Here is a 142041-nt window from a genome sequence, read left to right on the forward strand (position 1 = left end):
CAGTTCTGCTCTGTACTGATTTTTTAAAAATTCTCCATTTGGGGCTCCCCTCACCCCCACCCCCACCCCCAGGCTCACTCCACATAAGGCGGCCTCTCCTCCCATTCCCTCCTCCTACACCACGCCAGCTTTAGGGCTCGGGCATTGGGTCTGGGGCAGTTACTGACTTGCTAGCCTGCCCTGCCTGCTCTTCAGGGTAACCTGCGGGTGGTGACGGGGGTCCCGCAGGCAAAGCCGGTCGGGCAGCAGGCGGTCTGGACAGCGAAGCCGAATCTTTCAGGGGTACCAGGAGAGGGCGCATCCGCCTGTTCCCATTTCAGATTAGGAATTTTTTTTTCCTCCTTTCTTTCCAACCTGTGAGCAACGTGGATGCGCAACCACGTGCTGCTTAGCTAATTCCACCGATGTGAGCGGCGCCAGGCCCTTCCTTCGTAGGTCGGGTCCGTCCCCGATACCACATCCTTCTTGGTCTCGAACCTCTCCCAGTGCACCTGGGCCCGCCCTAATTTCTGTGTACTCGTCCAGCTCGAGAGTCCTGCGGCCGGGAGCATGCCTTGACCTTGACCTCGACCTCGACATCATACGCTGTCCGTGTCCTGCGGAGCGTCGCCCGGCGCTTAGATGCAAACCAGGCGGTTCTCCCCGTCTCCTCGTCCTGTTTTACCCGTCCACCCTCCTGTCTGGCCCGGGGGCACCTTCCCTCCTCCAGCGCAGCAAAGCAATGCTCGCCACGGAGGCAAAGGCCGCTCGCAGACACTTTCCCGGTCAGTCGTTCGTCCCGCCGCCTGGGGCACCTGAAGCATCCCGGTGTCACCCAGAGCCTTTCTCTGGGCTGAAGCATCCTACAAGCTGCTTTGGTTTTTTGGTCTGTCGAGATTGACACTCCGGCGTACTCCAGTCTCACGCGGGTCCCAGCCTTGACCTTTCGCAAGCCGCGGGGGCGGGGCCTCGGGGCTGTCGCAGGAGTGAGGAGGGGCGGGGCCTCGGGGCTGTCGCAGGAGTGAGGAGGGGCGGGGCCTGGAGGCGGGCACAGGATCGAGGAGGGGCGGGGCCTGGGGGCGGGCTCAGGACCGAGGAGGGGCGGGGCCTGGGGGCGGGCGCAGGACCGAGGAGGGGCGGGGTCTGGGGGCGGGCACAGGACCCAGGAGGGGCGGGGTCCGGGGGCGGGCACAGGACCGAGAAGGGGCGGGGCCTGGGGGGCGGGGCCCGGGAAAGTCCCCGGCCGAGGCGGGGAGCCAGCGCGCGGTCAGCTGAGCGGCGCTGGGCGGGGTCGGGAGGCCGCGAATCAGCCAGAGACTCCCCGAGCCCCGCTGCCCCCGCCGCCGTCCCCGGCCGGTCCCCTGGTCGGCGTCCGCATCCCAGTCCGGAGCCCTCCCCCAGCGGCACGATGGCGGGGCAGCAGTGACCCCGAGGGAGACCGATCACGGGCGGCAGGTGAGCCGGGGCAGGGGGCGGGCAGGGGCTCGGCGAGGGGGTGACTCCCTCCTTGGCGGACCCCTCTCCTGCCCGAAATCGGTTCCCGCCGTCCCCTTCCCTGCGGCCCGGAGCCTGTCGGGGTGAGGGTGGCCAGGGGTGGGGCGTCCCTCCCATGGGACGGCCGCCGTGGGAGGATTTCCAGGCCCGCGGATCCTGACTTGGTGCGAAAGGGCAACGGGGGCGGCCACTACAAAGAGCCCCCGCCCCCAAGAAGGGTAAAGACGCCAGCTTGGCTGTCCGCAGGTGACTTCCTCTGCAGGTCACCGAGGTGGTTTGGGGGTGACGTCCTCCAGCAGATTGGGAATGATTGTGCAGCCAATTCCTCATTGTAAGGAGGAAGTGGTTAAAGATACATCTCTGGAAGACGTGAGAACGCTACTTTGGCTTAATGGGGTGGCCCAGGAACAGTAAAGAATAGTGTCCCCTCTCTAAGGTAGTGGGATTACTGAACAGCTGAAAGGAATCTACATAAACCGTTGTTTCTAGGAGAGAGTGTATAGTGTACACATACAATGTGTGTGTGCATATATATGTAGAGAGAGAGAAAGAGAGAGAGAGACTATTTGATGAGGCTGAGAACCCCAAAGGAATTTTTTTCACCACTGGAAATGTGCAAGCTAGAGGCAGTAAACATCCCTCAAAGAAAACGAAACCCAGCTTCTGGCCTCGCCTCCACCACCAGGAAAAGTGTTGGTATAGAAATGGATACCAAGGATGACATGGAAAGGAAAGCCATGGAAAAGTAAGGCGGTGTGAGGACATCAAGAGCCTTTGGACCTGGTTAGCAAGGCAGCAGTGCTTGACCTAGGGAGAGGACAGTTAGCCCAGGCTGCCTCCTCCGACAGGCCCAGTCTGTATGGGTCTGGAGAGGTCCGGGAGCAGAGGCCAAGGCCACGATTGCCCTGGAAAGGAAAAGACAAGTGAAGTTTAAATGTGGCCTGTAGAGAGAGGACAATGATTGATTTGAGTCTGTGGGTCATTGTTTGGTCTTTTTTTCTACTGGGCCAATTTTAGTAATTCTTTATGTATTCTGTGCAACACTATAAAAGGAGCAGCTTCTTTTTTTATAAACTGACCTTTAGGTTGCATATTATGCTACTGTACAGAATCTAACCAACCCCCCAAACCAAACTTTATTCTTGCAAGCAATTGAACACTGTATTACCTTCCTACTGACCCCCCTCCCTTAAGTAGGGGCACATAGGTATTCTAGCCATGAAATACACCTTCTCATCCCCAAAGCCCTGCTTTCCTGAATTTTATAAAGACTTGGCATATTTCATATGTTCTTTGGAATTTATAGAATAGTAAAGTCAAACTCCAAAAGAAAAGGAAGAAGTTAAACTCTTTTTAAAAATTAAAGTCTATTTCATTCAGAAAGAAAAAATTATTTTAAAAGTTTTCATTGACATGTGTATGAGGATTAGAATATGTGTCATGAAATGATATCCAGATGCCTTTGCAGTGATATAAAAAAGCAGTTCTACTTTTTAGAATAAGTTTAAAAAGTCGATTTCAAGAATCTGGAAATGAATGCCATAGGACTGTAGAAAAACTCGTAACAATATTGGCATGCTGGATTTGTCACCTACACAGTAGAAAGCACTTTACAGGTATTAGACTTGAAAATACCTCAGCTATATTTTTATTTCATTTTAACAAACATTTACTGAGAGCCTACTATGTGCCAGTCTCTAGAAAGAATAAAATGAAGAGAAAATAGACTGGCCTGAGATGATTACAATAATTTTGGAAAGGGCCAAGGAGGCAGAAATGCAAAGTGCTCCTGGGTGCTTAGAGGAAGGAACAGTTCATTTGACACAGGACGTCATATTCAAACTGGACGTTGATCTGTCCAGGGAGTTTGCCAGGGCAAAACGGAGCCAGACATTTCTAGCAGAGGTCAGAAGAGAAGCAAGGGCACAGGGGCCAAAGAATGCAGGGAACTGTGAGCTCTTTAACGTGCCTTGGTTACAAGTGGTTTGGTGGCAGGAGGTGACTCGGGTGGGTAAGTTGGGCCCAGACCCTCAAAGGCTGTGTTTGTGTTGCTAAGAAGCTGAAACTCTGCCTTGTGTGGGAAGGATGAACTCAGGGGGATGACCTCATATTATGAAAGAAACCACAAAGGCCATGGGACTGAAGTGGAAAGAGGTGAAAGTTGACCATTTAAGAGGCTTTTCTAATGTATTGAGCAAATATTTGCTGAACCCTTCCTTCTGCGTGTCAAGTAACGTTCTCAGTGCTGAGGATACAGCCGTAGGCAAAATAGGCAAAAACCTCTCGTTTTTGAAGGCCAACATTGCTGTGGTCCAGACAAGATGAGGACGGCCTGGACTAAGCCTATGGGCATGGAGGAGGCAGTGGGGTTTAGAAACATTTTGGAGGTGGAAGTGATGGCACTTGGTGACCATTAGACTTGGGAGAAGAGGGAATGGGAAGAATTGAGCATAACTCCCAGGTTCCTGCCTTAGGCAACTAGTTAAAGCTATTCCTATTTCCCACATATTAGTAAAATACAGTCTGCTTTTACCCCTTAGTAGGATGCTTACTCTAAGCTCTTTTCCCAGGGTGGTGATGGGTTTAGTGGATGCGATCTTGGAACCTTACTCAGCTCCCTTGTGAACCCACCAGAATTTGCAAATAGCCAACTATTGTTTCTGATCAAGAAACAAGTTTTCACTGTTTAAAACTAATTTCTCCATGTGTGGGGTTGACCCTGTGAATACTTCATTAGTAAATTTGAAGATTCAGCTACACCAGGGTAAGGGGCTAGGCTTACTCTGTGTCCAGTGTCCAGCGGGTGAAGTCAGTGTAAGGCAGGTTCTGTTTGACATAACAACTCGCCGGCAATCAGAGCCATCCTGTAATGGATTGCATGGTGCTTGCCAAGTCATCCCTGATATTTTCAGTCATTGAAGTGTTCAGGAGCTCTGTATGACCATGTACTGTGGAAACCAGACAAGACATTCTTGCATTGAATAAGAATTTGGACTGGATCATCTCTAAGGCCAACACAGGAATGAGATTTATGCCCACGTCTACAAGGTCGAGTCATTGCTATTAATTACTTGATCTCTGGAATTAGAAAATAATATGTACTGTCAGGAATTCAGATAGCAAATATGGGAATAAAATCTAGGAGAATTGCTTTTGACCTTTCTCTTGCCAGGTAGTTCTTAGTCTTCCTCATTGGTGAAATCTTGACAAATCTTGTGCTTAATTAATTCATCGTTCCATCGGTAAACATCACCTTTGCTTAGAAATGACACACTTCAGATCTAGGTCAGTTGATTTTTGAGAAATTCTGTTATTAGATAGAACCTTGGAATAAATGGCTTAGTTTCAGTTTCTTTAACCTTCAAAGACGTATGCAAGGATATATAATGTGTCTCTATCTTTGCACAGTTGAAAATAACTCAAGGTAATGTTAAAAACTTAGAGAATAATGCTTTCTCTAACTGGCATTCTACCAATATGTATTTCACAAGTGCACTGTGCAGCAGTAACTCATAATGATGCCCCAGAACATTCTAAAAATCATCAAGTGCCTTTCGAGTCATCCAAAATCAATTAAATTACTTTTAGTAAAATTTCGGTTGTAAGCACTTACATGCTTGTTTGCCATATATGCTAACTTCTTATTTACTGTGACATTTTTTTTTTTTTTTTTTTTTTTTTTTTTTTTTGAGACAGAGTCTCACTCTGTTGCCCAGGCTAGAGTGAGTGCCGTGGCGTCAGCCTAGCTCACAGCAACCTCAAACTCCTGAGCTCAAGCGATCCTCCTGCCTCAGCCTCCCGAGTAGCTGGGACTATAGGCATGCACCACCATGCCCGGCTAATTTTTTCTATATATATTTTTAGCTGTCCATATAATTTCTTTCTATTTTTAGTAGAGATGGGGTCTCGCTCTTGCTCAGGCTGGTTTCGAACTCCTGAGCTCAAACGATCCGCCCACCTCGGCCTCCCAGAGTGCTAGGATTACAGGCGTGAGCCACCGTGCCCGGCCTTACTATGACATTTGAATTACAAAATAATTTGTCCTAACAACACTGGCTATCAAAGAGTTTGCTCTGACTAGGACAGGTGTATGTATTCATGAGAGCAGCTAGGGTGCCCCTGAGGGTACTGGGAGTGTGTGTGTTGAAGGGTATGGTTTAGACTGTAATCTTACTTACTAGAAACTTAAGAATACTTTTCACAGGGCTTCTGAGCTGAAAGCAACTGTCAAGATCATCATTTGCTACATGAGTCAATAAATAATCACAAGAAGTCAGGTGTCTTCCAAAAGCCACACATCTGGCTAGTGTGGCCAGGTGTTTTTCTCCTGTCTTCCTTAGCACAACCCAGCTTTTTTCCTCGTGTCTTCATAAAATCTGGGCAGCCTGGGAAAGTTAGAAGCACCGATGTAACTACTAGAACCAGTTTTGACTTTATTATGGTTGTATCTGTGGGCTTGGTAGAGGTATAAAGGAAGGAAGAAAGAAATCTGGACAATTTTCAAGGGGGCATGTCTCTCTCTTTTCTCCCTCTCCTCCCATCTCCTCTCCTCTTGGAAAAGCCATGGAGGAGAAATTTGTGCATATAATAAGACGAAACCAAACACTTCTCTAGATGGTTGCCTAGACACTTTTAAAAAAATACAATCTGTTAAAAGTTTCCATGGCCTTTGCAAAGTGTAGTGTCATCACTGCATATCAGAGGAAATTTAATGTTGACAATCAAATGATTTCATATTACAAAGATATTATCTTTTAGATCTATTACCTAGAATTTTAGTATTCCTCTATAAAATAGGTAGGAACACCATTACTCAGTAAAACCCCATTTTTATGAAATACTAGCACCAAGATGAGTCTGTGCAAAAATGAATTTTATGGAAAGTTAGGAACTGACAGTTTAGCCAAATCATTTTTTGGGGGGGAAAAAAGCATTCTTTTCTAATCACCCAATGCTAAGTGAAGAACACTTCAGCATTGTACCTTTTTTCTAAATTAATTCAGGTATGTGAAACAGATATAAAAGGTTCAAACTGCATAATGTGTTTTATCATTGCTTTTCACTTTGTAAAATCGCCATCATCCTCATTACGGGATTTCCTGAGAATGCTCTTCTTGATGCGAGCTGCTTTAGGAAGAAGTCATGCAGGCTGTCCTGCCGCAGGGTGTGGTCGGTAGTGCTGTCTCTGGTTACCAACAAGTTCCTGAGACCTACAGGAGGTCTCAGGCTTTGGCTCTCAGAGCAGCTCCAGGGAGCCTGAGGTACGTACTGCCTCCTGTCGTTGCAGGGAAGCAACCCCATATTCCCTGTGTTTGGTTTCATTTTAATACATGGATGCTAAACGCACACATAGATGTTATTATATAGTTATATATCAGAAAGGGGGCAGTTCTCTTGCTCTGTCTTCCAGCAACTGATTTCATGTGTGATGGATTCTGTGACTCAGTGGGATCCCATGGGCTCCATAATCGTGAGATGCTGACTGGTCTAACTGGGGCAGTGCTTTGTTTCCATTAGAAACGGATGCTCACCTCCAGGTTCCTTCTTCATCCCAGGGCTTTTGTGGTGTCAGTGGCTTTCTGCTTGATCACAGTTGAATAGCGTGCATCATTGCTTAATTACCTATTTGTTGGATAGATGGGTTTAAAATTGTCTTCTAAGGGTAAGCATCTTGGAAGTGATATGCTTCTCAGGCATCTCTCTGGATATCAGCCATTTTTTAGCTTTGTAGAACAGAGGTGTGTATGCACAGGTATACACAGTGTTAGAGGAGGAGTTGCCTTTACTATGTATTGCTTTATAGTCTATCCACCTCACTTCTTGATGGAAAAGCATCATTCTCATGAAGTGTGAAGATGAACATTTTTACCTGTAGCTTGTAGCCAGTCATGGGAAGGATCTGTGTTTGCCCAGGTGGTAGGTAACACATAAGTGGAGTTGGCATTCACTCATCCATCTTATATTTATATGTCCACATTGGGCTATCTACAAAATAAAGCAGTATGTGTAAAAATGTTTTCAGAATACGTAACAACTAAAGATGTCTTAGTCTTTTTAGTATGCATTGAAAACTGTAATATTAAAGCCTGAGTATTCAGTAGTACCTTCGTTGTATCACAGGTTGGGTTTTGGAATCTTCCTTGATTCCTGATGTGCCACATCCACTGTGGCTTGGATGAGCTGTACACCTCTGCAAACTCAACTTCCTCCCCTGTGAAGTAGCTGCCTAGCTGAGCTTTAGTGAAGAATAGAGACAGTGACATGTCTGGCGTGATTCAGCATATATTAGGCATTCAGAGAATGCTAATCCTCCCTTTCCTCTTAACCAGAAATACAGGAAATAAAATATGGAGTATTTTGGCAGCTTTATTGTCATGTAATTCACATACCATGCAATTCATTCAAGATAAGGATTTTGAACTTAAAGACTTGCATGGGAAATTGCTTTAATGATACTTTGCCCTTGTCTACAAATATTATCCTGATCACGATGACATCGTACACCCCTTTTCCTCCCCCATTTCCCAGCTTCTTTGTACCCCTTTATACACCCATGCACACACACACACACACACACACACACACTCACAGTTCCCCAGAAGATGGAATATACCTTTTTTGTTTGTTTAAAGTGAAGAATCAAAAATGTTCAAACTGTAATTGGAGAGAAAGGCAATTTTTGGAGTAAATATGAGCAATCGCTAATGGATTTGTGGGACTCAAGGGGACCCCTTGCAGCGAGGGGGACAGCTCTATTTTCAGTTAGTGACTTTTCCATAGGAACTTCTGCCATGTCCCACCAACCTCTCAGCTGCCTGACTGAAAAAGGGGACAGCCCCAACGAAACCACAGGAAATGGACCCCCCAGTCTGGCTCACCCAAACCTGGACACGTTCACCCCAGAGGAGCTGCTGCGGCAGATGAAAGAGCTCCTGACCGAGAACCATCAGCTGAAAGGTGAGCAGCAGCTGGCCTGTGCGCTCATCCACCTGGGCCTTCACGAAACGTGATCCCGTTGTAATAAGGCTTGTAGGTGAGCGCCCTTCCCTGTTTCCCTGGGGAGAGAAAGAGCACAGGTTTTAGCTTTTGGTAAGGCTAAAACTGTTTCTATTTACCTTACTTTTGAATACAGGTAAGAATAAAAAGTATTCTATGTATCTCAGGAAATCGCATAATGACATTTAGCCCATTTAAAAGGAAAAGGAAAGAAAGTCCACTATGATTACAGAGTTAGTCCTAAACATCACCTTATTAAGAGAAAGCATTCTGATATCTCAAGCCATGGCTTTTGGCAGGACCACTGTTCAAATGTAGGAGTGATAAGAACGTCCTCAGTTCCCTAGTTACTAATAGGTATTTGTGCTATAGTGGCGGTACCCAAATCAATTTTATTGTCTTGGGATTTTTAAGGACTACAAATGACTTAAGATCCACTAGTCCTTTCTGGAAGCAGAAACCACTCTCATTATTACAGTCTTTTTCCTGCCGAACTCTGGGCCCAGGCCAAGTGTGGCAACTTTAGATTCAGGGCCATGTGGCGAAGTGGCCCAGGGGGAGGCTTGGTTCATGAAATTAAGTCCACTCTCCTGGCGTGTGATTCTCTCACTCCTCACTCTGAACCTTGTGCAGAAGCCATGAAGCTAAATAATCAAGCTATGAAAGGGCGATTTGAGGAGCTGTCAGCCTGGACAGAGAAACAGAAGGAAGAACGCCAGTTTTTTGAGACACAGAGCAAAGAAGCCAAAGAACGTCTTCTGGCCTTGAGTCATGAAAATGAGAAATTGAAGGAAGAGCTTGGAAAACTAAAAGGGAAATCAGAAAGGTCATTTGAGGTGAGCAGACTAATCAATTGTGATTTTATTTTCTTACCCTTTGCAGTAGAATCTTTGTTGTCTAGCTTCCTAGATCAAAATCTTTCATGGTTCAAGATGGACTGGTGTTTTACATGGTCTCGGAAGAAGTGTTTTTGCTGAAAATATTGGTTGCACTTTTAAGGGTCAGGTATCATCTCTGTTGGGGGAAAGAAATTTGTAAATATTTGACCATATTTATTGTAGTCAAAAGAATGTTGAGGTTATAAATCAGCATTTTATATTCATTATAGATGGTGCAGATGGAACCATCCAATTGTCTTTAGTTTTTGTCTTTGATATAAAATCACATTTTAAAAATCTGTTACTCAGAATTTTTACTTACTGACCTTGTCCTTTCTCTCAGTCTAAAATAGAGATTATTCACTTTACATTTTCCTTTTAAAAATTGGTTTTGAAAATGTCATGTGCTAGGAGGCCATAGGGTTGCCACAGATAAAGAGGGAAATAAACACATTTTTCTTGACCCAAAGAACCTGGAAAATGTGCTCATACTCGAGAGTGGATGTCAAAAATGTTAGCGAAAAGAAATCAGCCAGAATACATTGGAAGTCCCCACGGATACTGCAAGGCCCACTGGGTATTGTTTGTTTAGGTGGACATCTGCTGCCTGTTTTCTTCCCAACCTGGCACTTAACAACCCTTTGAAAGATGGAGCACTGGGTTGGCTGAGGGAGGATTTCTTCCAGATATCAGTGATTTTTCTTGAGACTCTACCTTGAACTTTGCTGATCTCTGATTTCTTGGATGGGTAAAGAATGGAAATAAAGAAATAAAATGGAAAGAAAATAATGGGAAAGAGGGGGATGATATAGAACGATCAAAAGGATGAAAAGTTGTTTAGAAAAATATTATAGTTCATGTCAATGATCTTTCTCAAGAGACAATAAAAACATTCTGCTTGAATAAATTTATACTTGTATTGGAAGTATTTTATTGCTGGTGAGATTTATCTTATCCTTCAACTTGTCTTTCAGTTCAAAGAGCATTAAGTCGCTTCTTTGGAGGGAAATCTCTCATTATCTAAGTATTTTCAAGGTAGAATTCTCTAAATAAATGATCACCTGAGATATATGAATAATTTTCTACTCTCTGGAAGAAAATGTCATACATAGCTTTGGGGATGTGGGCTGACAGTGGCTTCAAGCCTGCTGGGCCTGTCACATTGAAGTCAAGAACGGAGCTTCTGTCTGTCTGAGACAGTCTGCCTGTAGGTTTTCCCAGAAGGCACCAGAATTGGAATAAGATGAGATCAGAAGCTGGACTCTGGACAGCTGCTTTCAAGCAGATGATCAGTGAAAAGCAGCTACTCGGAAAGGAGGTGGGGGCCTGGGAGGAGATGCTCGTGGCTCTTTCAAACCCTTGGCCATCAACTTGCGGCCACCCCGCTGCACTCCCCAGGCCCACCCTGTTGCCTCCCTGCCTCTTTTTTAATTTTTGTTTCATGGGCCCGTGGAGAGATGTTTCATTTAGTCCTCTTCTCCCTGACTTGGTATAGTTCTTGGGCCTCGGACTTTCCCACTCATGCCATCCCACCCTTACTGCTGTTTTCCACAGGGGTGTCACGGGGAAAGCCACCAAGCCACTATGGCCTCGAGCGTGTCCTGTGCCTCACCAGGGAAGGGAGTAGGGATCTCCTTTGCAGTCTGCCCCTGAGCCTCAGGATGAGGCTGCTGTTCGTGGTTCTGGCCGATTTCACTGGATGACCCACTAGAATGATCCCTAGAGTGCACTTTCTGACTTTCGATTGTACAGACTGCGAGGCAAAGGTCATTAGCTAGACTTTCCTTCTGGGAGTCTAAGATGGAATATTAACCGGGGCATGTTTTCAGGACCATGGGATAGAGAGATTATGCAAATAAATGAAAAGACAGAGAAGTTGTGCTGCACAAAGGTGAATGGCAAGTACCCAAAAGTGTTGAAAGACAGTAAAAAATAATGGAGTTAGAGTAGAGATCTAGGAGGTGAACCATGGGAATAGTCCAGGAAAGAAATGGAAAGTAAAGCAGTAAAGTGAATGGAAATTTAGAGAGTCATCGTGCAGTGCGTTTATGGCCAGATAAGTGGATTCATGATTTCCCAAGGATAATTAAGAGATCCTCATAAGTGTGAAGAGGAAAATTAACCTAATAATCTGAGATTCTAATGTCATAGCCTTATATCACTGCTCCTCAGAAGCTTGGTTAAAACTCTGTTGCCTACCCTCATGCCAAGGTGGTTTTTAAAAACTCATTCCATAAAACGTCTTTAGACAGGTCAGGAGAGTAAACGTGCAGATTCCTAGTAAGGCGTAGTAGTCTTGCCTCTACCTGTTTATTTCCTGGTTCTAGGCTAAGCAGTACCTGCCCTTTTTTATTGTTTTTCTTCCTTTAAATTTATGTTTATTTTGCTTGAGTCATTACTAAGAGAGATTGTGCAGACTTTTAACCTTCCCTTGCAGACCTAACTCTTCGGTTTCACAATGAGCTGCTTTTCTCTAAGGCGGGTGGTAGCAAGTTTCCCAGCAAGGGTCTGCTCCGCTCCATGTGGAGGAAGAGCACAATCCCGATGGTGTAAGGGACATGTCATGTTGCAAGTTAATGCCTGTACCTTCATTTTTTAATATTTCATGACCCAGTTGGTTTATGGTCCATCTGCATGTCTTTCTGATACTGTTTTGGTTCTACTACAAGCCTTTGGGCCTGTCTTCCATTCCTTAGGAAATGGCAAAGAGGTCAGGGAAGGGAAAAAACTCAGAACGTGTTGATGAGTTGGAGATCACTCATTTAAACTGCTTGTTTGTAGCATCTCTAGATGATATTTAATCATGCTATAAGTTCCTAAAAGTAATTAAGATTTAAAAAAAAAAAAAAAAAAAAAAAGCTGGTCTTGGCTGAGTGTGGTAGCCCCAGCCTGTAATCCCAGCACTTTGGGAGGCCAAGGGGCGAGGACAGCTTGAGCCCAGGAGTTTGAGACCAGTCTGGGCAAATAATGAGATGCCTTCTCCACCAAAAATTAAAAAAAAAAAAAATTAGCCAGGTGGTAGCATGTGCCTGTAATCCCAGTTACTTGGAAGGCTGAGGCAGGAGGATCTCTTAAGCCCAGGAGTTTGAGGTTGCTGTGGGGTACGATTACACCACTGCACTGCAGCCTGGGTGACAGAGCAGGACCCTGTCTCTAACAACAAAAACAACAACAAAAATGCTGATCTTAAGGTATTTGTTATTTTCCACTACACTATTAAGATGAGGGTGTGTGTATTTCAACTTTCCAATGTGTTGTAGTTTTGTGATAATCCCAAGTGTATGTATTTCTGGTTTGGAAAGGGAACCAAAGCACGATCCCATGCACATAAGAGCAATAAAAGTTTCCTGAGGAGGAAACGAGAGGCTTAGAAGGTGGCAACTGGAAGAAACCATACAGACCTTGTGGTGCCATATCTTTTTTCCTTACCCAAGAAAACTGAGGCCAGGACTCAGTGATTAGCAGAGCATGGTCCAGCTCTGTTCTCCCTCCTCCCAAGTAAAAACACCTGGCTGGGTGTGGTGGCTCGTGCCTGTAATCCTAGAACTCTGGGAGGCCAAGGCAAGAGGATTGTTTGAGGTCAGGAGTTCAGAGACCAGCCTGAGCAAGAGGTGACCCCCGTCTCTACCAAAAAGAAAAAGAAAAGAAAAGAAAAAAACAAGTAAAAACACCACATCAAAGCAGGGTCATTCTCTTATGACTTTGTCATATGCAGTGAATGTAACAGGGTGAACACAACACGTTCTTGACATTAGTGAAATATTAATGCTTATTATTAATGTTTATATAGGCTGAAATTTATTTTTTTTAATCTTTGGTACCAGCTTCTGAATTTAAAATTTTTTAATTTCTCACCAGATGTACTTTTAGCAAACTTAAGATACCCCTGTAGAGTATTTTAGCTGCCAGCCTCCATACTGGGAGCCTTTTGGACCTTTCTTTGTGTTTTGCCGTTACTGGACCAATTAACATCCTTGTTGCTTTGGCTTCTAAGTAGATATGACAAGTAGGAGGAGAGTGGGCCTGGGTGGGCATTTGTGGGGAGCAAAACAGGCAAGAGGTTCAGTGATGGCAGCTCTTTGCCCTTACTTTCTGGAATTTTGAACTATGGTTTATGAGTCTACCATTGCCAGAGCCAGCTTGGTTATTTTCATAATGTCAGATTAGTCCGGTGTGCTGAGGAAGCCTTTCTTTCTTATCATGAAATTATTTTAAAATTCCTAATATTTGAATATAATAAAATAATGTAAAAATTTCTTTACATGCTATACCAAAATAGTCAAGTAAGAACTAGAATTTTCCACTTTAAGGCATAGGGGACAAAGATGTTCCTCCTGTCCATCGGTGGAGGTGGTTGGGTCCTTGGTTTCACGTGTTAATCTGCTTTCCTCCCTGTCATTTCCAGGACCCCACTGATGACTCCAGGCTTCCCAAGGCAGAAGCAGAGGCGGAGATGGAGCAGCTGAAGACGCAGGTGGCACGCCTTCAGGCCGAGAAGGCAGACCTGCTGGGCATCGTGTCTGAACTGCAGCTCAAGCTGAACACCAGCGGCCCCGCAGAAGACTCCTTTGTTGAAATTAGGATGGCTGTAAGGTTTCTGTTTTTGTTTTAAGCAAACTACAGAGCCTCACCTGGGCAGATGAAACAAATACCACTTTTTCTACTCAACATACGGAAATCAAATAATGAGGAAATTTCATTGTAGTAAAGATAAACTGGCTTTCATTTTTTAAGTATAACATAATGCTCATAAGGGTTGTCGTGGAGAAAATTGGAAAAATATTAATTATCTTTTATGGCACAAGGCGTAGTCTTTTTTTTTTTTTTCTTTCCAATATGTCCTGGTAAATAGGACATTTTTGTGACCTAAAAAAAAACAACAACACATACAACCATGAACTTTCTGTCATTTTTCAGACCAGGTCTCAAAGCTGCGTTTAGCAGTTCACTTAGGTGAGCAGAATTGTGACCAAAAGCAGTAAACAAATGGCTTTTAAACCCTTTTTAATAGTAGAACCCTTTTTTCAAACAGTCTTATGAGGAACCATGGCATATTACAAATAAGAAGAGGAGAAAAGAGAGCTGGGCTACTCTGTTGTAGGTTCAGAGGGTGTCTTGGCTTTTCCCTTCTAACAGCAACAGCTCAGGAACCTCTGAGAGCCAAGTTTGAAGCCAATACCATCAAACTCAGATGTCTGTGCGGCCCAAAATGAAGGGAGCTCAGTGAGGGGGCGTGTGCTGATCCCTAAGCACTTGTGCAGCACCTGTTAGTAGCACCTGTTACAACCATCACACCTGTATTGGGGTGTAGGGACAGTCCTGGTAAAGAGCAAAGCAGGTAGACACACCATGCAGGGGCCTCTCTGTCAATGCTGCTAACAAAGATTGGGGAGAAAAGGAGAAAACCACACCAGGATAAAGTCCTTTGTGATACAGACTGCCATTTTGGCTTAGTCAAAGTACCCATTTGATTGATACAGGAAAAGACATTAATAGTGTCCTTGAAAGAGAAAAATGTACTCTGTAGATAAGTCAGGAGGAGTAAGGAGCAACTTGCAAGAAAGCTAAACTACTGGATATATCTGGATATATCTGAAATATTAGTGTGTGCCTTTCTTTACTTTCGGGTTCATTTGCTGCACTAAAGATTACTAAAGTTGGAAAATGCCATCCAAATTCCCTCGTACATTTTAGATGTATTCATAGTGGCCGAAATCAAGAGAGTTAAAATACCAATTGAAAAACATATTTTGCCAGAGTACCCTTTTTGCAAGTGGCTGAAGATAACTGAAACAGAAGTCTAGTTGAAGAACTTTAGCCTGCAAATAACTGATAAAATTCAGGAAACCCAAACAGTGTATTGCAAGTTTCCAAATGAGGCCGCTTCTTTCAGGGTGCCTGGTTAGCATTAGATTCTCCCTCGCAGATGTTTTTAGTGTAAACATCTTTTGCTCATTTTGCTTCTGTGAACTGGAAAATATTGCCCAAGATTTAGAAAGAGTGTACCAAAAAATACCTAGAACCTCCATTGGTCTCCAGCAGAAAAATAATATCTAGAACCATCTCTGTGCATTTTTGAAGATTTTTCCCACGAGCTTATTGGAGTATAAATGCCTTTCAATCCTGTAAGTCTTAGCCTTAGTCTTGTTCCCTAAAGGGCCTGTGGTGCATACGGATTTCTAATGGGAGCTGCCTTGGCAAAGACAGTGCTTTTGAGTCTTTTCCATAGAAAACTGCCTCTTTTTCAACTTTGCCTCAGCAAGTTCTAGCATCTTACACTTTAAAGGACTGTACAAGAAAGGTATATGGAGTTGTCACTAGCTCTGCACAGCCTTAACCTTGAGAAAGAAGGAACTGCCAGGGAGAGGAAGGAGATAAGCTTTCACGTTTATGGAGTCAGGTTGAAAGTGTTCAGGGAGAGGAGTCTGACCTTCACGCCTTAGCCTAGATATTTATAATCCTGACGGGGTGTGCGGGGCGAGGGAAGAGTATATTCCCATCCCATCTGAGTAACCCAATTTAAACATTTCACATTTAAATGCATGGTAGGTTCCTTGGGTTGCATATCATCAAAATTCTTAATCTTTGGTCTTTTTTTTTTTTTTTTTAAAAAAAAGAACTTGTCTTGCAGACATACTGTGTTAAATCCCTTTCGTTTCTGCTTTTACAGGAAGGAGAAGCAGAGGGGTCAGTAAAAGACACCAAGAATAGTCCTGGGTCCACGAGAACACACGCCATTGACACGTACGTGAAGGAAGATGGAGACTGGCAGGCAGGCAGACTGGGCAGTCTTGTCACTTTGAGCTCATCCTAGGGGTCAAACGTAACGGGCTGAAAAAAATAACTTATTAATTTATACCAGGACCTTTCAAGAATATTCGGTTTGAATGCTATTTAATGTTCCAGCCAAAACTGGCAGAGATGAAAAACAGTGTTTGGTGCCTATCTGGCTAACTCACACTGGCCACTCTGTCATAGAGGTGTCTCACCTCCAGCAGATGAGAAGGAAAAACAGACTGGTTCTCAATCACATCAGCTGTTTGTTCTTCATCCAGACTTGTGTTTGTTCATTTATTCCCCAGGGCGGCTTCCCCTGCACCAGGCTGCCCAGCTCCCATAAGTGGGGTGTTTCTGTCTTCTCTCCCCTCTTCCTTCCCAGTTACAAGCCAGGGTGGCCAGTACTGGATCATCTTTTGTAACGTGACTGGTAGTACTCTCAGTCTCCGTGGGTGGTGCTGGAAAGTGCCCAGGTATATTATCTGTGGAGTCTCAAGTTTACCTGTCCCAGGTGGATGTTAGGAAACAGACATCGGAGATAGCGGGAGGACCTCTGTGGGGGTAGGTCCTGAACCACTCGAGTCTTGCAGGCAGTGCTCACCCCAGGGAGGCTGCTAGCTCATCCTCTGTAAGCCGGTCACTACCATATTAGTCCATTTAAGAGACAGTTATCTGGAAAGTTCTCGTAGATCTCTTCCCTCATAGACTTTTAAAACCTTTTCTCTATAACATGATGAATGTATACAAAGAATGACATAAAATGTGAAAAAAAATGTCTTCAATTAAGTTCCTAAGCCCTCGTTATAAGGGAGAAAACTAGTATTAGACAGGATTCTTCCATCAAACCAGGCAGTTGGCATAAGTGAAAGTTATTCCCTTTCTTAGGTAAGAATCTCAAATTTTTTCCAAATTGCTTTTTTTTTAGTATCAAAAGACTTTCCTGGAAGTAATGGGAAGGGAGAAAGCCCTCTTCAAGCCACTTCCTCCTCATTCACATCCACATGCAAAGACCACTTCCTCTTTGAAGCCATACTTAAAAAAAAATTTAATACTTTATAAATAATATTAATAACAGGTCTGTACCCTGTTTGTGAGTATTGTAAGGAGTCTGGATTGATTTCTAGGTTTGGAGTTCGAGCTCTGGAGCCCTGGTAACCGGGATCTAACCCTGGCTATTTATTAGATACGAGAACTTGAGTAGGTTACTGAAACAGTAGCTGCTGTTGCCATTGTCATAGCCATCCTTAATGTGTCGTTACTGTAGTGGTGGTCATGGTTTTGTTTGTCACTGAAATGTCTCTTGACTTAATCAGATTTTGATATCAAGAAGAATGTTTGACATACCAACAGAGCCTGCATTTCTCTGCTCTAATTACTTGAAAGCAGAAATGAGAAAGGTTTTCTTCTCTTGACTTGAGACTGTGATGGTTTCTGTGAAGTTGAGAAAGGCCAGTGGCCGGGACACATGTGCCTGTATACATGTGCAGTCCTCGCTGAGACTAGATCTCTGGAAAGTCCGGCGCCACCAACCAGGGCTGCCTCTGGTGAACTGTTCCTGTGGGTGCTGTGCTGTGGTGCTGTGTACAGCTGTGGTCCCCAACCCCTGGTCTGTGGACCGGTACCAGTCCATGGCCTGTTAGGAACCGGGCCACACAGCAGGAGATGAGCGAGCAAAGCTTCATCTATATTTAAAGCCACTCCCCATCACTCACATCACCACCTGAGCTCTACTTCCCCTACCCCCAAGTCTGTGGAAAAATTGTCTTCCATGAAACTGGTCCCTGGTACCAAAAAGGTTGGGGACTGCTGGTGTACAGGGACATTTGGAGGAAATGAATATGAGCAGTATAAAACCAGCCTTTCTGGGGCCTCACTGCGAGTCTCCACACTTTCCCTGTAAAGCGCAAGGGACCTTGGCACTGGGGGTCCCAGGACCAGCTGTGCTTGGTCAGTGGATGAGAATTAATTGGAGAATGTTCTGAAAAGTAGTCCCTTTAAGTTGGTTTTAGTTATATTGGGCTACTCTGTTTTTAGGCTTTGATATCTTTATTTTCTGATGAAAACCTTTTGACCTTTATGAACATGGCGTTGTCTTAATGTAGGAGCAGATCTACAGAAGGTGCCAAGAACTACTTGGAATTTGAGGAGTTAACTGTGAGCCAGCTCCTACTTTGCCTAAGGGAAGGAAACCAGAAGGTGGAGAGACTTCAAATTGCACTCAAGGAAGCCCAAGAAAGGTACAAAATAGATTAACTTGAACTATGCATTCTTTGGGGGGTTTTTTTAAAACAGCTTGACTGAAATATGATTAAGTTCTTATATAATTCACCCATTTGAAGTGTACATTTCAGTGGTCTTTAGAATATTCACAGGGTTGTACAACCATGATTACTGCAATATAATTTTAGAACATCGTTCCCCCAAATGAGAAACCCAACATCGGTAACACTCACCCCCCCACCCTCCTCCCAGTAATGTACTTTCTGTCTCTATCAATTTGCCCATTCTGCATATTTCATATAAATGGTGTTATATAATATGTGTTCTTCTGTGGCAGGCTTCTTTCACTTAGCATAATGTTTTTGAGGTTCATCTACAGTGTAGCTGGTATCACTACTTCATTCCTTTCTATTGCCAAATAATACTCCATTGTTTGGATATATAGCATTGTTTATCCATTCATCAGTTGGCAAACATTTGGGTCCTTGCCACATTTTGCCTATTAGGAATAATGCTGCTGTGCAAATTTTGTGCAAGTTTTTGTTTGGACACATTGTTTTACTTCTCTGGGGTTATAGCTAAGGGTGGATTGCTGGGTCACATGGTAACTTTGTTTACTGTTTTGAGGAACTACCAAACCATTTCCAAGGCAGCTGCACCAGTTTGCATTCCCACCAGCAGTGCTTGTATTGCACTTTCTCCACATCCCTACCAACACTTCTTTGTTATTGTCTGTCCTTTGGATTTTAGCCATCCTAGTGGATATGAATTGGTATCTCATTGTAGTTTTGATTTGTATTTCCCTAGTGACTGATGACGTTGAGCATCTTTTCATGTTAACCGCTTACATATCTTCTTTGGAGAAATGTCTATTTAAATCCTTTGCCCATTTTAAAAAATTGGGTTGTCTTATTATTATTGAATTATAAGAGTTCATTTCATATTCTAGATATAAGTCCCTTATTAAATAGATGATCTGCAACTATTTTCTCCCATTCTGTGGATTGTCTTTTCACTTTCTTGATGGTATCATTTGCAGCACAATTTTTTTTTTTTTTTTTTTTGAGACAGGGCCTCACTCTATTGCCCAGACTGGAGTGTAGGGGAGTGATCATAGCTACTGCCACCTCCAACTCCCAGGATCAAGCAATCCTCCTGGCTCAGCCTCTCTAGTAGCTAGGACTATAGTTGTGAACCATCATGCCTGGCTAATTTTTTTTATTTTTGTAGAGACAAGGTCTCCTTATGTTGCTCAGGCTGGTCTTGAACTCCTGAAATGATGCTCCCACCTCAGCCTCCCAAAGTACTGGGATTACACACATGAGCCACTGTGCCTGGCCTTTTATTTTGATATAATACAATTTATTTCTTTTTTCTTTTGTCACCTATGCTTTTGGTAGCATATCTAAGAAACCATTACCTAACCCTAGGTTACAAAGATTCACTCCTATGTTTTCTCTTAAGAATTTTATAATTTTAGTTCTTACATTTAAGTCTGTGGTCCATTTTTAGTTCATTTTTGTGTATGGTATGATACACAATTTCATCAGACTCTCAATTCTATTCCATTGATCTATGTGGAACTTAGGCCAGTACCACACCATCTTGATTCCTACGGCTTTGTAGTCAGTTTCAAAATCAAGAAGTGTGAGCCCTCCAACTTTGTTCTTCTTTTTAAAGACTGTTTTGGCTATTCTGGGTTCCTTGCTGTTTCATATGAATTTTATTTTATTTTTTTTTTTTTTTTTTTTTTTTTGAGACAGAGTCTCACTCTGTTGCCCAGGCTAGAGTGAGTGCCGTGGCGTCAGCCTAGCTCACAGCAACCTCAAACTCCTGAGCTCAAGCGATCCTCCTGTCTCAGCCTCCCGAGTAGCTGGGACTACAGGCATGCGCCACCATGCCCGGCTAATTTTTTCTATATATATTTTTAGCTGTCCATATAATTTCTTTCTATTTTTAGTAGAGATGGGGTCTCGCTCTTGCTCAGGCTGGTCTCGAACTCCTGAGCTCAAACGATCCGCCCACCTCGGCCTCCCAGAGTGCTAGGATTACAGGCGTGAGCCACCGCGCCCGGCCTGATATGAATTTTATAATCAGCTTGTTAATTTCTGAATAAAAGCCAACTGGGATCTTGTTAAAGATTGTATTGAATCTGGAGATCACCTTGGGGAGTATTGCCATCATAACAACATCCTGGTCCATGAACACGGGATATCTTTTTATTTGTCTGTCTTTAATTTCTTTCAGTGATGTTTTGTAGTTGTCAGTGCACAAGTCTTGCACTTTTTATGTTGAATTCCTAAGTATTCTAGTCTTTTTGATGCTATCATAAATGGAATTGTTGAATCTTATTTTTGGATTATTCATTGTTAATATATAGAAATACAATTGCTGATTTTTTATATTGATCTTGAATCTTGCAACCTTGCTGAAGTCATTTATTAAGTGCTAATAATTTTTTAGTGGATTTCTTAGCATTTTCTATATACAGGATTGCATCATCTGCACATATAATTTTGCTTCTTGCTTTCCAATCTTAATGCCTTTTACTTATTTTTCTTTATTTTACTTACTTTGATTGTGATAGCATTATGCTACAGCTGTACCAATATAAAAAGGTCTACCAGCTATTAAAAAAGCTTGCCTTGGCTAGAACTCCAATACAGTGTTAAATAGAAGTGTAGAGAGCAGTTTTTAATCTTAGGGGGAAAGCTTTCAGTCTTTCACCATTAAGTATGATGTTAGCTGTAGGTTTTACATAGATGCCTTTATCAGACTGAGAGGCTCCCTTCTGTTCTTAATTTGCCATTTTTATTATGAGAGGATTTTAGATTTTTTCAAATGCTTTTTCTGTGTCTATGGAGATAACCTATGGGTTTGGGGATATTTTTTCCCCCTTTATTACTATGGTATGTCACATTAATGGATTTCCAGATGTTAAACCAACCTTGCATTTCTGGGATAAATCCCACTTGGTCATGGTATATAATCCTTTTTATATGTTGCTAGATCTGGTTTGCTATTATTTTGTTGAGGATTTTTACATCTATATTCATAAGGGATATTAGTCTATAGTTTTCTTTTCTTATGATATCTGTCTAGTTTTTGTAGCCTGGTAATACTGGCCTCACAGAATGAGTTGAGACATGGTGCCACCTCTTTTATATACATACACCTTTTTAAATAGCAGGTAGACCTTTCTATATTGGTACAGCTGTGGCATAATGCTATCACAAGCAAAATCATTTAGACTGGGCTTTGGGGTAAAATTTATGTACCTTATTGTTCCCTTTTCCTATGAATCACTCTAATTATTCAGAATACAATTTAGAACAGCTATACCCCTATTTCCCATGATTAATGAAGATGGTTGAAGATTGACTTGAGAAAAAGACATGCTAAGTCTTACAATGTGTTTTTATCATATCCTATATAGTGTATACATCAAAACAGGTTGTTCATGTACCAGTGATTTTGTTTCTTGATTTCAGTCCTGTTTTAGGTAGCAGGAAATCATCATCCCGATACCCATGTAGGGAACAACATTGGTCCTAGCAACTAATTACTGACTTGTTAAATACTGAGAGAAAGCTGGCTGGAGCATGAGACTTCCATGTCAAAGGCAGGCCTAGCTCATTAGCTCTAATCTGAAGAGCTATACACCTAGCAAGGTGTAAGGAGATCCAGCTGGGAGGGTTTGCTGGGGAAGGCCCATGTCTGAAACTTTTCATCTTTTCCCTTGTCCTGGTCAGATTCTCCAGAGAAGACTTCCGGCCTTCTGACTTTTTTCTAGATGTCAGATTTCTTGAGATGAGGAAAAGAAGGCTGAAGGTCTCAGTAGTCTATAATTAAATTCCTCTCTTTTAAAGCAGAAAACCCAGGCCCTCAACTCTGCTTCACATCTGGGTCCAGAGTGCCTGTATTTTACCACCTTCTAGTCCTTCTTAAACAGGTCCCACCTTATCACCACTTCCATAGGTACCTGTTGTCACCAATTCCCGAGCTTCCTGGATTTCCACAGTGTGAGTCAGGTCATTTCTGGCCCTCCTTACTGTTGACTTAGGACCCTTCTTGGGCTCCTCAGCCAGTCCCCACTCATACCTGTGCTTCCCGCATTTTCCTGCTATTATTTCCCTTCCCTTTCTCTTTGTTCTGTAGGCATGTGGCTTTTTGAAAGTCATTTTAGTAGGGTTTTGGGGTGGGAGGAAAATTGTATACGTATATTCAACCCACTGTCTTTAGCCACAGTCTCTGTGTCATCTGTACTGGGATGACTTGCCTGTGATTAGAATTTGGTGTAAGAATGATACCACATTTGTTTGTTTGTTCAGGGACTTACAAAATTAGATGAGTCCTAAAAAAACAGTCTTTCTCTCTCTGCTGAATTCTTGTAAATGGGACACAACACACTGACGGAACACACGCATCTACATGGGTACACACTAAAACCATTTTAAAAATATTTATGAATAGTACAGTTACATGAAAACAGGCAGTGTTCAAGTTAGTTACACCTGTCTTTTACTTCTGCGTGTATTCACCTCTGTAATCAATTCTAGGCAGTTTTAGGATGCAAAACAAAACCAGTGCTAATATAGTGAATATGAAGAGATTTTGAAGACCCCTGATCTTTTATCCAAATTTTGAACAATGTTTTTTTTTTTTTAGTGCTTCTACAATTGCTATTCCCCTGGAAGCCAAAGAAAAAGTAACTTTTCTACATTTTGTAATTTTTCAGAGTTTCAGACTTTGAAAAGAAAGCAAATGATCGTTCTGAGATTGAAACCCAGACAGAAGGGAGTATAGAAGAAGAGAACGAAGAGGAGAAAGGCCCAGAAACTGTGAGTACTAAGATTCCAAGACCGCGTCACACCCGCACATACCTGAGAGTGGTCCAGCAGCTGGATTCGAGTCTTGTGATGTGTTATTTTCTTTAGAAATATAGAAATAATATTGATGTTTATATATTATCTTTTATATTTCTGTGTCCTGGTTTGGATTTCACTCAGCATCAATTGGAGTGAGATGTATTCCTATCAGTAGTCTATGAAACCACTCCTGTATCTCTTCTTGATGGATCTCTCCTCCTAAGTCCTTAACTGAACAAGCCTGCTAAATGAAAAAGGAATTTTATCCACTTTAAAATGAGGTCATTTGAGGATATGACTCAGAAACTCAAGGTAGAATTGAAAGATCTTGGTTCAGTCCCACTACTGGTTTGAGTAAAGTAGTTTGAATGAAAAAGATTCTCTCACACATACACATATATAAAATGTATGTAACTTGTATATTCAGTGTTGTCTGGTAACTCAGAGATGTACCTTTGAGCTTGCTGAGAGTCTTGATTTTAGGGGAAGTTAATGAAGCCATGAAGTTATGATGGCCACAGTAGCCAATGTGACAGGCATTTACATAAAATACTTTAATTCATTGATTCCAAAATATATATAAATTGAATGCCTACTGTATGCCACAGAGGGGACAGAGTCCCCTACTATTGAGAAAACATAGAACATTTAGAGAACTGAGATGAAGAGACCACCAGTGAGTAATAGTACCCTGCTGACTAAAAGTAATTTGACAACCAGTGGTAGGAAAGAATTGAGACTTCCAAGTCATCGTAAAGCTCATTTACAAAAATCATAGAACTGTCAGGAAAGAGGCTGTCCAACAAAAATAGTTGAGTAAACTAGAAATATAAATTGGCAAAGGAATATGGGGGTGAATTGCTAGCTGGATAAATAGGATTGTGCTTTGACACCTCTGTGATCTATGATCTCTTAAACTGGGAGTAGGGTTAATTTCAGTAGCGATAAAGTCATTATCAAGAGTGCATCCAAATTGATTAGTTCATGCTTTATTGGGAAACAGTTGTATTCAAAACATTTCTTTTCATACAAGATATTTGGGGTATTAATTCTCGGAGTTGAGTCAATTCACCAGTAAGTCTTAAATGGATAGTAAAGGTTCAGACTGTTTTCTCACAAAGAGGTTTGTTTAATGTCTTATGTTTGGGGTTGCCTTTATGACAGGTTGGAAGTGCAGTGGAAATATTGAACCTTCAGGTGACATCCCTGTTTAAGGAGCTTCAGGAAGCTCATACAAAACTCAGTGAAGCTGAGCTAATGAAGAAGAGACTTCAAGAAAAGTAAGAACGATCAATTTTATCCTCCTGTGAAAAATAAATGTTTTTACAAAGTATTAATATGTTACTACATAAAAACATAGTCTTGTTACTAACAGAAAAATAGAGACCTAATTAAAGTGTGAATTCAGAAAACACGAATGTCCAGGTTCCTGTGTGAGTGTGAAAGACTTGTAATACGGAGGGGTGGAGACGGGGGCTTTGGTTCAGCCATTTAGGGGGAGGGTGTTAAGTGTATGAGCCTGTGAGATCTGTACAAAGCTGTGGGCCAGATTTCCAGTGACTAACTTAAACTGACAATACTGATATGAACATACATAAAGAAAGCTGAAAAGAGCATAACGAACTTGAGTGAGGTTTATTTAGAAAAAAAATCAGTTTCAATTATTTCAATCATTTTTAATCAGTTATTAAGGCTAAAATACAGATTGAGAATTCTGCATTTGCTTTTTTTCTGTTGATGTAAGAAGTTACCCAAAACTAAGTTGATGGTGTTCTGCTGGATTGGTTGGCAAACCTGTTTTTAGCACAGTATACAGGTGTATATTTTCCTGAGGTTATGATTCCCAACACTCTACAGCAGCAGTCCCCAACCTTTTTGGCACCAGGGACTGGTTTCATGGAAGACAGTTGTTTCACAGACTTTGTTCCTATTATTATTACATTGTAATATATAATGAAATAATTATATGACTCAGCTTAATGCAGAATCTAATGCCGCTGCTGATCTGACAGGAGGCGGAGCTCAGACGGTGATGCAAGCGAGAGGGAGCGGCTGTAAATACAGATGAAGCTTTGCTCACTCACCCACCACTTACCTCTTGCTGGGCGGCCCAGTTCCTAACAGGCCATGGACCACTACTGGTCTGAGGCCCAGGGGTTGGGGACCACAGCTCTACAGTATTATAGCAATCTGATACAGCATAGCAGCTATAGCTAAGGACTTTGGACAAACAGACCTAGATTTGAAATGCGAGTCTGCAACATATTTGTGGTATTACCTTTGGCAAGTTATTTAACCTCTCTTAGCCTCAGTTTTGTCATTTGTAAATTGTGTTATAATTTCTATTATATATGTCCTATTAAATGAGATGTCTAATAGGCTTGGCATTATGCCTTATACACACCTGTCATCTATTTGTATCTGCTAGTATTGCATTGAAATTCTTTCTGATCTTCCGGAGTACTTAGGAGGACTTCCTTTTTCCCTTATTGAATCTTTGTTAGAAGCTGAAGTCTTTGTGATTGACAGAACTCATAACTTTTTAAAATATAAAAGATGGTTCACCATATGAGAAGCACCTTTAGCCAATTACTAGTTTGATCTGTGTTTAAGTAACAAAAATGTATTTGTATGACTACTTGAAAGAATTATTCAAATAGGACAGTACCTTGTATGATCTTAGATCTGCACTTTTTTATGTTTAGGCATAAGGTTTCAGAAATATGGCCGTGTCTAGTAAAGAAGTAAAGAGAATAAAATATTTTATTTTGCATTCATAAATCTTACAACCCTAAAATTCTTTGTATTTTACATAGTCTTGGGATTTGTTTAAAAGCCACCAAGACAAGACATGAAGGAGCATTGTTTATCCACATGAACTTTTGATCTTTCTTAGGTGTCAGGCCCTTGAAAGGAAAAATTCTGCAACCCCGTCAGAGCTGAATGAAAAGCAAGAGCTTGTTTACACTAACAAAAAGCTAGAGCTACAAGTGGAAAGCATGCGATCAGAAATCAAAATGGAGCAAGCTAAAACAGAAGATGAAAAGTGAGTGTGCCGTGATGGAAGGGCAACTTGCCAAAGGAGATGGGCTAGCTTTTTATTATACAGATTGGAATTAGGATTTGAGAATAAATTCATAAAATTTCTTCTTTACTTATTTGAGGGAGTACTAGGAGACTTTTCAGAAGGGATAGAATGTAGAAGTTTTATTATAACAAAATTATGCAAATTATATTTGCATTCTCTCTTGATTCTTTAGAAAAGATTATTTTCTTTGAGAGTAAGAAATGCTAGTCAATGGTGGGATAATAAAGGTAGGTGAGAAGATTTTGCTACTTGAGTGTTTAGAAGAAGGCTGGGAGGTAAGACTTTAAGTTTCTATATTTTCCCCCAAGATTCCACTTTTCAATATCTTTTTTAATAGGTCCAAATTAGCCATTCTACAGGTGACACACAGCAAGCTTCTTCAAGATCATAATAAGGCACTGAAAACAATTGAGGAACTAACAAGGAAAGAGGTAATCATGGAAAAAAAAATTACAGCCTAGAAGTGAATGGAAACTTGAATATTTTGTATATAAAATAGTTGCATTATTCCTTAACTAAGTCTGGTTTCAAAGGTTTTCCAGTTTATTATTATTTCTAGTGTCTATTATTATTTCTAGTGTCAAGTTTATAATTTGTGATATTGCACATATGTATAATGTCCTTTGTGGTGTATGAAGATGGCGCTAATATCCTACAGTCAGGGAGTAAACTTTTAGTATTTTTTAATATTTTTAAGGGTAAGTTTGTAGGAAAGCTAAGAGCATGGGCTCCTATGGACTGGAGGGGCCATCTACTGCGTGGAATTGTGCACGGCTACAGCTAGCTTGCCTGTTGTCAGTGAACTTGGGACCCCCAACTCCTCCACGTGCAATTTAAATGAGTAATAATGCCCAGCATGGTGTGATTATCTACAGATTCTCACTGTAGATTCTCACCCTAGATGACAGCTTTGAATTAGCAAAGGTCTTTGAATTATTATCCTTATAAACATATTCTTTGTTTTCCATTTATTTTTTAAGAGAATGGTTTTCCTCTCTTGGACCTAATAGATTTTAAATTTAAACATATTTCTTCTTTTCCACTGACTTCACATAGTAAAAGTAACTTGTAGAAATACAACAGTATCAGTGAGTCACAGCCTCTTCAAGTCGGGGTTTGTTGTTATTTCCCTGATTTTTGTGTTACCTTTTTAAAAAATGATTGTTTTACATTAGGAAATTATTATTTGCAAGCCATAAGTTAAATCAATACAACTTTCTGATACGTTAGCATTGCTAATTAACAGACTAGTTTAGAGCCAATAACTTAACAAAAATAAATAAACGTTTACCTAATACTTTACTAAAATAGGCTGAATTATTTCAAAACCATTTCTAGAATAAACGTTTCTTTTTCAGTCAGAAAAAGTGGATAAGGCAGTGCTGCGGGAACTACACGAAAAACTGGAACTGGCAGAGAAGGCCCTGGCTTCGAAGCAGCTTCAGATGGACGAGATGAAGCAGACCATCGCCAGGCAGGAGGAAGACCTGGAAACCATGAGCGTCCTCCGGGCTCAGGTGAGACACGTTCCGAAGCCTGAGCTAAGCGAGGCCAGCCCTGACCGCATTCTCCAGTGGGAAAGTGATGATGTTTAAAATATATGTGGTTTTTTTTTCACCAATGAATTTTTTTTTAAACTTTTAAATTGAAAACACGGAAAGTGCACCAAACATTTAAGTGCATAGCTCAGTGAATTTTATTTATCTGCTCTACAGTTGATAGGTAGTTGGGTTATTTCCAGTTTGTGGCACTAGGGTTAATGTTGCAGTGACATTCCCGTGCATGTCCCTTTGTTCGCATCTGCACTCGTTTCTGTTGGGTACACACCGAGAAGTGGAATTGCTGGTTCATAGGCTATGCATGTTATTGACGTTTAACAGGTAATGCCAAACAGTTTTCCAAAGTAGGTGGACCAAGTTTCACTCCTGTCAACAGAGAGTTTCCATTATTCCACATTTTACCAACATTTGTATTATCATTCGTTTTCCTTTTAAGCACTGTGGCAGGTATGTAGTGGTATCTCATTTAATTTACACTTCATTGATGACTAATGGAGTTGAGTACTTTTTCAAGTGTTTATTGGCCCTCTAGGTATTCTGTTTTGTGAAGGGCCTGATCAAGTCTTTGCCCATTGTTCTTTTCACCCCAAGGCCATGAAGACATTCTCCTACGATGCCTTCTAAAAATTTTGTTGTTTTATAAAACTTCTATATTAAGATGTACAAACTATCTGAAATTGACTTTTATATATAGAGTGAGATAAAAGATTCACATTTTTTCCTATATGAATATCCAGTTGACTTTGTACCATTTATTAAAAAGCCATTTTTTCTTAAGTGCTCTGCTGCCCTCTTCCTCATAAATAGTGGCCAGGTATGCATGGGTCTGTATCTGGACTCTATACTGTTCCATTGGTCGACTTGTGTATCTTTGCTCTGATACCATACTGTCTAAAGCATCAAAAATTTTGATACCTGGCCGGGCGCGGTGGCTCACGCCTGTAATCCTAGCACTCTGGGAGGCCGAGGCGGGTGGATCGCTCGAGGTCAGGAGTTCGAGACCAGCCTGAGCAAGAGTGAGACCCCGTCTCTACTAAAAATAGAAAGAAATTATCTGGCCAACTAAAATATATATATACAAAAAATTAGCCGGGCATGGTGGCACATGCCTGTAGTCCCAGCTACTCGGGAGGCTGAGGCAGTAGGATCGCTTAAGCCCAGGAGTCTGAGGTTGCTGTGAGCTAGACTGACGCCACGGCACTCACTCTAGCCCGGGCAACAGAGCGAGACTCTGTCTCAAAAAAAAAAAAAAAAAAAAAAAAAAATTTTGATACCTGATAGAGCAAGTCCTCCTACCTCATTGATATTCTTAAGAGGCCTTTGGTTTTCTTTTCGTTTTCTTATAAATTTTAGAATGTGCTTGGTATCTTCCACAAAAAAAATCTACTCGGATTTTGATTGGAATTATATTAAATATATATAGATCAATTTGGAAAGAATTAACATCTTTACATCATTGATTCCTTCAGTCTGTGAACATGGTATATCTTCTTAATTGTTCTCAATAATGTTTTTAATCTTCTTAGTAGAGATTTTGCTCATCTTTTATTAGATTTATTCCTAGATACTTTATATTTTTATGATACTATTATAAATGGCATCTTTTTAAAACTTTATTTTCCAAAGGTTGCTATTATATAGAAATACAGTTGATTTTTGTATATCGATTTTGTGTGCAGCAAACGTTATCAACTCACATTTTAATTCCAATATTTCTGAATAATCTTTTAGACTTTGTACATTAATAATAATATTATTTGCATAATGACAGTTTTGTTTTTCCCTTTCTAGTCTTTTACTTCTTTTTCTTGTCTTAGTGAACTGGTTTAGACGCCCCTCACTACAACATCGTGCAGTAGCAAAGGTAGCAGGCAGCCTTGCCTTGCTCCCAGTCTGAGGGGCAATGTTTTCAATATCCCATTAAGTATGTGATGCTTCCTATAGGCTTTTTGTAGATATCGCTTATTAGATGAAGGAAATCCCCTTCTTTTCCTTGTTTGCCAAAAATTGTTGTTTTGAGTGGATTTTGGATTTTATTTGGGAAATGTTTTTTTCTTACTATAATACTATAATTGGATAATTATATGCTTTTTTTACTTTAATTTGTTAATGTGAATTACGTTGGTTTTTTTTAAAAATATTAATCCTTGGATCTCTCAAATTATCCTCTGTATATATTGCTGGATTTGGTTTGCTCGTATTTTGCTTAGGATTTTTCTATCTAGATCCTTGAGTAAGATTGGCTTAGAGTTTTACTTTTGCTAATACCCTTGTCAGGTTTTGATAACAGGATTATACTGGTCTCATAAAAACAGGTTAAAGCACATTTCTTCTTTTACTGTTCTCTGGAAGAATTTGTGTAAGAGGCTTGCTGGACTCTTTTGGCTGGCCCACTCTTGGTACTAGTGAGTGGAGTACTTAGAGGAAAATTTATGAGTGAGAATACATCCTTCCTGAGATGTAATATCACAACAAAATGGGGGGAAATCTTTTTTTTTTAAGTAACTAGAGATCTCAGAAGAAGCTTTAGGATAATTAGGTACTAAAATATTTTAAATTTATTTTAAATTATTTAAAAACAATGCTACTCATTATAAAATAAAAATTTTAGACAATACACAGATGTATAAAGTAGAAAGTAAAAAATCCAAGTTCCCCAAATTCCATTTTGGTAAGTACATGATAGATTTCTTTTGTTTTTATTTTGTTTGTTTGTTTCATTAAAAATAGGACCTTACTATACCTTTTGTACTAAAACTTTTTCACTCATGATATATCTTAGACATCTCTTCATGTTATTACTCAGCCACATGTTGTTTTGGTTTTTTACTTATATGTTATTGTAAAATTTATTTTTAATTGTAGCTTAGCATTCCAAAATGTATGTTATCATGATAGATTTAGCCAGTCCTTGATTAGTAGACATTTAGGTTGTTCTGATATTTTGGCTGTTGCCAAGAATGCTGAAGTGAACATTTCTTGTAAGTATGTTTTTGTGCAGTTGTGGAATCTGTATTAAGATGCAGAAATGGCATGGTTAGGTCATCAGGTATTTGCCTGTTTTTAAGTTAAATAAATGTTACCAACTTGTCTTCTAAAAATGCATAACCAAAATTATACTGTCACCAAAAGATGAGCGTCACTATGTCCTCACATCCTTGTATCAAAAGATATAAAAGATTTCTTTTAAATCTTTGGCCATCTGATATAAACATTATTTTTAATATAATAATGTCATCACTGTGTTATTCCCTATATACTTACTCATTCTTACCGCTGTCTGACTCCAGTGAAATGAAGCGGGTTGACTGGTACTTATGGCTGTAGTTTTATTTCTAGTGGAACAGAATCTTAACCTGTATTGTCTGAGTTCTTCATAGCATTTCTTTTACTTGAATAACTCATGTTATTAGGGTCTTCTACTCTCCTGTAATCATGTATTTTTGCCACATTCTGGACACAGACATTTGTTTCATCTTGATGGATATCCTTGTTCATTCATTCAGCAACTCTTTCTGAGTACCTATACTTTGTCAGACACTGTTCTCACTTCTGGGGATATAGGAATGAACAAAACAACGACCTGGTTCTTGCTGGCTCAAAGCTAGTAAGTGACAAACTGAGACTCTAACTCAAATTTAAGTCTTACTCAAAAAGCCAATGATCCATCAATATCATAAAATACTGAATCATTCACAATTGATAAGAAATCCCTTAAAATGATCTCTTTATTACATACTTCTTTGGTAACTACAGTTTTGATAGGCTATTTAGATTTTTACTACTTTTACTTTTAAAAGTAATAGATAATAATTTGTATCCTAGAATCAGTAATTTGAAAAGAAAAAAACTAATTTTCAACATAGAAAGTTAAAAACTGGTATTAGAATAATGTTCAATTCACTCAATTTACTGTTAAGTGTTTTGTTTTTACTTGATAATTTTTTGAATTCTTTGATTTTTAAAATTTTGTTTATAACTGACATTTAATTGTACATGTTTATAGGGTACAGTGTATAATGATCAAATCAAGGTAGTTAGCATATCCATCACCTCAAATCTTTATCATTTCTTTGTGGCGTTAACTTTCAAGATCCCTTTTCTAGCTATCTTGAAACATGCAATACCTTGTTATTAGCTTTATGGCAGGGTTTGAATTGTTTACAGCACTCATGCACATACAACTTTTGTATCTCCTAGTGGACTGTAGTTGGAAAGTTGTGGTCATTATACTGGTTTCTAGCAGGAATATGGATCTGTGATTTACGAGGCCTATCAGAGGATGTAGCACTAGCTCTTTACCTCATGAACAGCTAGAGAGCCACAGAGAATCCACATTCGTCAAGGCAGTAACTTCTGTGCCTTTTCTCCTCTAACAGATGGAGGTTTACTGTTCTGATTTTCATGCTGAAAGAGCAGCAAGAGAGAAGATTCATGAAGAAAAAGAGCAACTGGCATTGCAGCTGGCAATTTTGCTGAAAGAAAATGATGTTTTTGAAGATAGCAGGTAAGGTAAAGAAAGAGGAAGACTTAGAGCAGTGGTCCCCAACCTTTCTGGTACCAGGGACCATTTTCATGAAAGACAATTTTTCCACGGTCTAGGGGCGAGGGGATGGTTTTGGGATGATTCAGGCACACTACATTTATTATGCACTTTATTTCTATTATTATTACATTGTAATATATAATGAAATAATTATACAGCTCACCACAGGTTGGGGACCCCTGGCTTAAAGCACATGTCAGCATGGGCTGTAGCTGATGTGACCTGTCCAACATGTTTCCTAATTTGAGCTATAAGAATTGCTCCATGTACACTTCACTTGATCGTGTTCCCAGTGCTTGTCTGGCTTACAGCAAAGCTTGACAGAAACTTGTGGAAGCTGATCAAGTTCCTTGCTTTTAGAGAAGCTGTGAAAACCTAACATTATGTGTCCCGATGACCTATCTTGCCATTGTCATGAATGAAATATTCATAACACTTTAGATTCTCTAATGTGCTGTAAAAGAAAATACTGCTAAAAATTGCTTCTGACTTTTAAAAATTTATTTTGGGAAAGCTTTGAAACATAGTAAAATACAGAGGAAAAAATAACTCATACCAATATGTACCCCATCCTGAATTGACAGTTGCTAACATTTATTTGCTTAAAGTATTTTTTTAATTAAAGGAAAAAAGGAAGTTGTAGACACAGTTGTATTCTCCTTTGTTCCCCATCCTTCATTAAATTCCTCCCTTCCCTTACCTGTGTCACCAGGAGTTTGGTGGGGAGTCCCCTCATCTATTTTACAATTTTGCATATATACACATACCCCTACATAATATCTTAAAACAAGATAATATTGATTTCTCTGTGTTTAAGTTATAACATAATCACTATAGGTATTGTTCTACAACTTGCTTTATATAACATTATGATTTTGAACTCTGTCAATGCTGATAAATGCAGATTTAATTCACTTTACTTAATTGCTGTATAGTGTCTTGATTTAGAAATATGCCACTTTTTTCTAATCCATTTCCTAGCAATCAAAGTTTGGTTATTTCCTAACTGATTTGGTTTTAATCTTAATTATGTACTTGTACAACATAGTCTCCTAGTGCCACTAGTGTTTAAAACTCAAATTAGTTTCAAGTTCTGGTTTTTATGAACCTTGGTTTTGGCATTGTAGTTTGACTCTATTTTTCTCCTACTTCTGTTGACGATGTGCTTAATGTTGTCATGTTTCAGGGTTGTAGAACATCACATATAGTGTTGCTTTTAATCCCAGTAGGCAGTCCTTGATGGAAATGCAGAGCCGTCACGGGGCAAGAACAAGTGATCCCGACCAGCAGGCTTACCTTGTTCCGAGAGGTGAGTCCTAGGTTTTCGGGGAATGACAATGTCCTATAAAAAAGACACGTGAAGAAAACTTCCACTACATTTTACACAACAGATTCTAAATCGAGCTACCCAAAATATAACACCCGCCAGTCTCGTTCCCACAGTGCTCCAGTCTCCATCCACGACCCACTGAATCCAGACAAGACTCTTCCCCTTGTCACATAAGGCTGGCATGGCCAACTGTTAAGCCTTGTCTCACTCTGCCCTCCTACAGATATGAGCCAAACCAAACCCCCCCCCCTTCCACTGGTCCTAAGCCTATGCTTACGTACGTTTATGTTTGTTTATGCAGTGTCCTGCACCTAGATGCCCTTCTCATGCGTGTTCCCATCTTCCTCCAGTCTCTTCCCAGTGAACCCTTGCCCCGTCTTTAAAACCCATTTCAAATTCTATCTCCATGCATCACTCCCTCTTGAACTTCCAAAGTATTTTATTCCTTTGTTTTAGTACTTATCTGCTATTTTATAAGCGTTTATGTGTTCTAAATAGGTATTTAAGTACTTTATTAACTGATAAGCCCCTAGAGCGTGTATCGGCACCCACTACCTGGTGTTATGTACATGATAATATTATCATTTATTGACAGTTTACTATGTCAGTCTCTGTGCTGATCTCACAACATGGATATTATCTCATTTGAGCCTCTCTCCCGTGGCTTCTGTGCCACAGCTGTCTCCCAGCACACAGCAGAATCTCTGCACATCCTGGAGGTCTCAGCATCTACTGAATAAATGAGGTTATTGTCTCTGCTTCTGAGTAGGTACATCCTGTTCTAGGAGACCTCTCCCAGGCTCTGTTGATTTCCTTCTCTGCATTCTCTCTCTCTTTTGCTTATATCCTCATTCATCTCTTTGCTTCTCTCCAGTATTCTTGAGGGGTGTGTGTGTGTGTGTGTGTGTGTGTGTGTTTTGAGACGGGGTCTCACTCTGTTGCCTTGGGTAGAGTGCAGTGGCATCATCATGTCTCACTGCAACCTCAAACTCCTGGACCCACGTGATCCTCCTACCTCACCCAAGTAGCTGGAACTGTAGGTGTGCCACCATACCCAGCTAATTTTTCTATTTTTTGTAGAGACAGGGTCTTGCTATGGCCAGGCTGGTCTTGAACTCCTGGCCTTAGACAATCCTCCCACCTCAACCTCCAAAAGTGCTAGGATTACCGGTGTGAGCCACCATGCCTGGCCCAGTATTCTAGTTTTTACTGGAACATGTATTGCCCTGTACTTAGAACTGAAATCATGTATTAATATTTTCACATACCTAGAACCTGGAATAGAGTTTAAATCCCAAAATAATAGGGAAGCAGGGATACTATTTTGGGAGATTTTCTCTGTGTGCATAGTGATGACTTCAGTTAAAGACCAGACACCTGTGTTCATGTCCCACTGGGTATTGATGACACAGTTTAACTGATGTTAAAATTAATCATCCATTCTTAAAAATCAAACAAGTGAAACTACTTACAAAAGGCAACTAACAGAATGACATTTTATTTCATGTTTGTCCCAGGAGCTGAGGACAGAACCTGGCAACAACAGCAACAACAGAATATTCCAATTCATTCTTGCCCCAAATGTGGAGAAGTCCTGCCTGACATAGACACGTTACAGATTCACGTGATGGACTGCATCATTTAAGTGTTGATGTTTCATCTCCCCAAAACTGTTGGTAAATGTCAGATTTTTTCCTCCAAGAGTTGTACTTTTGTGTTATTTGTTTTCACTCAAATATTTTGCCTCATTATGCTGGTTTTAGGAGAAAGAAAATATATCCAAGTAGAACACTTTTTGTGGAATCCCATAAACGTGCAAGATATAATCCTTAACTACCACTCTTCTGATAATAACCTCAGTATTTTTTATGTTTGGTTGATGCGAGCAACTGCACCTCTCATGCATTTAACCAGCATGTGACATCATGTGACACAGTTCATGTAATTAGATGGAAAAAACTTCATGGATAAATTTTAAGAACCTTTTAAGGAGGCAGGGAAAATGAAGTGGTACAGATTTAATCAAGAAAAGTGTCTTTGAAGGGTACTTTTTAAAGTAAATTATATTATTACTTCATCCATTTAGAATGGATCTACTTGGGGTTATATGTTTGTGTGTATGTTGTAGTTTTATTGCAGCCACAGTAATTATACCAAAGCTATGATATGACTCTTTTCATATGAGTACTGTGAGCTTTCAATTAATTCAGGACAGGTGAGAAAATATTGGCATATATGAGGTAGATAACATTAGGATTTCTCATAACCATTCATAATGTAAAGAAGTTATCTTCATTCTTTCATTGTACTATAGGTGTATGGGCTTGTACAGCAGATAGTTTATTAATTTCTAAAAAGAACAACTGTTTATTCATTTCCTTCCTGGATCAGGTTATATCTTCATAATCACAAAAAATAGTTATTGCAAAATAAAATTTTGCTTATCAATCTTTAACATTGTTCATCTATGATTACTTTCATAATATGCATTTTCTGTATTAAGCTCACTCAGCTTAATACTTAGTCTTATTTCATTAATTCTATGAATATAAGCAAATCCCTTTACTGCAGAGCAATACATGTCATTTGAATTAGAAGTTATTCTTACTAAGGAGCCGAATATATAGGGATTTTCTATATTCTATGAACCTATAATTTACGAAGACTGGTTAATACTGGGCCAGCTATAGAGGTATACAATGTCTCTATGCATCTAGGCACTAAAACATTTAAGAGAATCTCCTTTGTTTGGATTTGTCATAAGAATCTCTCATACACAAATTCCTCACCAGAACATGAATATATACAATGGCTTTATTTGTGATTGCCAAAACTTGGAAGCAACCAAGATGTCCTTCAATAGGTGAATAAACTGTGGTGCATCCATACAATGGAATATTATTCACCAATAAAAAGAAATGAGCTAGCAGGACACGAAAAAAACATGGAGGGGCCAGGCCTGGTGGCTCATGCCTATAATCCCAGCACTTTGGGAGGCCAAGGCAAGAGAACTGCTTGAGGCCAGGAGTTTGAGACCAGCCTGAGCTACATAGCAAGACCCTGGCTCTACAAAAAATAAAAAAAATTAGCTGGGCATGGTGGTACATGCCTATAGTTCCAGTTAGTTGGGAGGCTGAGGTGGGAGGTTCACTTGAGCCCAGGAGTTTGAGGTTGCAGTAAGCTATGATAATGCCACTGCACTGGGCAACAGAGTGAGACCCTGTCTCAAAAAAGAAAGAAAGAAAGAAAGGAAGAAAAACTATGGAGGAAATATAAATGCATATTGCTAAATGAAAGAAACCATTCTGCAAAGGCTACATGCTGTATAATTCCAACTATATGACACTCTGGGAAAACCAAAACTATGGGGACAATAGTGGGGAGGCCTGGGGAGAGGGAGAGGGAGGGATGAAGAAGTGCAGCACAGGAGATTTTTAGGGCAGTGAAACTATTTGATATGATACTGTAATGATGAATGCATTTGTTAAAACCCACAGAACTGCATATCACAGAGTGCAACCTAATAAACTATGGACTATAGTTAATAATAATGTATCAATATTATCAACTTATCAATTGTAGCAAATGTTCCACACTAATATAAGATGTTAACAGTAGGGGAAACTGTGTTTGAAAGGAGCTATGTTGGAACCTTCTGTTCTTTCCACTGAATTTTTTTGTAATCCTAAAGCTGCTCTAAAAAATAGTCCATTGTTTTTTAAATGGAATAAAAACTTTGAACTATAAGATTACTTAATATGAGCACACCTAAAATTCATTGTTTGCATCAGAAAATCAACATTGTTGTGAAGATTAACATTTCCATTTGATCTATAACGTAATGGCTAACTTGGATGATTTTTAATGAAATATCAATTTTATTATGCCATCATTAATTCAGTGGGAGAAAGCAGATATGTCACCTAGTTGTAGCTTTTAAGTGTAACAGGAATCAAGTACATGGATTAATATTCACATGTTTTAATAGAACAACAAAAGGTAACAAAACTGCTTTGCAATGAAAGACAGATAAAAAAGTATAATCTTAACATCTTCTTTGGCATCCTTTGACTTACACAGTTCACCATTTAAAAAAATTATTGAAATGACAATTGTACTCTTCCTATGAAAATATTAGTCATTGTTGAGTAATATTTTTTTTTTAGCTAAGTAACTGCAAACATGTGACACATAATACAAAATGTATTGATTTAGGAATTCTCCATGAGCTGATAGATTTATGTAACAATTTTGCCCTTCACATATATGGAGCTATAATCAGGGGGGAAAAGTTATTTCACACATATAAAATATATATTATAGTTATTAATCCAGAAAAACCCAGGAAGAAAAGTATAAAACATTGTTATGAATTAATTAAAACCCCAAGACTACACTCTTTATTGGCTTCCCTTTGCAAAACATCTGTTGAGGTCACTTGATGGAGGGGACCTACCCTATTTTTAAAGTAACCTCTGGATTGGTTGAAGAGCAATAGACATCTGTTTGGGCAACAAAGACAATATTCTGTTACAAAAATAAAAGAGGTTGGGTTTTCCTCTTTCTCAGGAGCTCCACTCATCTCTAAGTAGAGGGCTGCCCCCGCGTAAGGATAACATTTTTCTCAGTACAGGGTCTTTGTCCAGGCAGTTGGACAAATTCAAGTTTGGGCTAAGCCTCTAGAGAGTTCTGCACCACACGGCGTGGAAGATTTGAAGTCAGACGTAAACAAATAGCCGCAAGGAGGTGGTGGCGGGTGGGTTGTGAAACAACATGGGCTGTTACTCCCAATAGGTCTGACTTGGAATAGCATTGCTTCCTGCTGGGCCTAAAGATGGAAGCATTGGTTGAATGTTTTTAATTAACATTGTTTTAATAAACATTGGTTTAATGCATTAACCAGGTAAACACACTCAAAGACATTCTGCTTCTGTAATCTCTACTTAAGAACTCAACTACATTCACTGAACAGGCACCCCAAACCTACATCTGAAGCCTTGATACATCCCCCTGGCTTCAATCCCAAGTCTAAAGGAACATGCTGAAATCTCCACACCACCTCTGACTGCATTCATCATCCCTGCCCTCTCCAAAGCAGGCCCCTCTTTCAAACTTCTGGTCTATTCCTATGAGATATTCCTGAGAATCTGGCAATACCAGATTCCCAGGTGTTGCCAACCTGATCGTCATCCTCTCCTTTCCTGAGATCCCTTTCCTCTAGTCAGTTACCAGAGCACATAGGTTTTCCTTCATCATTGTTGCCCATTTGTCTCTTCCCTCAACTCTGCTAGTCTGAGACTGTCACGACCTTCTGACAAGCTTCTCTGCCTCCAGTCTTGTGTATTCAGTTCCCGAGCACCCATCTTTGTTAGCTTGATCTTCCTGAACAATCTTCCTCATAGAGCAGTGAGAATATAAATTAATACATGTTTAATGCTTACATATGCCAAGCACATTATGCATATTTTCAAGTTTTTCTCATTTAATCCTCACAATGTCCTATGAAATAACTTTCAAATTACTACCTCTGTTTGGCAGATGAGTAAGTTGAGGCACTGAGAGGTTAAGTAGGTTACCCAAGCTTGCACAGATAGTGCTGTTTGTGGCAGTTAGAATCATGCAGTCCGAACTCCAGCTGGAGCGCTCAGCCACACCTTCCCTCTACCCGCCACCTTCCTCTCCTGCCTGCTCAAACATGATCTTTTTATTGCTTGCAAAATAAAGCTCTTGACCTGGTGTTCATCATCCTCCACACGATTAGTTTCTACCTACTTCCTTTAATGTCCCTGCCTCTTTTCTGTATGTTCTCTTCTCTCAGCAAAATTGCTAGTCGCCTGATGTTATTTATCTTTTATGTTTATGTCATAGCTCTCAAATTAGACTATAAATTACTGGCATATAGACATATCTTTGTCTAACACCTCTACACATAAGGCAATAAATGACTGTGGCTGGTAACAGATGTGTGAAAATGTACTAGAAATTCTCATTTAATCCTCTAATCCGGATATTCCTTTTATCAGCACCTTACAGGAGAAAAACTAAGCCCAAGAATGCTAAGTGGCTTGTTAAGGAGCAAATACACTATTCAGTTTTTTCTTTCCATGAACATTTATCATGTGCAGGCCAGGCAGCAAGAGAGAAGACAGAGGAAGAGATGGGAGGATGAATAAGACTCGGTTCCCTTCTCTCTGGATGCTCATGTGATGGTAGGAAGAGGCAAAGGACACACACGATAAGGGTGCACTGTGGAAAGCTCCATGTGCGAGACCAGTCTGGAGCTCTAGGAAGCACCAAGCAGGGATGCTTAGCCCAGGGCATCCAGAAGAGCTTCACAAAGGAGGGGGCTCCTGGACTGAGCTTAGCTGGGTGACTAGGAGTTGACCAGGTCATTGGAGTTGTCAAAGGCATTTTCAAGCAGAAAGATCTGCAGGCACAAAGGCTCTGAGGCATGCCAGAACCTAGAATATTTGAGGAAAAGGGAATAGTTCAGTATGGCAGGAAGAACAACTGATTCAGTAGGGAAAGATGAGAGTTGAGGTTAGTGGAAAAGTAGACAGGAGTAGGTAGGGCCTGTAAGTAAAGATTTTGAATGATGAGAAGTTGGGAATTTATAGGGACTGAGAAGCTATGAACAGGTTTTAATAAGGGAAAGGCCAAGCCAAGATATTGTTGTAAATGGAAACAATAAGAGAAATAGATTAGAGGTGGGTGGGATTGGAAATATACCAGTTAAAGGTAAAAAAAAAAAAAAAAAAAAAAAAAAAAAAGGTTGAGATGGGAAGAGCCTAAAGCGGGTCCAAGTCAGGTTCAGTGGCTCACACCTGTAGTCCCAGCTACTCGGGAAGCTGAAGCAGGAGGATCACTTGAGGCCAGAATATAGTGAGACCCCCGTGTCAAAAGAGTTTTTTAAAGAGGGTCCCATTAGTGAAGATGTGGAGGAGAGCATGGGTTCAGGGGATTAGAGATGCAGCCTGTGAGACTGGGTCACTGGACATGGGGATGAGGAACTTCCCCATGTCAGCAGGAGGTGCTTAGCAACATGCCGGTGGCCTTTGGGGTAAGGAGGCTTGAGGCCAACTAAGCTTTCCCTCTCTCCTGCCTGTTTCCCTTTCTTGTTTTGTAACACGTTTTAAAAAGCCCTCCCGGTGATTCTGAAGCACTCTAAAGTTTTAGAGCCACTGCTATAGAGAGATGAAATAATTACAAAGGCTGAACACAGAGTGCTGGGTCCCACCCCCATAGTCACTGATTCAGTAGGTCTGGCACGAGGCCCAGCATGTGATTTCTAACAAGTTCCCGGCCAGATGCTGATGCTGCTGGTTCAGAGATCAGACTTTGAGAGGCCCTGCTTTGCTAGAGCTTTGACATTTGCCACTTACTTCCTAAAACTCTCCTTCCTTGGCTTTCTGTGCCCTTATTTTCCTGCAGGCCCACCCCTTACCCTGGAAAAACCCAAAGCAAGATTACAAACACAGGCCCACATACTCTATGTGTAAAATTTTAAAGTTTAAAGATAAAATAACAATCTCCTTGGAGTTTCATGGTGCAACATGGCAGCCTATGGAGCAGTGAGCCCCAGCCCTGCAAACCCGGTGCTCTTCCTATGTGGGCTCAGTTCTGTGCTGCATTCGCTGGCCTCTTTCCCAAGTGTGGGAACAGCTCAGCCTGCCATCCAAGCTCCCTTCACCCACCCAACCCCCCAGCCACCAACAAACAGCCACCCCTTGGAAGGACAGCAGAGGAAGAGACCACGCCCGTCCTTGAAGCAGGCTCAGGACCTTGAGCTTTGACTACCAGAGATTGCCCAGAATCTGTATGGGTGTGTCCCCTCTGCCCTGGGACTTGCGCCTGGGACTTGCGCCGTGGCGGGAGGAGAAGCACAGCTGGAAGGGCAGGCCCGGACCAGGGAGCCCTCCTGCTTCAGGCTCAGGGCAGTGCTGCTTCCCTAACCACTGGCTGCTCCTGCTCACCCCATCTCTGGCCCTCTTCCTGGCTTCCGCCGCTTCCCCCCAAGTGTTTGTGTTCCCCAGAGTTCTGACCTGCTGCACCAGAAGTTCTTAATTTGGAGGGGTGTCTGTAGATGGGCTTCAGGAAAACACATGAATCCCCTGAAAGGGTATACAAAATCTCGAGTGTGTAAGTGTGTATTTTTCCAGGAGGAAAAAAATCATCATCTTTTTTGTTTTTTAAACATATTTCTTCAATTTGATTGCTAGAGTTCCTCCATTACTGTGAATTTGTCAACACTAGCAATTCTCAAAAGTGGTATTGGGCTGGGCACAGTGGCTCATGGCTGTAATCCCAGCACTTTGGGAAGCCGAGGTGGGAGGATCGCTTGAGCTCAGAACTTTGAGAACAACCTGAGCAATGTAGCGAGAGCCCGTCTCTACAAAAAATTTAAAAATTATCTGGGCACGGTGGCAGGCGCCTGTAGTCCCAGAGAATCGGGAGCCTGGGGTGGGAGGATCACCTGAGCCCAGGAGTTTGAGGTTGCAGTGAGCTATGATGATGCCACTGCACTCCAGCCTAGGTAACAGAGTGAGACCCTGTCTCAAAAAAAATTAAAAATAAAAGTGGCATTGTTCCTATTCCTGGGTCAATATAATAGGCTCAAATAATGGGACTGAGCTCATAAATGGAGCATTAATATTCCATTAGGACACAGAAAAAAAATCAACGCAGATAGATGGCATCAGGACTGTTTATTTTCCAGTGGTCCTAAAGCTGATTTTAATTGTTTTGAAAATGAAGGCAGACACAGTAGATAGAGGTACCGTCTTCTATGAAATGCCCTATTAGTAGGCGACTGCAGTGCCGGAATAGTGTCTGCGAGGGGGAAAAAGAACTTAAAAGTTCATTTGGCCCATCAAAAACTCTTCTGCTTTGAATTCTTTGCAATGACGTAGAAGCTAAATATCATGCTGCATTTAAAAACCGCGTTCTTAGTGTCATATACTAACACTATTTTTAAAATGCAAATAGATCAAGAGGTCTGAATTTTACTGAAAAAAAAAAATATTCTGCGAATGATGTGGTCTCCTGGGAGGTTACTTTCAGCTCTGACACCAGTTACAATTCTCGAAATCTACGGACCACCAGTGACACTGAAAACGGCGGTTTCTGGGTCAAAGACTGTCATCTGGCCTTTCCCTCGTTGCACGGATGGTGACGCGCAACGCCAGAGAGACAAGTCACATTCCCAAGGTCAGAGTAAAAGCGTACCCGATCTGTTTTCGGGTCCAAACATCTCACCTGCACACAAGGCTGGCAAAGCCAAGCGGAATAATCCACCAGCTTGTCCAGACGTCTATGCGACCGCTCCGTATGGTTCAGTGGAGCCTTTCTTTAGGTATACCGCTTGCAAAAATGCTCCTTTTCACCTATCTCAAATTTACTTAGGAAACTGATAAGACGCCCTCAAAGCTGCCGTTACAAAGTAGCACAATACTTCCCCACATACCTTGGTCAATCTTTTGAGACCACAGCGTCCGATTTAAGAGCCACAGGAAAGGGGTGAGGGCAGCGGCGGCGTGTGGGATGTACACGGCGGGTTAGGGTAAATGTCCGGGTTTCTCTGACTTCGTCGTCCCCTTCACCTCACACAGGCAGAAAATGAGGCTCAGACAGCCCCGGAAAAGTGTCGGGAATGGAGTTCAGACCTCAGGGAAAAATACTGAAAGGGAAGACTTAAACTTCGCGCGCGCTGGGAGGGGCCAAACACCCCATTTTACCTCAGAGAGCCCAAGGCGTCACCGAACGGAAGTTCCCTTGCCCCACCCAAAGAGGGCGCCCGATGACGTAAACCAATCAGATTGCTCTGCTGCCGGGCCGTGTTTCGCTCTCTCCCTACATCGAGAGTTCGGGCGCAGCCAATCAGTACGGCCCCACAGTCGCGTGCGTCTGACGTCAGGGCCGGGGGCGGAGTCCAGTTGGAATTTTGGCGGGTTTGATTGTAGACCGGGAAGAGGTGCCGGCGCCGGGTGAGAATCGCGGGTTCCCAGGCGCGCTGGTGGCCCCCGGGCAGCGGGGCAGGGGACCGCCTCGCGTGTCTGGGGGAGGGTCTGCGAGAGGCGCCGAGTCCCGGGGGCTCGGGAGGGCGCGATCTGGAGCCGGGCGGCCGCGGGGGCAAGCTCCGGACAGCGCGTGCGGCCGGGGCGGGGGCTGGGAATTGCCCGATCGTCCCCATAAGGAACCAGTTTTTTTCTTTTTAAAAATAAACCTTTAAAAATGCTTGCCAAACGCATGCCTTAGAAAAGATGAGGAAGTAGAAGCAGGAGGGAGAGAGAAAAAGAATGCATTGCCTCCCAAGCTTTGTAGATTTTGTTCTAAGGGCGATGGAAAATCATTAAAGAATTTCAGTTAAGGTAATACCATGATCTGATATATGCTCCTAAAAGATTACTAACGAAAGGAAAGATTACTGTGACTGTTGTATGGACAATAGATTACAGAGGGACACAGAGACCAACACAGGAAGCAAACACAGTCATGCGGGGCAAAGGTGGATGGTGGCTTGGACCAGGGTTTTGGCAGTGAAGTTGGAGAGAAGTGGGAGATTCAAGGAATATTTTGGAGATAGAACCCATAGTACTTGTTGGATAGCCCTGGATTTGAGGGCGGGGAAGAGTGCGTACATTTGTTCTAGGGGGAAATGGGGCTGCTTAGAGAAATGAATGAGACAGTTTGCTCCTAACTTCCAGAAGCTTACAGTACAGCAGATTTCCCTGTGGATGACACAATGTAGCACACGATGGGGTCCACGGCAATGTTTATTAAATTAATAAGAAAGCATCATAATGAATACCTTGACATTGGACTTGCCAAAGTCACATATATTATAAAGCACATGCAAGTTAAATAATAGCCTAGAAAAATTTACCTTTTTTTACTTGCAGTTTTAAAGATCATTTTAAATGCAAAAAAGGAAAGTGCACAGAATGATACAACTTTATCTTAATTAGCTATGTTAACTATGTCTCTGTGCTTTGCTGATACTATTGAATCAAAATCCTGTCCTGGCACAGTGGCTTAGGGCTGTAATCCTAGCACTCTGGGAGGCTGAGGCAGGAGGATTGTTTGAAGCCAGGAGGTCAAGACCAACCTGGGCAAGAATGAGGCCCCATCTCTACAAAAAAAAAAAAAAAAAAAAACCAGAAAAATTAGCCGAGTGTAGTGGTGTAAATTTGTAGTCCTAGCTATTCAGAAGGCTGAGGCAGGAGAATTGTTTGAGCCTGTGAGATAGAGGTTGCAGTGAGCTAAAATGACACTACTGCACTCTAGCCCAGGTGACAGAGCGAGACTCTGTCTCAAAACAAAAAAAAATATCCTGATGTGTCTAAGGCTGCAATTAAGTAGAATCACACACTAAGCTGCTATGCATAATGTAGACGTCAGGTATGTTACAATAAATAAAGTAGGATAGCAGCCCTAATGTTTAGACAAACCTCAATAATTGTTACTCACAATTCGTCTCACCAAGTAATTTAGTATCTTACAAACTACTATGCACCTCAACTGAGTTTCTGCAACTGTAGTTTGAAGACAAGTAAAAGAGGACTGGTTATATACTAGGAGGGAGACGGTGTTGGTGGTGGGACAGGAAGGTAAGAAATGGTCAGATTCTGGATGAATTCTGAGGTTAGAGCCCATAGGCTTGGTGGGATTCTGGGTTTGTTGGATATGTATTGTGAGAGAAAGAGAAGAATTGAGAATGACTCTTCTAATGTTGATTTCACACAGCCAAGATTTTCAACATTACTTATCTCCTGGGCACCTGAACCTCCTTCGAAGTTCCCTGTCACAAGTATCCTCTTGACAGCATGGATGGTAAGGCCTGGAAGTTTTCTCAATTTTCTGTTTCAAGGAAAACCACCCTTTTGTCCATGGACTTGTTATTTATTTTGTTTGAAAAACAATGAAAATGCTTCCCTACCCTGAGGTATTGTCCCAATTGTTCAAAAAGATGTCACTTCAACTGACTGTCACTTGTTTTAATCAAGTGAGATTTCTGCTGGCAGCAGTGATTGTGTTTCATAATAGCTGGCAGGTTTACAATGTTCCAAGCACTGCTCTAAGTTAATAATATGCTCATGAATGTTAACTGATTCAGTCCTCGGGCAACTGTATTTTGTAGATAAGAAAACAGCAGGGATGTTGAGTGATTTGTCACTGGTCAAGCTGGCATAGCAGGGATTTGAACCCAGGCAGTCTGACTTTGGAGTTCACATTTGTTATTGAAATCTGTTGAAGTGGTTTTAGTCTAGCTCCGACTTAAATTCTTATAGTCCTTTCTAAGGGGTGTGTGTAAAAATATTTAACTAGTAAAAAGATATTAGCAAAACTTAGCCTGAAGCAGCACAAAAATGATTGTGCTGGTTGTGAAGAGACCCTGACAAATAAAATGCATTATTTTTCTAGTCACGTAATTGAGCTCATTGTCTGAAACTGGATTTTTTTTAAATCCAAGTTTATTACATTTTGCCCTTAAAAAGTTGAATTCATCACACTGTGAAGAGACAGTAGTCCCCATTTATCCCTGGGGGATACGTTCCAAGACCCCCAGTGGATGCTTGAAACTGAGGATAGTGCCAAACTTTATAACTAAGTTTTTTCCTATACATGCATACCCATGATAAAGTTTAATTATAAACCAGGCACAGTAAGAGATTAAAAACAATAATAATAAAATAGAACAATTATAACAATATACTGTAATAAAAGTTAGGTGAATGTGGTCTCTCTCTCAAAATATCTATTATACTCTACTCACCTATTTTCAGACCACAGTTGACCGTGAGTAACTGAAACCTCATAAAGCAAAACCGCGGGTAAGGGGGAACCACTTATGTGAAACTCATTGCCCTGTGGTATAATGACAGTTTCCTGTTTCCTAGAATCACCAAATTGCCTACAGGGCAGTGTGTGTAATACAAACTATAACTTTTCGCTACGAGATGGACATGAAAATAAGAGGTGAACAGATGTGTGTGTTCTCTAAGAAATCATAAAGTCTAGTAAGAAAATTGTATTATATTGCTGTGTAAATGCTGAATTTTTGGAATCAGCTATCCTTTCTCTTCTTTTTCCCGCAGGGGAGGAAGATGATCTGTCTCTGCTGACCGCACTGCTGGAGGAGAATGAATCCGCCTTGGATTCTAACTCAGAAGAGATTAACTCCTTGAGCCAGGAAGATGGAGAACCTGACGCCTTTGATGAGCTCTTTGATGCTGATGGCGACGGCGAGTCCTACACAGAAGAGGCAGATGATGGAGAAGTGGGGAAGACTGATGACCAGGATGACCAGAAGGAAAATCTGGCCACTCTCTTTGGAGATACCGGGGACTTAACAGATGAAGAAACCCCTGCATTGCCACTTGCTCCTGCCCCCCAAAAAGAGAAAACGAATCAGGAGTTGCAAGGTACCCTAAATAATCTCTTCTCTAATCTCTTCTTAATAAACTAGATGGAGACCACCACTCTGACGGTTTGCATCACAATAGCTGCTGTTGCAAGGGTGGGGATAAATGACTGCAAAAAAAGAAAAGAAAATTGTGTGAGTTGGTAGATGAAACATTTAAGGGCAGCATTTCAGCACAGGCCACAGACTGTATCAGTGTCAGCTAGCTGTCACTGATTCTCTGCAGGATGGCCCCAACACTTTTCATGCTTCTTACAGAATAATAGTACTTTGGAGTTTGTGTGCATGTGGAACCAGGGACAAGGCGACAAAACTGTGACATGTTCTATTTGAGCAGGAGACTGATCCTGAACTTTGAGGCATGTGGTGTGTCCTTTTTTTATTCCTGGCATCTTCTCATGTGTGTGTGTGTGTGTGTATATATATATATATATATATTATTTTTTAAGTTATAATAAAATGCAGCAATTGGCTGTTTCTTCTAGTTTAGGAGCCAGCATTTATTATATTAGTTTTGATATTCAGTTTATGAAATAAGCCTCATTATTTCTTGACTCCTAAAAACGTAGTAGTTAACTGTGGATATGCGTCTATAATATCTGTCAGTGGTACAAATTTATAAATAGCTTTGGGGGTTAGGGGTTTGATCACTGGAAATAAAAGTTTGTCTCTCCAGGGGACCTCTTTGAAGTGTAAAAGTTAATCGTGAAGTTTAGGTATGTGATTATATTGTGGATCTGAAGGTTTTGGGGTGGGGAGTGGAAAACGAAAATATTGCCAGCATTTTTGTCATGTATAACATTTTCTTCTTCCTGGTTTCTAAATCAATGTATTTTTGTTTTCCAGATGAATTAAGGAAGTTGCAAGAGCAAATGAAGTCCTTGCAAGAACAGCTCAAAGTAGCAACAATTAAACAGGCTGCAAGTCCAGCCCTTCCGTGTAACTCCCCTGGTAAGAAGACTGTCATTCTGGCAATAGCATGCATTTCTATGATTAAGAAATTATAATACTACTTCTGCACCCAACTTCTGGCAAGACAGTCTTTGAGCCCTTTTCTAAATTGGTTTTATTAATTTCTTTTACTTTTAATGAAGTAGATAAGTCTCCACGGCCTCCCCTTAAGGAAAAGAAAATTCAGAGAATTCAGGAATCAACGTGCTTTTCTGCAGAGCTTGATGTCCCTGTTCAACCAAGAACCAAGCGGGTGGCTCGGATGCCAAAAGCTTCCGCTACAGGTGTGGTGCTTGGGGTCTCATTGGTTCTCACCACCCTGCCTCTGTTTACAATACATTCTGGCACTATCATGCACATGTGTTTGTCTTTTAGTGTGTGTGTTTGTGTGTGTGTCTGTCTGTCTTTGGGTCTGTCTTATTTCCACATTGAAAAAAGTAAGCTTCTTGGGAGTGTTATATTTTGTGCTCTTCTGCTACATCTCAAAGTGCTTAGAAAACCCTTAGGTCCTGGGTGGGTATTTACTAAATCCTTAACAAGTTGAATTTTTAAATTCTATAGTCTTACAGTTTTACTAGGACTATAGTAAGTATAACCACTGGATTAAGTTGTTATGCTGGAAATCGAGAGATTTAATCTTTAAGCTTGTGAGGTTAAAGCCTGTATTTCCTTGTGGAGTGGTCAAGTTTTATTTGAAACCAGGCCATATTAAACCAAACAGTCCGTTTTTTAGAAAAGACTTCTTTGCCAGTATAGAATGGTACTCAAATAAAATCCCATGTCATCATACACATATATATGTACAGAACAGAAATGAAAAAGATTGATAAGCCCTGTGTATTGGTTTTGTTATATTGCCCCAGTGCGCCCAGGGTGATTATTCTTTGTCAGACATAAGACAAAACGATCCTGAAATAGCATAGCTTAGAGGAAGCAGCATTTTACTGGCAGTATGTGTTCAAAAAGGCCCCTTTTTTTTTTTTTTTTTTTGGAGACAGAGTCTCGCTCTTTTGCCCTGGCTAGAGTGCCATGGCATCCGCCTAGCTCACAGCAACCTCAAACTCCTGGGCTTAAGCAATCCTACTGCCTCAGCCTCCTGAGTGGCTGGGACTACAGACATGTGCCACCATGCCTGGCTAATTTTTTCTATATATATTTTTAGTTGTCCAGATAATTTCTTTCTATTTTTAGTAGAGATGGGGTCTCGCTCTGGCTCAGGCTGGTCTCGAACCCCTGAACTCAAACAATCCACCCGCCTCGGCCTTCCAAGTGCTAGGATTACAGGTGTGAGCCACCGTGCCCAGCCAAAAAGGCCCTTTTGAATAGCTTTGGCTTATGCCATAATATTAGAGAATAGCTGCAACTTGTGTGTTCATTTTAACTTGACAACATGTCATGTGTTCAGTGTGTCCCTTTATGAATAGCATCCAACCCCTTAAGACCTTTGGCATTACGAGAGTGTTGCATCAGGCAGCGTCCAAAGTTTGGTTTTGAGGCGTGGATGGGCATAGGTTCTAGATTCTAAAGTTCTAACGTTGCCCAGGCCCCCAGTTTGAGAGCAATGATCCAAGGTCCTTTTGAGGGTAAATAGCACAATCTTTTGTAAGAGAGAGTGATATTTTAGTAAGGAAAGTACCCAAGCCTGCTGACCTTCAGGAGCAAGCACTTCCAAAATAGGAAAAGTAACCACATCCAGGGATATTTAATGCAAGCAATCGGCAGTAAAATACCCTGGACCCCTAACTCTCCCCCGCCCTGCCAGTGAAATGAACGGGATGAAATGAAATGAAACAAGAAAGAAAAAAAGAAAAGAAAGGGCGCAGGCTTTGGATTTTCTTATATAGAATTTGATCTGTGCACAAATCTCCACTGACTATTCACTCCTGAAAGGAAGCCTTTTACTCTTTTCTGGAACCTACCCCAGTACTTCGTATTAATATTTGGTGAATACTCAGTAAATGTCATTGCTTAGCGCTGCACTGTCTAACACAGTAGCCACTAGCCCCACGTGGCTATTTAAATTTAAGTTAGATTAAATTTAGTTAGAAATTTATTTCCTCAAAAGTACTGGTCACGTTTAAGTGAACAGTGGCCCTACATGGCTGGTAATCGCCGCTATAGCCAACGGCACCAATACAAAACATTTCCATCATCGGAGAAAGTTCTGTTGGACCGTACTGCCGAGATTTTGAGAGCAGAACAGAAATGGTCTTGTGGTCTTCCTTTTTATACTCTCAAGATTTGGTTATTGCATATGTCACTTGAAAAAAGGAACAATTCTGTACAAACAAATTTTGTGGTTATCAGTGCAGCTTTCTTTTCAGTTAATTCTTATGTTAATTTTCTAGACCCCAAAAGCTCATCTGCAAGGATGACAAGTGCACCCTCCCAACCACTGCAAACTATTCCTGGGAACAAACCTAGTGGGTTTGTGACTCGAGATAAGAGTGCAGGGACCCCGGGGAGCTCTGGGGAGACGGTCTCTGTGGAAGCCTTCTCCGGCCTGCGGCTCAGGTCAGTGTCTGGGACAGCCCTCTCCGGTCACATGCGCCACTAGATGGCTCTTCCTCCTCTTAGAAGATGGGAAATCCTTGCAGAATTGATGAAATTTAAATGTCTCATTTATTAATATCAATTAATGGTCTTGAAATAATGTCCAGAAAGATTAATAAGAATATTATAACTTATAATTTATAAGAGCTTAAAGAATGTATGATCTTTCTTGTGTGCTATATAAGCCCCAAATCTATATGTAAGGAATAACAAACCTTGCTTTAAAAATTTTGCTTGTTTTCATTTATCTACTGTAAAAATGTGTGCCTTGGCTGTACTATACGACCGAGCCCCCTGACAACAGGCACTGTTGCAGTTTCTGCCCATAACACCTCTCCTTCCCACTTGGGAAGGTGCCAGATAATTTCTTATTAGAATAATAATCTACTAATGGCTGGTATTTTAACCCAGGCGGCCTCGAGTATCCTCTACAGAAATGAACAAGAAAATGACTGGCCGAAAACTGATCCGACTGTCTCAGCTCAAGGAAAAGATGGCACGTGAGAAGCTAGAAGACATTGACTGGGTGACGTTTGGGGTTATATTGAAGAAAGTGACTCCACAGAGTATGAACAGCGTAAGCCATTTGATTGGTTTCTCAGCGGCTTTATTGCAAACTAACAGTGCATTCTCAATGTCCTTAATTTGTTACCTGGAGCCTGCCGGTATTTCACTTTGAAATAATTACTCGTAAGTTCCAGAGTTGCCACACCATCATTGAGTCGTTATCTATGGGGATTACATAAAGAGCGCCCTACTTAAAGAAGACCTAGTTGTACAAGTTTCTTAGGCTTTGCGCTGTCATTGTTTTTGCTGGCACATGGGGTTGTCCCTGTGATACTGCAATCCCTCCTGTGGAGCAGAAGAGCAGATAATCAGAGTAGATAATTGGAGCGTCTGGTCTCCTTTGGAGATCCCTAGAGATGCAAGACATCAATTGCAGAAGAGCTGCACTTGCTGTCCTGTGCCAGGGTGGTATGGTACATCGAATTCCACGGCCATTACCAAAAATCTAGCGAGTTTCGAAATCACAGTTGACTGGGGTATAGTGGCCTGGTGAGTCAGAAAACCTGGATTCTAAATCTTATTCTCCCTTTAACTCTAGTTATGTGGCATTAGGATGACTCTTAATCTTTCTTTTAAGGTTCTCCATTTCCTCATCTATAAAATGAATAAACTGACTTTGATTATATTGAAAATTTTTCCCCACTCTAAAATACTATGAATAATCTTTTTCATGAGCTCTGGCACCAGGGACTGAGTTTTCATTTGCTGGGTCCTGCTCTAGCTCTATTACTGTCGAAGTAAATGTGGACTAATCTGATTTTCATTTGATTAAAGTCTTAATTGCTTTACAAGTAGCTCTAATGACATTAAAATAATAAGGGTGAGCTTTTATCCATACTCTTGCACAAAAGCCCTTGTACAAATCCATGGAAGATTAGTTACAACACTGAGAGGCCAGGCAGTAGCTCACCATAACCTATAACCCATCCTGGGATACCCCTGGCCAGTAGCTTGAGTCAATATTATTCAAATTATTCCATTTTTTAAAAAAATCTATAAAAATGGAGATTGTTCATCTTTTAAGCAGCCAGCGTTTTGAGTTGTATTTCTTCGTGTATTTAAAATACCTCTGAAATGTTACAGTTAACCTCAACCAATTTTCTTCTAGTGATGCTTTTGTTTTTCTTCTAAGCTGAATAAAGATTTAGTAGCGTAGAGCGAAAACCTCTATTAATATTGATAATATAATTAATTAGTGATAATAGATTTTTTTGCTAAATTATTTACCCAGTATCTGTTCATATCAGTAAGTTATTAAATGGTGGTGTCATAGCTTCCTCTTGTCCTTTTAATGGAGTGTGTGTGTGTCTCAGTGTCCCTTGGAAAGGCAGTGCCACCCCACTGCCCATTTAGACCTGAGACTAGAGACTCTACTAACAAGCTTGCTACTGGCCTGCTTTATTTCACTTTTATCTCTAAAGTGAAAAGGGTAATATTAATATAATACTACGGCCTAGAGAAAGGACTAGGTTATAATTATCAGACATTCTGGTGATTGCATATGCAGGGTAGATTATGTTTGTATAGTTTTACACAATGAAACACTTGAACAATGGTGGAGACGGTGTAACTCACGGTTCGAAAATTGTTAAAAATAAGAATAAATATTTGTTCCAGGGGAAAACATTCAGCATCTGGCGACTGAATGATCTTCGTGACCTGACCCAGCACGTGTCCTTGTTCTTGTTTGGAGAAGTTCACAAAGAGCTCTGGAAGACAGAACAAGGCACCGTCATCGGGTTGCTCAACGCTAACCCCATGAAGCCCAAGGATGGCTCAGAGGAGGTAACGGTCTGTTTCTGTGATCTGAGTGATTGTTTTTACGATAGCTGAGTCTTATCAAAAACATCTGTATTAGTCCACCTCCAGAAAATGAGCCACGCTTTCATATTATTGAGTCTCCGTTGTTTATTCATTCATCACCACCAATAGTCTGAATTTCTACCTGCTCCGAAGTGTTTGTAACAACTACTTTTATTATATCTTTTCAAATTAGTTCCACGGTTCCTACAGTTTTTTGGACTATCGTGCTCCAGTTTCCTCAGATTCCTTACATAAATTTTTATGGTGGCATCAAGACAGCAGTGCTTTATAATGGAGGGATTTTGCTCCATAATTACTAACCATAGCTGCAATTTAAAATCGAAGTGAATTTTCATCGTCTCAAGCAATATTAGAGCTTTGCTCCTACCCACCGCTTCTCTAGTAAATTGCACATCTAAACATGACGTGAATAGCAACAGGCAGTTTCACTACGCTGACACAGCAAGCAGCTTTACTCTATCGTAATTGGATTATTATTTTATCAGGAAAGCAAAAGCTTCCCTACGGACTCCCACTTACGTCTAATTAATTGTCATTGGCTAGAACAGTCCCATAACCATTGCTAGGTCTAAGGAATGCTGGGAAGACAAGGAGCGGGGTCATAGCCTGAGGCTGAGCACTTGGCCAGCACAGACAAAATCAAGATTCTGATAGTGAAGACGAAGTGGATGCTGGGCAGAGAACTGAATGTGCCTTCTGCACCCCCACTTCTAAAACTAACAGCACCGGCTTTGAATTCCATTAGAACCAGAAAGCCTTCGTAAATCAGCACGAGCCAGTCTTTTATCCATTCTTGCAAATAAAAGGCCATAACTTTGTCTGCCTTTAACTCCTACCCTACCTCTTTTTTCCAGGTGTGCTTATCTATTGATCATCCCCAGAAGGTCTTAATTATGGGTGAAGCTCTTGACCTGGGAACCTGTAAAGCTAAGAAGAAGAATGGAGAACCGTGCACACAGATTGTTAATTTGGTTGGTTTCAACCTTGTTAAGATGGCTTCTGCTAAAGAAAGAAAACTATTAGGAATAAACTGTAGGTCCTTTAGCTGCAATGACCAATTTGGAACCGAGTTTCCTACTTAACAGGAAGAGTCCAGATGAGAAAATTGAATGTGTGGATAATAACTGCTGGTTTTAAAAGTTCAGGCAAGGAAAGGGCAGGGAGATCTAACCTCTTAGGAAAGTGATCTGTTATTGCTGCCCAGGAGGGATAAGAAAGACAGAATTTTAGTGTGTTCTCAATTCTTTGTAGTTCCAGAGATCAAACACTAATGATGAAATACACTGAAAATCTCATTTTAGTCTATATTTTTAACACCACTGAACCTTTTCTTAGAGCTTTTTTAAAAAAAAAAAAAAAATAGTAGCTTCATTGAGATATAAAAGTGTATAATTCAGTAATTTTTAGTACATTCACAGAGTTGTGAACCCATTACTACTATGTAATTTCGGAGCCCTTTCGTTACCCCAAAAAGAGACCCATACTCATTAGTAATCACACCCCAGTCTCCCCTCCCCTGCCCCCAATAAGCATGAATCTACCTTCTGTCTCTATAGATTTGCCTGTTCTAGACATTTCATATAATGGAATCACAATCTGTGACCTTTTATGACTGGTTTCTTTCACTTAGCATAACGTTCTCGAGATTCATCCATGTTGTAGCATTTATCAACGTTATATTCCTTTTTATGGTTGAATAATATTCCATTGTATGAATATACCCCATTTTGTTTGTTCATTCATCAGTTGATAGAAATTTGGGTTGTTTCCGTATTTGACTATTACAAATAATGCTGCCGTAGCATTCACAAACAAGTTTGTTTTTTGGGATTTTTTCAAGGTTCATCCTAGAAGTTGATTTTATTTCCATTGTAAAGAGAAGGCAGGCCGGGCGCGGTGGCTCACGCCTGTAATCCTAGCACTCTGGGAGGCCGAGGCGGGTGGATCGCTCAAGGTCAGGAGTTCGAGACCAGCCTGAGCAAGAGCGAGACCCCGTCTCTACTAAAAATAGAAAAAAATTATATGGACAACTAAAAATATATATATAGAAAAATTAGCCGGGCATAGTGGTGCATGCCTGTAGTCCCAGCTACTTGGGAGGCTGAGGTAGTTGGATCGCTTAAGCCCAGGAGTTTGAGGTTGCTGTGAGCTAGGCTGACGCCACGGCACTCACTCTAGCCTGGGCAACAAAGTGAGACTCTGTCTCAAAAAAAAAAAAAAAAAAAAAGAGAAGGCAAAGCGAGTGACTTAGGTCACCTTGTCTTTCTCTGCCCCTCAGTACTGCAGAGCTCTTCCGCTTGGAAGTCAGCAGGGAGGATTCTGCATGCAGAGTAGTCCTGTGGGAAGCAGGGAGAAAGGCACTGTGTCTGTTCGCCTCGGTCCCCGGCCTGTCCCTAACCCTGACGCAGCTGCTCTTCCTCCCTGCAGCGCGACTGCGAGTACTGTCAGTATCACGTCCAGGCCCAGTACAGGAAGCTCAGCGCCAGGCGAGCCGACCTGCAGTCCACCTTCTCCGGAGGACGAATTCCAAAGAAGTTCGCCCGCAAAGGCGTCAGCTTAAAAGAACGGCTGTGTCAGGACGGTTTTTACTACGGAGGAGTTTCTTCTTCATCGTATGCAGCCTCCATGTAAGACACGCTCCGGGCTGCTTTGGGGACAAGGGTGTTGCTTATCTTATAAGACTAAACCCAGTGGTTGTACTTTTCTGTAACTGTCATGGGATACTTACAGAGGTTTTATCTTAAATAACTCACTGCCTGTAACAACCTAGATTAGGACCTCATTTATTCCCAGGTCGAGAAGAAAAAATACAGAAGGGAGAGAGATTGAGTGAGTCTGTCGTGACGGGTCCTTAGACTCCTAACGTGAATAACGTGACTAGTCACTGAACGACTGTGCAGTGAAGCTTCACGCAGGGAGTGGGATGGGGCAGAGCAGACACCCGTGGCCCCCCTTCTGGGGGGGTCTCAGACTCTCCATAGGTCCGTGTCGCAGGTGATCGACAGCTTGTCATCGTATTATAGAAAGCACATCTGAGGACATGGCAGGCGGGGACTAGGCATGAGGTGGCTATAGGGGGTCCAAGAACAAAACAGATTTAGTTCCCAATCCAACAGGAAGGGGTGAGAGGACTCACACTTCCTGTTTATTTTGCAGCATCAAGTACATTTTTAAGATGTAAAAAGATTTCTGAATTTTTCCGAACTGCTAAAAATAATACATGTACATTATTTTTTAAAAAGAATATATACTAGCCAGGTGCAGTGGCTCACACCTATAATCCCAGCACTTTGTGAGGCCCACATAGGAGGATCACTTGAGGCCAGGAGTTTGAGACCAGCCTGGGCAACATAGCAAGACCCCATCTCTACAGAAAAGAGAAAAAAATTAGCCGGGTATGGTGGTGCACACCTGTAGTCCCAGCTACCCTGGAGGCAGAGGCAGGAAGATCATTTGAGCCCAGGATTTGGAGGTTGCTATGAGCTATGATGATACCACGGCAGTGTAGCCTGGCCAACAGAGTGAGACCCTGTCTCCAAAAAAAAAAAAAAAAAGAATTACTTAGATGGTGTTTTGAGAAGCTTTGACTGTTTGTAATAAATGAGTATTTCTGTGTCTTCTTTACCTCTTCAGAGCATTGGGATTCAGCAATTTTCATTTGTTGGGGGGGGCCCTCTTGTCATTTCAGTGCAGCGGCTGCTGCTCCTAAGAAGAAGATTCAAACCACACTGACCAACCTGGTTGTCAAGGGTGCAGACTTGGTCATTCAGGAAACAAAACAAAAACTGGGTAACTTTGTTTCTCCATAGTCAATTTCTTTCTTCAGTTCAAATATGCATGCGCACCATAGGTAATAAATATCCACTCTTCGCCTCCAGGTAGTGAGTAGCTGAGCTAAAGGAATCAAGCCTGGGTGGCAGGACATTTGGAAGAAAACAGCATGTTAATCTTAGCTGCGTCTTAGCTTAGGATTCTTTTTAAAATTTTGTGATGTATCTGGGTCTAACTCTTAATGTCCAGCATTGGAATCAGTAGTATTAGGTTCCTGGTCAAGCCTATCGGTTATCTTTTGTGAAAACAGGTCTTAGTAAGCCGGGCGTGGTGGGGGAGTGCCTGTAGTCCCAGCTACTTGGGAGACAGAGGCAGAAGGATCGCTTGAGCCCAGGAATTCAAGTCCAGCCTGGGGAACATAGCAAGACCCCATCTCTTAAGAAATAAGAAAAATAAAAATTAGGGGGAAAAAAAAAACCCCAAAACGAAAAAATTGGCCAGAGGATGCAGCCCGCACCCTGTGCTTATGGTCATATACAGTGGTCGGGGCCTAGCAGGGACCCTTATCCCTCGTGCATATTCCAGAAATAGGGTATAAAATGACCCTACAGATTTACGTGCTCAGTGTTCCGATCATTACTAGAAGTAAGATACACTTAGGATACTCTCGCAGCCCTAATAGTCTGTTGCTAGAGGTTAAGGATTCTTTTTTCTCTGGGTATTGCATCTACTTCATTTGCAAATGACTGAATCATGAGGGCAGTTTCAAAAGTGATATGTCGGAGGACCTCAAACTGAATTTTGAACCCTCTAAAGCTGATGTCTACATTGTCACAGGAATAGCCCAGAAGAGCTTGTCTTGCTCTGAGGAGTTCAGGGAACTGATGGAGCTGCCAACGTGTGGAGCCAGAAACTTGAAACAACATTTAGCCAAAGCCACAGCTTCAGGTACGGTTGGCTTGTACAGCTGCCACGTGTGTGCCTGGTCCCCTCCGCCCCCACCTCCCCCAGCACTCCTCAGTCTCTGGGCTTGTGTTTTAGGGATCAGGGGAAGCCCAAAACCCGCCATCCAGTCTATCTCGGCGTCAGCACTCTTGAAGCAGCAGAAGCAGCATATGTTGGAGATGAGGAAAAGGAAATCGGAAGACGCCCAGAGACGGTAAGACTGGCGGATTCCACATCCCCCGATGACGTCACTCATCTCCGGCACCCTCACATCGCCCTCTGGCCATGCCACCGCAGATTGTGGTTGGCTACATTTTAACTCTGATGGCTAAAGTAGTGTTCTCATAACCTAAATAGCATTTAAGGGTATATACTCCTGACTTACTCTAGGGACTCCTGAGACCAATGGGTACAGGTTAGAGTCATTATGTCACCTTAGGAGTGAAGTATGTAGGGTTTTTGTAAAAGGGGCCAAGCACCTGCTCACCTGCTGGTGGGTAGATTGTTGTAGCTGTTCAGGTAAATGATAAGAATAAGGTACTAAAACCAGAGAGTCATTTTAGAGGCAGAATGCAGGTGGAAGGTGGACGAATCAAAGATTCCTGAACTCCCATCATCCCAATAGTAAAAAGTGCTACTGTTCACAGGCTCTTTTCTGTGCTATACGATCCATAAATACAGCATCTTGCTCCGTCCTCACAGGAACTCTGGGCAGCGTTATTATCCTGGTTTTCCTAATAGTGTAACGGGAGCTCGGAGAGCTAGTCCGTGGGAGAGCCGAGTTTCAGGCTCACGTCGGGACTCTCATTGTTTAACTACTTGCTGTCCCCAATCAGGCTGCTGAAAGGCAGATGGTTCCGTGAAAACCAAAATCAATGATAAATCAGGAGGAGAGTCTTTGGGGACATAGGAGAGTGGGTTTGGTCTCGGACAGGTCAGCTTAAGGAGCTGATAGGATATCTGTAGCGGTATTCATGATGGGCCTACAGGCGACGTAAGTATATATGTATGTGGACATAGAAATATATTGTATATGGAGTTTGGGGCCTTTCGGGAAATGGAGAGCACCTGTCAGTTTGAAGCATTACAATCTGAAAATTGTCAGAACTCTGCGGACCAAAGAAAACATATCTTTGGGCAGGGTTTGATGGGTAGTTTGCAAACTCAGCCAAGAGCTGGCAGGAGCGGTTGTGTGGTGGCGGAAAACATACAGCCCTGGGAGCATCTGGCACTAGTCTCCAGTGTGGCACTTGTCAGTAGCATGCACATGGGCCGCAATTTCTTCATCTGTCAAATGAGAGGTTTGGCTTAGATGATTTCTGAGGCTTGTGGTTTTAAAATAGCTCTTAAAACTGTATGTAATCACTGTGCAAGTCGAAGTGCTTTTCTGTTAAGGACTTCCAAATGTCTCGTAGATGTTACCTCTTCCCAGGAGCCTAAACTAAAATGCAGAGAGATGCAATAAGTTCCTAAAGGCCCTGGAGCTAACCATAGGGCAGGGAATATGGTCCCCAGCTCAATTCAGGTCTGTGCTGTGTAGGTAATACCCACTGGACAGCCGATGGATAAAAACAGCAATCATTCTAAAGCGGTAGGACAGTTATGGCTTATTCAGTGAAAAACCAAGTAACAAAAGAGTTAGTGAAGCTAGTATTGTTCTATTGTTTGCTAACTTAGATTATGCACCGAGGAGGGGAAATTATTTTAGTAACAACAAGTTCCCAGCTGGTGGCCTGCCTGCAGCCTCCCACGCCACCTTGAGTTCTGGAGTTTTCCTCTTTGTAAAGTTCTGTTTGCATATTTTGTCACTGCATGTTCTTTAAAGATTTCTCCAAAGCTCCAGTGACATTAAGAGCCTGGCTGTGCCATCCTCATCTCAACATCCGCCTGCTCAATCTCCCCGGACGGGGGCCGAGTTCCCCAGGCTGGAAGGAAGCCCAGCCACGTGGACGCCCAAGCTTGGGCGAGGCATCTCAGAAGGAGATGATGTTCTCTTTTTCGATGAGTCACCACCACCAAGACCAAAACTGAGTGCTTTGGCAGAAGCCAAAAAGGTATCTGGCATCTCTTCTCTTGTACACTTGAATTTGCATTCTGTAAGACAGGGCTTGAGTTTCAAACTCTGTGTACTTACTTACAGCCAGGAAAGACAGACACTTAATAGCTATTTATTGATCATGATAATCAGAGTGAAAGTAATTTTAAATGATAGCGGTAGCAACATAATACCATTAATTTAAGGCAACAAAGTTAGTGCCCTTATTTCTAGACTGCCAGGTTGCGGGAGATAGCCTAGGGGAAGGTAACGTTTACAGCCAGAGACGCTGGCATTAGGAAAACAATTCTTGGAATTGTTGAGGTGAGACTGTAAAACAGTGATTCAAAGAATCCTTCTTTAAAAGAAATCTTACACAGATGCACAGTCCATTAACAGATGAAAGCTAAGTTGCTCTGAAGTGGGGGTGGGGGACACCCCGAACTCCACCTGTCCACTCCTGAGTCCCCTGACAGCCTCTCTCTCTTTCCTCTATTTAGCAGCTATAACCAGATTAAGGGCCATGGCTAGCTATTAGCAGAAGCCTTACCTATAGTAATATTAATAAGGATAGTAATACCAATAATAACCATTGCACATATTTATTGGTATTACTCTGATATGTGCACGCCATGCTATTGACTGTGTATAGGCACATGCTTTACATACAGTATCTCATTCCGTGTTCCATCCACACAACCATGACCTTAGAAGGTAGGTCAATACTATCAGCATCCCCATTTTATACATGTAGAAACCGAGGCTGAAAAATTAAGTAATTTGTCTCAAATGACAAGCTCATCAGTGGCAGAACTGGATGGAATCCTGTCCTAATTCTGTCTGATTCTAAAACTTCCAGAATGGCGATGTGGTCTCTGTATGGATCTGGAAGCCTGCAGCCTCGCCGATGTTAAACTAGTTGTATTTAAATAACCCACGACTGTATTCATCAGCTTATAGACCTGTCTTGCATGCTAACAAAATTCTGCCAGTTTCTCCTGGAGTACAGCCAGAATTCACTGGTTAATAACCAGAAGCAGGCCCGGGGCTATAGGTGCCTATCTCATCTTCTAGATCTTTACCTCCCGGTCTTCTCTTTTTTTCTAGTTAGCTGCTATCACCAAATTAAGGGCAAAAGGCCAGATTCTTACAAAAACAAACCCGAACAGTATTAAAAAGAAGCAAAAGGACTCCCAGGACGTCCTGCAAGTGAAGGAGCGTGTTGAAAAGAACACCGCGTTTTCTCCCCAAGGTACTGCGGTTTCAGAGTTAGCAGTGGGAAAGAGAAACGGTTTATAAGGGGAATGTTCTAAACCGTAACCAGCACCCCTGATACCAAGTCATCACTTCCGTCTCCCTCTACGCACGATACCTAAATAGAATTCTGCAGCTGGAACTGCTTGTCATTGTGTTTTTCATAAACACATTAAATTGCAATGAAATCATGCTCAATTGGAACGCTTGGGAAAAGGGTACTCGTCGAATCTTTGTGTGTATATATTAGCATAAAGATTTACTCTGAAAGAAATAGAATCCCTTTGTTTTAAATTGCCCTGTTTTTATTTTTAAAACTCCGAAGTTGGCGGTGTCATTTGGAACTCAAGTTTGTCAATAGGATTTTTGTTTATCTGTTATCATAATCAGCTCCCTATTTGAAGGTGAAGAAGAGATTCTAATTTTGTGGTCACATCTGTCACCACCCCATATTCTAAGCTCTGCTCTCGGCCCACCTCTTGAGAGCTTTTTCCTGCCGGAACCAGCTGGGGTGGGTCAAGTTTGAAGGGCCTTGTGGGCAGAGAGAGAGAGAGAGAGAGAGAGAGAGAGATAGGAAGGAGGCCACATTGACGAGGCACAATGGCTTTCTGAATTTCTCTGTAGCAACTAAAGCTCATTCTTTCCACCCCAGCTGAGGATGAACTGGAGCCTGCCAGGAAAAAAAGGAGAGAGCAGCTTGCCTACCTGGAATCTGAGGAATTTCAGAAAATTCTAAAAGCAAAATCCAAGCACATAGGCGTCCTAAAAGAGGTAAGAGCCCAAAAGGGCAAGGACTATGTCAATGGCCGTCAAAGCCAAGGTTTGCTGGTTGTAGGACCAAGAATCTCTTCCTTTTACATAAACCAAGCAGTAGCTACATGTCAGTTGGAATTTGCTTTGAAGAGCAGGAAAATTCCTAACACATTTTAGCTGTGCCCTTGTCCTTGCACTGAAGCATATCATTTGACTAAATATGACTTAAATAGATTTCAATATTATGAAAATGTTTGCACGTAGTTATGGCTGTGAAATTACGTTTAAATGGTTCAACACTGTTGCTATTTTCTGCCTTGCAATATGGAAAGGGACTTTTTTCCATTCCAGTCTTTTATAGTGGCGTTTCGAATGCTCCAAATCAGCGGTTAACCCATCGCTTTCAAGGCCCTAGTTGATAACGAGTATTTTGTATTGCTTCCTTATTACCTTGAAATAAAACTCATGGGTAACATAAATTACCAGTACTAGTAACTTCAAAAATATTAATACAACATTCCTAACTAATATAAAGAAGAAAAAAGGAAAATATTTATGGTAAAAATATGTATTTCATTATGTAAATGATCAGGCACAGCTACCCTAGAAGAAATAATGAACTAGAGGCTTGGATTTGTAAGTGCAAATGAGACAGCTAGAAATGAAGTCTCGTATAGGTATGTTTTCCTGATACCTTAAATAGCTGTTCCTCAGCCTCCCAAGGAGCTGGAATTAGATAATTTGTTTTTTTTACAAAACAGTGATGATCCTGAGAAACCAAAGCACAATTTTCCCTCGATATACAATATCACGGTGAACACTGGGGATATTCAATGTATGTTAAAAACATGCACAAGTATCACAAGGTTTTGTAGAAAGCAGTTAGGTCCTAGGGTTGTAATCAGGTTTCTTATCCACACGGATGTCCCATAGAACACACAGAAGCCGTGCGGGACAAGAGAAAACTCTTTGTTGTGTGGGGGACTGTCCCGTGCATTGCAGAATGTGTAGCATCCCTCGTCCCTGCCGACGGTGGAGGTGGCAATCATTGAGATAACACAAAAAGTGTTCCCACAAATGTCCAAAATGTCTCCATTTGGTACCATGACTCCAAATGGTCTGCTCTTGTTTTGGATATCAAATAACTAACAAGACAGTTGTAGATCGTATCTTTTCACTGGACTTGAAACTCAGAAGAGAGGCCAGAGCTGACCCCGAAGCCTGGGAGCTCCTCGCCTCTTGTGGCACCGAGGCCCTGGGCCCTCTTGCCTGGTGTGGCCACGCTAACCCCAGCATGGCGCCCACTTCATCATTCTACACTTCTAGGAAGTTCTGCCGGGTGCTCCCTGGGGAGGCCTTGGGTACTCTCTGTACATGGAGTCTGTGCTGGAGCAGTGGAAGCAACTGCCTCACGCACACATGGGACACAAGGACGCTGTTAATAATGTTAGTGGTGTTCATTTATATTTAGTGCTTTAAAAATCACCAAATGCGTTTGTGTGCCCTTTTCTGGCATATTTAGGGCTTGTTTCTACTTAACATCATCTCTTGGTTTGCCGCTCTTCGAGGTACCATCCGGCGTCCTCGAGCATTGAGCCTGGCCCTTCTGCTCTGTTTTGGTTATTACTGGACGGAGTCATTTGAATAATCGTCGAATTATCCTCCCTGAGCTGCCTGGGTGTGTGTGGGATTCGGTACCAGCTCCCCCGTGCTTTGTCGTTCCAGGCCGAGGCTGAGCTGCAGGAACGCTATTTTGAGCCACTGGTGAAAAAAGAGCAAATGGAAGAAAAGATGAGAAACATCAGAGAAGTGAAGTGTCGGGTCGTGACGTGCAAGACGGTGGGTGAGGGCGGGGGCTCGAGCCCGGGGACCCTGCTCGGTACCGCGGGGTCTCGGGGGCACGTCAAGAACCTGTGGGGGGTGGGGCCGTATCTGGTGACCTGTCGCTTTATGGGGCTAGAAAGTAAACGCTGTAGGGTGGCCAAGGACCTGGCTTTCTGCCTGACCCAGCCTCCGAGCTAATAATTTTCTTCTGTCCTAACTATTATCTTCATGTCACAGACGGTTATTATGGACCTTGTGCCTGACCAGAAATTGGGGGGAATGTGAGAAAAGTGATATCAGGGTGAGGGAATGTGAGCGGACCGCAGTGTCAGGGTCACTGATCTCAGTGTCAGGTGGTCTGGTCTCCTAGCAATGACCTGGGTGGTGACGAGAGCCACGTAGCAGATTGCCCTGAGGGCAGCTGATCAGTTTGTCCCCAAACACTCCTGACCGGCTGCGCCCATTCTGTGTGGGTTTGTGCAGTGCGCCTACACCCATCTGAAGCCTTCGGAGACCTGCGTCAGTGAGCAGCACGATTTACACTGGCACGACGGCCTGAAACGGTTTTTCAAATGTCCCTGCGGGAACAGAAGCATCTCCCTGGACAGACTCCCCAACAAGCACTGCAGGTACAAGAATTGCTTAGGGCTCTTTGTCCCACGTAGGCTTCTTCAGCTCTTTCTCCAGTTCCTGTGTGATTCTGTTTGCTTGGAACTCGGGGTGACCATCCTTGTGCCTCCTTATAGCTCCCGGGCATCCCTGAGACTTGAACGTTTAACCGAAATCCCTGGAAGGAAGGGACCCTGCCCTCTTCACTTTAAGTGTTTCCAACACTTAATACAGTGCCTGCCCCGTAGGACGCCCCCAGAAATGTTTGTCGAATAAATGAAGTAGGAGTAGGGTGGTGTGGTGAACACACGTGTGTTTGTTGGGGGCTAGGATGTAGTATTTTTTTTTCTCCACTCCAAGGAGTCGTTTGTTCATTTAACATGTCTTTAACATGTGAAGACAGTTGTCCCTCAGTATTCACAGGGCATTGGCTCCAGGACCAACCCCCTCAACCCCAGGATGCCAAAATCCATGGAGCTCAAGTCCCCTGATATTAACATCAAATAGTGTAGTGTTTGCACATAACCTATGTGTATCCTCTTAGACGCTCTAAATCATCTCTGGATTACTTATAATACCTAATGCAATGGAAACACCACACAAATCGTTGTTCTACTGTATTGGTTTTATTTGTATTATTTTTATTTGTTGTATTATTATTTTTTATTGTGTTGTGGTTTTTCTTTCCCCCGAATATATTTGACCCACGGGCGGTTGAACCGGCTCGTGGTTGACCTTATGGGTGTGGAAGCCACAGATGGGGAGGGTCGGCTTTACGTGTGTTTTAAGGGTCTCTTTGTTTTGGTTCTTACTTTTGGGGGGACTTCAGATGCAGAGGCAGAGCTGCTATGTTGGCTAGTCGAGGGGGCGTCATTTGCCTCGATACAGTGGTGACCCTCTGGGGTTGGGGCTAAGGAAACACTCCTTGGTGTGCAGCTTCTGCTAGAATGGGGGGACACTGTCCCCCTGACTGCAGTGATCCCCATCGTCTTCATGTGTGGGGGCCTGCACCCCTCCCCTGAACAAATCCCTCTTTCCTGTTTCAGTAACTGTGGCCTCTACAAATGGGAGCGGGACGGGATGCTAAAGGTATGTCATGTGCATCCTGATCTGTGACTCATTTTAGTGACCCATGCAAATAATGCTGAACCATTTCTTACCAAAATATTTTCATTTTTCCAGGAAAAGACTGGTCCAAAGATAGGAGGAGAAACTTTGTTACCCAGAGGAGAAGAACATGCCAAATTTCTGAATAGCCTTAAATAACCCTAACGTCAGACATTTCCCATGATCTTCTCTTCTCCTTGTATACAGCTCTGGAAGAGACAGGGACTGGCTCTGCATCACCCATGTTCCCGACTGACACCATCAAAAACAAATGCTTGTTAAGCCCATAAGCTGTGTCTACTTACTTTGCTCCGTTGTGTGGGTTTGACACCACATTTAACATGGACATTTATGGAATGTGGAAAACCAAAATATTGCTATCTTTCCTGTTCTCACTCCAATGACTACATTACTGCATTCACACAAATTTTTTGCCCAGAAACTGGAAGGTAAACCAAGAGGTGTGTTTCTGTATCTCTTGGTTATGGAGTGTACACTCCTTGATCTCAATGAAGTTCTAGTGTTTATATGGACAAAAACACAGGCAACAACATTCATTTGGCTTAACTCTCACTCAGGTAAGTGGCCTAATTTCTGGGCTTCAGTTTCCTTATGTGGATGAAGAAGATGGGACTAAATAATCTTGAAACGTGTTTTTCCACACTCATATTCTACAAATAATGTAACTTTTTTCCATCTAAATAATCATGATCATTGCCCTTAGTGTAGTTTTGATGAACTGATATTTTAAGCCAGGTTCCTTCTTTCTGTTCTGCTGTTACCTGTGTTTTGCTCTTTGAGGGTGATCAAGTTGCCGAACCACTTTGCCCGGAGAACCCAGTTGATCTGATTGTTATAATCTTCACAGCAGATTTTTTTGTTTGCCATGCCTTTTTCTGTTTAGAAGAAATGGCTTTTTAGAGAAAATCACCGTTCTTTTGAGTTTTGTTAAAATAAAATATAGTTTCCCTTTCCAAACAACAAAAGGAAAACTGGAGTGTTTTAAATGAGAATCATCCAGAATAGCAAATAGGAATCTTCTTACAAATGGTGTGGAATGTTCCCGAGAGGGCACTGGAAACATTAGAAGCTTCAGGTTGACTGACGTATAGCAAAGTCGACAGGGAGAGGTTACGCACGTTGGGTTTCTGATGATGATAGGAGTTAAGTTTGATGTTTACAACAGGTGAAATATTGTCTAATAACATTTACTTTTTTTTTTTTTTTTTTGAGACAGAGTCTCACTCTGTTGCCCAGGCTAGAGTGAGTGCCGTGGCGTCAGCCTAGCTCACAGCAACCTCAAACTCCTGAGCTCAAGGGATCCTCCTGTCTCAACCTCCCGAGTAGCTGGGACTACAGGCATGCGCCACCATGCCCGGCTAATTTTTTCTGTATATATTTTTCGCTGTCCATATAATTTCTTTCTATTTTTTTAGTAGAGATGGGGTCTCGCTCTTGCTCAGGCTGGTCTCGAACTCCTGAGCTCAAACGATCCGCCCACCTCGGCCTCCCAGAGTGCTAGGATTACAGGCGTGAGCCACCACGCCCGGCCCAACATTTACTTTTTTAAATCTGGAACACAAATGTATTTATGTAACTATGTCACCCGCAGCAGCCAATCAGAGCTTCTGCTCTGCCAGTAAATGGCGTCTCTGATCGGATGGGTAGAGATTTGGAAACAACATAGCTCTCAAGAAGGATGGGTGATTCTGTCTATCTAGAACATAGATGAAATTTTATATTTGAGGAAAGGAATGGTGATATACCTAAAGAAAGTAAGAGACATAAAAGATGGAAGAAATCACTTGGCTTAAGTTGGCAGCAATTTGTGAAAAAGCTGTAGAAACTTGGACAATTAAAAGGACAGCCATGCTGTTTCGATTTCCCAGGTCAAAATGGGAATGATGCCTACCACGTCCTGCGTAGGTCAGACTATAAATCCAGTGTATCCACAGCCAGTTCTCCTCATACGCATCAGTTATGGTCTATAAAGTCACCACCAACGCTGAATCAGTGACTGTTGAACCGTTATTCCTGGGGGAGATACAGGGTTCCTGCAAGCCTGTGGGCATAGCGTTCACCAACTGACCAATATATAGGCTTGCTTTATGTGTGTTTCTGTTTAAAGACACCTTGTTCATATATATCGTTGTGTTAAAGATACAGGAAAACTTATTTTCAGTGACTTACTAAAGGATGTACTATTCTCTTTTTTCAGTAATGATTTCAGGACACCAGTCTTAGAGTATAATTGGGTTCTTTATCATCTAAGTCAGTTTTGTTTCAAAGTTCTGTCTCTACCTCTTAAGGGTTTTGTCCAAAAACAAATTTGTTAAATATGAATGTTGTAGTTTACAACTGATAACTTTAGTATACTCCGATCTTGTAAGCTACCTTTTAAAAAAAGTGATGTACACTTTCCACATTATCTTTATTTTTTTAATTCAAAGTAGTTTGAATAGATAATGCATACACATGATTTAAGTTTTTTAAAGGACAGAAAGGAATATGCTATAAAATATAAATGTAAAATATCTTGCCCCTCGGTGCCACAATTCTGTACTGAGTGCATGATAAACAACTGAACCTGAGTTAGTAAAATCATAAGCTGCTGTTCTGGACCTCACTGCCTAAGAGTAATGGGATTATTATTTTAATTTAGGAAAGTTTTTTATTTGGGAGTCTACACACTAATTGATTCAGACTCACAAGTATGTTCTTTGACACTCAAAAGTATTAATGTGCCTAATGAAAAGTTGTTTAGAAAAATATTGTTCACTTTTGTTTTCATATGAAATCAGGGTTCTTTCTAGATGCATCCCCCCCAAACAGTGCCATTCCTATAGGAAGCTTCTTTAAGAAAGCTTCATGAAAACTGCTTAACTATAAATTAACTATACGGGGTTTGTTTTTTTTTTAATGGTAGACAATTGGTTTACTAGGTAGGTACAGTAGGCGTTGCTGGTCAAAAATGAATTTTATTTATTTATTTATTTATTTTTAGAGACAGGGTCACCCAGGCTGGAGTACAGTGGTGTCATCGTAGCTCACAGCAGCCTCAAACCCCTGCACTCAAGAGATCCTCCTGCCTCAGCCTCCCTAGTAGATAGGACCACAGGTGCACATAACCATGCCCAGCTAATTTTTTTTAAAAGATGGGGTCTTGCCATGTTGTCCAGGCTGAAGATGAATTTTAAAGTTTAAAAAATAAAAATAGAAAAAAGTTTATGTAGATATTAATACTTAAATGTGCACAGATCACTTGAAGAAAACCCAAGACAATGGGAATAATAGTTTCCTTTGGGAGACAGAGGAAGAACTTTCTACTGTATTCCTCTGTTATTTTAGAATTTTAAGCGATGTGTATACATTACCTGTTCAAACTATTTTTAATTTTTAAAAAATAAACATCATGTGGAAAGTGGACAAAACTTTTAAGAAAGTGCTAGTACATTATACGATCACACAGTATACCAGAGTTATCAATTGTAGACTAGAACATTTATATTTAACCAGTTTGCTTTTGGACAAATCCCTTAAGAGCTACAGATAGAACTTTTTAAATTATGAAAAACTTGCCAAAGAATTAGAGCATAATTGGTTGAAAATGGATTAGAAATGAGATATCCCAACACAATGAAACTGACAAAAAGCACATAACAAGTTCAGGAAAAAAAAATTTAATTATTCTGAGACTCACAAAAATTGCTACCTCCTTCTAAAAGATCAAAATAAGCAACAAAGGCACATGATAATAAATTGCAAAATATCCCCCTGGAACAAACACAAAATTTTTTTTTCTTGCACCTTTAACCTGCAACAGGAAAATAAAATGCCAGCATGTGCGGAATTGGTGAACAGAAATTAATGACAAATTTATACTTTGACAAATCTGTTTTCAACCACTTACCTAGAACCCCTTAAGAACTAAGGGATGGTAATGAAAGAACAGAGAAGAGCAAGTAAAAGAAGTCCCCAAACCCACACTTTTGACAAGGCCAGTCTCCAAAATGCAGACTGCTCTGTTCCTAATTTCCTGTTAACTGTGGGTGCCCAGATTCCTGGTCATCTTACCTCTGGTGTGCCTCTCCCTGCCAAGGAAGTGGCTGTGACCGGCTATCAGGGAAGGAATTCTGAAAACCCTGAAGTATAATGGAGCCCTTGTTAAGGGTGGGGGTAGAACGAGGTAATAGAATTCTTACTCAGCCTTTCTGCCAGAGTTCTTTATCTAGAGCCAACACTCCAAGCATGCCCATGGAAGAGGCAGGGACAGGCTGTTTTGTTTAACTGGCCGCTCACCCAAAACCATTCTTGGATACTGACATTTGTAGGCCCTCGTATTCTTTCCTGGGGACACACCACAGGTATGTGGTGTGTGGCGTGGCTGTTGGGACAGAAGTCATTGGCTACTGTCTACTTAACCACTGCACACGGGATGGGGAACGGCTTTCTTGCCAGAAAGCACTGAGAGATGTTATCTTTACTGGTATGAACCAGATGGGGACTCCTTGTTTCCCAGCAGAGGTGAGAGGACAGTGCTTTGCCTTTTTCTATTGCACACCAGGCACGTAAAAAAAAAAAGTAATTTGGGCTGGGCGCGGTGGCTCACGCCTGTAATCCTAGCACTCTGGGAGGCCAAGGCAGGTGGACCATTTGAGCTCAGGAGTTTGAGACCAGTCTGAGCAAGAGCGAGACCTTGTCTCTACTAAAAACAGAAAGAAATTATATGGACAACTAAAAATATATACGGAAAAAATTAGCTGGGCATGGTGGCACATGACTGTAGTCCCAGCTACTCGGGAGGCTGAGGCAGTAGGATCGCTTGAGCCCAGGAGTTTGAGGTTGCTATGAGCTAGGCTGACACCACGGCACTCACTCTAGCCTGAGCAACAGAGTGAGACTGTCTCAAAAAAAAAAAAAAAAAAAAAAGTAATTAATTTTAAAAACACCAGAAGTTACCAACATAAAAGATCAGGCCCTCGGGGCCAAGCTTGGCATCTTGCTCCTGGTCACCCAAGAGGACAGTTTCGTGTGACTAGAATATAACCTCACTTTGTCACTGTCAGAACAGCCTGCAGTCCCGACTCGGGATCTGAGCTGGCAGTGGGCTAGGTGTACACCGTTGCCCACCATGAGATGAGCGGATCGCTTTAGCCCAGGAGTTCAAGGCTGCAGTGAGCCACGATCACACCTGTGAATACCCACCGCCCTCCAGCCCGGGCACCATAGGGAGTCCTCGTCTCTAAATAAATGAATGAATGAATGATTAATTTTAGAAAAGAAAGGATTGGCAAAGACATCCAGTGATAGTAACTGCAATAGCATATAACTTCTTCGAAGAGAAATTTGATTTATCCAGTTTAAAATGTTTAGAAGTTACCACGAAGCATTTCATGTCCAGAAAGCTATCCCACTGATAGAGGGCTAGATACACAAACTGGCATGTTTAACGGCATGAAAAAGAGCAAACGCACACACACACACACCACACACACCGCTCGTGTCACGTGGTGTAAACATAAACTACAGCTTATTGAGGGAAAACTTAGGACACAGCTAATTCCCCCAAGCACCTGTTTGCCCACAGAGAAGGTTGTGGAAGCCAGGCAGACCTACACCAGGTACTCCTCGAAGAAGGTTCCAGTAAAGGGACTCCATCCCAAAATGCCCTCCCTATTTATGGGAAAAGAGAAGTAGGGAACATGGAGGTGACAAAACGATAATGGAACTCCTTGGTTGAGATAAATGATCTTGTGAGAAGAAGGGAATGTTCAAAGCGCAACTTCCAGCAGCCCGCAATTCTGTTAAGCTCATTCAGACCTACTTAAGGAGCTCCTTCTTTGCACTACGGGGTGAGACGGTCTGGATTTATGCAATTATATACGATGTTGCCATTATAAAGGATGAAGAGCGTGTGTGTGTGTGTGTGTGTGTGTGTGTGTGTGCAGAAAAGGTGCAGGAATACATACGAAGCCACTGCCAGGACTCACTCAAGGTACAATTGAAGAGGCAAGAAGTAGAGACACCTGTTTTGTGCGGTAGATGTCTATACTGCTTCAGTTTGCTACAATGAGCACATACTGTAACCAAAATAATATTTTTACAGTGGAAGAGTCTTGTTTTTTAAAAAAAAAAAAATATATTGGGTAAGGACGAATAAAAGTGTAAAGAATGTTTTAAGTGGGGAAATGCAGGTTTCAGTTGAATATTTTATGCATGTTGTCTAAGCCTAAGGAAGCTTCTTGGAACTCTCCTGGTTTCCACTTGGAAGTGTTCTTCCTTGATTCAGTTTAGACACTAAGACGTGTGTTGGTGATGTAACTTTGGAGTAACTATATCAGTGATCCCTAAAATATTGTGATCAAAATATTCCAGAGTCCCCCAGCTGTGACCTGCTCTCTTGGGGCACTGTTTAATAGAATCATATCATGGAAAGTGAGCACTGCTTTGGCTTTTGTCACGATGGGACTTGACTTGTGCACCAAGCCTGAGTCTCCAAATTATGCATCCCAGAACTCCTGGCGCTGAGAGGAGATTGGCTCCTCTGCTCTGCTGCCCAGGGGACAGCGTTGAATGGTAGACTTTACCCAGTGCCCATCCTTCCTTCCCACGGCCAGTCCAGCTCCTGCCTGGAGGTCATGTGAGAAAATAACAGTACTAGATGTTACCTAGGAGGTGATTTGGAATATGCGTTATTACTGAATCACTAGAGTATTTTTAAAGATCTTATCAGCCTTTTAAAAAGTTACTTAAAAACGTTTGCATTTATCACAAAGTGTCCTGATCTAATTAATATCCCCACCCCGTCTGGTGGAGTATTTATCACAATGGAGTTAAATTTTCCTCAAAGTAACCCCAACGCAAAGTCACCGTATACTGCCCTGGAAGCCCAACCTCAAAAGCAGGCTGGACTAGCCAGCCAGAAACCCTAGCAGGGGGACCGGGGGGTGGGCTTTCAAACAGCCAAGTCAGCGGGAGTAACATTGTCACTCAGGGGAGACAGGTCGACACCGCTCAGTTTGAGATGTGAGAAGATAACACACACGGTTGAGTGAGCATTTTTATTTGAAAGCTATGACTAAACATGTCATCTTTATGCTTTACTATGATTCATTTAATCGTTCTATGGGACAGGAGCCTTACTTTGGGAACTAAGCCAGGGAAACCACTGTAGGTTTAGCACGGGCCGTTCCTCACCACCCAATCATCTGCAAAGAAGCAAAATGCCAGGACATTGCATTGGGAGGCATGTGTGTGTCTTCACCAGGGCTGTTGGCCCCGGCAGACCCTAGGCTCGGACCCTGTGAGGGGCCTGTGTGCATGGGAGAGAGCTGCGGGGACACCAGGGTGGGTAGATATGTCTCCAGCCCTGTCTTCTTGGCCGGCTTCCGGGCAGGATCAGATGTGGTGGCGGTTGAAGAGATAGGACGGGTGCAGGCCATCGTAATGCCACTGGCGCCACTGCTCCACTGCCTCCCGGCTCCTCTCTTCCTGCTCTGGGAGGGGACACAAGCCACCTGTTAGTATGCAGAGGACTCAAAAAGAGCCACCAAACCACCTGCCCTGCGGCGACATGCACCGAGTGTGCTTGAGAGCCCTGGTGACAGAATGCCAGAGCTGGAAGGGACCTGGAGCACGTGAGTCCACAGGCCTCACCTGGGTCAGGCCTACAGGTGACAGTCACAGCTGGCCACCAATGAGGCCGAGACCAGGGCCCGGCATCCCTCGCTCTTTCGCCTGCACAACTAGCCAAGGAGTAAAGAACCTTATGCAGCGACCAGCTCAAAGACACAACACCTCAGACACAAGATTAAAAAGTAACAACATAGTCGCAAGAATGGACTCCAAACCACACCTTGAAAACATCATGGAAGGAAATCATGGTTGACTTGGAGGATTTTTTCCTCCATACTGTTCTGTATTTCCTAAGCTTTAAAAATAACATTTCTGTTTTGTTTTGTTTTGTTTTTTAACTAACTGGAAAATGGGATGGATGGCGCAAGTGTGGGGAGATCTCAGTCACAGGGATTCAGGTGATGGTTCCACGGAGTTCCTTATCCTCAGTACGTTTCCGTATATTTGAAGTCCTCCATAGTAAAAGGCTGAGAAGATCAGAAGTGAGTTTTAATGAGTAAGAAAGTCCTGCTTGTACTGTCTTTGAGAAGACATGTTTCCAAATAATATCTTCGAGCAGTTGTAGAATTAGTCTCCCGACGCCAGCACTGGCAGATGTCACGAGGCCTCCAGTGTTTGAAAGGCATCTGTGAGATTCCTCCGAAAGTTAAACATAAGATTTTAAGATTACCACATGACCCAGCAATTCCACTCCTAGGAATATGCCCAAAAGAACTGAAAACGGGCTGGGCACAGTGGCTCACACCTGTAATCCCAACACTTCTGGAAGCCAAGGCTGGAGGATCACTTGAGGCCAGGGGTTCAAGACCAGCCTGGGCAACATAGCGAGACCCCATCTCTACAAAAAAATTTTTTTTAATTAGCTGGGCATGGTGGCATGTGCCTGTCGTCCCAGCTACTCGGGAGGCTGAGGCAGGAGGATCACTTGAGCCCAGGAGTTTAAGGCTGCAGCGAGCAATGATTTTACACCAGTGTGCTCCAGCCTGGGTGACAAAGCAAGATCCTGTCTCTAGCTCTGTTTTCTCAAATGGGGACTTCAACAAAAAGCCTGGGAAGCTGGTTTTGGTACCAGTGAAACTCGCGCTCTGTGGCATTGGCTGAGGGGACAGTCTGCCAGCTTTAGGGCATGAAGCAAAATGGTGTCCCTGTGGTCTTCAGAGCCTGTGGGTGGGGGCCAACACTGACCTCAGCCCTATTAGGTGACAGGCCCAGGGACCACTGTAGGTGCAGGTACCACGCTGCCAGGAATGCTTCCTTCCTATGTGACTTAGGTGCTGGGTACCCCGCGGACAGCCTCGGGCGCTGGGTGTTCACCCTCAGCCCTTCCACACATTTCTGAAGCCCAGCAGACCAGCTACGCTTTGCCAACCTGGAGAGTGTGGTTTTGACAGAGACATTGATTAGGCATCTCTTTTATGAAACAAGTGACTTGGGGACAGGTCAAACATCCAACTGTCGATTATTCCTAGAGGAAGTGACTTTGTCTGACAAGATGGCTTGCTGAAACCAGGGTCCTGATTGAAGGGTGTGCCGGGGCCTCGGGGAAGGGCTCGGGAGACAGTCACTTTGAGCACTGTCCTGGGAGAGGTTCGGGCAAGCGAGTCCCTGTGCAACAGCCCACTCCGGGCCAGCGGTGAGGGGAAGGGAGGGATTGAAATGAGTTTCACCTGTTTCAAAACTCATCCTTGGGAGGCTGGGCCTACTCTGCCTGTTGGCTGCTTCCTGGATCGAGCTCTGGGGAGACCCCTTTGGGTGGCTTCGCTCTACCTCCCTCACTCTGTCCCTGCCTGCAGCCCGATTCCTGCATAAAACAAGCTCTCCGAGACCACCCTGCATTGGATCAACCCTGGATTGCCGCGAATAGGAGCCCTGCCGGCAAACGAGCCTCAGTTCCAGCCCTAGCACTTCCTGCTGGCTAGGAACTCTGGGATATCCATGCATCCTTTCTAAGCCTGTTTTTGAAACCATGAAATGCAAATTGCAAGACCCATCTCCAAGGCTGGTTGTAAGAATTAGTGCTTCCCACGATTCCTAGCAGAGCAAGGGCTCAATGACAACCGCTGCTGAAACTACCATCCCCAAAGGTCCAGCATCTTCTCCATCCGTGTGTGCCAGGCCTGCGCACCTGGTCTTCCTGTCCTGCACCAGGGCCTGTCGTCCCGTGGGTACCCAGCCCTGCATCCTGATTCCCCATGAACGGGGAAGCAGTGATGTTTTTCCACCCACGTGCTAGAGGTTTGGCCCTGAAACCCTGCACAGAATAAACTGCTATTATTAATAGTATGAGTAAATAGCACACTGAAGGAATTTTGGAGGCCACAGTCTCATTTTTTAAATGCCTCTCCCCAAGCTGTCCACCAAGGTAAACAAATCTCCAACAAGCGTTTGCCTCTGACTTGTGACAGCATGAGTTTTCCACGGTGTGTTCCCAGGAGAGTTTGCTTGGCCAGGACGAGTCCAACACCTGTTTGCAGGGCTCAGTCAGGTGCTACGTGCAGGGCAGTGGGCCCAGCCTGCAGCCCTTGGTACCTGCTGGTGGTAGGTTTACCGCCTTTATCCTTCTCACTAAGAGATGCGCTTGGAGGGCGTTCCCTTCCCAATCTGTCAAGGCAAACAAGCCAAGGGAGCTGAAAGAGCTGATTCTCTAGCAAAGGCAACCTAAACTGGGGTCTCACATCCTAGTGCACGTGCATCTAGGCGGCACCAGGTGATTTTGTTCAGAGGTATTTCAACCTTCAAGTTTGCAGAAAGACTGAAAAAGAAATAAACACACACACACACACACACACACACATGCACTCTGGCCTGCTGGTCTGATGCCCATTATATGTTCCTAAGGATGTTTGCTGCGGTGACACTTGAGGACTTGAGGTCACTTAATAGCAAAGTCAAATTCCACCGCGAGGACCTGGTGCAAACCTCGCCAAATCTTCCAGGGTGCCTGACACCATCGAGTGAGTTGGAGCCTCAAGACTGGCAGGGCATGCCAGTGTTGGGGGTCCAAACAAGGCAGGGTGACAAACACCAGTGCTGTCTGAGTATAGCTTTCCTGGTTTGCTTCCATCAGTCAGGGGTGATGCTGATCACAGAGCGAATAGTCAATGAAAGCCTTGATTTTCCAGGACGAAGTACCTGGAGCTGTTACCTTGACGTGAATCCAAGGCACTTAAAGCGAGTTTGAAATCTGCCCAATCCTGCTGTACCAGAGCTAAGCCACTGGTTTTAGTGCTTAGGCAGAGAACACAGTGATCCCTAAGTAGGAGGAGGGAAGGAAAGGAGTTTTATAGCCACACAGGTAGCAAACAGTTCCCCTGTCCCTGCAGCCCCCAGGCCAACGGTGACAACAGCATTCTGTCCCTTCCACCCCTTCTCAAGTCCTGTGTGGCCATTTTCTCCCTTCTTTGCAAGGCTTCCATGGATGCGAGTTGAAAGGAGATCCTGCCTTCCCTTCCTCCTCTAATTAAAATTTGGGATGAGGAAGTGGGGCCAAACCCTGCGGCGTCTCCCCGGCGCTCCACTTCCCCAAGTCGCTGGCCAAAGAGCACTCACCATCGCTCTGTTCCTCCACGAAGTTCTCAAACTCGTTTCTCTGCTCCTCGTAATGTTCTCTCCGCAGCTCATCAGCCCGCAGCTTCTGCCTGTTCTCCGCTGTGAAAGGACAAGAGGCAGGAGTTGCCCCCCAGCAAGAGGGCATTCAGGGACACACATCAGGGGACGCATCTGAGAAGCCGAGTCTAGTTGGGGGTGCTGGTGTGGTTTGGGAGGGATTGGGGTGTGGGCTTCCCTGAAATGGTTAAGTCCTTGGAGGCAGGCACAGTCACCTCTGTCCCCCCTCACATCAAAGGTGGGGAGACAGAGGTTTTGCTGTTGCCCCCGCCAACCCCAGCTTGCAAGAGGAAGTGCAGGGAAGATGGAGGAAGCAGAGAAACTGAGCAAGTCAGGGTCCCCTACAGCCACTGCACACTCCAGAGGCACCGGGAGAGGTGCCAAGGTGTCTTTCTTTGCAGATGGTAACATTAGAAACCATCTCAAATCCTTCCTGGAAGTAAGGAGCTTCCATTGATAAATAAATTATATAAATACTATTTCTGTTCTATTTCTATGATTGCATCTAGCTCAGATTAAAAATGAAATTACGTGTGAATTGGGCTTAGTGCAGATTCCTGTAAATCCCACGTTGCTTCCCAGACTCTGTCCCTACCTGTGTAGTTGCAGGAGACTTTAGTCTGTGGAAGGGGCTGGTTGGCCAATCCATCCCTGTGCCCCACCTCTCGCCCCACGCCCACATATTTCTCAGGAGGGGATTCAGGCTCAGAGAGGTGCAGTGGCCAAGTGGGGGCCACACAGCTGATTGGGGCAGAGCTGGGGCCGGAGCCCAGAGCACCAGGCCCCCACCCTCCGCTGATGACCCAGAACACACTTGCACGGCAGCTCCCCTTCGAGATCCGATGTTGCTCCAGGCACCAGAGAGCCACTGTGGGAGGTGTGGGTGCTTAATGAGCCACCGACAATTCCTAAAGAAATATTTTCCATCCCTTGTGTACTCAGGACAAGAAACAGTCTTCCCAAGTTGCCTTTTCAGAGGGGCCACTAACTGGACTTTGGTAGCAATGAATAAGAAGAATGTAATTCTCAGGGCAAGATGGTATTTTCACCACGCTATGCGTCATTCTGTGTGTTGGATAGGTCACTTCTCAAGAACATGCATCCATCCGATTCTCTTTTCCCCCTATGGTAACCTGCGCCTTTGGCCCAGAAGGGTAGAGACGTCAGATGCCTGTGTCCTGGTTTATGAAAGTGTCACTTGCCCTTTCCCGCACCCGAGGAAATCACTGTCCTCCCGCCCCTCTGCGGGAGTTGGCCGGGCGACAGCAGATGTACTCGTGTGCAGTCCTGGGCGTTCCACGGGCTGTCCTGGCCTTGACACACTGAGCTGCCACCGAGGTGAGGCCTCAGCCTTAACCACGCACCTCGTTGTTCAGAGTCAGCTAAAGAGGACGCAAGATTTTTCTTGTCCTAAAACAGCGCCTCTTCCCCCACCGCCCCCACCCCCAGAAGTCTGCCAGAAAGCTGTTTCTCTGATGTCAACCAAGAACGACCCAACTTCCGTCCCACCTTCCCGGTGTTTCTTGACCTTGGCCACCTTTTATATCCCACGTTGTGTGAAGCCTGGAGATTTTCCTGGTGTGTTTAGACTTATCCAATTTTTTTTTTTTTTTTTTTGAAAAGAGAATTTCTTCTCCAAGCATTTCTATCTCTGTCCTTCCCCATCATTTGAAAACAGTCCTGTTATGTTCCCCGAGCAAGTCCCTTTGCAGAGCGCGAGGAGGGATACAAAGGGTCCATTCACACACGCGCGGTGGGGACAGCCCGAGCTCGGCGTCCGGGGAGAATCGGGTTCCAGGGTAAGAAAACTCGCCTTCCCGCGAGCGCGGGCAGGTCGAGGGCATGAGTGCCCTGCAGCGGGGGGCCACAGGCCCCACCGCAGAGGACACGCTCACCCCATGCATCATCGGAAACGAAGGCTAGAAAGTCTGCTCGCTGAACACAGCTCCGCCAGGGGCTTATCAGTAAGGGGAGTGGGGCCGGGCAGAGGAAGTGGCGGGGCCACTTAGCAAAGCTGTCCTCAGACCCACGCTTCTCAGCGCCCAGTTTCCCTGTGTGCAGCGCTGTTGCTCTTGCAGAGACGGCACCCTGTGCTCACGGCTCCCCAAAGCACAGGCTGACGTGCTGTGCGCCCTCCAGACTAAAACATACAATCCCCCCCTTGCAATTGTCACTTTCTGGAATCGGGACGCAGCTTAGCCCTGCCAGGTGCGTTTGATGGAAGGAACCGGGGGTGCGAGCGGAGGGCGGGCCGCCCTTCCCGGCATCCTTACCAGTGACCTCATCTTTGGATGGGGGAGACCGCTTGCCGCGCTTCTTGAGGAAATTCGAGGCATCTGACTCCTGCATGAAAATCTTCTGTTTCTCGCCTGAAACCCGAGAGAGGAGCAGAGGCCCGTCACAGCCAGCACGGGGGGCGCCAGGGCTGCTGGGCGCTGGCCGCACCTGCTCTGCCCCCCGAGGGGTCCCCCCACCCCCGCACTCACCGTCCTGGGCCTCCTCTCCTGCTGCCTGCCTGGTGCCCACTGACGCGCAGGTCCCCTCCCGCAGCACTGTGGGACAAGGCACAGAGGGAAGCTGCAGCCTCGGGGTGGGGTTCGGCCCCCGAGCTGGGCCTCTGTGGTCCATTCCAGGCTTTAGTGGCCTGCCAGGTCCTGGCGTGGGGCCCTCGGTCCCTCGCATACCAGCCGCAGCGCCAGTCTCCCCAGGAACCCACCCAGAAAGCTGGTTTGGGGTTTTTCCTACTTTTTTCTTCCCTTGCTGTTTTTTTTCTTTTTTTCCTCTGTATTATATTGTATCACACACACACACACACGCATACACACACACACGCATGCACATACACACACACATCCCAAGCACGGCCATCTCAACAATGAGCAGCCCCTGTCCAGCTGTGCCACCTGAGCAGGCTCACCTGCGGAAGGCAAGTCCTCTTTACTGTGTCATCCAGGCTGTCCACCCTGTCCCCTCCCACACTCACCAGCCAGGAGCACCACGGCCGACAGGCAGGACAGGACCAGGACCCGTATCCAAGTCATCTTCGTAGAGGCGGGGGCTCCGTCCAGGCACCGCAGGGCAGACGAGGCGTCCTGCAGCTCGTCCTCACTTCTGAGGGAGGGAGGAAGGGAGGGAAGAGAGAGGCAGGAGCTGGGATGCCACCGGGGGAGGGTGGGACGGGTCCTGGCTGCCCTTTCCAAGGGCAGCTCCTGGCACGAGCACCGGAGATGTTTTTGGCGCCTGGCAAACCTCTGGAGAAGCAGAGCTTGTAGCTAGGGCCCCCGGCCGGGACGGTTTTACAGTGGCCTTTCCAACACTCACACCCAAGGAGCGGCTGTTAAGAATCCCCAGAGTGAGGGCTGCAGAGCTTCAAAGAGCTCCTTGCCTCTGCCCCGGGAGCTCAGGCCCCAGGCCTCGAGGCTGAAGCATGGCTCCTATAGGGAGGAAGAGTGCAGCACCCGGGGTTCTTGATTCAAATGCCAGGCCAGGAGGGACCCTAATAACTGGATACCCAGCAGGGTGACGCCCACAGGGACGCAGGGGCCACGTGGGCAGTAACCAGGGAGCCCCTTTGCTCAATCCCTTGCCCACAGCTGAAACTCACTCTGCAGCAAAACACCGAGCCTGAGGCCCGTGGGTCCCCGCGCTCTTTAAAGCAATGGTCCCCAACCTTTTTGGCGCCAGGGACAGGTGAGATATAATTGTGAGTTAGAACATTTCTAAATCCTTTCCATTTCCATATTTCCCTGTGGAAGACCCATTTCTCTAAGTGCCCAGCCAGAGTGTCAAGGAGCACGTGGACAGACAGCATTTTCCCTCTCGGGCCACGGAAACGTAATCAGTCTCTGTGGAAATGATGTCTAGAGGTCCCCCCATGAAATCGGGTCTGGCAGGAGCTGCCCACTTAGGCAACACTGAGTCGCCATCCATAGTGAATCAGTGTCACTGGCCTCGCGCCTGTTCCCAGCTTGGCTGATGACTTCCTGGAGTCTATAGGGAAAGTGATTCTGGCGTCTCAGTTTCCCCAGATGCCACACAAGGAGGCACGAAACGTTTGCCCTCCACCTTCACAACGGGGATGTATGATGGGTCAGCCGAGAGAAGCTTTGAGAAAGGTTCCTAGAATGAGGCGTTCTGTATCTGCATAGAATACTGCCACGCGATCGCCAAATCCGGGATGACATTCAGGAGGTGAGCACTGCTATGCCTATGCAAGCTCTTAAAATGGTAAACATTTCCTTATCAGTTGGTAAATAGCCACCAGCCTGACCCTCTACCACCCCTGGGACCCTACTGTCCATAATCTGCTACCTAAAGTGGGGATACTTGGCCCAGAGAAGACCCCCAGAACCCTGCTGGTGCCGCAGCTAACCCCGATTCTGACTGGTCAGTGTCTGTCCCGTACAGTGAAATATTTGTAACGTCTCTCTGAATTCAGGGGTTTCTTATTACTCAATGGTCCCTTCTATTGTTTCCACCTCTTCTTTTTGGTATCTCTGTTCTTGTTTCCCAAACTGAAGTACTTCCCTCAATGCCCCTCAAAAACCCCACCTCTATCACAAAGACTCGAGGGCAAGGATAGTTAAAGCATCTTTATTTTCAAAAAGCATAAAACTGGAAGCACTCTAAATAAAAGAGCAGGGGGCATGTTTTGGTGTTTCTGTGTGAGAGGAGCATACATGTCTGTTGGGAATGTTTTCAAAGCCACGAGAACGCGGTGATAGCGTGACAATTGTTGACAAGAATAGCCACAGCACCATAGCATGGGGAGCCGAGTGCTCTACCAGACAAGCGCCCCACTTTAGTGTGTTCCCTGGTTTGTGGAAGAATCTCCTTAGCGTAGGGTAGAGGAGAGTAAGTTCGTTGTGTAAGGGAAGAGAGAGATGGCGTCATGGTTCTGAAAGATCACCTTGAATGGATAGGTCTTAATTGTCCTGTCGGGGAAAGGGTGCAAAAATATCTTTTGCTTTTCTGTTCTTTGAATGACGAAAACCAGCCTCACCCTTTGTTGGAAGGAGAAGTTAAAGGGGGCTGAGGAGGAAGAAGAGGAGGTGGAGGGGTGGCTCTGGTCAGTGATGGAGCCTTGGGGGGGGGGGGTCTCCTTGGGCTACTTGTCCACGGAACCAGAAAGAGCTGATCACTGAGACAGGGAGATCCCTTATACCTTGGGCTTAAGACCATAGACTGGGAGTCACCTGTGGCTTCTCTCTCCCCCAAAAATGAAGTGAAAGTCCTTAGCCCTGCTGCCCACCACTGTGACCAGAGAAGAGGACCCAGCCTCTGCCATCCAACCCCCCCCCCCCCGACCCTGCTGACGTCTGCGTTGCCAACATGGCAGCCTGCGGCGTGTTCTGACCGAGACCCACGTGCTTCCATGTTCCCCAGCAGCCTCTTGCCTTTTGGCCCAAGAACCTGAACCACTGCCAATTTCTTGAGCTACCCAGGCTCTGAGAGTGGCACTCTGGTGCCAGCATTGTTGGTCCATCACTGCTTGGATGTAGACCTCTCAGGGATCTAGAGAGCCTCATGGGCAGGGTGGCTCAAAGCCCCTCCACCAAAGATGAGGGTGAGAAGCCCACCCCCAAGGAGTCACTGCTCTAGGAGATGAGGACATTTTAGCAATTCCAGCCACATTAGGAACTGAAGACTTGGCCTGGCTTGCTGACTCAGACACAGCTCCCTGAGGTCAAGTTCAAGCGCACACTCCACACACCGCTGCCCCAAGACCTGCCTCCCATGATGCAGGCAAAGCAGACTGTACTCCTGCTTCACGATCCCAGATATGAGCCGAGAGGGAGATAGACTGAACTTCTGGATGCTTCACCATTGCCATCAGACGAGGGGCTCAAGCATTGTCACACGGAGGGTGGACATGGATGCATTACCTTTACTCCGGGTGGTATAGACAGGTGGTTGTCAAACTTGGCTGCGCATCTGGATCTCCCTGGTGCTTTAAAAACACCAATGCCTGGGCCCCAACTTCTAAGATTCTTATCCAATGTGTCTGGGATGTGGGCATCAGTATTTGTGACAAATATTACTATTTGATGTGATTGTAATGAGCAGCTGAGGTTGAAAACCACCGGTATGAGTATATAACACACACACATTCACCAACATCCAATTTTTTTATTAAAATACACATACGTGAATTAAAAAAAAAAAAAAAAACAGTTGCAGTAGAGGTGATCTTTATTTTATACAGTGATCAGGCAGTGATTTTAAAATTAGGAGGGAAGAAAGCCAAAAGTGCTATTGAAGGGGAAACAATTGTACCAATCCTTCCAGAAGCAGCTCAGCTCTCTCTGTGAGAGGCTTCCTGGTCCTCCTTCCTTTGTCCTCTGCAGTCTGAGAATCTGACACTTGGCGGGACACTTTGCTCTTTGTTCCCTGTCGGTATAATGCCTCCCTCCAGCTGGGGACAGTCTGGAAGCCAGGGTCTGGCCCACCTTTGCGGGAAGCTGGGCCTCTGCACAGGCCTGTCCTTGATAATCTGCACCTGAGCTGGCACCTGGAGCGATGGCCAAACACAGGGCTGCTTTCTGGTTTCTGAAACTTTGCAGGGAACGGAAAGCAAAGGCTGTGTTGGCAAGGCCCGCGGAAGAGCGCATAAATGAAGTCTGTGGGCTGAGAAGTGTGGGCCCAGCTGGCGGGGGTCCCGGGCCGTCCAGGAATCCGGTGAATGTATAGCTTGTGTTCTGAGCTCCCCACAGCGGGGGGCGGCTCCGCCAGCTCCCAGCCAGGGCTCTGCCAGGCACTGCTTGAGCCAGGCCCAGCGAGGAGAGGGCTTAGTCGCCCCAGGAAGCCTGGGTAGGGGCTGAGCCACACCAAAGGAGGCCAGCCACACAGGCTCCAGTCCTGTTATCCTCATGGGAATGGCTTTGAAGGGGAGCCTTGTGCAGAGCCTCTGCTAGGGGCTTGGGGAACCGAAAGAACTGGAAAATGGCAGGTTTGACCTGGGCCCCCTTCCTCCTACTAGATGCCAAAATGCATCTTGATTGGACAGAGTGTCACCCTATGTGAATTCGCAGTTGCACCCCAGCATTGGGAGATATATTAGAATGTAGCTCCCCCCAACGTTTGGAGACAGTGGTACTGCAATATGCTCCAAAGTGAAAGGAATCCATGGTCAAAAAAAAATTTGGGAAATACTACAGACTGTGTCCTCCTGCTCTCCATGAGATTCACACTGCACAGTAGTGTATTAAAGGCTCTGACAAGTCCTGCAATAAGAAAATCTGTTTACTCTTGTTTTGTATTTCCCACACTTAATTGACCATGCCATCTTTATCATGGAGCCCTTGGTAACCTTTCCTGGCCGACTTTAGGAAGATCTGAATTGGTCATTTTATGACAAGAAAGTCTGCATTCGGAATGGTCCTTAATCCAATTAAATTTTCAGGGGAAAAAAGTATAATTTAGTAAGTATTTTATAATTGGGTCCCTGCCCTTAAATAATATACAGTCTAATTAGGAAGATAGTACTCATTGGGGACAGGTTTTTTTTTTTAAATAACATAATATGCCACTTAACCACATTGCCAGGCCCGTTTTATCTTCCTGTCATAAAGTCAAATGAGCCCCCGCTGATGTTCTGTCCTCAGAAGTCTGACTTTATTTTTCAGATTAAATAAATTTGCTAATGCACTTCCTGTGACATCCATGTCACTTCTGACTTCTGCTTCAAGGTGACTAGGTAGAGCCCAGAGTCCTGCCCTGAGTTTGTCTGAGATGTAGCCAGATCTCTTGTCCGCAACTGTTCCCTAATATTTGTTCCTGCTTAGCTCTCATCACACAGTGCTCAGAAGCAAACACCCCTGGGGGGTTTTACTCCCTGTGGAATGAACCTCGGTAGAGTTCAGAAATTTAAGGGGGCAATGCTTGTCTTTTTATACGGTTATTTTTACTGCGGTAAAATACACATAATATAAAATGTGCCATCTTAACGGTTTTTAAGTGTACAGTTCAGTGGCGTGAAGTACGTTCACATGGTCGTGCCACCATCCGCCTCCAGGACTCTTCTCACCTTGCAAAACTGAACTTCTGTTCCCGTTAAACAACAGCCGCCTGTGTCTCCTTCCCCTGGACCTTTGGAAAACACCACTGTACTTTCTGCTTCTATTATAATCTGACTACTAGGGACCTCATATAAGTGAAGTCATGTGTTGTCTTTCTCTGAATGGTTTATGTCACTTAGCATAATATCCTCGAGATTCATCCATGCTGTAGAGATGTCAGAATGTCCTTTCCAGGCTGAATAATATTGTGTGCATCCACGTTTGCTTATCCATCCATCTATCCATGGACACTCAGGGTGCTTCTACATGCTAGCTGTTGTAAATAATGCTGCTATAAACATGGGTGTGCAAATATCTCTTCGAGACCTCCTTTGCTTTGGGTATATATCCAAAAGAGGAATTGCTGGATCACAGGATAATTCTATTTTTAATTTTTTAGGGTCCACCATATGGTTTTCCACAGTGGCCACACTCCTTCGCATTCCCAACACCAGTGCATAAGGGCTCCAATTGCTCTACATTCTCACCAACACTTGCTATTTTCTGGGGCTTTTTTGATATTACTCATCCTCATGGGTGGGAGGTGGTATCTCGTTATAGCTTTGATTTGCATTTTGGTGCTTGTCTTTTGTTAAAAAGCAGGAAGGGGCCAGATATAGTGGCCCATGCCTGTAACCTTAGCACTTTGAGGGGAGGAAGGAGGAGGATCACTTGAGCTCAGGAGTTCGAGACCAGCCTGAGCAAGAGCGAGGCCCTGTCTCTGCTAAAAATACAAAAAATTAGCCAGGCTCAGTGGCATACACTTGCAGTCCCAGCTAATCGTGGGGAGGCTGAAGCGGGAGGATGTCTTGAGCCCAGGAGTTTGAGGGTGCAGTGAGCTGTGACGACACCACTACACTCCAGCCCTGGGACAGAGGGAGACCCTGTCTCAGAAGAAAAAAAAAAAAGTAGGAAGGGTTGGAGAATGCACACCTCTATCCCGGAGGCACATTCCCTGGCAGAACAGATTCAGGAAACAGGGCGCAGAAGTCAAGGAGTTAGAACTTCACCCCCTTAAGACTCTCTGTGGCCTCTACACCTACAAGACTTCAGGTATCCACTTCTGAAGTTCTCTGACCTTGGGAATGAGTAGATAGAGAAGAGAAAAGGTCTGAGAAGCCTAAGCGTGCACAGCTTCAGAGACCAGGGAGAAAGAGAGGAACGAGCGAAGAAGATGGGAAGCAGCTGCGGTGGGTCAGGAGAGGGTTCTGTTGGAGAGCCAGGCAGCAAGGTGTGTAGAGAAGGCAGGCTCTGGGTCAGGAGCCACTGGCAGGCCTAGAAGGTGAGTTCATGGCGGAAGACCCCGGGTACATGGGGGGAATACAAGCATGCATTCTCAGTAGCAGCTCTAGAGGTATGGAAAGCCCTTACTTGGGGGCACCAGCAGCTGCTTTGGTGGGGTCTGCCAGGTGAATTTGTCAGAGGCAAGTGGGAGTATCCTTCAAGGACCAGGGGTCGCCCTCCCATCAATCATCACTTCTACGTCCTAAATACGACCCACTTTCGCCCCTTCTCCCCTGAATGCGTCTGCTCCGATTGAGGCTGTCATTTCAAACTCTCCCATGAAGGTTTTCCTGCGTTGAGTTTCATTGTCCTCTCTCATCATCCTACCAACTACTATCAGGTTCATCCTTCTGTAACACAAATTTGATCATGTTCCACCACCGCCCAAAACCCTCCAGGGGTGCACGGCACATGGCCACCCCCTCTTTGCCAACAGAGCTGAGGTTTTGGTCCAGTTCTCTGCCAGCCACGTGCTTCAGGGACATCTAGAGCCATCTCCAGATAGGTCTCAATTAGTCAAGCCAGCCCCAGGACTCCCTCCCTAATCACTGACTTGGGTGAGACATATGAACTTGAGGTGGGGAGGAAGCCTGAGAAAGTAGGGGAGATTCCAGGAAAGGACTCTTAGTTTTTAACACATCGACTACCACAGTAGAAAAAAAATTTTTTTCCATGGCACCACAGTGTTTTGTTACGAAAATAGAATAAAAACTTCAAAAACAAAATGATCCTTTCTAATTTAATGAAAAAAATTATTTTTTATTGTTTTTGGGGCATGAGTTATGTGCAACTTGAAAAGTGGTTCACGCTGCTCCCAAGGTAAAGAGACGTATGAGTTACAAATGCTTCATGAGGCCCCGGGCTCAAAACTAGCGTGAGTTAAAAACAACTCACATGGCAGTTAATGCGTTAGAGACAAAGAAAGGATTCCTGGTACTTAAAATGAGACACAAAGAAGAGATGTAATTATTTTCTGTCTCTGGATGGTGATGTGCGAGGATGCAATGTCTGGGGCCACTGCAGCCATTCTGTGATCATGAGAAGAATTGTCAATATAATGAGGATGGAATAGGGAACAGGTGAAAAGAACCTGAGTGTTTGATGACCACTGAGCATATTGTGCCCTTACTCTGGGCTTCCAGTTATATGAAGTAGTACATTTTCTTTATTGATTAAACCTGCAGAATCAACTTTTTCTCTTACTTGCCACCAAAAGCATCCTGAGTTACCACTGAACGTTGAGTAAGTCCCATATACTTTTCTAATTCTCCAACATTATTCTCAAGCACCTCTTCTCTTCAATGCCTCTCTTGCCTCTCCTCTCCAGGCAGAAGTGATCTTCTCTCCCTTGTCCCCCACCGCCTTCTCCTCCTTGCTGTTCCCTGTCCCCTACCTCACTTCTAGGTCCAGACTCACTGCACGCATGCAGATTTTTACCTGGCCCCAGCCCCCTTCTCCAGCAGACTTTGAGCTTCTTGAGAGCAAAGACTGTGTCCTATTCAGTTCTGTTTCCCCCAGGGGTCATCAAACTGCCCAGCACATGGTGGTCACTCAGTAAATATTTACTGAAGGACACTGATGTGGACAGGCTGGCTGCCAGCTGGCAGGAGCAGGAACAGATCTGAGGGAACGAGGTCCGGGTGCCAGGGCACGGCGTGTGGTGCGGGAGGGTGTGTGCGCACACGTGTTGACTGCTGTCTGCACCCCTCTGCTGGGGGACGGCATGAAAGGGAGCCTGTGTGGACGGGACGAGCACTAACAAGCGGGTGACTGTGGGCTTGTGTGCGAGGGAAGTCTCTCGTGCAAGGAGGGATGAAAGGGAGTTTGTTCGAGCCACTGGGGTGTGAGACTGTCGGGAGCGAAATTCAGACGACTGAGTCAGAAGCGAGGAAGGAACATATGTAAATTTTTCTCATTACTCAAAATGTTGATCCGCCCAAGAGCTTTTCCTAAAGCTGCCTCTGCCATTTACGGAGTCCTGGCTTCCAACCCTTTCCTTGTTTTCATTCCCACTCACCCTGCCCACGTTTTCTACATCTCTTTTTCATCACCTGAGCTTCATGAGGCAGATTGTCACAACAATAACCAGATCATCACCTAGTGTGCGTGTCACCAAGGTGTTTATGAAACCATTTGTTTTGGACCAGGCGCGGTGGCTCACGCCTGTAATCCTAGCACTCTGGGAGGCCGAGGCGGGTGGATCCTTTGAGCTCAGGAGTTCAAGACCAGCCTGAGCAAGAGTGAGACCCCATCTCTACTAAAAATAGAAAGAAATTATATGGACAACTAAAAATATATAGAGAAAAAAATTAGCCAGGCATGGTGGCATGTGCCTATAGTCCCAGCTACTCAGGAGGCTGAGGCAGGAGGATCACTTGAGCCCAGGAGTTTGAGGTTGCTGTGAGCTAGGCTGACGCCACGGCACTCTAGCCTGGGCAACAGAGCGAGACTCTGTCTCAAAAAAAAAAAAAAAAGAGACCCACCGCTGATATTAACTTAGCAGGCTACAACTTCAATTTTTAAATAAAAGCATAAGATGAAAAAAAAATGGAAAAGATGGGGAGCCCCACCTGTAGTAAGGGAAAGTGGTATTTCAGTTTAAAATGTGTTTTAAAAAATTGGGATCATGACGTGAAATGCAATTTGTTGCTGTTGGGTGCAGTCAAAAAGTATGAAGTCCTCCAGCGTAGTTCATGGCTCACACTGTGTCAGTTCTCTCAGGGTGTCGTAACAAAACCCTGCCGACTGAGTGGCTTAAACAACAGGCATTTGCTCACAGTCCTGGAGGCTGGAAGTTCAAGATCAAGGTGCTGGCAGGATTGGTTCCCTGCTTGACTCTCTCCTTGGCTTGCAGAGCTCCTGTTTAATGGGTGCAGAGCTTCAGTTTTGCAAGATGGAAGAGTTCTGGAGCTGGAGGGTGGTGATGGCTGCACAACCACGCGAATGCACTTAATGCCACAGAATGGTACGCTTCAGAGTGGTTAAGGATGGTAGATTTTATGTTGTGTCTATTTAGGCACAATATTAAAGAAAGTTCAGGGAATGAAAACAAGGTTGAAGGTGGGGGAGGGGAGGTAGCTCCAAGCACACACAGGGGCAAGGGGCTCTGGTTTTCCTAAACTGTCAGTCCCAAAATTCATGGAAGGGGATCCCCGTTATTTGCTTTGTTTTGTTTTGTGCTTTGTGTGAGCTCCTCATAAAGCCCTTTTAGATTAGTCTCTGGGGAAGTGACTGTGAGCCCAAGACAAGTCCCCTCCCACCCCCAGGGAAGCCAGACTTCTCAGTCTGCTGAGATCCGGGATCTGCTGGTGTCCCTTGCCCAGCGCAGGGTCCACACGGACGACTCATCCTCGGGTCTGGTCCCAGCGCAGAGAGTAGGCGCTTGAGCATTTGTTACATGAATGAATGGACAAAAGGGACACAGTTAAGATGGGAAGCGAATGTTTCCTGGTGGCTTCCACTCTCAGGTGCACGTGGGAAACGACAAACCGTGCTCTGCTTTTCCTATTGAACTTGACTTTTTCAAATTTATAATTGAAGCGTGAAACCATTTGAAAAGTTGATTGCACAATAAAACTGTGCTTCCCATGTGCCATTGACACAAACATTCCTTATGAATACAGGTTGTTTCCAATCATTCCAGAATCCGATTTCCTTAGGTCCTAGCAGTGATTCACTTGCCCTTCCGGTTTCCAGCAGGAACTGAACTCAAATTGGCTGTCCTTGCAAAGAAAATGGCAAACACGGGAACACTAGATTTAGGAACAATTGTGCTTAGCAGAATAAGAACTCCTAGTTATTAATATTTCTTTCTTACTAAAGCCCTAACTAGAATTTCAAAAAATGACTATGTCTCCTTGCTGCCCTCAGGTGGTCTAGAAAGATGTGCTATCTTGAAATAAATCCCTCTGGTTCACCCCCGCTCCAAATCCAGGGAAAAGTATCTACCGCCACCCTACCCAATAAGACACACCAGATGAAGTCATCCTTGTCTTCATTCTTTAGGGACAGGGAAAAGGATTGGAAAGACCCAGTCTGCTTGTTCAAGGGGGAGGGGGTGGGTTGAAGACCTCCCGGAAGGCTGCCTTTGTCAGAGCACAAATATTCACCCTTAATTGGAAGCCACAATGTCCTTCTTATGCCCTTCATTAAATGCGAATGCGTTACACATCGTCCTAGATATGAAAGGTAGTGGGTCTACCAGGAAAGGGACACAAAATTCAACACACCCTCAGTTCCAGAGCATTCATTTCTGCTCGAGTAAAGAGCTAATTGAATGAAAGAAACGGATTTAACACACTTAAATGATACACCAATGGTCTTTATTCGTTGTAACCCTAAATTAGTTTCTGTTAAAACAGTAGCATTTCATTTTTACTGTTTCATTTCCATTAAAGTAACACTATTGCACTGAAACGCTAACTATAGGCAATGAAGTACCTGATGCATGTTTTGTTATTTTGTTAACAAGCGATAGAAACGATTACAGCATCTCGTTAAGAAAACATTTTCCTTAGACACCTTGTTTCATTTTGATTTCCTTTAAAAGAGTTGTAGCAAAGGGCTATTTCAAAGGTCGGCTCTTTCTCCTTTCACCAGTCGAGCCCGGAACTTCCACATGTCCTGGAAACAAAGCCAAACAGAATGAGTTCATGGGACACCAATTTGTCTTCAATTTCACCATGAGACAGAGTAGATTTCTAGCCTCTACGAAAGCTTATATAGGGGGAAAAAATGCCCATAACTGTTATATTGATTAGTAAAAAAACATATCCTGAGACTCCAATTAATCTACTTACTGACATGTAATATGGTGTTAACTAAACTAAACCAGTGGGTCCCCAAGCTGTCAGCCCTGTTTCATTGAGTGCACTTGTTGATGACAGACGGTGTAACTGGGTTGGTGTCACGTCTGGTCACGTACAAACAGCTCACTACCATTTTCCTGCTGGCCTTTGTGATACTTGACTGAACCATTTTGACTGGCCTACCTCTGATGAGAGCATAATTGTGAAAATGGTGTCATGGGTTACTGGTTTATTTATCTTTTCCCCCTTTGCTCTTAATAAAACAATTTAAATGTTCTTATTTCCTAACTTTTGTTTATTTTTGAGCAAACATCAAGGTATGGTGGAAAGAATGATTTTTGCATTAAACCTGACTCTGAAATCTATAGCTCTGTCACTTACATAACTAGGGCCAACTTCTGGGGTTCCTTACCCTGTCATTAACAGCACAGAGCGCTACTGACTACTCCATTGGGTTTTGGTAGGAAAATAAGAAAAAGGAGATGACAGTGCTGTTGTGTCTGACAAAGAATTACATAGCAGAAGTTAACACTGCTATTCTAAATAAACCTGATAAACTGCAACTTATACAGTACCTAAAATAAATACAGGACGTATTCATTGCACAACCTTGACAAACCTCGAACACAATGTACACATCTTAGTTTTCTGCCTTAAAATTCAGGGTATTAGGCCGGGTGCAGTGGCTCACACCTGTAATACCAGCACTTTGGGAGGCTGAGGTGGGAGGATCGCTTGAGGCCAGGAGTTTGAGACCAGCCTGAGCAAGAGCGAGACCCCCATCTCTAAAAAAAAAAAAAAAAATAGAAAACTTAGCTGGGTGTGGTGGCACCCGACTGTAGTCCCAGCTACTCAGGAAGCTGAGACAGGAGGATCCCTGAGCCCAGGAATTTGAAGTTGCAGTGACCTATGATGGTTGCCCTCTAGCCCGGGCGGGAGACAGAGCAAGACTCTGTGTCAAAAACAAAAACTAATAAAAAAAGATTAAGGGTGTTAGACTGCCGTCCCAAATGACAAAATACGTTGGCTCTGTAAGGCATTGTAAGTACCGGACAAAGGGAGAAGACGGACAAGAATTTCTAGGATCTGCAAAGGCGAAATCTCAGGGCATTTTCAGATATGGGACACACCTGTGGGTTCTAAAGGGAGGAGCAAGGTTCTTGAGCTGGGGCGGTATCTGGGAAGGCGGTTCTCAGAGGCAGGACAGCATGTCCTCAATTTGGGGCACATGCATGCATGTATGATTATCTAATACAAATATTAAAAATGAAATCAGCTTCTTGGTTCAGAGGCTAAAGTGTGCACATTCTATGAAGTAAATATGCTTATTTATTTGCCTTGATTGATAATTTGTCAATGGGTGATCAACAGCATTGAATATCTACTGATTAAAAACAAATACTTTACAACCATTGTGCATTAACTAGGAAAGCCTATGACATATTGTCTCGGGGTCCTTATCAGTTTGCATTGGTGATCTTTAATCTCTGCTATGGGTAAACGAGGCCTTTTCTATAACTCCAGCTACAAATTTGCCAAAACAAAAGCTTGCTCAAGAATTGCCCTCTGGGGATCTTGTTGGGCTTCCTAATGCATAAATTACTCTACGCTAATAAAGGCAGTCTACGACTGAGATCCTAAACCTTTAACTTTCCTTCTATGCCTTCGGAAGGCAGTGTTTTGTTCTTCATTTTCTCTTGTCTAAATCTGCATTTTTTACCTTGACTGTCCTGTGCGGGCTGGGACTGCCTGCATAGTCCCATCCCAAAGACATAAAGAAGCAGCATGGGCCGGGCGCGGTGGCTCACGCCTGTAATCCTAGCACTCTAGGAGGCCGAGGCGGGTGGATCGCTCGAGGTCAGGAGTTCGAGACTAGCCTGAGCAAGAGTGAGACCCCCGTCTCTACTAAAAATAGAAAGAAATTATATGGACAACTAAAATATATATATATACAAAAAATTAGCCGGGCATGGTGGCGCATGCCTGTAGTCCCAGCTACTCGGGAGGCTGAGGCAGTAGGATCGCTTAAGCCCAGGAGTTTGAGGTTGCTGTGAGCTAGACTGACGCCACGGCACTCACTCTAGCCCGGGCAACAAAGTGAGACTCTGTCTCAAAAAAAAAAAAAAAGAAGCAGCATGAAGTTCCAAAGTCCCCCATGCGGGAATCCAAGTGGAAAACCCATTGTCATTCTTGGTGGCGGCTCAGCAAATGTTTCTAGAATAAACTCTAAACCCACGCACTATATACTTTCTTTCTTTCTTTCTTTTTTTTTTTTTTTCAGACAGAGTCTCACTCTGTTGCCCAGGCTAGAGTGAGTGCCATAGTGTCAGCCTAGCTCACAGCAACCTCAAACTCCTGGGCTCGAGTGATCCTCCTGCCTCAGCCTCCCGAGTAGCTGGGACTACAGGCATGCGCCACCATGCCCAGCTCATTTTTCTATATATATTTTTATCTGTCCAGATAATTTCTTTCTATTTTTAGTAGAGATGGGGTCTCGCTCTTGCTCAGGCTGGTCTCGAACTCCTGAGCTCAAACAATCCTCCCGCCTCGGCCTCCCAGAGTGCTAGGATTATAGGCGTGAGCCGCCACGCCCGGCCGCACTATATTCCTTCAAATGAAATTAGGCATAAGAAGTATAAAGCATCTACAGAAAAAAAAACTCAGATTTCTACCGCGTTGTTTTATACAAACATACCCGCAAGGTGATGCTATCATCGAGCCCAGAGCCTTCAATTATTATCCTCTTAAGTTCCTTCTCAACTTTTTCTTGCGTGGTGCCCTTCACATCGATGTAGTAGGCATCCGCAGTGGTAAAATGGCAGGAAATTGCCTGTTGAAGGGAACAGATTGATGTTGGAGAAAAACATCCCATTAACACCAGCAACCAAGGAAGGAGTCCTTTTCTCCCTTGCTGTTTGATTTCTAAACTCAAAGTTCCATATCTATCTCTTTGTAGTTCAGCCTCTTTCTTTTCTTTTTTCTTTCTTTCTTTCTTTCTTTCTTTTTTTTTTTTTTTTGTTCCCAGCTAAAGGCTAATTGACAAGTTACAAAAGCTCTTTAACTATCTGTGATATTTATTTCCAAAAGGTATGTATGGAACAGGGAATGTAATCACATTAAGTAAAGGTCTTGAACGTTTTTAGCGTTTGATTTTCCCAATGAATAGACACCCCAAAGTCTTAAAAGGGAACGTACTCCTTCCCAATGAATAGACACCCCAAAGTCTTAAAAGGGAACGTACTCCACTGTAGTTCATCCTCTTCCTAGTCACAGAAGTTCGTTACCCAGGTGAACTTGGGATGGGTTGTTATTTTAATGGCCATAGATTGGGAAAAGAATTGGAAATACCATGAGAAGGAAAATAATACACACACCCCTCCTCTCAAATCCAAAGGACAGTTCAAGGCCAATACCGCTGACACATATTACCCATCTGGTTTCCCGCTTGGGAGGTGAAGATGAAGCTACGTGGTTCTTCCCATTCTAGATGATGTTATAAACAGATCTAATCTGCAAGGCAGTAGTTCAAACGCACCTTCCTCGTCACCAGTTAATTATCTTAAGGTGATTACACCCATCAGAAGGGCTTCCCACGTTGCCCCAAATATCAAATTTCTGGGGAGTGGAGTCACAAGTGCCCTTGCCTATGGGAGCTCTAATGGCCATGCAGAGGAAAAGGAAAAGGAAAAAGGTGCCCTTTTATATCCATATCTTTCTGCAGTAACAGTTAATATTTTTCCAGACCATTACAGTTATTGAAAAAAATACTGAACAACTACAAAGCCAATATATTAAAACTCAGAACATTATTAGCATCGTTGTGCCTGTACTTCCCTACTTGCATGGCTTTGAGGGTTCTCTGCTAGTGCAGGACCTGATCCTGTCTTTTATTTAAAATTTCAGTATTGTGTGCAGTGTGCATTTTTTCTGCATGATTTTTTATTTTTTTAACATAGTGCATTAAAATATTATGTAACTTGATTCTGAAGGTTTGGTTTGGTTTGGTTTGTTTTGGTTTGATATCCCCTGAAATTTTGCCTCCAGAGGAGAGTGCCTAAATGATGAACGGAAGATGAAATTTGACACCTAACCCTTGAGCAATTGGTAGGAACTGCTCAATGAACTAGAAAGACCCAGGAAGGCCCCCAAAATTTAGTATGGAAAACCATATTACCTTCAGGTAGTGTAAGCCCACAGTTTTGTCAGATCTGCTTAATTTAAGAGAAGCGAGGAATCGGGATAGGGGAACTTACAAGGAATTTTGTCAATATTTAAATGTGAGCAATGACATTATTAAGTTTAAAACACTCTAAGGACGAGTGATGGGAAGAGACCATGGCCATCTGCTAAATTGGATTTCTGGACAGCCAGTTCGGAAGGTTTGTTTTGGATCAATTACTATTTTTCTCAATAGCAAAGATCATTACAAACTCTCCTCTTGTTATGGTTACTATGAGCAATAGAAATTCCACATTTTTGTATTTTAGTATTTCAGCCATTGTTTTGCCTCAGAAAGCACAGGCTGGGCGCCAACAAGTCAGCTGTTGCTTGGAAGCAAGTTCACGAATGTTCATGATTCACTGTTGACAAGGTCAAGTTCCTGAGGTCACCTGGCTTCTTCCCGTAAGAGCAAAACAAGCAGAGGGAAGGTAAATATGTTACTATCTCCTGGTGAATAAATTTTAACGTATCTTGCAATTTTGGTTTCTCACCCAGAGAGCGCAGCAACGTGAATACCTACCTTCCGGAATCCTTTTGTTTTGTTCCGACCAGACCCGTGGATCAGCAAAGGATGAAAGAAAACAGTGTCCCCCTTGTCCATCTCTATGTGCACACGGGCATCGTAGTCCTTGAAGTTCTGGATCCCGTGGAACATTATGTTAACTCCCCCCTAGAAGAAGAAGCAAGGCCGAGTCTGTATTTGGGGAAACGCCATAGTTAAAAACATCATCCAGGACTCACCACGGGAAGTAGGAATTCGCTAAATTCTCCCAAGAGAAAGAGATACCCAAACTAGATTCTTAGGAGTGTCTTTATTATATAATACAAAAGCCTCTCAGATGGCTGGTTTTAAAAAGTCACATGTGGATATTAAAATCACTGATATATATATATATATATATTTGGACCTAATGAAAAATGTGGAATTTCTACCTACTCTTTGTGACTGAATTATACATGAAGATCTAGCTCAGCTTCGCCTTTTGTGGCAACCACCTTTCTTCTAGGTGCTTCCAGCTTCAATCTGTAAACATTCCTCCCTGGCGTGATGTTCTCCTCACCTGGAACTTTGTACAGATTCTTCTTCTGTTACCCAGGAGGGTCTCTGAGAAGCTAATGATTCTCCCAAAACAGGGGGAGAGAAAAAGCTCAATTTTTCGGAGTTCAGAAGCACTCACGTTACATCCAGAATAGTGAAAGAATAATAAATTGAAACATTGTGTTTGTTTATAACTATTTCCCAAGCCAACTACTGCTTTAGGTAATGGGTTATATCTTTATTAAGGAAACGGAAGTGAGAAGCGATTGAAGTTTTTAAGCTTTTAGGGGTCAGGGTTGGGGGAGCCTCCCATTCCTCTTCCTGAGCATCCCAGATTCCTTTTGGGGAACGACCACTTCCCTCCTGGGAAGTGTTGAGACTTTGACCTGGTGCCCTGCTCCCTGGCCAAGGTGGACGTGTGACCTAAGCTAAGCTAATCAGACCGCCCACTGTCCCTACTTTGAGCAGAGATTCAGAGACCCCAAATGCTCCCGAAGCCCCCCCCCCAAACTATTCCTTGTGCCTCCAGGCAGCCAGAGCCCAATGCTGCCCCTTGCACTAAACCTTATTGATGAATTTCACAATTTCAGGTTTTTGTTTTGTTTTGTTTATTTTGAGGCAGGGTTTGGGTCTCTTGCCTGGGCTAGAGTGCAGTGGTGTGACCATAGCTCACTGCAACCTCAAACTCCTGGGCTTGAGTGATCCTCCTGCCTCAGCCTCCCAAGTAGCTGGGACTACAGGCACATGCCACCACACCGAGCTAATTTTTCTCATTTTTTTTGTAGAGACCAGGTCTCGCTATATTGCCCAAGCTGGTCTCAAACTCCTGGCCTCAAGCAATCCTCTTGCCTCAGCCTCCCAAAGTGCTAGGATCTCATCACGCATGCGCTCAAATGCATTGAATAGTTCCAGCATCAACAGCTGAATGGATAAACAAATCGCAGTACAGCCACGCAACAACAGAACACCACTCAGCAATGGAAGGGAAAGAACAGTCGATCCACGCAACAGCATGGATGAATCTCAAAATAACTGTGAGTGAAAGAAGCCACAAAAAAGAAAGAAGCATATGCTATAGGATCACATGTATATGACATTTTAGAAAATGCAAACTCATCTACAGTAACAGAAAGCAACTCAGTGTTTGCCCGGGGCTGGGAGGGGGAGGACGGAGTGATTATCTTCATTGTCCTGATGATTTTGTGGGATATAGGGGTGTGTGGTCAAAAATGATAAAACTATACAAAATATGTACAGTTTATTACATGACAATTATACCTCAATAAAACTATTTTTTAAAAAAATTAAAAGCTCTTCTAGCATCCTTAAAAAAGTCCCCATTCTCGGCCGGGCGTGGTGGCTCACGCCTGTAATCCCAGCTCTCTGGGAGGCCGAGGCGGGTGGATCGCTTGAGGTCAGGAGTTCGAGACCAGCCAGAGCAAGAGTGAGACCCCGTCTCTACTAAAAATAGAGTTGTCCACATTATATGGACAACTAAAAATCTATATAGAAAAAATTAGCTGGGCATAGTGGCGCATGCCTGTAGTCCCAGCTACTCGGGAGGCTGAGGCAGTAGGATTGCTTAAGCCGAGGAGTCTGAGGTTGCTGTGAGCTAAGCTGATGCCACGGCACTCACTCTAGCCTGGGCAACAAAGTGAGACTCTGTCTCAACAAAAAAAAAAAAAAAAAAAAAAGTCCCCATTCTCCTCCCCAAATAAACTGTAGACACGTTAATATGACAAACATCCTTCCTAATCTGGTCCTAATGTACCTTTCCTTGCTCACCTCTGCTACTCCCCAAAATGCGCCCCCAGCTAGCCTGTGAGCCCCCTGGGTCCTTCCCGTCCCATCCCTCTTCCTTACTCTGAGACCCCATCGGTGAGTAAGGCTTAGTTAGCACTTAGCACACACGTGCGGGGTCGAAGTGTTTATGTCTTACCTCTGCAACTAGGCTTTACAATCTCAGATCCCATAATCGGCACCTGCCCAGGTTCCCCACCTTGGTGGCGCTTCTATACTACAGCAGGTATAGCAGGATTTCTCAGTGTAGTATGAGCCACCTGCACTAGAAACTTCGGGCGTGTTTTTAAAATGCAGAGACCTGGGTTCTATTTCTGAATCAGTTTCTCTAAGAGTGAGGTCTTACACTCCACATTTTAATCGACACGAGGCATTTTAAGGACAACTATAGCATGTGAGTCACAAAAATAATTTTAATTTTGTTAGTAAGAATAATGCCTTCAGACCAGGAATGCAAAATCCACACTGTCACAGCTAAGAATTGCTGAGCAAGTTTAGAGATAGTAAATAGCAGAAGCCTATGATATAGGAAGAGTCATGTTTGTTAAACTGCATTTTGGGGGGAGCCAGTCATCTGAAAATTCAGCTATCACATCTGAAAATGCCTATTGAAAGTACAACAGTAATGAATGTTTTATCTGCCATCCTTGGACTTTCCCTGATCTTTTTTTTTTTTTTTTTTTTTTTTTTTTGAGACAGAGTCTCATTCTGTTGCCCGGGCTAGAGTGCCATTGTGTCAGCCTAGCTCACAGCAACCTCAAACTCCTGGGCTCAAGCGATCCTCCTGCCTCAGTCTCCCGAGTAGCTGGGACTACAGGCATGTGCCACCATGCCCGGCTAATTTTTTCTCCATATATTTTTAGCTGTCCATATAATTTCTATCTATTTTTAGTAGAGATGGAGTCTCGCTCTTGCTCAGGCTGGTCTTGAACTCCTGAGCTCAAAGGATCCCCCCGCCTCAGCCTCCCAGAGTGCTAGGATTACAGGCGTGAGCCACTGCATCCAGCAGTTTCCCTGATCTTAACTGCAAATATTAGGACAATGTTTTGCTAAGAAAGGAAATGCCATCTCCTTTGTAAGCTCTTGCTGTATACCAATGTGAAATAACAACGGAGAAAGAGATTCTGGCCAAGACACAGCTGCTAGAGACACCTACCTCCCACTGCGGGTAATCGTGGGGCTGCAGGAGGCCTTTGTGGGTGCCCGGGATCATGCACAGACCACCGTTGTTGCGGTCAATGTGCTCCATCGCCGTCCAGGCGCAAACGATGCGATCGATGGGCCTGAAGGGGAAATAGTGCAGGTCCTGGTGCAAGGGATGACGGGATGACTTCTTGCCTGGAATGGAACATGCTGTTAAAAGATGCTCCGGTCTCAGAATTCTTACCCTTGGCCTGAAAATCCAGAACAAGGCCCAGCCCTGCAGAAATCCAGCAAATGAAGCCACAGCCTCAAGAGATAAGCATTGAATTGCAACATCAAGTCAACACGGTGGTTCCAAATCCTATACTGCTAGGTTACTGGTAGCTTAGCACTCACACGATTTTTGTACATATGCCAACCATCTCTATTGCACTTTCTGCCTTCGTAACTCTGGATTTGGCCCAGAGCTTAGCATGCAATAAGCATTCTAAAAACAGCTGGATTAATTAAATTAAAAAGAAAGGTCTAGAGTCAAGTTTGAGTTCCCCTTCCAAGTGGTTGATGCCAAAAAAAAAAAAAAAAAAAATTGGTGCTCTAAGAGGTTTCCCCCACACAACTATAGGCATTCTGGGCGCAGTGTCTGGCCAAAATCACCATGACCACATTGACATCTGCCCCTGGTGGTGCTCTCTGAGCTTGATCCCCACCACCTGATCTCGCCAGCCAAGACATCCAGGAAGGAAGAGGCGTGGTGCTAAGCTCAGTCCTATCACATAAACTCCACCCACCATCAACAGGAAGCAAAAGTGAAAAAGGATCAAGGACTCTCTCATGGCTGATGTCTACCGCAGGTATAGCAGGATTTCTCAGTGTAGTCTGAGCCACCTGCACTAGACTCTTTGAGGATGTTTTTAAAATGCAAAGACCTGAGTTCGATTTCGGAATCAGTTTCTCTAAGAGTGAGGTCTTACAGTCTACATTTTAGCCAACATGAGACATTTTAAGAACAACCATAGTGTGCGATGCACAATAATAATTTTAATTTTGTTAGTATTACTACTACTAATCATAATCCCTTCAGACTAGGAATGCAAAATCCACACTATCACAGCTAAGAATTGTCGATCAAGTGTAGAGATAGTGAATAGCAGAAACCTGTAATATATGAACAGTCATGTTTGTTAAACTGAATTTTTGGGGGGAGACAGTCATCTGAAAATTCGGCTATAACATCTGAAATCACTGTCACGCTTCTATGTTGTTGTAACGTAAGCTATTTTAAGACTTAAATAAAAGTACATAGACTCATTCATCCAAAGTTAGGCAGTTATACACACAACTATCATTAGAACATCGACCTTACATATTTTAATGAAACAATTTTTTCCTTTACCAGAATCGGGAGGTTTGTTTATCATCATTGTATGCATGGCCAGAATATTGGGTCCAGTGAAGCACTCCACATACTTCAGAAGCTAAGAAAAAGGAAAGCAAAAACTAAACAAACTTCAAGGGAAATCAGAAGTATCAAGCAAGGGGCACAAAGTCCAACTTCCCGTATGAGAACCAGGATGGCAATAGTTTAAAAAAACAATCGGTATTTCACAACGCTGCAAACAAAGCATTTGGAAATCATTCTAAATCTACAACCCTCTGAATTATACGTTTTTTATTGTTGTTGTTGTTGTTTGGGGTTTTTTTGTTGTTGTTTGTTTTTTTTTTTTTTCCAGCTGGGAATGAAACAATGTTTTTTTCCTACAAGAAAGACAGGAGTTTTGGCTGGGCGCAGTGGCTCATGCCTGTAATCCTAGCACTCTGGGAGGCTGAGGCAGGACAATTACTTGAGGTTGGGAGTTTGAGACTAGCCTGAGCAAGAGCGAGACCCCATCTCTACTAAAAATAGTAAAAAATAATTAGCTGGGTGTCATGGTGTGCACCTCTAGTCCCAGCTACTCAGGAGGCTGAGGCAGGAGGATCCCTTGAGGCCAGGAGTTGGAAGTTGCAGGGAGCTATAACAACACCACTGCACTCTAGCCAGGGTGACAGAGTGAGACTCTGTCACTGCAAAAAAAAAAAAAAAAAAAGAAAGAAAGAAAGGAGTTTCTACGAGATATCAATTAGGAAGGACAGGAACGGCTCTTCTGCTAACCAAAGCCACAGAGGGTTGCCCAGGGAGAAGGCAATTTCCTCTTCCTTTTTGGAGACTCCGTGGAAGGGCCCAACACAACTGGCCGCTGGCCGATGAAAGCAGAAGAGTGTATTGGAGGAACCTTGACGGTCGGTGCAGCCATTCACGCCACAACTCGTTCCTGAGATGTATGAACCAGGCAGAGGGATGGGAAATGGGGCACAAGAGCAAACAAGGAAACCAGGTCCCTGTCCCTGTCTCCGTAGAGTTTCGTCTTGCGGGAAGAAAGATGTTAAACCAATCGTGACATGGGTCATAGCGGCCGAGAGATGTAGCATTATGAAGAATGTGACAGGGAGTGCTAACTAGTCACATGGGAAGGCAGAAAGGATTCCATGCTGAGGACCTACTGTGTGCCTCCTGCTTAGGCTCAAATGGGCTCTAGACATCAGCCCATGTAAGCCACACAACAATGCCTTAAATTCATGCCCCCATTAATTAATAAACCCTTCACGTTAATGTCCCACACAAACAAACCTGAGACTAATACATTGCTCAAGTTGGCAAAGTCACTTAAATGAAAAAGATGACATTCAAACCCTGATTCTGTCTGACTCCAAAAATTGAGGCTGGGCGGGCAGAGGAAGACCTCCCTTTTCACGTTATGGGCTACTGCTTGGATTTTTCTCATAAACATGAATTACTCAAAGAATAATAATTTTTTAAAGACCTCATTTAAATCTAAAAACAAACTCACCCCTCTACTGACCAGATTCATAAAACAAAAAGAAAAAAAATAAATGGATTTACAAATAACAGCCTCAGCAATTTCATCTCTGTGAATGCGCCACTATTGTCAGAAGAGATCTTTCTCTTTACCACAGAATTCTCAACTCTCTCAAGAAAAGAGAATCGGCAAGCTCTACAACGGGGTTTCTCAATCTTGGCACTATTGACATTTGGGGTGGGATAATTTTTTGTTTGGGGCACGGGGCTGTTCTGTGCATTATAGGATCTCTAGGCCCACTGGCAGCAATCGTCCCCGGCCTCTACCCATTAGGGGCCAGTAGCACACCCTGCCTCCTGCTGTGACAACCAGAAAAATGTCCCCTGGGAAGGAAAATCCCCTCCAGTTGAGAACCACTGCTCTTAGAGCCCTCTGTGGAACAGGGTTAGACCAAACCAAAAGGGCAGATTTCAGAGGCAGGCGTGCACCCGGGCTACGACACAAAGTGCAGGGTGATCTCTAACCTCGGGGAGAGTGCAGTATCTGAAGAGCTCCTTATCTTCTTGGAAATGCTGGATCTTGTAAACCATGTTTTCGTTTCTTGGATTGTATTCTGAATTTAAAATGGCCACATCTCTCATTATATTTAATCCTGGTGGTTTCACCTCCTGTCGGCAGATTTTTTCAAACTCGTTCCTGGAAAATGAAATTTGCAGGTGGATGCAACCGAAGGCCCTGACTTCCCCACAATGCAATATATCAACGTAGCAAAATTGCACTTGAACCCCAAATATCTACAAGTAAAAACTAAATGGGCTGGGCGCAATGGCTCACTCCTGTGATCCCAGCACTTTGGGAGGCCAAGGCCGGAGGATCGCTTGAGGCCAGGAATCCAACATGAGCCTGAGCAACATAGCAAGACCCTGTCTTTACAAAAAAAAAAAAAAAAAAAAAAAAACCTTTTTAAAAAAAAATTTAGCCAGGTGTGGTGGCGCACATCTATAGTCCCAGCTATTCGAGAGGCAGGAGGATCACTTGAGCCCAGGAGGTCAAGGTTGCGGTGAGCTACAAGAGCAACTTGGCGCTCCAGCCTGGGCGACAGAGGGAGACTTTGTCTCAAAAGTAAATAAATAAATAAAAAGAAAAAAGAAAATGCCAACTCAGAAGTCCTGGCTCCTAAATGTCAGGCTGAAATTCCCCACCGGAATTAAAATATTCCTTTGTTTAGCATACCAATCGGGAAATCTTTTTATGATTTGGTTTACATTGTGATGTTAATAGTGAACTGCACTTCCCATGTGCCGGACTGTTCAAAATAGTCTCCACGTATTTCACCTTATTTAGTCCTAACCACAACTCTAGGACACAAGTGCCACTATAATGATATTAGTCCCATTTTACAGATAGGGAAACTTAGGTAAATTGCCCCGGGACACACAATGTTAAGTGCTAGAGCTGAGATTAAAGCCAGACCGTCTGGTTCCAGAGCCCGTGCTCCTAAACACTTCCCAACAAACCAAATCAACAACAATTATCTGAATCTGCAGGAGCTAATCTAACTTGTATTTCCACGACGTGCGTATACGACATAGTTTTGGAAAATAACAAAGGGTTACTGTACTGAAAGCGTTGAATGTCAGCATCGGATACTAGATTTTTAATGACAAGAAACCCATTTTCTTCATAAAATTTTCTCTGTTCCAGGCTTAGAACATTATTATCCAGAGTATACCTAAAGGAGAAAAAAAAAAAAATCCCCAAATAAGTTCAATGTTTAAATCACATCCTAACAGTCTGTGTCAAGAACCTGAGAAATGTTCACACTCAGCATTTCCATTTCTAAGACTTTAAGGAAATAATCTGAAAACGTAAAAGAAGCTTGAAGTTCAAAACATTACCCATGGTTACCAAAATAATGTGCATTAGTGGAAGAAAAGTAATGATGTTCTATCCACTCAGTGGAATACGACTCAGGTGTTAAAAACAAAGGGGAAATAATAGTATGGCCAATGCTTATTATAATAAAATATGATTACAATTATGTAAAAAAATGATACTGTTTGGAAAATAAAGCCTGCAAAGAAATACACCATATATATATATATGTATATATATATATATATTTTAAACAGTGGTTGTCTTTCAGTAATGGAATTGTGGATAATTTTCTTAAATTTCTTCTATTTCTCTTATTAAAATTTTTCTGTAATAAACATATATAGTTTTTCACATGGGAAACAAATTCAACAAATTTTATGTTTTTAATTGTCTCCTTGATGCATTCTCAGAAATAATCAAAATAACTAAATCCAAATAAGTATACAGCGTACCCACACCCTCAGATCACGCAATCCATTCCTTAAGACTGGAATGGTGGCTGTCTGAGAAAATTTATGAAGATCAAGGTCTTCCCCTTAAAAGGTGATTTAAGGTAAGCCAAAGACGCTAGCTAGCTATTGTGGCACGTAAACAAACTCCAAGCTAACGTAAATGTGATCTACCATGCTTGGATTTTTAAAAGTCAGATTATATATTTTCTGGTATTTTTCCTTCCTTCTGAATTTTAAAATACATATAAAATTAAAGTCAGGGCCTTTGACATTTCCCACAATTGTACTAATTAGAATAAATCCTGGAAGCACAGAATCTGTATAATACATTCTAATCAGGCAACATATTGCATTGTCTATTCTATTGAAGTTACCACTCGAAACACTGTCTGCGTACATAATAATGTAGTTCAAAGTGAAAATTCGAGCTACTTACTGGAACTGCTGAGCATGAACATTGACGGAGGAACTAGGTTCTGAAGTGGGGTGAGCTACCTAGGACGTGAATTAAGGCAAATAAAGCGAAAGGTAGGAGCCAACCTCTTCTAGAAACACCAGCCTGCCTGGATAAGTTGGTAGAAGAAAGGAGTTTTCCTAAGTAGACACCAGACAATTTGACACTTAACCACTGACAGTTACATAGAGGCTGGTAAGGCCCTTGTTCTAACCCTTCATTTCCTTTTCTTGATGGCCTGAGGAGGTGGCTGGGAGATCCAGAGCTTTCTCATCACCCTTGCTGTGCAGAGGGGGAAATCGAGGCTTGGAGCGCTCCGTAACTGGCCACACACTCTACTTCATAGTTCCATACTTGTATCCCACGGGACTGTCCCTTCCACTAAACTGATGAACGAATAAAAATTCAAAGGTTCAACTCTAGAAGTAAGGAGAAACACCTGCTAGTCACAAAAGGTATTTAATTTAGCGGGACTTTAGCCTGCAATAGCAGAAACTGTGGCTGGTCATTAAAAAAAAAAAATCTATAAAATCAAGAATGGCTCCAAGAACGGCATGATCCACACAGTTGAGAATAACTTTAAATATCTGAAAGAACCGGAAATTGTTTTGGTAAGATGTCTTTTCCATCCGGTCACCGCAGATGGTTGACATAGGCCCTCAGGGTTTTGTTGTCATTGCTCTTATTGTTTCTTTAGCTTAAAGAGTTACTCTTGGAAATTCACTTCTCATAAGCCCGCTACCATTCCTTAAATGAGGTCTTTAGATAATGTGGTGAGGAAGGCAAGGGGACTCCACCTGGGGAAGCCTGTGTGTCCAGCGCTGTCCCAAAGGGCTGGCGTCCTTGCCCCTCCCTGGAAGGCCCCTGTCGCCCCTGTCGCCTGCCCCCCTGTCTCGGTCCCTTCCAGGCAGCTCTGCGCCCCTGTTTACAGTGCAACTGTGCCTGGACATTTCTAGGTCTCTGGGCAGATACGAGGTCACGCACGGCCAAGGGGAGAAAATGACAAGGCCCTTCGTGACGACCTGCCACCCTCACACTTCACAAATGGAGTAACAGAGGCCCTAAGGAAGCCCAGACCGGTGGAGTGATGCCGAACCGGCCATCAAGGCCAGGATGGGCCCGCACCCGCTGGCCGGGCAGGTGCCCTCTGGGGATTTGGGGGGCCACCGGCGCCTGGGGACGCTGCCTCCTTCCCGCTCCCCCGGGCTACCGCAAGAGATGTCCCCACCACGGGGACCAGCGTGCGGAGGAAGGCGCAGAGCCTGCCCTGCTGCAGCGCGCGGCGCCCTGGAGGCCACCCCCTACTCCCCGCCCCGCCCCGGGGCCCGGGCCACCTCCCAGGCCGCGGCGGAGGCGGGTCCATCTCGAGACCCGCACAGCCCAAAGGATACGACGGCCTTGGCTGGGGGGCCACCGAGGTGTGCCAGCACGGTCCGCAAGCGGGTGACGGCGTGGGACTGGTCCATGGCGGTGGCGCTGGCGCTGGCGAGGAGACCTGATGGGCTGGCCTCCGTTCCGATTTATCTATGCAGGCGGCCCCGCCTCCAGCCCTGGAGGGCCCCCGGGCCAAGGTCCAGACGCGGGCGGGAGGGACCCCGGGCAGCGCCGCCTCCGGGCCGGGCCAGCCGGGGTGCGCGGAGACGCCCCCTCCTCCCTCGGTCTGCACGCCGGGCCACCAGCCCGAGCTGACGTCCGCCTCCCTCATCCTGTTTCTAACCGTCGCCAGGATCCTCCCTGCCGCACCTGGGCCCGAGGGCTCTGAGACTGGGCCGAGGTCACCCAGTGACAAGTGGCAGAGCGGAGATCTGACCTACACTCCTAACTTCATGGCTTCTATTTGTTTCCTTCCTGTTCCTTTCACGGACACCAATGAAAAAACAAAAACACAAAGATTCATGCCTAAAAGTCAGATATGCTGTTCAAAAGAAACGTTTCATTTAGTGGGAATCTCGCCCAAAATGTTAGAAACAGTTTGGCTGGTCGTTACCAAAAAAAAAAAAAAAAAAAAAAAAAGTGAATGAAATAAATGACTCCCCAAAAGTCTGATTCACACAGTCTAATATAGTGTCACATTCTTTACAGAACCAGAAATTGATCTTTTCTAAGATCTCGTTCCCATTCTATAGCTGCATTGGTTTTTTTTTTTTTTTTTTTTGCATAACATCTCATTGTGTTTTCCTCTCATTTTCTCAATGTGCTTTTAGCTTAAGGAGTTACTTTCAGAATGTCTGCTTCACGTCGTTATTTTATTTTATTTTATTTTATTTTTTGAGACAGAGTCTCACTCCGTCACCCAGGCTAGAGTGCCGTGGCGTCAGCCTAGCTCACAGCAACCTCAAACTGCTGGGCTTAAGCGATCCTCCTGCCTCAGCCTCCCGAGTGGCTGGGACTACAGGCATGCGCCACCATGCCCAGCTAATTTTTTCTATACATATTTTTAGCTGTCCATATAATTTCTTTCTATTTTTTAGTAGAGATGGGGTCTCGCTCTTGCTCAGGCTGGTCTCGAACTCCTGAGCTCAAACGATCCTCCCGCCTCGGCCTCCCAGAGTGCTAGGATTACAGGCATGAGCCACCGCGCCCGGCTGACGTCGTTATTTTTTAAATGATGTCGCTATGTAATTTGGTGACAGTGTCACACTCCAGGAGAGATGCAGGCCAGCAGTCAGCATTACGAACTGCTTCCTGGTCTCCTCCCTTGGCTTCCACTTTGGGGTCCTTTACCCCTTTCTCCATGATTCCTTCTTTCTCAGGGGGCACACTTAGGTTTGTTTATTTTTGCTCTTTTGAGACAGGGTGTCGTTCTGTGGCCCAGGCTGGAGAGCAGTGTCGTCACCTTAGCTCACAGCAGCCTTGAACTCCTGGACTCAAGCGATGCCGCCGCCTCGGACTCCCACTGCCAGGATTCCTCTTTATTTACCTCTTTCTGAACGGAAGCCCGGAGTTGGGTGGCAGGAGAGAGTCCGCCTCTTCCTGCCTCGGAGAACGGTCCCCGGGGCGGGGGACTGCGCGATGCGTGTCCCCTTACTGCCCTCTCCTGGTGAAAAGCGGGCATTGCTGAGAGGAGATAAACCGAAAGACGTGAATTCAGCTCACCCTGCTCCAAACGACTAAAAAGGTCAGGAGCGCTAAAGGATGTACTGACGTTTATGGATGGTTCCTGAGACATGAAGGAAATCCTTGAATGCTCTCAATTACCTGCCTTTTTAGAATCAGAGAGATGCAGGGTTTTAAATTCTTCATTTAAGAGCCCATGGGGAATTAATAATTTCTCCTTACATAAAGAGATAATTTGATGAATGTTACTGGCTTTAAATAGCAATTTGGATTCCTTGAAAATTCCCTAGGTCGCCATCTTTAGTCATTGTGTTATTAAAATTTAAATATTTTAGAACGATTGAGACAGAACATTAATGGAATGTAAACATCATCACAAGAATAAGAATTTCTCTCCCCTTCGGTGTTTGGTATGTATTCATTTCTTGTTAAAGTTGGTATTATTGTGAAGTTTACATCAAAATTAGCTTCTTTCCCCCCCTGCAAGCAATGTGCTTGGCTCACCCAAATATTGAAAGCGACTTTGCAGACAAGTTTTGAAACACAACAATTTTCAAAATTATCTAAGAAAGTTTTCCCCAAATGTATAGGTTAAAGAAAATGATTTTTAAAATAGTAGCTGTATTTGAACAGCTGAGTAGAATGTATGAACTAAAAGTTCCTTGATTTAATTGTTCAAGAGTAGTGTATGTTAGGGTGGAAAGCTTAGTAGGTGCCTAGGAGGCGGGTGGAGAAAGATTTCTCACTTATTTTGCAAGGTTTCCCCTTTCAGTGCAGGCTTCAGAAAATTTTATTATATGAATGAGAAATTGCTTGTAATCATCGCAGATTCAAAAATTCTGAGAACAGACGTGCTGCGGGCCAGATCATTTGTTTGCAAGTTTCAGAGTTCATTTAATTCATTCCTGCACCAACAGAAGCAAGCATGCTTGCCTTCGACATGTGAGTCTGCACATCCGACCTTCTCTTCTGCAGTAGGATGTTCAACGCTCCTAGCAAAAGCCAGCTCCGTCTTGCCTATTCCAGAACCTGGTTCCAGTGATCCTCCTCTCCTCCCTCTTCATGGGATCTCTTCTTCCTCATCAACATGCCAGCGTGCCGTTATCTTGATCCACTTCCTTTCCACTTAACACTCACGATTTTCTTCATCCTTTTGCAGCAAATCTTGAAAGAATGTATACATTCACTGTTTCCAGTTTCTCTTGTCTCAATCTCTTTGAAACCTGTCAAGCTTTTATCCTCATCACTTTGCTGAAGCTGCTCTTGTCAAGGTCCCCAGCGGCCACCATGTGCCCGTTCAGTGGTCGATTCTCATGCCACAGCTTACTGATCTGTCAGCTGCAGTGGACCGCAGACCACCAGACTTTACTCCCTCCTCCCTGGCCACCCCCTTGCTGACTTTTCTGCACCTCTGGATTCTGTCCTTTGACATCGCTTTTCTGCAAATGCTGGTTTTCTCAGTCATCTCCTCTGGTCTCATGACTTCATGTTCCTTTGATGATTCTCAAATTTATATCTCTGCTCTGGACTCCCCACTAAACTCCAGACTCTGTATCCAGTGGTCTCCCTCACACTGGCACGAGGATTTCTAACAGATACCTCAAAATAGAATTCCTGATCTTGCCCCACAAAAGATGGTGCCCCTCCCCAAAATAGGTCCACCTCCTGACTCCCAGGAAAGGGTGAAGGTGACCTTATTTGGGAAAACGGTCTTTGCAGATGTGATTAAATTGAGGATCTCGAGATGAGCTCATTCTGGATTATCTGGGTGGGCCTTAAAGCCACCAAAATTCTCTGTGGGTGACTTTGATATACCCCTACCCCCACTCCCATGTTCTTGAGAGCCACTGATCTAAGGTATGTCACGGTAGAGGAGGGGCAGGGAGAAAGGAAATGTGGAGAAAATCACACAGGCACAAACACACACTTCCCATTCATTTCCATTCCTTTGGACAGGAATTACAATTTCAGAATCTGTCCCATAAAAATAACCGTCTTCTAAGAATAATTTAGGAAGAAATAGGATACAGATATTTCTTTTTTTTTTTTTTTTTGAGACAGAGTCTCACTCTGTTGCCCAGGCTAGAGTGAGTGCCGTGGCGTTAGCCTAGCTCACAGCAACCTCAAACTCCTGAGCTCAAGCGATCCTCCTGTCTCAGCCTCCCGAGTAGCTGGGACTACAGGCATGCACCACCATGCCCGGCTAATTTTTTTTATATATATTTTTAGCTGTCCATATAATTTCTTTCTATTTTTAGTAGAGGTGGGGTCTCGCTCTTGCTCAGGCTGGTCTCGAACTCCTGAGCTCAAACGATCCTCCTGCCTCGGCCTCCCAGAGTGCTAGGATTACAGGCGTGAGCCACCGCACCCGGCCTAATACAGATATTTCTAAGGGCACATACACAATGAAGCTGTATGTTGTGGCTGTAAGGCAGACTTCCTATAAATCGTTTCTGAACAGAGAGCTGCAAGCCTATTTTCTCCAAGCCTGTGTCTGATATGAGGAATAATGAAAAGAAGCGTGAAGCATTGAGAACCGCATGTGGTGCAAAGAAATCCTTCATCTTTCAACACAAATTAGAAACTAAAAAATACATACGTATCCATCTGGGAGGAGGTCAAAGAATAAAATTATCACTTACGGAATTATCTGGATTGAGAAATAAAGAGAACCAGAGTAAATTATCTGGCATGAAAGGAAAATAAATCCACCAGCAAAACTTTACGCAATTATTGAGTGCCTAGTTTGTGCAGAGCTGTCTACAAAGTACAGGCGGAAAATAGAACAGCAATGATCCATGTCACCAAAGGGCTCACAGTCTAGCTGGGGAAAGAGCAGTGCATGACAAGGCCCTAACGCCACAGACCAGGAGGTGCTGAACACGGAGCATGCGCAAGAAACCGGGTGGGGAGGCTGGAATCAGATCATTTGGGGAACAGGGAGGTGCTGTTTAAATTCTAAATTGCCCAAAAATGCAGAAAGAAAGGGGCCTGTAAGTCTCGCTGGAAAATGTTACTTCCGTGGCCTTTCATATATACTTTCATCTCAGCATGAGTATAGTGTTTGCACCAAGAGCTTTGCTTCCTGGCTGCCAAAATCTCGGTGGTAGGCAGATGTTGGTCCTCCTAAAATATGTCCATGTCCCAATCCCTGGAATCTTTTGCCTGGTACGGCAAAAGGGATTTTGCAAACGTGATTAAGGCCGAAGACTTTGATGTGGAGATTATTGTGTATGATGTGGGTGAGCCCAATGTAAGCGTGAGTCCTTAGAGTTGGAAAACCGCTCCCGGTCGTGGTTAGAAAGAGCTATGCGGAGGGAAGCACGGTCGGAGAGATGCTGTGTTGCTGGCCTTGAGGACAGAGGAAGGAGGGGGGGGAAAGGTACTCAGGTAGACTCTAGAAGCCGGAAAAAGAAAGCAATGGGTTCTCTCCTGCAGCCTGCGGAAAGGAACACGGCCTTGCCAACACCTTGATTTTGGTCCAGTGAGACCCAGCTCAGACTTCAGGCCCACAGAACTGTACCATAAGAAATATGTGTGGTTTTTAAGCCGCTGCCTTTGTGGTGATTTGCTACATCAGCAATAGAAAACAAATACCGTTCTCTACTCTAACCCACCCGCCCATGTGTTGACTACCTCTTTTAACTTTCTGAGCAGTGGTTTTCAGGGATGTATGGACCTGTGTGTTTTGCATTTGAACCATTTTTCTGATCTTGAGTAACAGGCAGGAGGAGAACTTTGAGGAACTTCATTGCTAGAGAAGATGAGAATTTCGAGAAAGTTCAATAGCTTTGTTACCCAACTTTTCTGGCTTTCTTTGGTTTTTGTAGTTCATGTTTCCATCCCAACACCCGGCAGAGTGTCTGGCAAATAATGTTCAGTGAGCACTTGTTGCCTTGAACAGAAATCCGTTCTGTCATGCCGCCTGGAAGGCTACGTAAATAGCTGCTTTCAAAAGATGCTCAAATTCATTACCTAGGGTAGGGAAGTACAACCTTTCAATGATTCAACAAAACTTAAGGTGAGAGAACTGGACACAGAGACGTCTTCAATACCTACATCTCAGTGACTGAACATCCTACAGCCACACACTGGAATAAAATATCACGTTAAGGTTTAAATGAATGAGAACGTTTCCATTCTTCCATATGATAGGGAATTACATCTGGAATATCTTAAGCGAAAAGAAACAAGTTGCACAACAGTATAGATGCCCATTTTTACAAAGCCCCAGGCTTCACTGGGTACTTCTCTTAGTTTTGCTCACCTCAATTATTTTATACTCTGAAAATTCTTTTATCCTTCCCTTGTAAGTATAAAAATTACTGCCATGAAACAGTATGGCTAGGTGCAAAGCAATCATTACCCGAGGAGTACATGTCAACACAGAGGGACTGTTTCCCACCCTGACTTGACAGTGTATGCTTATACGCAGTGGCTCCACCCAAAGGATGCGTGTACGTGCGTGCAAGCATGTGTGCATGTGTTACATATGGAGAAAGCCAATGTAGTGAAATACCAAGAAATTAACATTCCTAGAATACATTCAACCTAGGGCTGTTTTTTTTGGGCTTCTCTGTGTATTTAAAATTTTTCAAAATATTAATAAAAAGATGGGGAAATATTACGTCACCTGGACTCGAAACCACTGCAAAACTTAATGCAAACGGGTTTACTAGACTGATTCGACTGGCACAAGGTGGGTCACGGCTGCTTAATTTTATAACTTTTAAAATTGTCCAGGTGAGCTGTATTATTCTAATACTTGAGAAATTATTTATAGGTATGTCTTTCGGATTTCTTTTATTAGTTCCTAATGTGCTAGAGATGAAATCTAGCTTTTTATTTAAAAAATAAAAACAGGAAGGTTCGACTACTATAATTTTCTTAGTTTCTCAATATGAACCAAAATAGGGTTATGTTCTTTCCAGAGAGAAATTTTATACAACTCTGCTTAAGAACTACACAAAATATAGGGGTAGATAATGGATAATGACCAACATTTTATAGGTCCCCATAAATTTCTATGAGCATATGCTTGTTACAGAAATACAACAGAAACACATTGGATTTTCTGCAATCGGATCACTAATACAGTGAATTTTCTATTTCTTCTCATGAAGCTTTGATGGGTTTTATTACATGCAGTTCTCCTAAGTCTAAAACTCTTTCTAAAGGCAACAGGACCCTAGGACAATTAAAAACCACTGAAAAGCCAGGTGTGGTGGCATGTGCCTGTAATCCCAGCTATTCGGGAGGCTGAGACGGTAGGATCCCTTGGGCCCAGGAGTTCGAGGCCAGGCTGGGCAAAATTGCAAGAAAAAAAAATTTTTAATTGAAAAGAGAAAAAAAACTGTGTTCACAGAGTTGTAGGTCATATTTAAGAACTGTGAACTATGGGAAACCCTAAAGGGAAAAGCTTCAACACCTATTTAACCTGCATTCACAGACTAAACCGAAGCATTTGGCATCAACAGCAAGCTTGGGCTCTAGCAATTCTAGAACAAGTCTAGACGCCTGGGGGCACCCTGTCTTATCACCATTTTACTTAAGGAAGGCTTTGTCCAATCCGTTCACTCCCATCCGCATTCAAGATACAGAGGTTTAAGCACAAGCGAAATGATATTCCCATGCTCTTTTAAAAGGACTTTGATTTTCATTGTGAACCCTGGCATGTTTCATGATTCCATGATTCCTATGTGCATCCGTATCTATGCTTGCTCTAATACTTCTAAAAATACAGTCTAGTACAGCTACAGTTTAGTACAGCTACTCTGGTTTCTACTGAATAAAACTAAGATTTAGAACTCAAATATAACTTTTATAAGGAACGCAAAATTCAGACTGAAAATGGCTGGCTCATACATCTATAAACAGAACTTTAATCATTCACATTTATTCATTAAGGCATGCAGAACTTGGAAGACTATAATATACTTATTTTTAAATCCTGAGCCAAAAAGTACATATTGCTTACACAATATTTCTATTTTTCTTGGACTGAGACACAATCAACGCTTCAACACAGCCTGTGCAAGTAACCAGCTAAGCTTTGGTATTCCTTTGCAAGTAATTCCTGATGCCTACAACGGATGAGGCTGTATTCACTAATTCTATGAATTCTACCAGACTGCACTTTCAGATGCAACTGTATCATAGGATTTACAGAAAATAAAATTCAGTACACAAAGATATACTCCAATATGAGATTTTAAAGTGCTACCAGGAAGTCAAATAGTTGTCTATTTATTGTTTACTGAATTTTAAAGTGCCCTATATCAATTTTGCCAAGAACTCAGATACTATACTCAATGACAATCACTTGATTCTCCAAGGAACTTTCAACATACAGATCTTTCCCCTCCTCCCTCACTGGGCCATGGGTCAGACATGGGAAATAAACAGAATGGTCAAGATTTAGAAGAAAATTTCCTACAAAATATACTGCAAAAGCAAATCCACTTTGTTTCCCTCCCTTTCCTCGGCCATATTCCCTTTGAGCTCAGGTTTTCCAATTTTAGGGGGCATAGCCCCATCGTGTCCTCCTTTAAAAGACATTCCCTAGTCCCACAGCCCTGAAATTCCAAGTCAGTAGGTCTGGGGACCCAGGCACAGGAATGCAAAGACACCCAGGTGATTCTAACGCAGATGGGTCTGGACCACTCTCTAAAAACACCAAAGACAGTTCCTCCTCCCAAGATCACATGAATGACATGGACCTCTAAGTACCCAACACTGTCTCTTTATAAATACGAACATTCACAAAGCTGATTTCCTTAAGTGCATACTCCACTTAGCTCGTTCCCTCTCAACAGGCCAGCCACCAAGGAAAACACGAGCATTCGGGACATACTCCGTACTTCAAAGCAGTTCAGATTGAGTCATCACTATTTGGGGAAGGGGGAAAAAAAAGCTCAACAGTATGTTTATCTTACTCAGAGGTTTCCAACACATTTTATTTTGCAGACCACTGGTTTGTAGCTTTTGAGGACCAACATCTGTATAAATTCCTATAAAATGTCCAGTTAGTTTCAGTTCTGCAGCAGCCTCTTCTGTACTGCACGCCATGCTCGTGGCCCGGGGTCCGGCCGCACATGCATAGAGGCTGCTCGATGGTTCCTGAGGGCGGAGCGGCATCCGTGCTGAAGCCTCTGCCAGGGAGCTTCGTCTTTCCAGCGGCGGTTTCCTTTGGCAAGAAGCGGATCGGTCTACACGCGCGGCTTTGGTGCCTGCAAGCAGGAAGCATCCGGAAACTTGAAAGACGTGATGTTTTTTTCTCTTACGAAGACAAGACACTTGAGAACTCGGTGCCCTTGTGCTTAGTGACAGGAATCCCTCACGACTGTTTAGTAGGTTAAAATATAAGAAAGCCTCTGGTTTTAAGTAACACAGGTAACACCTTTTTAGGTTGCCTATTTATTCTAGAACTACAAAATTTAATTCAAGAAAATATAGGTCCCATGAAAGACTTGAAAGTTTTATAAAACTAAAATCTAGTTTTCCCCGATAAATTGTACTTTAGGCAAAAATCCTCCCAATGCTTCTAAAATAATACTAAAAGGGGCATCTGATTATACAAGAGCAATTAAAAAAATTAAATATTTATTTTGAATAACAAGTTTTTAAGTTCAAGCTGCAATGTTGGCAATGCAGATTTTTAACACAGATCACAAAAAGCGTGCACAAAAAAATACTGGCGCAAAGGACAAAATAATGCTAAGAATTAGGCTAAATAGCTGCTGATTTTAAGAAAACAAAAGGCCTGAAATCACTATACAAAATATAAAATGTATTAAACACTACCATCCACAGAACAGTTTTTATTATTGATTATATTTAAAAATTATTTGCGTAATTATATATTGAGCTGTAAATGAGTATTATACATGAACCTCCTTTCGTGAGGCCATTCCTTCTTGCACTGTAGAACAGTATAGTATCATTGCAAAAAGTATCCTTTTTTTTGCTATCAAAGAAAACAGTTAATGGTATTACTGTAAATATCAGGAAGGCTACAAAAAAAAAAAAGAAATCCAATTTCTTTTTTGTCTTCGAAGTGCTTTCCATGCAGAGTGAAGCACTTGCCTTGTGGAACTGAATGCACTACTGGGCAACGTCCTGGGTCCGAGATGCTCTTGAATGACAAGACCAGGCTTTACAAATGAAAGACTCAAAGGAATCATGCAACCTCTCACTACTGGGACACCGTCATGTGCCACTTACCAATGCTGTCTTTCCAGAACACCATTCAAGACACGTAAAAAAAAAAAGATCAGACTTATATGATAAATATACATAAAATGAAAAGACACAAACTGCTATTTGACACTACTATTGGTAATGTCTGTGCTATGTGAAAGCACCTTTAAAAAGAGCCTATGCGGCAAGAGATAAGTGTCTAAAGATTCAAAATGAATCAACAGTATTGGATAACAATATAATTCTCAACTCAGAAGCTGCCTCAAGATTAGGTGCATCTTCAGTTAATGTAACAGGAAAAAAAGGCAATGGATTTTATTTTATTAATTGTATCCACTCACAAATCGACCTAAGGTCACCAGATGTGTAGACACAATGAGATTTTTGTTGTTTATAGTCTTTAATTGAAGTGATGATAAAGGAAATAGATCTATTTAAAAACAAAATCAAACAGCTATTTCTGTCTAGATTAAGAGGTCGCCCCGGGTGTGGGATTCACATTTTGAGTGGCCACTTGCGGTGCGACTTCGATGATCCGGGGTTTGTCTATGATCCTGGCTGTGCGGTTGCCCTTCTCTACAATCCCAATAATCCATGCTTGGTGACCTTCGCCGTATTTGGGGGACTTTATCTCTGCACAGAACCGAGCTGCTTGCTCTCGTGGTAAACAGATCAGAAGGCCTCCTGGCAAAGGAAAAGAAGGAAATGCCATTAGTCGTGACATGAGAGCAGCTTCTCTGCCTCTATTCTTCTAAAAAGCTTCTGCTCAGATCCAAGTTCCATCAACAACTTGCTGCTATTTCCAAGTTGCTCTTCCCATTCAACTAAGAAGCTTGCTCTGTTCTGCAGAATTACCAAGGAATTAGGCAGTGTCTAGGTAAACTCCTATTGTATTAAAACACACACATACACTCACAAACCAACAAACTTTAAACTGTGAAATGACCTACGTGTGAACCATTTAATGCTGCGTAGGAGTAAGATGTTTGGGCCTCAGTAATGTACATGGTAGCTCTTTTTTCCAGGCTACACTGTAGGAAATATTGACAAACAAAAGAGAACTCTTGCTTTTCAATTTGACTGTCTACATGGATTCCTTTGTCTTAACCCAAGAACCTTTTTTTGGTGGTTGTTGGGTTTTTTTAAAATTTAAGACTCATGAAAGAGTGTTTGCCTCAAAATATCTAGATTCTAGTCCTGACTCTGGGATTATCTTCAAAACAGAGAAAGTATAAAATACATTAATATAAGACCTTTGTTACCGGGCATGGTGGCTCACACCTGTAACCCCTCCCAGCACTCTGGGAGGCCACGGTGGGAGGACTGCATGAAGCCAGGAGTTCAAGACCAGCCTGGACAATATAGTGAGACCCCACCTCTACGAAAAAATTAAAAAAAAAAAAAAATTAGCCAGGCACAGTAGTGTGTACCTCTAGTCCCAGCTACTTGGGAGGCTGAGGCAGAAGGAGTGCTCAAGCCCAGGAGTTTGAGGCTGCAGTGAGCTATGATCAGACAACTGCACTCCAGCTTCGATGACAAAGAGAAACTCTGTCTCAAAATAATTAATTTAATTAAATAAACCTTAGCTGCTATTTGTAGTAGCCAGGCCAAAACATTTTATTTTTAAGTAGAAATAACACAATCAGAAAAAAAAATTTATATCCTTCCTACGAAAAAGTAAAAACTTCTCGTATCTATAAAGGAAACAAATTGGTAATATTCATCAATTCATTCAACATCCATTTAACTCCCACTAGGTGGCAGACACTGTTCTGGCCAGATATTGAACCAGCAGGAAATAATCTCTGTCCTCTTAGGGCTTTTTTTTTTTTTTAATGGGAATCTGAAGGGCCTTCTCTCTGTAAAGGCTGTGAGAGGCTCAGGAGAGTCCTGGCCACCCACCGCCCAGGGCTGACGTGAGCAGGGCTTTGTGGTCCAGCAGTGTGGTCACCGCCTCAGGCCCTACCCCCGAATCACCTGGGCAGCATTTACGGTTACTGAGGCCCACACCCCCACAGACGGACTACACCAGGTTTCCTCGGGGCTGGGTCCAGGCCTGTGAATTTTTTAAATTCTCAGGTGAATCCACTCTTTTGCCAGGCTACAAAGCTAGAGTTCTAGAGAAAAGGCAATAGGAATGAGAGAGCCTAAAATCAAGGGAAAAAGGTAGGGAGCCTTAAAAGACGAAACAGGATTCAAGGTAAAGAGAAAAGAGGAAGAAAAGACAAAAATACAAATAGCACTTTGAAGACATAACATACTATTTCATTTGTAAAACAATAATTTTAGACATTGTTTTCAAGGGAAAAAATACAGCCTGTTCAATGTGAGTATTACAGTTTATCTCAAACGCTAAGTTTCCAATGAAAATTGAATAATGACTTATTTTCCCCATATTCTCCCTCTCCCATGCCCATCTCCGTATTTCTGCATCAGAAAGGAGAGCACAGGTTACTAGACTGCTCGATGACACCCACGATGACACCCAGGACAATGGGGACTGCAGCCCACCCAGGAGGAGGCAGGAGGCACCAGGACTGGCCTACAAAGTGGGGTCGCAGGCACGGACTGGGCTGCTGCCTTCTCACGGAACTTTCCGTGAGCCTCACTAGTTTAGTCCTCAGACTGGGCCCAGAGTGCTTGTACCTGACGTCTCCGGGCAGGTCCCGTGCATGAGGCCGAACATGTTCCCGCAGGCCTTGCTCACTGCAGCCATCTTGGCCAGCACGGGAAGGTTGTGAATCACAAACGACACCTCGTTCCTCTGCTGCTTGGCCAGGTTCTGCGCGTGGCCCAAGATCCCAAAGCCTGTGATGTCGGTGGCCGCGTGGGCATTGAACGTGTGCATGAGTCCTGCGGCTGAGAGGGGACAGAGGGGTGACTCTGAGGGAAAAGTACGTTTCCTCGACTCAAAATCTCACACGCACAACTGGTCTGAAAATTCCTCATCTGTCAGGGAGACGACATATAGGAATAGTGAAAACGTAATATACTGAAAAATATCAACCCAAACCAGAGTGAAATTCTGATTTTTTTATTTCAACTTCAACTACCCGGAAACCATCAGAAGCTTCAGTCAATAGTAATTTTCCGGTTAATAATAAAAACTATACGGAGGAATTATAATCTCAATGGAAGGTAAACCTGGCAAGACCATCCTTAAAAAGAACAGGACTTTTTAAGAATGCCTGACTTAAAATCAAGGTACTCTCGCTAGGGACGAATTAGATTAATTGCCTGAAAGTTTAATCCTTTTGTTTTTTAATTTTAAAAAATGTATACTTTTTGGAGCAGTTTTGGGTTTAGAGAGAAATTGAGCAGAAAGTACAGGCAGTTGGCATGTAACCCCTCCCCCCAGTCTCGCCTACATTAACATCAGTGTAGTTAGCACATCTTCCGAGCCAATGCTAATGCATGACTATTACCTAGAGCCCACACTTTACATTAGCGTTCACCCTGCTGTCAATTCCGTGGGTTTTTACAAATGTGTAATGACATGTATCTGACATTACAGGATCATGCAGCAGTTTCCCTGCCCTAAAATGCCCCGTGCTCTGCCCATTCACCCTCCCTCCCCCTGGCCCCTGGCAAACACTGATCTTTCTGCTGTCTCCAGAGTTCTGCCTTTTCCAGAATGTCATGTAGTTGGAACCCTACTGTACACAGCCTTTTCAGATTGGCTTCTTTCCACTTAGCAATATGCATTTAAGGTTTCTGCATGTCTTCTCATGGCTTGATAGCTCATTGCTTTTTACTGCTTGATATTCCATAATATGAATCCACCAGTTTGTTTATCCATTTGTCTACTGAACAAATGGCTGCTTCTAAGCTTTGGCAATTATGAATGATGCTGCTATGAACATCTGTGTGCAAGTTTTTGTGTGAATATAAGTTTTCAGTTCCTTTGGGTAAATACCAAGGAGCACAACTGCTGGATCACATGGTAAATATATTTTAGTTTTGGAAGAAACTGCCAAACTGTCTTTCCAAAGTGGCTGTACCACTTTTCATTCCTACCAGCGATGAATGACAATTCCTTTCATTCCACATCCTTGCCAGCATTTGGTGGTGTTAGAGTTTTAGATTTCTGCCATTCTAATCGATGTGTAGTGGTATCTCATTGGTGCTTTAATCTGTAATTCCCTAATGACAAATGACGCTGGGCTTCTTTTTATATGTTTATTTGCCACTAGTGTATCTTCTTTGGCAAGGTGTCTGTTAAGGTCTTTGGACCATTTTTTAATTGGATTTTTTTGTTTTATTATTGTTAAGAGTTCTTGGTATATTTTGGATACCAGACCGCCCACAGCGGACCAGGTAAGTCGGTTACACGGTGGAAAATACACAGTGGTGGACATGTTTGAACTACGGCTACACACAAGGAAGAATCTCAGGAACATTAAACGGTGGATGAAATCAGTAAAAAAAGAAAAAAAAAAAAGCAAAACTAATTTATTGTTTAAAGACATAAGCCTGTGTGATAAGAAATATTCTAAAATGCAAGAGAATCAAACACAAAAGTCAGTGGTTATCCCTTAGCAGAAATGCAGATGGGGTTCGGGCACCTCTGGGCTTTCAAGGTCATGTTCCGGAAATTGCTTCGGGAATATAAATTTTCTAAATTTCCTTTCTAAATGTTGGTTTGCTTCCAAATCATTTACATAGAGCAACCCAACAAATGTCTAGAAACAGTCTGCCTGGCATGTCACGTCAGGACTTCAAAAGATCCACAAGAAGTGCTTCTTTCTAAATTATGAAGATGTAACTGGCGCTTTCTACATACATATGAAAACCAATAAAAACTGTGAGTATATGATGCTGAAACCACATCAGGTGATTCCCTTGGCAAGGCTTTTTTCTTGTACAAGTCACATTTACACTCATTTCTGCTGAGGACACGTCATGTATTTAGATTCCCATTACCGATGCTCCTCGGCTCATGATGGGGTGAGGTCCTGATAAACCCACTGTAAGCTGAAAATGCATTTATTGCACCTAACATCACAGCTTAACCTATCCTGTCTTACATGTGCTCGGAACACTTAAATTGGTCTACAGTTGGGCAAAATCATCGAACACAAAGCCTATTTTATAACAGAGTGTTGAGTATCTCGTGCAATCTACTGAATACTGTACTGACACTCGCAAACAGAGAATGGCTGTACAGGTAATCAAAGCACAGTTTCCACGGGATGTGTAACGCTTTCGCATCACAGCAAAGTCAAAAACCACAAGTTGCTCCATCATAAGTCGGGCCCCACCACCTACGGAAACCAAAATGGTGGCAGCAGAAGATGGTCTGAAGTCACTGGCCAAATCTGGCCCATGGCCTGTGTCTTCAGCTAAGAGTTTCGGGGGCGGGGGGAGTCAATATGAAACTGAGACCGCATGTGACCTACAAAGCCTAAAACATTTACTATCTCGGCGCTGGAGGAAGTCTGCCAACCCCTCGCCACCCGACATCGTACCTGTCCTGTTGAGTCTCGCCATGTTCATCATTGCTTCTTGGTAGGCCAACTCCACATCTTCTTGGGTGACCACTAGTTTAATTTTATTCCATTTTTCAGGCTAATGATAGGAACACAGGTGAGGAAGACAAGACGGAAAAATGCGATTAATCTTTCCTGCTAGCCACTGGACAAAAAGACCAATAAATTTTTCTTAGTCATCTTCTGGGGGGCTTTATCTAATTTTGTACAGAAAATTAAGTTTTCCAACTCTTTGGTTTTTCTGTGATTAGTATTTCGAGTCTCCATTCGACCTGTGGGTATAGTGTCTCTTCTGCCCTGCTCTCATCCCACGTTTCTGTGATCAAACATCACGGTTGCTGGGTACGTAACACCGGCAGGACGTCCGGCTGTGCCGCTGCACACACGGGGCTGCAGCCTGTCCCTCCACGGCAGCGTGTAAATCACAGCATTAACAGCTTTGCGTGCCCTCCGTTTCTCCTCCGCATCTCCCCTATTAAGCTGCCGGCTTTTACTTTTCAAACTATAATTATATTTTTACTGACTTACACTGACTTTTGGAGTCAAGCTACCTTGCTGGATCAATGAAAGTCAAAACAACTTTAACTGCAAACACACTGAGGACAACCTCTGGTGACCAAAATAGGTGTCAGAAAAAGGACAAGGAAAACCATTCTCTCTTTTCCTCAGTCTGACTTTCAAAGCGTCACGATGCTGGGGTCACGGCACACTGACCTCACAGTCCGTTAACAGCCCTCATGCGGGCAATTCACCTGTTTATTTTTTAATACTATTACGAAAATCCAATTACCTGCCACCCAATGCAGTAACTAGATGCCAGCAGTAACTTGTCTACCCTCATCCTGTGGCCCCGTCACTTCCTGAGGGGTAACAGTTATTCTGAATTCTGCACTCATTCCTCTGCCTTTTAAAAGATAGTACTCTCTTAACAGATGCCTAAGCGATACATCTCTTGGTTGTTTCTGATCCTTATAGGAAGTATGTTGCGCTATTACACAGTCCTTGGAACTTGCTTTATTCAATCCTGAGCATTTTAAGAAAAGCTGGTTGGAAAACAGCAAAGGTGGTGCCAACTTAGGAGTGGGGAGAAGAGAGGGAACCCCAAGCCCCATCTCCGACAGCCCTGCCTCGCCTGCTCCCAGCTCTCCTGCCAGGTCACGCGGGCCCGGGCAGTCGTGCTGGAAAGCACCTCTGTGGCTTATCCTTGGTAAGGGGACCTGACCTTCCACCCCACTTGACATCACCAGGAGAGGAGGGAAGAAAAAGCGAAAGAATGGGACAGCCTCACAGAATTTCTCTGCTGTATCAAGCTAAGATATGTCTGGTTGACAAAAGACATACAATTATTGATTATTCTTTTTCAACTGTTTATCAGGACTAGTAGTTTCAGATGATAGCTGTAGAAATTGAATGCACCATGATATGTGAGAATATACCACAATCTTATTAATTTTTGAGTTGTTGTGGCAATGAAAACAAGTCAATCTTAAGTATGATTACAGCTCAGTGGAAAAATGGCTCAGGAGAAATATCCTCATATTCTAGATTCTTTCTCCATAAGAGAATTATTTATTAAAATGTTCTGAGTTACTGATCAGTTTAAAAAGAGAAAACTACCAAAGAAAAACTGTCCCAAACCCCATGACTAAAACAATTTAAACTGTCAACAACCTGGGCCTTATTTATATCCAAACCACTACACTTTCCACAAATTCTCTTCCACCTTATTTTTCAGTCATGTTTAAGATGTGAAAGACAAAGCTATCTGGCACCAAATAAACAGAAAAAGCCTCCCAAATTCTTTATAGAAAATCCACGAAGCCCCAAGCTGGGGCCTGCCGACTGTGGTCAAGCATTCACTACACGGAACTTGCACTTAATTTACCTGAAACCTCATTCACCCTCCCGCCCATCACACGCGCAGTGGTTTACTCACGATATCCAGCCACTGGTGCACGGCGACAGCCACTTGTGTCCCCAGGGGTTTCGTCAACACCAGCACGTCCCCTGGCACTGCGTTATCAGGCCTAACGGAAAGAAAAAGGGCACATTCTAACCAAACCAACCAGGAGATAAATTCATGATTATTACAACAGGAGAAGGAAAATTCTGTACGAAACATATTTGGTTTTGCATTTACTTAAATTTAGGCCAACTACCAGCATGTACTAGATTGTGCCTTGCAACTTGATACTAAGGCTATTGCTGGAATAAAACATTAAACATGTGAGCCAAATTATCTACTAGATTAAAGAAAAGGGGTACAAAGACGCCAATCACGCAGCCGTCAAAGCTTTCATCAGGCCCACATTGCTCTTGTGGCGTCTATGAGCATGTGTGTAATTTCCAGTACAGACCCACAGAGTTCCAAAGTGATTCCAGGCAACAAGACTTCTGCAGCAAAGAATGCTTTGTTTATAATCATTTATATGAAAGATTCAGGTGGGACTTTCTGGGTTATGGGATTTGGCTGGAATCTGTGGGTCTGATGTCTTGCTGATTCTGAACCCAGGTTCTCAAACTCAGACTGACCTCTAAGGGTTTCCTACTTGGCAACCAGACTCTCACCTAGTCTCTGTGACAGACAGCAATAGGACAAAGGCAACCCTAAAAACACAACGACTGATCCCCCAGATATCTACCATGTTCGTATCCTCACTGCCAAGACACAGGTCTGCCAGTTCTTCCTCTCCCAGCTTGAGGAGTTGTCCACGTAGCTGTTACAGCCTGACGCTGGACTCCTCAAATACTCACCAAATTCGGGGAAAACCAAAGCCAGGGCACAGACTTTCAAACCAACACCTTGCTCCCAGCTCAAGCCATACTATTTGAATCCACTTGCAGCTTTGAAAAAATATAATTTTGTGATGCTCTACAAGAAACCCATTTTCCAAAAACTAGACTTGAAGACACGAATGTCTTTCAGTTTGGACTCAGCCATGAAGCTGATATGTTCTTGCATTTCAACAGTTGTATGCAACCTATGAATTCATATCAATAAGGCAGGTGTGATAAAACTGTTTGGTTATTTTAAGTTCTTTTTCTACCAGAAAGCTGGATTGTGTGAGACAGATGGAATTCAGGGTCTTTTGTCCCATCTAAGTGGAAAGCTTGAGAATTAATGAACAAAACATACACTGTGAAAACAAAACCTTGATTAAGTAAAATGCAAGATCCTTAACAGGAAAGATGTCAGATATTGACTCTAAAAGGAGCGCCTATCAATTAAAAAATGGGCAAAAGATAAGAATATATGAAAAACACGCTCAATCTTACAAGAATGAGGTTAAAACCACCCAACGGATCGGTGCAGATTCAGAAGTCTGTTAACACACTGTGCTGGTTAGGATGTGGGGAAACCAACACTCTCATTCATTGCTGATGGAACATAAATTGGTAGCAAAACTAGAAGCACACGTACCATCTAACCTAGCAATTCTATTGAAAAAAATCTTACCTACAGATTCACACATGCAAAAAAATGATCTAAGCATAAGTTAACTCATTGGAGTATTATTTGTAATGTCAAAATAATTGAAAATATTCTAAATGTCAGTAGGCTGGTTAAAAATATACAGGGACTGGCAAAGAGGCTGCCTCTGGGAGAGAAATTGGAGGCCCAGGTGCAGGTGAGGGCCTTTGCATCACAGATCCTTTTTATACTTTGTGAATTCTGAACCATGTGAGCACAGCACCTTATTAGTATCTATTCAAAAAATAAAATAAATAATTGCAGTTTCCACCTCCTTCAGAAAATAGAACGGGTAGCTTTTCTTAACAAAACATCAAATATGGAAAGTGATGATGTCAAACAAAACATCAAATATGGAAAGCAATGATGTCGGTTAAGAGGGAAACTTCTCCAAAGAAGATACATAAATGGGTAAGAAGCACATGAAAAGATGCTCAACATCACTGGTCACCAGGCAGATGCAAAATGCAGATCGAAAGCCATGAGATACCACTTTGCACCCACTAGGACAGCGCGAGTCAGACGGACAGACTAAAAATAAGCCTGGGAGGGGAGGTGGGGAAACAGGAATTCTCATACACTGCTCCTGGGAATGTGAAATGGCACAGTCACTTTGGAAACCAGTCTAACGGTTCCTCAAGTTAGACGCAGTTGCCAAACGACCCAGTCCATTCTTAGGTACAGACCCAAGAGAACTGGAACTTACATCCACACGAAAAACTTGCACCTGAATGTTAACAGCAAAGTGGAAACAACCCAAAGGTCCATCAACTGATGAAAGGATAAACAAAATGTGGGAGATGCCCATACAATGGATGATTCAGCCACAAAAGAGAATGCAGTACTGGCTTATGCTACAGTATGGATGAACCTTGGAAATATTATTAAGTGAATGAAGCTAATGGACACAGGGCTTCTTTTTGGGGCGATGGAAATATAGTAGTGATGGTTGCACAACCTTGTGAATACTAAAAACCAATAACTTGCATATTTTTAAATGCTGACTTGTATGTTATGTAAAAAATCTACTTACATGATAAATTCATTTGGCTGGCAGACAGTTGTAGCAACTCCTCCCAAAACAATCCAGGGGTTCAATACTGTTTGGCCTCCTGTTACAGAGGTTCCTGCTTCCTCTGCTGCATCTTTAAAACCCTGTATAATCAGGGGCATCACTTTATCCCTTTCCTATGATGTAAAAGGACACAAAAGAAAAGTCAAAAAGTTCTATTCAAAACCCAGAAAGAGAGTTCTACATTTATAGCTATAAATAGGATTGCAAAATCCTAAAGGAAGTCCTGAAAGTTTACACAGGGCAGAATGTAACAAAAGCTAGGGAGTATTTTACATCGTAACCACTTTATCAATGCTGGAAGATGTTCTAGGTAACAATGTGAACCACGCCTGACAACACGGTATGTGACGCAGTCCACAGGACTGGCCCTAAGTGTGACAACCATTAGAAGTCAGCTCTCTGATGCTGCTTAAGGGTTCCAAGACCAGCTCACTACGCACATGTACCCCTGCCCGAAGCTTCCATCCTACCAAGGAGTGCGAAGATCGGCTGAGGGCTACGAACAATGCACACCTGCAAAGCCCTCGCTGAGGCCACAGTACACAAGCGATGACCACAGCACACATTCTAGGGCAGAAAAGGGCCTACTGAAAACTCGAATTTCTGTACGGCAGGGCAAACTGTTGGGGTCTTTTTGTACAAAAACAAGTACCTGTCAAAAATCACCTAAATGGAAATTCACCTCTGGTTCAAGGACACCAAGGCCCGAGCACATGACATATGATGGCCCCAGCCCCATCACTGTCTACACCAGTGACACCCCCAGCCACCAACAGACAAGGTGCCTGGTCCTAAGTGCCACCTGTCTTAGATTCGTAGGGCTGTGCCTGATCCCCAGGCCTGGCACTGAGGCACTGTTACTATGGCCAGAACTTTTTTAAAACAAATACACAGAAATGTCTTGGTTTCAGTCTACCCGGAGGAGAGAAAGGGAGCAGGTGGCAGAAATGAAAAGATGAACAGGCCAGACTCTCTCATTTTAATTTACTGATAACTGCCAAAAAGTGGAGAGCCGGAAGGAATACTGGAAGCCATATGGCCGGGCACCTCACTTTCCAGATGGGAAACGAAGTCTAACCAAACCCAGCGATGCGACCACAACAGCACGGACCAGTGTGCAGCTGGGCGCCTCCTACTTACCCTGTCGGTCATTTTATTACTGACTCCAAGGAGCATCAGCATATTGTCACATTCTGTGACCCCCATGGCGTAGAGGTCACTGAGGACATTGGCACATGCTATCCTGCCCTGGGAAGAGAGGGGAAATGTGAGAAAGGACAACTGGGGACTTTCCATCTGTAGACACAAAGCGCGAGCCCACGGAATGACCTCCAAGGAGAGCCTGGGGACTTTCCAGGAAGAGCAGCTACCGGGACATGGTCCTCAGTTTCCACGATTTACAGACTACGTTTGTTTCATCAGAGAACCACTAGGCCATTCACTCTTTTCCCAGTTATTTCTGTTACTACGTCTTCATTCTTGTGCAGAACAGAGAATTCACAAGTTCTTTCCCATTCTACATATTGGGAGGAGTCTGTGGTTTATTTAGACAGGGGAGGGTGCGTGTGTGGCCGGTGGGTAATGACAGGAGGAGGTTAGAATCGATGGCCTAGGGGAGGGGTGTGCAGTGAAAACGTCCGAATACAACTGTCCAAAAGCAAACTTAGAAACAGCCACTTATCCCAGGCAGAGCCTAAAAAATGTTGATCTTAGTGGTTACAGAGAAGGAAATGGTTTTTGTGCACTTGGATTGAGAAACTCTTATAGCTTCTGTTCAACGCTGTAGGATAAACAGGAAAATCGTCTTGTTTGAGAAACAAAATAAATAAATAAATAAAAGAACAAACATCCAGGGCTGAAGTCATACTGTGTTCGAAAGAAAAAGAGAAGCAGTTTCCAGTAAACGGTACCATTTTATTAGGAGCTTTAAAATACAACTCAATAGAAATACGATAATGATGATTTTTTTGCCATTGGAGATTTTTAAAGTGTAAGTTGTCATTGTCTAAATCATTATTTTTTATAGACAGTAAAGAGAAAAATGACAATTTCTTCTTCTGACATAAGGACAAACTCCAAAGTAGTATCACTCCCGATGGCTGTTTATTGGCTTGTTTTGTGCTTTCTTATGATTCCCTAATAGATCAGCAACGCCGCTCAATAACCTTCTGCAGATGCCCTTTCAACATCACCAAGCCAATCACCAAGCTAACAGGGGGTCTGCAACTTAGAGATGCCAATGACCAGTTGGCATGGCAGTGATTTACTGCCCCTTCTGCTCTGGGCACTCTCACTTTAGCAGATGCTGCAAAAAGGACCATTTCCTGTTCTAGCCATCTCTGCCACCTGGTCAGGTGGGATGAGGGTGTGGCCTACCCGCCCAGTCTCCAGAGTATTGCTCTAGAGGAGAGAACAGATGGATATGCAGAGGGAACACAGGTTTCCCATAAACTGTTCCCCTGTCACTGGCACTTGAGACATGAGCGTCATTTGGCTACCTTGTGGAAGTCCCTGTGGGTGCAGCTCAATCCCAGAGTCCTTGCTACCCAGGAAGGACATCTGGCATTTTATAGCAAATGGAATATTCCCAATCTCTTCACTGGCTCCTCTTGGCTGGCAGAAAAGTGGGATTAAAGGTTGGGTGGATCAAAGAGCGGCTGGCTGCAATCATGCAACGAACAACTGGGAGACACACCTGCGTGGTGCATGACCAGCGGCTGGGAACCTCAACTCAGGGCTCAGAGACACGTTACACACAGCACCGTGTGACACTATGGTGGGTGGGTGTATGTGGCTGGGTCGGGAGAAGTAACCGGATATCAGAGTAAATTTTCAAGAACTCTAATTGTGATGAGATGCTAAGCTCCCATATTTCTGGAAGGAAACATTTAGGATCAGTCCTGTTACAAAGTATAGCCACATCTCCATCCTAAAATACACGAGTGTCAAAGGAAGAAAGGCACAGGGAAAAAGGAAGAAAACGACAGAAATGTTGTCCGCAGACACTCAACAACAGGTGTTCTCACACACAGACGCGGCTCAGCCACAGCCGCAGAGGGACTTCCCTGCTCCCGCTGTAGCTGCTTTACCCATTGTGCCAAGTGTGAGCAGGGCAGAGGTCACACAGCCCCAGCGGGGGATGTTATAGAAACAAAACCAAAACCCCGCCCCCACAGACACAAAACTCCAGCCATAACCAAAAACCGAACGCATAAGCAGCTCTAGTTACACAAACACGTGAGGTCAAACTTACCATCATGTAGGGGTCGTCTACGATAGGATAAATGTAATCCGTGGTTTGAACCAAGGAAAGACCACCGTGCCTCAGAGGGATGACGCAAGTATCCATTCCAATGCCTGCGGAGATGGAAGTCATCAGCACCCACACATGAATCGGGGAAGCCATTGCGCATTACAGCCCCAGCGCCTGAACAGGAAGGCCCTGCACAAGATACGTATGGAAACTGCACGCTGCCAACCAAGCCATGTGTTTCCTATCAAGAGGCGTAACTGAAATAAACGTGAAACGTAACTAGCTTAAGACAGAAAATAGGAATAAAAATGGTAGTCATCAAGACTTAATTTCAATATGGCGCAATTTTTAAATCTTAATGATGCCTTGAATAAAAAATTTTCCTTTTTACTATATGATTTTTTTCTTGTATTATTTTACTGTAGTACTGTATCATGTGCCTGGCACCCTACAGACTTTCTTTAAAGAACAGTACGAACGGAACTTGGGTTATTTTATCTGTAGTTACTTTGAGCACATCTTTACATGTTATCCTATTTTTGCAACAGAAAATCTGCAAAATATTTTGCATATAGAAAATGCTATTACTTTTACATTTTAATCAAAAATAAAAATCCAAAAAAGGAAAGGACAAAGCCAGCTCAGCGATTTCCTCATTTCCAATTAAGCGTGTATCTAACCCCTCTGGCACCTACGTGATCCATTTGTTTCATAGGTTCCCAAAAGCCTTTTTTAAGAGGAAATCTTCAAATTTCATGTTATTCCCCCAGTAAAAAAAAACTTATAAATGCCACCTGTACTAACTTATAATAGGAACAGGGACTGGCCTTAAGTTTAACTTCTCCCCATTAGAAAGAAAACTGCTAAACAAGCCTGGGAGAAATTTAGAAACAAAAGTTATTTCTAAATAGTTAGAAAGACAGACAACTGATGGGCTAATCAGAAAGAAATTCCTCTTTCCTGAAATCAGCTTTGAAGTAGTCAAGACTAGCTACCATAGGCTGCATTTCTTTAAAAATCACCTGTAATACTGACCTTTTACAAGTTCAGACTGGCATTCCCACCAGGTGAGCTGAATACAGAGTGCTTCCCTGCACCCCCTTCGGAAGGACAGCCTCTGCCCTTTCATAAACTACAGTTGTTCCTCAGTATCCGCAGGGGACTGGTTCCAAGACCCCCCTCCCAGATGCTCAAATCCAGATGCTGAAGTCCCGGATATAAAAAAGTATAGTATTTGCATATAACCTATGCACACCCTCCTGTGTACTTTAAATCATCTCTAGATTACTTATAATACCGAATACAACGTAAATGCTATGTAAACAGTTGTTATATTGTATTATTTAGGGAAAAATGACAAGGCAAAAACGTCTATACGTGTTCAGTACAGACACAATCCTCCACTCTTTTCCCTGAACAGTTTCAGTCCGTGGTTGGCTGAATCCATGGATGTGGACCCCCTGGATAGGAAGGGCTGGCTGTATTTGCACTTTTCAGTCCAACAGCCACAGGCAAGAAAAAATAAGGACGAAGTACAAAAGGAAGCAAGTCCCGTATTGGACTCTACCCCACAAATTTGGAATTCCAACACAAGAAGACTTAATTATATCTGAACCACATTAAAATGACCTTTCACATTTTGCATAAAGAAAACTACTGGGAACCCCCATGTCGGTATCATGACAGCGACAGACCTAACAGAGGCTGGGCCATGCAGGTACCTTATCTTTTTTGATGCAAAAATAAAATCAAGTTTAATAAAAAGCCACAGATTGTGAAGTCAGGCTGATTTTTTACTAAACTAGATGGCAAAACAGAAACTCTTGGTGGAAGACCCAGCCAGGGAATGCAGAATTTAATTTCAGAATAGCAAGTCTCACAAATCTGAGACAACAGGACTACACTTTACTAGTGATCAGTTTTCATTTGGCAGACAAGAACATGTATGATAATTCACGTAAACAGCAGCTATGTGCGCAGCCTCTCAGAAATTTATGTAACAATGCTCTTTAGCACTTATCTGGAAATAGGGTAAGACTCACACTTTAACTTAATGGATTCTCCCTAAATTGCTAACTCCAACAGCTGGTTATTCTGTGTCTAGTAAGATTTACTTGGGGAAATAGTGGAATGTGACTACTAGCAAAACTTTAAATTACACATGTGGCTTGCCTCGTATTACTTTTGGACGGCACTGGTATATAGTGATCGGTTTAGAAATCACCTACTCAATTTCAAGGAAGGGAGAGAGAAGGGGTGGGCCTGAGATGGGTTATAGACCTTGAAAAACTAGGAGTTCAAACTGAAAGAGAGGGACAGACCAGGTAGAGGACAAGCAGGACGGCAGGAAAATGTCACAGAGTCGGGGAAGACTTAAACGCCAGTTTAGGTTTAATTATCAAGAAGTAAGGGGGAATTCTAGGCTGGGCGTGGTGGCTCACGCCTGTAATCCTAGCACTCTGGGAGGCCGAGGCAAGAGGATCACCAGAGGTCAGGAGTTCGAGACCAGCCTGAGCAAGAGTTGAGACCCCCGTCTCTACTGAAAAAATAGAAAGAAATTACCTGGACAACTAAAAATATATAGAAAAAATTAGCAGGGCACGGTGGCGCATGCCTGTAGTACCAACTACTTGGGAGGCTGAGGCAGAAGGATTGTTTAAGCCCAGGAGTGTGAGGTTGCTGTGAGCTAGGCTGACGCCATGGCACTCTAGCCCGGGCAACAGAGTGAGACTGCCTCCAAAAAAAAAAAAAAAAGTTATGGGGAATTCTAGAACATTTTTAGCAATAATGACACCTTCCATCGAGAGAAATAACTCAAGTCATCATACCACCACCATCACCAGCGGCAATCAGTACGTGACAGCTCTTAAGTACCAGGCAACAGATTTAACATTTCTTTAGTTGGGACACATCCAGCAGACATGTACACGTTTAAAAGCTATTTTGGTTCATCCTTCAATTATACCATCTCAGAATCCAGGAAATATTAACAGTCAGTTAGAAAAAAATTAAAACCATAAACATACATATATGTATATACATAAAAAACATACATGCAAATGCATACATGTATACACATGTATTATGCATACAGGTACAAATACACACTGTACACATACACAGAAAATTTCTGGTACCCACACAGTGTCTAACAGTATCATTATCCCATTTCATAGATTAGGAAACTGAGACTCAGGAGAATTAAACATTAGTGACTAGTAAGTGACAGTGCTGGGGCAGTTAGAAATAGGAATTATTACTTCATCCATAAGGTTTCTATTTCATTTGTTTTTGACCATTAAACAATTATCTTTCTTGACAGCTACCTAAGAGCTTTCCCGGTACATTCTCATTTCTTGACAAGTAAGCTGACATGGAATCCAACTCACTCACTGTTATTTACCCACAGCTTACACATCAGCTGGACAAGAGGGACAAGAGGGACAGTTCTCAAACTGAACTCCTGGAGTCCTACAGGCACTAGAGCCTGGGCTGTAAGTTTTCCTCCTTCCCAACCAAGGCAACTCTGCTTTTATCTATACCCTGGGCTCAAAACCAATGTGGTAAGACAAGACTTTATAACAAAATAATGGGCAACAATAAAATGAAAACCTTATATAAGAAAGGTGATCAAGTCACAAGGTAGCTGCAGAATACCTAAGCCCCCAAAATACATGTCAAACATGCACGGGCAAAGTGATCACAGTCGTGCATCAGGTACTTAATAAACCACACAATAACCACACTAATAAACAATATCCCAAGCACCTAGAATTTCTTTCCAACTCTCTGTTTGGGGGAAAAAAGAAACTGCTAATGCCATCAGGAATTTGGTAGGGAAAAAAACTGCCCTGGATCCCAGATGACATCCTGGGGTCAAGTACAAATTCATCTGGTCATCTCCGCCCCTTCTGTGTCTGGGGCAGTCCTGTCCCCCACTCCCCTCCACCCCGAAATTTTCAATGAATGCACACTGCAGAGGACCCCCAATTCCCTCCCCGACAGTCACTGTTCTCCAAGTACTGTAGAGGATGCTTAAAGTACCGCCTTAGAGCAATGAAGAGAATGTAAGCATTTTAGGGGTCACTTCAGGAAAAGGGCATAAAGGAGCTTCTGCTTAATCTTCAGCTAAGCAGAAAATTTGACTTAATTAAAACATGCTTTTACTGTAATATAATTATCTCAATTGCATACTCCATAGTTTAAAAATCATTATAGTGCATATCTTGATGCTTTTCAAGTACTTCCTCCAAATGAGTTAGAACAACATAAAATAGTTATCATTGGATTGCACTCTGAATCCCTACAAAAATTGAAGAAAGAAAAAAAAAGGCAACATAGGAAGTAAGTAGAGAAGTCTGGTTTTTGACTCACTGATGGGTTGTAGACTATCAAAGAAACAACAGTATACATACCAAGCCTTGGCATAACGGCTCCCAGAAACTGCTCATCTTCTTGGAAGTGGTTCTCTTGCAAGGGTTCCAGCAATTTCTGCAGGACATCTTGGGGCACCTTGCAGCCTGTGCCCTTCAGCTCGGTGAATCTGGTTAGCCGGAAGCTCTTGTCCAACTCATAACTCTCCGGGTTAAAGGACTCCCGCGTAGACATGGTTCTTGGGCCCACTCCTCACAGCTCAGCCCCTCCCCTCCCTCTCCTGGTTGGCTGAGTTCTTGACAGATCCACCTAGGTATGGCCAAAACACAAAGACACCATTCAAAGGATTCCCACGGTACTGTCAAGAATCAGGTGAACACATGATAGGGAAAAGTAAACGTGATTCAGGGCCACTGATCCTCCCATCATAGTGATACACATGCCAGAATAAACCATTTTAAAAAAGGACTAAACCATCAGTCAGCTGTGGAAGAGGGCCAGCAAGTAAAGTTTCCTCCGAAGAAGGAAGGACAGGACAGCAGGTCGAACAGTAAGTCCCAAATGTTCTTCTAGGGTGCGGTATTACAACCTCACTGCTGGTCCCTTCGTCTGTCAACCTGGGAGTACTGTGGTTTAGAAAGCAGAGGTTCTCGCTAAGGTGACTTTTCTGGAAAACCTTTTGATATCTTTTGGTATCTCACATAGCAAAATGAACCGCCTAATACAGAAACTTAGTGGAAAAGGACAATCATTCAAATGCATTGGACAGAATTCCTTTTGATGCTAAGTCCTCATCTTAGAAAAACATGTCTTCCCTCTGAGCCAGGACTATACAAAACAATCCAAACCCAACAGGAGGCCTCGCTCAAGGGCACGACTTAAAAACGGGAATGGCTGTTTAGCACAGCAAGGTTTGTGTTCTTCAAGAGAACGCTTGGAAAGTTCTCTGATGTTTTAATGCAATGCTATTTCCTAGAAAGCAAACATCCCACCCAACAAACCAGTACACACATCACTGACAAAACATGCTAGTGCTCATTACCATTTCATTGCAGAACTAACACAATAAATTTAACCATCCTAAATCACTAGCAGTTATAGTACTGGGTACCCACCATAAGTTTCTGGACTAAGACCTTCCAAGTTTTTTAGCCTTTGGGGCTCACGCAAAAAAACCAACATGTGCTCCTAGGGTTTACAAACCTCCAGACTGATGCTTTATTGGGCATAGAATTACAGACACCCCAAGTTTTAGGGTCAGTTTTCCCCATAAAATTTATGATTAAGAACATAATTCTCATTTATAGAGCTTTCCATCCCCTGGGAAGCGTATCACTCATTTAAAACCAATCTCACAAAGCCTGAGTATGGGCAGTCATCCAGACTGTCCTCGTTACACAAAAACATGTTTGGGATGAACAGTGGAGCAGGAATTTCAGTGGGAAACCTACAACTCTACAGGAGTAAACCTTCCAACACGATTCCCAGAAACCAACCTGCCCCAAAAGAGCAGGCGAGCAAAGGAAGTTACAGAGATGGGACTTTTGAAGCCATCTTAGAGCTAGGAAAAAGTTTGAACACACCACTTCGACTAGGAAGGCCTTGGAACAAAAACAACGAAGTCCTTCCCTCACAAAATGCCTTGCATTTAACACCGCCTCACCACTACCAGGAAAAAAAAAAAAATCCAACTCACGAGGTATCCAGTTATTTTCCTACCTCCAAGCCCTATATCCCTCTCCCCACCCTCAAAAAGCGGGGAGGAGAATTTGGGGGACTAACTTTCCCAGAGTTTTGAGGGGGAAAAAGTTTGAAACACCTTAAGTCAAGAAAGCGCTCGCGAGTTTTAAAATTCCAAATGGAACGAGGGACGCGAATCACAGAATCACATCCCGACCTTAAGAAAGAACAAATTCTTACACTTCTGGGGGGGCTGTGAGGGGGGAGGGGGTGCTTGGGGAAATTTGGAGTAATTAAACAAAGGCGGTGGGAGGTAAAGGTGCAAAATAAGACACCGTCTACACCGACCCAGAAGCCACATGTTTACACCTTTAAAACAATGACATGAATATTTAAAGCTAACGTTTAACCCTTTCCAGCCCGGGCACATTTCCATTTGTTCAAACAAGCGCGGGGCGCGGAGACCGAGAAGCCGGGAAGCCCAGCCAGCGGGGAGGGGACAGGCGCGACCCTCGCCGGCCCAGACCTACCTACCCCCGCACCCCGAGCCCCGCAAGTGCACAAAGGGGCGGCCCCCGCGGCGTGGGCGCAGGGCCCGGCGCTCTCCATGAAGCCCGCGGCGGAGGCGGCCCGAGCGCGGAGGACGGCACTCGGGGGCACCTTAAGTCTCGGGCTGCCGCCTTTAGAGGCTCCGCGGGCCGGCTTGCGGGCGGAGGCGGTGCGGAGCCCCCAGCCGGGCCATCCCGCGCCGGGCGCCCGGCGGCGGGGGCGGCGGGAGGCGCGCGCGGCCCCCGGCGCGGGGAGGGCGCGAGGCGCGCGCGGCCCAGCGGTCCGGCCGGGGCTCCCCGGGCCGGCGGGGCCCGCGGGGGGCGGGGAGGGCCCGGAGGCGCCGCGCGCCGCGCCCCGGACACCGGGCCGGCTCCCCACGCCGCGCGCGCGGGCTGCCGCCGCCGCCGCGCAAAAATGTCGGCGGGCGAAAAAATTAACCCCTGCGTAGCCGCCGCCGCCCTCCCCTCCACTCCTCCCCGCCCTCCCTCCCTCCTTCCCCGGCCCCGCGCGGCGGCGGCGGCGCGGGCGGCGCTTCTTTTTTAAAGCGGCCCCACCAAGCCCGGCTCTGCCCCTCTCCAGGCAGGGCTGGCGGCGCCGCCGTGCACCGCTCCCCGGCGGTCCCGGGCGGCCCGGAGGGGGATTTGCAACGGCCGCCGCGGGCCTGCGGACCCATGTTCCCCTTTAAGCCTGGCGTCTCGCCCCCCCTCGCCAGGCCCGCCGCTTACCGGCTCGCTTTGCGCCCTCCGCCTCCTCCCGAGAGCGGGCCGCGGCCGCTCCCACAATGCACCGGGCGCGCCGGGCGCCCTTAAGCGTCGCCTGAATAAAAATGCGGCTCCGGCGGCGGCGGCGGGCCCGGGCTCAGGCCGGGGCGCCGCGGGGGCTCACCTGGGTCGGCGCGGCCCTGCGCCAACCGGGCGGCCGCGCTCCCTCCGGCTGGGCGCCGAGGGTGCCTTAGGGCCGGCCGCCTCCCTTTAAGAGGCGGCGGGCCGCGGCCGGGGCGGCTCGGTGGCTGCGTGCGGCCCGGGAAGGGGGCGGGGGCGCTGTGCAGGCCCGAGCGCGGCAATGATTGGTCTCGGGGGAGGGGTGGGGGGTTGCGAGCCCGAGGAGCGGTGGCATCCGTTGCATGATGCAAAAAGGATTGATTTCAAAAGTTGCAAGTTGCATTGGCAGCAGCACTTGGCGCCGGGGCCACCTCCTTCTCCGCAGCCCTCTGGAAGGGCCGGGAGAGGCTCCCGCCACCTGGCCGGGCCGCGCCGCGCTCATGGGGGACGCTGCCGCGCTCCCCGGGCGCCGCGGTCCGAGCGGCCCGCAAGACAATGGCCCTGAAACAGTTTGCAGAGGAGCCCAGGCAGAGACTCGAAAACAAACGGCGCGTTCGGTGCACAGTGACTCCCGTCCGCTCTCCCTCCTATTGTTTGGCTCGGCTCCGGAGCCCCGGGGAAATGTGGACATGCCCTGCAAAGTTTCTTGAACACTCAGGGTGCTTAGTAGGAAGTCTTGGCAGAATGCTTAAGACTCCCCCGTTACACTGTCCTTCCCTCACACATCCGAGCAAACGTGGCGACCCGATGATATATGTTTGAATTGACGTCGAAATGGGGGGGCTTAGGCTGGTGAAATAACTGCTTTGAAGGTTTTGGGGTTTCTAATGCATCGCTGATGAAAATAAAACAAATGCTTTAAGACGAGATTTTAGGGCTTCCCTTAAAACTGCGCAGCGTGGAGGGATGCCGGCCAAACTTTTCGAGGCGGTGGGTCAGCATTTTACAGATGTGCTGGGGGGTGGGGGTAGGGGGGGCAGAAATGTTTTGGGTTACCGTCTGCATGCTGTGCAGATGCCCTTTTCGTTCTTAAAACTTGTGCTTGCCATTTCCCCGGGGTTTTAATCTACGTATGCATGCAGACGTGATGGGATGCCACCTGGAAGACCAGGTGGATGCGGGCTCCCTCTGTCTTTGTGTCCTTTCTCCATACCCTGCAATAAGTTTGGAAAGAACATGGTAGCCTGGGTTCTTGAATGTGATGGTTTAGGCTTTTATAAGAACGGCGTGACCCTGTGCTTGACAAACCTGGATTTGCCTCGGAGTCACCATGAAGGACACACAAAGTCCTCTGGGACACCAGAAATCAAGGAAGGAGGATACAGATCTCTTTATTCCGCTCCTCCTCCTCCCCCTTTTAAAATAGATTTTACATTTTGGGTCATGGGAATTTGGGAGGGGGGGTTCTTTTTTAAGCAAAAAAAAAAAAATTACAACTAGAAGAAAGATTTTGTGGGGTAGAGGGAAGGTGATACGCAGAGGTGCGTAGGGCCCCTATGTGAAGGTTTGTGTGTCACACTGAGGAGTTTGGCATTTATGCCATAACCAGCAGGGTTTGTCAGATTAGTCTTTTACAAATTTAGCTCTGGTGATGATGTTGGAGGATGCCCTCTTCAGAAGGGAAAACGGCCACGTTTCTAGTTAAGAGGTTATTGTACTAGTCAAGCCTGGAGATGTACTTGAACTGAAAGCTGGCGGAACGCCACCAAGGACAAGGACCTGCAAATCACAAGGATGTGATTTACTGTTATCAAGGAGAAGAAAAAGCATAAGATGACCCCTAGGTTTCTACTTTTGGGGGACTGGGTGAATCGTGATGCTACTAACCGGTAGAGCAACTGCTGGGAGGCAAACAAGTTTTGGGATCAGTTCAGCTTTGGAAATGTTAAATTTCTGGTCTGCCGGACATTCCAGACCGAAGGTCATTGGGAAACTGATCTGGAGCTTGGGTGGGATGAGGCTCGGGGTTTCAGATGCAAATCTGGGCCCCATCCGTATGTAAATGGTGTTTAAAGCCTCTGAAAGAGGTGAAATTAACTCGGAGGGAGAGCTCGGGGAAAAAGTGAAAGGGACCTCGGACAGAGCTCTGCAGAACTTGGAAATCAATCAAGTGGTGAGGCTGGCCAGAGGCTGATCCCTGCAAAGTCTGCAGGAGGCGGGAGGTGAAAGCATCCTCAGAACCGAGCTCTTCCTCCCCCACCCACCACCGGGGTTGGAGCTCTTACCAGCTCTGAAACTGTTCTCTGAAGCAGGGCTGTCGGCCACACATGCCTCGATTCATCTAGAGCCAGACTGCAACCTTGGCGCCAGTTCAAGATCACCTCACCCCTGCCTTCCTTTGCCCCAGACTCAAACTTCTTTCTCTCTTGGGTATTGCTTTGCTCTCTCGTGCTCCCTCCAGACAGCCCTCTCCAAGTCCTCCCCCAAGGACACAACAGAACCCCATTCTGGGGAGTCACCCTCCCTCCCCACCCTCACCCCACCCTACCCCCCTCCCGGATTCTCAGCTGCTGTTCTCTCCACCTGAGCAATGGTTCTCCTGGGTTGCATTACCTGGCTGAGGCTTGTTAAAAATACACATTTACCAGCTCTACTGGCAAAGTTACATCTAGCAGGTGTAATGGGTTGAACTGTGTCCTCCCGCAAAAGATGTTTTGAAGTCCTTACCACTGGTACCTGTGAATGTGGCCTCATTTGGAAATAAGGTCTTTGCAGATGTAATCAAAGTAAGATGAAGTCATACTAGATCAGAGTGCACCCTAAATCCAATGGCTCATGGCCTTATAAGAAAAGGGAGATTTGGAAACAGCAACACAGAGCAGACACGTGGGGAAGGCAGCCGTGTGAAGACCACGAGAGGGGTTGGGGTGATGCGGCCACAAGCGAAGACACAGTGTCAGTTGCCAGCACACAGCAGAAGCTGGGAGAGGCCGGGAGGGATTCTTCCCTAGAGCCTTCAGAAAGAGCCCAGCCCTGCTGACACCTTGATTCCAACTTCCAGCCTCTGGGACTGTGAGAGAATACATTCCTGTGGTTTCAAACCACCCAGTGTGTGGTCCTTTGTTATGTATGGCAGCCCCAGGAAGGGAACCCCGCAGGTCTGAGGTGTGTGTGGTGGGAAGGGATGCCAGAGTCCACTTTTCTCAGGCTCCCTGGGTGATCCCTATGCTGTGCAAGGATGCTGCCCTGAGAATTCTGCTTCCTCTGAAACCCGAGGGATGAAAGCCTGCCTGTTCTTCTGCACCCCACATTCTGCTCGCCCCAAAGCAGCTTTGGTGACATTACCTTCCCTTCACCTGCCTTTCTCATCCAAGCTTGTGCTATCCAGCATTGCCGCCATCTGTTACCAGGGTTGTTACTCTCTTCTATTCTTTGACTCACGCCTGTTCACAAGTGGCCCCTGATCTGTCATTGTGGGTGGGGGGCATTCATTCTCAGGACTAGCACTGGTAGGCGACGGACACGCAAATCTAATGAGCCTACCTTCACTCACTTCTGCCACCCATGCTCGTGGCAGTGCTGTGAACCTTCCCAACCCTGGAAATCTAAATGCCAACACCCTGTCTCCCATCCAGCAGTCCTCTCCTTTCTTTAAACCCTGACACCTGTGCTCCAATCTCATGGGGGCCACTAGTCTCCCAAAGTGGTCCCTTTATCTTCCTTCCAGCCTGGACCCCGAGGTTAGCCCTGCAGCCTCACTGCTGCTCTGTCCCCTTCTTTGACCATGTTCACCCCCGAATGCCCAGCCTTAGGTCCCTCTACCCACCTTCTTCTGTATCCTGTCACCACTGGGCTGGCAAAAAAGAGCTTGGAGATCCTGCCATTATGATTATGTGATCTTCGGTGGCAGCTGGGCTTTTTGGACAGCTCAAAAATCCTTGAGTATGATATTCCCAATGTTCCTGATTCTCCCCAAGGGCTGGTCTACACTTTACTGCCTTCAAGAGCAGATGCACCTTAAGGAGAAAATGGATGTCCTCAGAGGAAACCCCTGACCCCCCTTCCCCACCCTGCCCCACCCACTCCATGCCTCTGACCACCAGGGTCAGTGTCTCAGAGGTAGGACTGCTGTCTGTCCAAGGCTGCTCCCTGCCTGCACCCCAGCTTCCATCCCCCAACAATAGCTAACCTTGTCGAGGAATGATGCCATACCCCACCGTACAAAGTGTTCTCCCAACAGCCCCGTGAGGAATGGACTATAATGCACTTTCCTTTCATAGGAAACCCAGGGCTCAGACTGATTAAGTAACTTGCCCAAGGTCACTGTCTTGGTTTGGGTTCCTCCAAAGCAGACCTCGAGACAAGGCTTAGAGAGAAGGAAGTTAATTTGGGAGGTGACCGCAGGAACCGTATGTCACGAAGTGGGCAAGATGAGACAGGGAAGGGGAAAAGCCAGAGAGTGGGGTGCCCCCACGGGCGACTGGAGCTGGGCCCTGTTGGGGCCGATCTGAGAAACTCTATGGAACACCCCTGGTGGTGGGCAGAGTGGTGGCCCACCCAAAGATGTCTATGTTGAATCCCCGGAAACTGTGAATATGGTGTGTTACAAAGCCGGTCTCCTTTTTAGGTTGCCTGTGGCTTCTGGAACGGTGCTGTCCAATACAGTAAGCCACCCCCACCTGCGGCTTTTGAGTGCTGGAAATGTCTGAATTGACAGTAATCTATGTGTAAAATGCACACCGAATTTCCAAGACTTAAACCAACAAAAAGCATAAAATATCTCGATAATTTGTACGTTGATTCATCTTGAAATAGGATATTTTGGAAATGTTGGGTTTTATAAGATATATTATTAAAGTCCGTGTCCTCTGTTCCTTTTTACTTTCTAAATGTGGCCATTGAGCATCTGAGATGCAGCATGTGAGTGACAGTCCCTTTCCACTGGACAGCACTGCCCCAAGGGGATTCCCACGCCCCGGAGCCCCAGAAGCAAATGTTCGAGTCCTGAAGTGTATTCCACAAACACTAACCCTTCAAAGTCAACATGTTCCGGACCAAAATAATCATTTTCCTTCTAACTGTCCCACACTGTCTTGGCTAATGGACAACTGTCTGCGGCGTTGCACGTGCTAGAACCCTGGCCCTCCCCCCCACTCTGCCCTCTCTTTTGGGACTGTTCCTAATTTATTATCAGTTGATTCTACCTCCTGCATACTTTTCACATTCAGGTCCTCTCCTCCACCCCCAGGGTTCATGGCTGTGTTCATTCCTCCTCTCTCGCCTCCACTATTGTGGACATATCTTAATTTATAGCCTTTTGCTGTTCTGCTCATTTCCATCTGCCCAAAGTGACTCGAGCTGCCAGAATGACATTTATCAAAGACAAAGCTGATCACGTCTCTCCCCTGCTTACAATCAGGAAGGGGCTCCCCTTGTTTGCAGCCCCGGTGTCTCAAACTCTGATCCTCATTCATGGCTGTGCACCGATGAGTTTAGGTGGCACACCGAAGAACGTTTTCTTTTTGCAGTTAGGTATTCATATCAACACCCAC

General features: G+C 43.9%; 5 protein-coding genes across 13 annotated transcripts; 2 read left to right on the top strand and 3 right to left on the bottom strand.

The window, feature by feature from the left end:
• The first annotated feature begins 1270 nt into the window (after window positions 1–1270).
• On the top strand, window positions 1271–36083 carry OPTN (optineurin). 2 transcript variants are annotated; one of them, XM_069459020.1, is made up of 14 exons: window positions 1271–1434; window positions 8254–8430; window positions 9103–9305; window positions 13753–13935; window positions 16018–16091; window positions 18227–18361; window positions 23083–23185; window positions 24377–24492; window positions 26109–26258; window positions 26638–26731; window positions 27659–27817; window positions 32239–32366; window positions 33632–33714; window positions 35253–36083. In XM_069459020.1, exons 2-14 carry the CDS (start codon window positions 8265–8267, stop codon window positions 35378–35380), a joined length of 1722 nt encoding a protein of 573 aa, XP_069315121.1. In that variant the 5' UTR covers window positions 1271–1434; window positions 8254–8264; the 3' UTR covers window positions 35381–36083. The 2 variants fall into 2 exon arrangements, with proteins under 2 accessions (XP_069315121.1, XP_069315122.1); XM_069459021.1 differs by having other exon boundaries at window positions 33635–33714.
• Window positions 36084–45531: 9448 nt separating this feature from the next.
• On the top strand, window positions 45532–65507 carry MCM10 (minichromosome maintenance 10 replication initiation factor). Its single transcript, XM_069458854.1, has 19 exons — window positions 45532–45564; window positions 46830–47156; window positions 48002–48106; window positions 48253–48390; window positions 50455–50620; window positions 51071–51236; window positions 52844–53011; window positions 53905–54021; window positions 55478–55677; window positions 56739–56839; window positions 57659–57769; window positions 57863–57980; window positions 59592–59820; window positions 60909–61053; window positions 61708–61826; window positions 63534–63647; window positions 64116–64261; window positions 65288–65330; window positions 65424–65507. Exons 1-19 carry the CDS (start codon window positions 45558–45560, stop codon window positions 65505–65507), a joined length of 2604 nt encoding a protein of 867 aa, XP_069314955.1. The 5' UTR covers window positions 45532–45557.
• A 7239-nt stretch (window positions 65508–72746) lies between these two features.
• Window positions 72747–79630, bottom strand: UCMA (upper zone of growth plate and cartilage matrix associated). The gene is made up of 5 exons (XM_069458997.1): window positions 79573–79630; window positions 79076–79141; window positions 78863–78958; window positions 76533–76631; window positions 72747–72844 (listed from the first exon to the last, which is right to left on the bottom strand). Exons 1-5 carry the CDS (start codon window positions 79628–79630, stop codon window positions 72747–72749), a joined length of 417 nt encoding a protein of 138 aa, XP_069315098.1.
• A 10609-nt stretch (window positions 79631–90239) lies between these two features.
• PHYH (phytanoyl-CoA 2-hydroxylase) lies at window positions 90240–106085 on the bottom strand. Of its 3 annotated transcripts, none has more exons than XM_069458632.1 (9): window positions 105972–106083; window positions 104563–104621; window positions 103418–103528; window positions 102321–102492; window positions 100335–100416; window positions 98955–99136; window positions 95480–95629; window positions 93434–93568; window positions 90240–90553 (listed from the first exon to the last, which is right to left on the bottom strand). In XM_069458632.1, exons 1-9 carry the CDS (start codon window positions 106044–106046, stop codon window positions 90500–90502), a joined length of 1020 nt encoding a protein of 339 aa, XP_069314733.1. In that variant the 5' UTR covers window positions 106047–106083; the 3' UTR covers window positions 90240–90499. The 3 variants fall into 3 exon arrangements, with proteins under 3 accessions (XP_069314733.1, XP_069314732.1, XP_069314734.1); XM_069458631.1 differs by having other exon boundaries at window positions 100320–100416; XM_069458633.1 differs by lacking the exons at window positions 98955–99136; window positions 100335–100416 and having other exon boundaries at window positions 105972–106085.
• An 8394-nt stretch (window positions 106086–114479) lies between these two features.
• Window positions 114480–136745, bottom strand: SEPHS1 (selenophosphate synthetase 1). 6 transcript variants are annotated; one of them, XM_069458918.1, is made up of 9 exons: window positions 136454–136745; window positions 133541–133808; window positions 129126–129229; window positions 127013–127120; window positions 125831–125985; window positions 123262–123352; window positions 121305–121404; window positions 118483–118689; window positions 114482–116520 (listed from the first exon to the last, which is right to left on the bottom strand). In XM_069458918.1, exons 2-9 carry the CDS (start codon window positions 133731–133733, stop codon window positions 116306–116308), a joined length of 1173 nt encoding a protein of 390 aa, XP_069315019.1. In that variant the 5' UTR covers window positions 133734–133808; window positions 136454–136745; the 3' UTR covers window positions 114482–116305. The 6 variants fall into 6 exon arrangements, with proteins under 6 accessions (XP_069315021.1, XP_069315020.1, XP_069315019.1 ...); XM_069458923.1 differs by having other exon boundaries at window positions 114483–116520; window positions 118483–118695; XM_069458917.1 differs by lacking the exon at window positions 136454–136745 and adding an exon at window positions 135714–135948 and having other exon boundaries at window positions 114483–116520; window positions 118483–118695.
• Between the last annotated feature and the right edge of the window lie 5296 nt (window positions 136746–142041).

Source organism: Eulemur rufifrons, chromosome 25 (genome assembly GCF_041146395.1).
Source record: "Eulemur rufifrons isolate Redbay chromosome 25, OSU_ERuf_1, whole genome shotgun sequence".
NCBI classification, from domain to species: domain Eukaryota; kingdom Metazoa; phylum Chordata; class Mammalia; order Primates; family Lemuridae; genus Eulemur; species Eulemur rufifrons.

Excerpts from the sequence above, each read along its gene's own strand:
- PHYH (XM_069458631.1), bottom strand. The coding sequence starts at position 106,046 with ATGGACCAGTCCCACGCCGTCACCCGCTTGCGGACCGTGCTGGCACAC. Across the intron at positions 99,137-100,319 it reads TTCTGGTAAAGGAAAAAATT|GCAAGAAGTCATCCCGTCAT; the intron begins GTTTCATTAAAA and ends GTTCCATTCCAG. Across the intron at positions 90,554-93,433 it reads ATGATAGCATCACCTTGCGG|GACATGTGGAAGTTCCGGGC; the intron begins GTATGTTTGTAT and ends CTTTGTTTCCAG.
- SEPHS1 (XM_069458923.1), bottom strand. The coding sequence starts at position 133,733 with ATGTCTACGCGGGAGTCCTTTAACCCGGAGAGTTATGAGTTGGACAAG. Across the intron at positions 125,986-127,012 it reads GTAATAAAATGACCGACAGG|GAAAGGGATAAAGTGATGCC; the intron begins GTAAGTAGGAGG and ends TTTACATCATAG. Across the intron at positions 118,696-121,304 it reads GGCGAGACTCAACAGGACAG|CCGCAGGACTCATGCACACG; the intron begins GTACGATGTCGG and ends GTCCCCTCTCAG.
- OPTN (XM_069459020.1), top strand. The coding sequence starts at position 8,265 with ATGTCCCACCAACCTCTCAGCTGCCTGACTGAAAAAGGGGACAGCCCC. Across the intron at positions 9,306-13,752 it reads AATCAGAAAGGTCATTTGAG|GACCCCACTGATGACTCCAG; the intron begins GTGAGCAGACTA and ends TGTCATTTCCAG. Across the intron at positions 26,732-27,658 it reads AGGAACTAACAAGGAAAGAG|TCAGAAAAAGTGGATAAGGC; the intron begins GTAATCATGGAA and ends TTTCTTTTTCAG.
- MCM10 (XM_069458854.1), top strand. Across the intron at positions 48,107-48,252 it reads CCTTCCGTGTAACTCCCCTG|ATAAGTCTCCACGGCCTCCC; the intron begins GTAAGAAGACTG and ends TTAATGAAGTAG. Across the intron at positions 61,054-61,707 it reads CACCGCGTTTTCTCCCCAAG|CTGAGGATGAACTGGAGCCT; the intron begins GTACTGCGGTTT and ends TTTCCACCCCAG.
- UCMA (XM_069458997.1), bottom strand. The coding sequence starts at position 79,630 with ATGACTTGGATACGGGTCCTGGTCCTGTCCTGCCTGTCGGCCGTGGTG. Across the intron at positions 79,142-79,572 it reads GGCCGTGGTGCTCCTGGCTG|TGCTGCGGGAGGGGACCTGC; the intron begins GTGAGTGTGGGA and ends CTTGTCCCACAG. Across the intron at positions 72,845-76,532 it reads CGTGGAGGAACAGAGCGATG|AGCAGGAAGAGAGGAGCCGG; the intron begins GTGAGTGCTCTT and ends GTCCCCTCCCAG.